The 143,137-nt window shown below is 44.4% G+C and overlaps 2 protein-coding genes across 2 annotated transcripts; both read left to right on the top strand.

Annotated features, from left to right (window-relative positions):
• The first annotated feature begins 37,702 nt into the window (after window positions 1-37,702).
• STRAP (serine/threonine kinase receptor associated protein) lies at window positions 37,703-52,464 on the top strand. The gene is made up of 10 exons (XM_084766490.1): window positions 37,703-37,998; window positions 38,813-38,948; window positions 41,372-41,453; window positions 41,763-41,835; window positions 43,197-43,293; window positions 43,846-43,983; window positions 45,960-46,096; window positions 49,363-49,512; window positions 49,942-50,007; window positions 51,142-52,464. Exons 1-10 carry the CDS (start codon window positions 37,887-37,889, stop codon window positions 51,201-51,203), a joined length of 1,053 nt encoding a protein of 350 aa, XP_084622616.1. The 5' UTR covers window positions 37,703-37,886; the 3' UTR covers window positions 51,204-52,464.
• A 2,550-nt stretch (window positions 52,465-55,014) lies between these two features.
• DERA (deoxyribose-phosphate aldolase) lies at window positions 55,015-140,191 on the top strand. The gene is made up of 9 exons (XM_084766053.1): window positions 55,015-55,095; window positions 77,103-77,200; window positions 78,482-78,629; window positions 79,813-79,908; window positions 82,548-82,682; window positions 98,028-98,156; window positions 135,503-135,615; window positions 139,043-139,192; window positions 139,418-140,191. Exons 1-9 carry the CDS (start codon window positions 55,065-55,067, stop codon window positions 139,472-139,474), a joined length of 957 nt encoding a protein of 318 aa, XP_084622179.1. The 5' UTR covers window positions 55,015-55,064; the 3' UTR covers window positions 139,475-140,191.
• The last annotated feature ends 2,946 nt before the right edge of the window (window positions 140,192-143,137 follow it).

The following is a 143,137-nucleotide window of genomic DNA, read 5'->3' as shown; positions in this document are numbered from 1 at the left end:
CTTTCCCTGGACTGTCAACGTATAGACTAAAGCACAGGGCATCTGAGACTCGGAAATAGGAGTCTGGGGATATGTTTTGTGCACTGGGCTGTGTGTTGATATTTTCACACAGAGGGTGGTGCCGGCATTACCCCTTAGCAACACAGAGTAGGTGCTGACTGAGGCTCTGGACCTGCTTCCGTGTGCTTTTCTCAATATGTTTCTATCCCTTTTGCATGTGGCTTCCACACCTTTTTAAATTCTGCCTAATTTATGGGGAAGGCAATTTTTTTTTCCTGGTAAGAAGCTATAAATTTGTTTTCACTGAAAAAGGGAACTTCCTCTTCATTGCAAGCAATGTGAAACTGTAAAGCTTGGTAAGCTCCACAAGGGACCCCGGGACAACACAGGGGGCAGAATGGCTCGTGATCTTTGTAATTGATCATCCATAGATGCCAGATTGTGTTGAAGGTGGAGAAAACTTCATTGTCCTAACAGTACAGTGGCCTGAAGGCAACCTCCTCACATTTTATTCTTCCTCTAAACAGTTTGCTCCCGTTGGAATCACTGGCCCTGAGATTTAGACTAGTGTGGTCATTAAAATCTTTTCTTCTATAAACAAGTGTCAGCAAAAGACTTTAACTTACTCAGATCACTACATTTGGTTGAAGGAAAAGTTTCCTCAGAAGAAAAAGACACATTGAGATGTGCAAACACCTAATAACAAGTCAATACTTCCTGAGATGCCGATGTATGTTCTCTGCCACACACAAGGCAGATCTGCCTCACTGCAGCCCTGAAGCACAATCTTCAGAGCAGGCAATAAAATGGTTTACCTCATTTCCTTTTTTTTTCCTTTTGATATTTATTTATTTACTTATTTTTATTTGTGTGTGTGTGTGTGTGTGTGTGTGTGTGTGTGTGTGTGTGTGTTGTCTACATGTATGTTTCTGTACCACATGAGTGCCTGATGCCCACAGAGGTCAGAAAAGAGATGCGGATTTCCTGGAACTGGAGTTCCAGACAGCTGTGAAACACCAAGTATGCTGGGAATCAAACCCCGGTCCTTTGCAAAAGCTGTTTCTAACCACTGAGTCATCTTTCTAGTGTCTTTGTTTCTTAAAGCATGTTATGCCATGCATGGCGGGCCACACTCCTGTCAGCAGCCTTTCTATACTTACCCTATGTCACGTCACCTTTTTAATGGTGTACTGAAGGTGCTTAATGGTTGGGTCCTGATGGTAGAAATTCTGTTTCCTCCTCCTCCTCCTCCTCCTCCTCCTCCTCCTCCTCCTCCTCCTCTGCAGTGTTGGAGTTCAAGACTATGGACTCACCAATTCTAGGCAACTGGTCTACCACTGACCTGTAGTCCCAGCTCTATAGTTATCCCACAGATTCACTGCACAGAGTGATGGGTTTCATAATGGTGTTTTCACTCAGGAATAATGTACTTAGAAAATATTCACGTCCACTACCTTCTCCTGTCACCCCTCCTTCTCCTGATAGCTCCCTCCCCCCAAACAGTACCCATTCTATTAGTGCATGTCTGTGCACGTGTGTGCGAGTGGTGCATGTGTGTAGTCTGCGGTCTACATACGGGGGAGAATATGTGGTATTTAACTTTTTGAACTTAGATCATTCTTACCTAGTATGGCATTCTCTGATTTCATTCATTCTCCTGCAAATTACATAGGTTCATTCTTCTTGATGGCTGCATAAAACAGGAAATGTCACATAAATTAAAAAACATACTTCTGTCACTATTCGTCTGTTGGAGGATGGCTAGATAGATTTTATAATTTTGTTCTCATGAATGGTACCTCAGTGAATTTGGATGAGCATGTGTCTCTGGGGTGCAATTGCTTAGATTCTTTTGGTCAAAGCTGGCGCACATGCTGTGCCTCTCTGTCCCTGCTGCCTTCCGTAGCTGCCTCTCTTGTTTATGCCCATAGCAGTAGATAATGCTTCCTTTCACCCAAATACTTCCAGCATTTGTTATGTGTGTTCTTAGGAGGCAATTTTGGCACAGATGTTATGGTGGTGGTAGGCTATAACATGACTTCCTACTCCTCAACAGGCAGAGTAAACAAGAGGTCACAGGCAACCAAATAGCAAGACAACAGATCTTTCTATGTGTCTGCCTATACACTAGGTGAACTTTAACCTCCTAGATAACCTACCTGTCTTTCCTTTGCAGGCTTTGAGGGATTCAGGAACTCTCTACATTGGTCCACTGGTTCTGTTAAGTGCAGCGCTCTCCCCTGGTTTCCAAAGAATGGAATGTGGTGGGGATTTGTATGCCAACTGGCCAATCTCTCATCTCAACATTACCCTGATGCTGCCACAACTATCAACTTCCCACCTCTTCTCCCAGTTTCTGCTCCTGTTGCTACTGCTCCTCCTCACACTACACCATGGATGCTCTGACCCCCCAAGAGTGGATCTGGGCCACAGTCTGGGCCCTGAATTGCATCCATCTGTGTGACAACTGTTTGACAGACAAACAAGCAGGGAGCAGGGATATTACAGCATTCAGGAAGGAAAAGGGAAATATGCTTTCAATAAAGTAGAATTTGCCTGGAGCTTTGCACAAGGGTAGGGGAAGGAGATTCTGAAAGGCAGGGACGTTTTATAAAGTGATGCTTTGTGAGTTTGAATAGAAATGTCAGCTATGGAATTACAAAATGTGCCTGTGAGTCACACAATAGAGAGCTACATAGCAGGTGACAAGGATCCCTGCAAAAGACCAGTGACATGTTTGTCTTGCAGTTAAAGATTTCTTTATGTTTCATGACAGGAAGGGGAGTGTTGACACCTACAATAGCCTTTTGTAAAGCTGGAAGACTTCCTCTTTCTCCCGTGTCGAAGGAGTTGAGTGAGGGATGTCTTCAGCATATGCTGAGGATTCTCTTCCATCTTTGCATGGCCTTTCACACAGTAAGGGACACGCATTTAGCAAGAGGAACCAGCATATGGACATTTGTCACAGCCATTCAAGATTCTGTGGGTGCCGCTAGTGCCTTGGCTCTGGAAGCCAGAAGCAGTGTCGTTGCCCATAAAGCCTTAGTGGGAACAAGACAAAAGTATCTTCTGTAGTTTGAAAACCTCGTCCTCAGGTTGGCAGGTAGTAATAACTTTAAAAGTCAGTGCCTCGTGGGACACCTTATGATGCTCAGAATAGTGAGATCTACATCTTCTCCTTTTCACTCCTTCACTATCTGGCCCCAAGATGACTGGTTCTGTTCCATCATGATGTGCCACACCATGATAAACTACAAACAACACAGCCGATTGTTCAAGGACTGAAACCCCGAAACCGTGAGCCAAGACAGAATTCGTCATAAGTTGGTCATCTCAGGCACTTGTCCCAGCTGCAGAAAAGCAACTAACCCTAAACTCCTTCACTCAGATGTAGGCTCAAGCAGATGTGTACACTGGCAAGCCCAGGCTAGATTTCAACACTCTTGCCCCATAGGCCTCTCTGGGTAGTGTACAACCTTCAACAAACGCCCAAGAAGCCCTCTAGTGCAGTGTCCTAGTTAGATTACAGTGAAGGTGAAAATGGCTTCATCCCTCTCTCCAGTCTGAAGTGAGACCAGACATAGCTTCCAAAGACAATGAGGCGATTTGCTGATGCAATGGGATAGAAGCCTGGCTTCCCTCCATCCCCCATACCTGTTTTCCCTCTGTTTCCTTGAGACTGCACTACTTTTAGCCTTGCGTGTTTAAAAGAAGAAAATCGAGGCCATTTATTTAATGTCAGAATCAATACTGATCTCAGGGCTATGTACAGGATGGATTCTCGGTCGGCAGCGCTTGTGGCTTCCAGCAGCTCGGGAACATTTACGAGCATGCATCGTTCTTCAGTTATAAAGGAAATGCATTCAAGATGAATGAAACAGCTGAAGAGAAGCCTAGTTCCCTATTTTATGCTCATAAGATGAGCTTGTGTTTACTAGACAAAGAATTTATTGGTGAGAGAAGTGACTTCCACTTTTAAGAATGTCTAACCAGCTTTCAACTCTGTTTGCAATAGCTAGAAAAAAAATGGTATTAAGAATGGTGCAAAATGGTAAGGTCATAAGTGAATGAATTATAACATTCAATTACTGGCTTTTTAAACTACTAATATTGCTCCATGTGATATAACACCAGTTATAAATAGCCATTTAAGATGCTTTCATCCATCATTCATGGTGAAGTGTGACTTTGCAAATAGGTTATTTGGTAGAATTGAGCTGTGTGTAAACTATGATTCCTCCTCACAGATCTGTTGTAGAAATTATAAGAAACTGTTGATCCCAGATTGCTTTAATACTGTATGACATTCTTGACATAATAGGAAATTAATATTTTATATTGTTCACTCTGTGTTGATTTGCAACTACATATTAGGATAGCTACACTTTTTTTTTTGAGTGCTTTATTTGAATATATACCTGCATGCTGGACCAGGTATCAGATTACATTATAGATGGTCGTGAGCCACCGTGCGGTTGTTGGAGATTGAACTCAGGACCTCAGGAACAGCAGTCAGTGCTCTTAACTGAGGAGCCATCTCTCCAGCCCAGAACTTTTTGTTTGTTTGTTTTGGTTTTTCAAAACAGGGTTTGTCTGTGTAACCTTAGCTGTCGTAGAACTCACTCTGTAGACCAGGCTGGCCTTGAACTCATAGAGACTCACCTGCCTCTGCCTCCCAAGTGCTGGGATTAAAGGTGTGCGCCACCACCACCCGGCGCTACACTTTTTAAAGGTTGCACAAACTGAAAAAAAAATAGTTATTAAGGTTTTTCTTAAATTTGAAAGCTAGAACCCATATGAACAGCTTGCCCGTGGTATTGACCACACCTCATGTGTCTTTACTTTTCATATATTTCAAGTGAACAATGCAGTCTCCATGATTTCAAGAGCTTCTGGACCAGTGATGACCAGGGTAACTCACAATGATTGGAGGGCCAACGCCTTCATCCTCTCTAGTAACTGCCTTCATTTTGTGCCCTTTGCTGTCTTGCAAACAGAGCGCGATCAGTATGAAAGCAAATTGTGTCCAAAATATTATTCAAGCTTGAATGCTTCTACAGCACTCGGCCTCTGCAGGTTGTACAATGAGCCCAGCACTATCTGGGGGCAGCTCTAGCATGCCCTTCCCCAGTCTGTCCTCCATTCTTTGAATTCTCACATCTCAATCTGGCAAGACAGTCCATTAGGTAAGGGCTCACGTGTCAAGTCTGACAACCTGAGTTTGGTTCCTAGACACACATGGTGGAAGGAGAGAATGACTGTGACAGGAACTGACCTATACACACAGACACACACACAGACACACACATAGACATACAAACACACACAGACACATAGACACACAGACACACACACACATACATATACACACACAAACACACAGACACACAAACACACACATACATATACACACACAAACACACAGACACACATATACACACAAACACACACAGACCCATAGACACACAGACACACACACACACATACATATACACACACAAACACACAGACACACATATACACACAAACACACACAGACCCATAGACACACAGACACACACACACACATACATATACACACACAAACACACAGACACACACATATACACACAAACACACACAGACACATAGACACACAGACACACACACATACATATACACACACAAACACACAGACACACATATACACACAAACACACACAGACACATAGACACACAGACACACACACACATACATATACACACACAAACACACAGACACACACACACATATACACATACACACACAGACACACACACACATATACACATACACACACAGACACACACACACTAAATTAATGTGATAAACACTAATGTTGTGGATACTCATATGCTATCTTATGCCATATTATGTTATGTCTGTCTAACATGTATGAGCCTTGTTTCCCTAGCAACTTTGAAGCCTCAGAATAGGAAATGAAGTTGTTCTCACTTTCCTTCCACATAATTGGGGTGGAACTAAACAGAGAACCACTGCAGCTCAATTCAATTCAGTAAGTTTGAGTCGCCTTCTGTCCAACATACAGACTGGGAAAATTCCCAAGGTCTTCTGCCACCACAGACATAAATACCGGCCATGCGGTTACGCAACATGGTTGATTACCCCCTACCCCACTCTACCACTGAACCTCAGCTACAGAATGAGACGTATAATTAAAATGTGTCACAGGAGACCTAATTAACATTCACTTTCCTCAAGAGTCCTATTAGCAGACTGGAAATTAAAAGTGTTTGAAAAGCCTAATTGGCATAATGATTAGAGAACACAGAAGAACTGCACTGCCCACCAAATGCATGGAGAGGGAGCTGGTAAAACGGGAGAGGAGATAGCAGAGCCTCGCACGAGTAGCCTGTGCCAAATCCTCACACTGATGGCCTCCATCAGACTTCATATGGATAGGCGTTACCAAATCCTCACATGGGTAAGCAATGGCAGTCCATAGCTGTCCACAGTCACAGAAGGTGGACACTGTATGACTTTGTTCATAAAAGGTTTCTAAGCAAACTCAGTAGCACACACTGCGAGGTGGTTGTGAGAGCCAGAGGCAGTGGGAAATGCAAAGCTGTTGCTTCATGATAATACAATTCCAGTTTTGAGACACGACTAAGCTCTACAGATCCGCTACACAGATGAACAAAATGGCATCTTTCATTTACTATTTCACTTAATGAGTGCATGTCCTAGTATACATTTCTTAGCATAATCATGTCTCACACACACACAAAAATGAACTAAAATTTGTAGAGTTGTTTGGCTCTGATAGCTATTGATCCTGATGGTGACACCACAAGTGCATTCAGAGGTGAAGAGCACTGGCTGCTCTTCTAAAGGTCCTGAGTTCAGTTCCCAGCAACCACATGGTGGCTCACAACCATCTATATAATGTGAGCTGATGCCTTCTTCTGACATGCATGTGTACATGCAGACAGAGCACTGTGTACATAATAACAAATAAATAAATCTTAAAAAAAAAAAAGAAGTGAGCAAGCAATGGTAGAAATGTAGAATGATGCCCGGTGCTATTTTGCCTGACTCTTGTTTCCATGGCACCTCCTTACTCCTCATATTCACCACAGAGATTAATATAATCATCTTTACTCCAAGGAGGAGGAAACTGAGGCAAGGAAAAGTTAAGTTGCAGTAGATCCAGGACACAGTTAGGATTCAGTCTTAGGTGATATATCAGCTCTGGGGTTTGCAGGACACTGTGCTGACCATTGGATGACACTTTGGTGGACTCTGCTGCCCAAAGTATACCCATTTTGCCCCCAGGCAAATGTTGTATTCTCTGAACCCTTGTTTTGTTTTGTTTTTTTGAGACAGGGTTTCTCTGTGTAGCCTTGGCTGTCCTGGTCTCACTTTGTAGATCAGGCTGGCCTCAAACTCACAGTGATCCACCAGCCTCTGCCTCCCAAGTGCTGGGATTAAAGGTGTGTGCCACTATGCCCGGCTTTCTCTGAACTCTTAAAAACCACTTAATTCTTAAATTCTTGCAAGTACTGAGCCTAGACTTTTGGTGGTGGACATACTACAACGTGGCTTTCAGTGACTACATTTAGAAACTCTGCTCCTTGAACAGGAGATGAAAATGTAACTTGTAGGCTCAATTTTCTTAACAATTATACTTTATTATGAATTTATTAAATGAGTGCACCTCCCATGTAACCTGACTAGCCTATATAAGAAAAAAGGGAGATTAAGGGAAATAGGAATGAAACCTGGGTGTCAGTTCTTAGGAACGATTCTCCGGGTATAGTCAGCAGGATTTCAGCAGACCAGCAATCCCACCAAAGCTGCTGCTGGAACCTGGAGCAACCGGAACAGGAGCAGAATCCTCAGCCAGAGCCCAAAGCCTTGAAGCCTTCCCTGGAGCAGTTCTCTTTAGGAGCGTCTTAAAGTGGAGTGATGAACAGCCAAAAACCAAGTCCCAACCAAAAGCCTCCTGTTTTAGGGGCTCATATCTCAGCCTGGCCTGACCTCAGATTCACAATGGAGCCCAGAATGACCTTGAACTTCTGCTCCTCCTGTCTCCTCCACTTCTTTAGTGCTGAGATCACAGGTAGGCAATAGCGCACTTGTTTTTATAGAGTGCTGAGGATGGAGCCGAGGCTTCTGTGCACCTTAGGTAGGCACACTAATGGCTGAGTTGCATCCCCAGCCCGTTTCCTGATACATGTCCTAGGTTAGTTTTGAACTCTCAGCATTGGCATCCAGATCTTGATTCTCTTGCCTCAGCAACTGCTAGGACAACAGGAGTGTATCTCCATGCCTAAACTAGGCCTCATTTCTTTAAAGACATTTTAAATGACATATTTACTTGTGCGTGCCTGTGTGTGTGTGTGTGTGTGTGTGTGTGTGTGTGTGTGTGTGTGTGTGTGTATAGACTCTCACCTTGAAGTATGACATACCCCACACATGGAGGGCATAGGACAGCATTCAGGAATCAATCCTCTGCCATGTGAATCACAGGGATCGAGCACAGGCTGTCAGCTTTGGTGACAAGTGCCTTTAGCTGTTAAAGACATCAAACTGCTGTCAGACCTCATGTCTCCAACCATAGTCATGAGATCCTGCTGAGGAAAAGACCAGTGACAAGCCCCTTGAGTTTAGCTACATGAGGCCATGATCAGAGACCACATCACAGTTGGGCTCAGGTTATACGCTAGAGAAACAAGCTAATATAGACAGTGTTGTAGACTAATGTAGACAGTGTTTTAGTATGCTGCATTTGTGGTAAGTTTCTTATTGCACTGCAATAGAAAATGAAGATGCTTCCCAGAATAATGGATATAAGTTGAGTTAATTAAATAAACAAAAAGTGTCCAGTGTAAAGCCTGGAATATAGAGGATGCTAAACATTACTGGGCTGTTTCCTACCAGTCTGTGAAATACAAAATTTCCTGCATCCCTGTCAAACTCGAGGGGTGACATTTGTAAGTTAAAGTGCTCATCGTGCAGAAAAAGTAAGAACTGCTCAGCACTCAGCACTAATCACCAACATACAACACAAACTGACTCCCAGGTATTTACAATCATTTAAGAATTAAAAAAAAAAAATCAGTAGCACTAGGCATGTCTTAGGAGTGAAAAATCTGAAGTTACCATCTTGGATTTTAGGTGACAAAATTTAGTATTTCATGACTTTATTCTGCAATCTTGCTGGCCTTTCACAAACTAACACTCAAGGGTACTGAGATCCTGGGAAAGGTTTCAACAATTGCCTCATGACTGACTCAGAAAGCTTGGCAGCCGCAGATTGTTTGTCGTTAGATGTGTTAAGATGATCTCTGTATGGAGAGTCCAAACGCTTAAGTCTTGGCCGTTTTTTTGAAGATAATTCCAGCACTGGCTCCAGGGGTCTGGGTGATTGCATTGTACGTGCATGCGGCTTGTGACTTAGACGTTCTCTTGACTTCTTTTGGTCTCTAGAGCATCTCACGTTCCTCTTAACAGATACTGACACTATTGGAGATAGGTCTGACCTCAGAGATGGAGTCCCAGTATTCCAGGAAAAAACAAACCAAACTCCAGCCTTTGGGAGGGACGGTGTGCATGTGGAGACTGGAGGTCACACTCGGGTGTTCCCCGGTGCTGTCCACCTTGCTTTCCCGAGCCAGGATCTCTAACTTATGCTGTGACTCAGCAGTTAGATGGAACTAAGTGGTCACTGAGCCCCAGGAATCTGCCTGCGTCCACCTCCCCAACTGGGGTTAAAACTCTGTGCTTTTTCACTTGGGCTCTAAGGGTGAAACTGGGGTCCTTATGTTTGTGAGGTGTGGATGTCATGACTGAAAAACCCCAGCGCTCTCACATGCATGCTTGGTGGCATAGATTTTTGGGGACAATGAGCGCTTAATTTTTGTTTTGTTTTAAGAAAGAGTCTTGTGTAGGCTGAGCACAGGCTTTCTATGTAACTCAATGTGGCCATGAACTCCTGGTCTTGCTGGGGCAGCTGAGTGCTGGGGTTACGGGCGTGGGACAGACCTCAAGCATCTGAGAGTGTGCCTAGGCTCCCTTCTGTTTTTTGACCGCACAAGTCAGTCACAAAGCCCTGTTACTTCAAGCTTCCTGATCCTTACCAGATCCCCAGGACCCGCCCACTCCGCCTCATTCCCGGTGCTTTGGCTTCAGGACAAAACGCTAATGGGGTCTTGTCTGATGCACGGAACTGAGCAGCCTCCTTGGAGCTCTCCCTGGCCCCACCATCAAAACATCTCCTCCCACGCTCCAGCCAATCTCCCCTCAGCAAGATGATCTAAAACACAAGCCTTATCTTTTCATTCCCTTGAGCGCTTCCCCACTACTTAAAAACAAAATCCAAACTCTTTGGCCCAACATGTGACTCGCCCTGATACGTGCAGAGCCCTGCTGGCCTCTTGTCCCCCTGTTCTGACTAGAGGATGCACTGTGCACTCTCTGTCTGCTTTCCCCTGCTCTTCTCTCAGCCTGCATTACCATTTCTCCTGCCAGCCACTCAACCTCAACTGCCTGCTCGCTCCATCCCATTTCTCCCTACCCCCCCACCCCCCAATCCACTTGCAAATTACTGGGAAAGCAGAAAGCCACACCAGCACACAGTCTCACCTTTGAGAAGCCAGCCCAGCAGAAGTTCATTAGAGGGCGAGGGAAAGGCTGAAACTGCATGTGCAGCAAGCAAGAGATGTGTGTACTGGCATGAGGTTTTAGAGAAGGCAAAGAACACTGCAGTGAAAGCCTGAGCATCCTAACTGTGTGTGTGTGTGTGTGTGTGTGTGTGTGTGTGTGTGTGTGTGTGTGCGTGTGATCATCATAGGCCAGCTTGTGAGAATCAGTTTTATCTTTCTACTATGTAGGTCTTGGGGATCAAGCTTAGCTCATCTGGCTTGGCAGCAGGTACCTTCTTCTATGGGCACTGAGTCTTCTAATTGATCTTCCATATTACTTTTTTGATGCAGGGTCTTTCAGTGAACTCAGTGCATACCATTTGGGTAGGCTGGCTGTCCATCAAAGCCTGGGGTCTGCCTGCCTCTATTACGCTAGTGCTAGGGTTACATACTGATGTCCACGGTCACGTGCCTTTTTGCATGTGCTCTGAGGTTCCAAGGTTTTGCAGTAGGCTTTTTACTGACAGCCCATCTCCCTGCCTCCATCTTTATTTTATTTTATTTTTTTGTAACCGAAGATAACTTCAAACTCACTATGTTGCTGAGGATGCCCTTGAACTTCTGACTCTCCTACCAAGTTTATTCCCTGCTGGGGAATGGAACCTGGGATTCCATGAGTGCTAAGCCAGGGCTCTACCTAAGGAGCTGCATCTCCAGGGCCTGTTTTTCTTTATATGTTTGTCACAAAGTTGGTTAGTTTATTTTTGAACACTTATTCTTAAATGTATCACTAGCATGAACAGTTATATGTGACACACTATATAGTGTGTATAAGCTTTATAACGTATATATTTACTTCCTTGATGCCTCGCTGGGCATACTCTTCAGCAACATTAGCTTCATATAAAAGGTAAATTTTGTCCACTATTTTTATTGTGACTTTTAATTTGTCCTTTGTGTGTACCGGTAAGGTTTGGCCTTTTACTGTTTGTCTGAGACAATGTCTCCCTGTGTAACCCAGGCTGGCCTCAGAGCCACCATATACCCAGCTGGCTTTGAAGTTTTTCTCTTTCTGCCTCAGCCTCCCAAGTTCTAAGACAACATGCATGTCCCAGCACACCCAGCTCCTTATTCCTAACAAAATATTCCTGTATGCACTTTGACTCTCTGTCGTAATTCACCCAAGTCTATTTTCTCTTATGGCTTAGCATTCAAAGTCTTTTGGGGCAGACAAGAGTAGCACTTGCTTTACTGGTCCCCAGTGGGTATGCCAGGCCACTACCTGCTACATATCAGAATTGTAGGCTGCTGCTCACCAGCTATGACAAGGCCTTCACCATCTCCAAACCAGAACAACAGAACAACAGTCTTATTGTCAGAACACCCGGCTCTCACAAGACCATTTCACATCTCTGATTTTTACATCCCATTGTAGACTGAGCAGAGGAGAGTGATCCGATCACCTTCTGAGATTGATGGAGCTCCTTCCTCACTCTCTCACCCCATCACACAGATGCTCATGTTGCCTTGCGGGGGGTGGAGGGAGGGATGCTAGGAGATATAGGAGGTGGAAACCTAACTAGAGGGGGCGTTTCACCTAGGCAGCTTCTGTGAGGTTGTCATACATGCTGAGACGAGACCCCCGCTGATACAGCTGCTTAGGGGTCTCCCAGGAGCCTGTGACTCCTCACCCATACTCTTGAGGTCACGCCTCATAAACTCATCAGTTTGTCAAGCTGGACTTGCATGGGATTGTTATCCGGGCCTATCTGAGGTGAATAGACACCCGCTCATGTCTCCCCAGGAAAAGTCACAAGTGTGGATAATGGCTCAAAGTTTTGTATATGCAAAATGTGTGCCTTCCAGCTGGTTATACAACTCTGTATTTACCTGAGTCAACACTCCCCCCTAACACACACAAAGCCGATTTCACTACATTTGAAAACGTGCACCCCCCCTTGTCTCCATCACAAAAATTTCAGTAAAACTCGTATTTTATAGACTAGCAAATATCATCTCATAGACATTTTCCAGCTAAGAGATTTGGTGAGAAGGCGGGGAAATCCCAAAGTAACATTTGAGCTAGGATCGAGTGGCCGGTTTTAACAGGATTGACTAGAAAAACTGAAAGCAGGTTCGTGAGGCAATTTCATAAAGGTGGGAAAGCTCAGAGCATAATTGTGTAGTTGCTGTAACTCAGGGAGACAACAGTGTGACAAAAAGAATTTTGAGAGGTAAAATTGAAAAGCTTCCTTAGAGTCAGGCCACGGAGATCTGTGACTACAGAAGGGTATGAAAGTTTATTTTGTGAAAGGTTTTACTTTTTTTTTTAAAGAACAGAAATAATATAACCAAAGCCACCCTTCAAGACCGATTAACTTGGCAATAACATTTTAAGTGGATTAGAGAGGGAGAGCTGGAGGAAGGTGTCTGAGGAGAGGCCAGCACTGCAGACAAAGGAGAGAGAACGGAAACCAGAGCAGGAAGGTTGCAAGCCCACAGAGGAGGCGGAGGGAAAGACAGGCTGGGTCCGCAGAAGTCCTTTGGTGTTTGGCTGTCTGAAGTCAAAGGGGGAAAGTCAACCTTTTGCTTGTATCCGAGAGACTGCATGGGAAGAGACCAGTCTTTTCGCGGTGAATCCCTCCAGGTGAGGGGTGAGCAGGTGGGCACACTGAACTCTAAGCTTAGGAGCAGGGATCGGTAAGTGGGCAGCAGGGAGGTGCTGAGTTGGCTTGAGGAGCCACTGGAATGTGCCCCATATACTTGACAGTCCAGGACAAGTTATGAGCTAAAGGGCTGGAGCACTGACTACAAACTCACCTTATGCACCCTACAGGCTATGGACCCTACAGGCTATGGACCCTACAGGCTATGCACCCTACAGGCTATGCACCCTACAGGCTATGCACCCTACAGGCTATGGACCCTACAGGCTATGGACCCTACAGGCTATGGACCCTACAGGCTATGCACCCTACAGGCTATGCACCCTACAGGCTATGCACCCTACAGGCTATGCACCCTATAGGCTATGCACCCTACAGGCTTTGGACCCTACAGGCTATGCACCCTATAGGCTATGCACCCTACAGGCTATGCACCCTATAGCCTCTGCACCCTATAGGCTCTGTACCCTACAAGTCCTGCACCCTATAGGCTCTGCACCCTACAAGTCCTGCTCCCTATAGGCTCTGGACCCTACAAGTCCTGCACCCTATAGGCTCTGCACCCTACAAGTCCTGCACCCTATAGGCTCTGCACCCTACAAGTTCTGCACCCTATAGGCTCTGCACCCTATAGGCTCTGCACCCTATAGGTTCTGCACCCTATAGGCTCTGCACCCTACAGGTTCTGCACCCTATAGGCCCTATATACTACAGGCTCTGTACCCTACAGGCTCTGCATCCTACAGGCTTTGTACCTTACAGCTTTTTCTCATCAGTGACTAGCTGCAGTGGAAACTCCTAGGCTGGCTGCTTCTGCCAAGTGCTCTCTTGGTCAGCTTTGGCTCCTTGTTGCACCCAGTTCTCTGCTGAACCTTCTGTGGAGGGTTCTGCCATCTGGGAGGCTTCCAGCCAACCTTCCTTCTTTACCTCCTCCACCAGAGATCAGACTTGTGTCATAGTCTACCCTGCCTCCCAGCGTCTCTAGACGCTCCCCTGTCTTTTAAGACATGGTTATTCCATATTCACCCACACAATCATTTACTGCTTCCTTGGTGTCCACTGCATCTAGATCAACACACGAGCAATCTGAAAAGAAGGGGTCAGTACATCCGGTGCTATTCATACAGTCAGAATTATTGAACTTGATCATAAATTGGAAAATTGTGTTAGTAGGTTATATCTTAAAGTGAGCACATTCTGCATTAATAACATTAGCACTAATAACATGCCTGAGTTAAGAAACCAGGAGGCAGTGACCCAGCATGCAATGCAAAACCTCAGGTTACAAAGGCCACCTTTCAGTTTTCTGTGAGCCGAATGATGTGGCCCATTCATATTCATATTGTCTTCAGCACTCACAAACCACTCTGTGAGCAACTTCTGGGCAACACACACACACACACACACACACACACACACACACACACACACACACAGGTTGGGGAGGGGAGGGAGAGAGCTTCGAATCATCAGAACAAAATGGTTTAATCAACATAATAATTAGGCTGTTACCTGAATGCTTATACAATCATGGTTTCAAGTTTATTGACATTAGTTTTCTAGAAAACCATGTAAAATAAGATTGCTGTTTCATTTTCTACAGCTGTGGTAGGCTATGTCTTTAGAGGTAAGAGTTTAATTTTAAAGAAAGACTGTGCAGAAAAGTCATTACTGAATGGACTTGTTCCCCCACATCCTTAGGACTTCCTTGCTTTCCCTCCTGTCTTAGGCTGTGCTTTAGAAATCTAATGTGTTATTACCCCTGCCTCCACGGAACGCCTTGTGACTCAAGGGACCAACACTTGAGCAGAAACATCTGCAGAACTTCTGAACGGCAGCCAATAATGTAGAGTTTCCCTCGGCAGAGAAAACTCATGGGCTAGCAGCCCAGTACAGGGCTGCACTGAGGGACAGTGAGATCAGTTCTGCCAGCCAGAAAAGAACTGATCACAAAGGGGGAAAGTTAGACCTGGAAAAATGAATGCTTCCTGATTGCTTTCCTGCAGCTGAAACAAATGGGAAGATAGGAGGAGGGCAGAAAGGTTGAAAAATGCACACATGCATAATTAAGATAAATGGAAGAGCTACTTTGTGGAAAGTTTGGGTCATTATACAACTTTGCTACGTAAAAACAAAAAAGATCAAGCATTTAGCCTTTTACTGCTTAAAACACAGTCCCATGCCTACACAATCACTAAGAAACACACTTGCGTTTGCAGACCAAAAACTCCTTAACTCAAGACATTTCTTGCTAGCTAAATCACCTGTTGGGATGATGAGTTTCCCTGGGTGACATTTCCACTCTCAAGTCTTTCTGGCTTTAAAAACAACAACAACAACAACAACAACAACAACAACAACAACAACCCCCTGCAAGAGTAGCAAGTGCTTTTAATCACTGAGCCACCTCCTTTCTCCTTTTAATTTAGTCTTGGACTAACTTTCCAGCTCGTGGAAAATGCTACCATATTTCCCCAGTTAAGAGCTTGATTTCCCAGTTAAGAGAATCCAGTGCTGAAATTTCCTAACAGGAGAGCCCAAGGATTTGTCCCCTAGATGGTTCTAGAACCTGCCATGTCAACAATCAATATTTACCATCAAACCATCTGTCCTCTCCCTCAGTCCCATCCTTACCTAAACACTTTGACAGATCTTAATTATTTTTGGACTATCATAAATGTCCAAATCTAATTATTGATATAATCTCTTCTACATCGATGCTGTGCTATTATGTATAATTTTTTTATACACTGTCTCACCATGTAGCCCTGGTTTATCTGAAATTTGTTGTGTAGACCAAGCTGGACTCAAACACAGAGATGGGACTTCCTCTGCTTCCTGGGTGATTTAAAGGAGTATGCCACCACATCTGTCCGTCTATGTGGAAGGATTATCACTCGAGTATATTAGGAAACTACTTTTTTAAATTTATTTTTTATTTAATTAAATTATTCAGATTATATCTCAATTGTTATCCCCTCACTTGTATCCTCCTATTCCTCCCTCCCTCCCTTTTTCACCCTATTCCCCTCTGCGAGGTCTGTGACAGAAGGGGACCTCCTCCCCCACCATATGGTCATAGCCTATCAAGTCTCATCCTGGTAGCCTGCTTATCCTTTCTCTGAGTGCTACCTGGCCTCCCCACCAAGGAAACTACTTATATTTAAAAAAAGAAAGCATGTGTGCTACATTTTATATTATGCACATATGAAATTAGTTTGTTTCCTACCTTCACCCTACTAGCACATAGTATTTAGATAGCTCTATTTTCAGGGGGTGGTTATGGGGGGCCCTTATGTTTTCCAGGCTGAGCTTTCAGTCCTCCTGCCTCCTGAGCAGCTAGGGTCACAAGTTTGTAGCATTGCACCCAGTTTGTCTCTATTTTTAATTCTCAACTTATAACAAAAATAGTCCTTTGACTCAAACGCAGGCCTCCTTGAAGCACCCTTTTCCGTGGCACTCACAGGGACCTCAATCCCTGCCTGTTGTGCTACTTTGCAGGCAATTTCTTTTCTGTCAGCTTTCCTGATTTCTCTTCTTTGCAGCCCTCAAATGTAAGGGTTCCTCAAGGTTTTTTTTCTTCTTCCTTATATAACCATCTCCCTTTGGCAGACTTCTCTTGTAGCTTTCATTATCTTTTACATGAATGTACAAGTTTTAGAACATAGTAAAAAAAAAAACTTTAACACTTTAACACTGTCAAAATGCTGAAATTCAAATGCTGTCTTCCTGGGAACAGCTTCATCTCTTTGTCTTCACCGGCTGCAGCTTTCTGGAAGCAAAGGACCATTTCCCAAAGCACTGCTCTGCAGCATCCTTCAGATCACTGGCTATGTCAATTACCTATCGCCTCATAGGACCCTTACTGTAGCACAGAGCTTAAAGATGGGACCAAACATTTGGTTTTGCTTAGAAGGCAACCCGGGCAGGCTTAGCTGAGTGGCTTCACTGTGTTCCATCCCAGCTCAGCTGGTCATTCCTCTGGAGGCCGGGCGGGAGGGGATTCAAGGGTGGGGGTGGAGGAGAGGGTGGGGGTGGAGGAGAGGGTGGGGGTCTTCTTCCAGTGCCTGGCAGGTTGCTGCTGGCTGTCAACTGTGAGCTCAGTTGTGACCTTTGCGAGGTCCCTCTGAACATGGCCACATCACAGCCTCTGTTCTAATGAGGAACATCCCAAACACCACTACCTAAGCAGGTGCTTCGATGACTTCATCTTACTTAGAGCAGTGACAAGGCCTGGGCTGCCCTGGCTTCCAGAGGAAGGGCACAGAGACTGTATCATTTGGATGGTGGTAATGTTGTGGGAGACCGCATGGATGCAAGCTTCCTTCTGGAATGCCTTTTCAAATTCACAATCCGCTAGGAGTCCTCAAGCACCAAGTCTGGGTTAATTCGGGATCATCCGCATAATCCAAAGGCAGCCCATATGCCTCTTCAGCTCCAAACAGCAACTGTCCTCCTCTCTCTCTCTCTCTGGGTGTGTAACAGTAGTAGCAGAAATGATGTCATTTTCTACATTATAAGAGCAAATGTGTTTTGTGTGTATGTGTCTAAGTGTGTGTGTTAGTGTATGAGTGTGTAGTGTGTATATGTGTGTTGGTGTGTATATATCTGTGTTAGTGTGTGTTAGTTCATATATGTGTGTGAGTGCGTTAGTGTATGTGAGTGTGTATAGGTGTGTATGTGCATATGAGTATGTGTTAGTATGTGTGTGATAGTGTGTGTTTGTGGGGGAGTGTATATGTGTGTATATCTGTAATATGTGTGTTAGTGAGTGTGTGAGTGTGAATGCTAGTGTGTGTATGTGTGTGAGCATGTGTGCATGATAGTGTATGTATTTGTATGTGAGTGTGTATTGTATATATTTGCATATGTGTGTTTGTGTGTGTATATCTGTGTGTGTTAGTGTGAATGTGAGTATGTGTGTGCATGAGGGGGGGGCTATACTCTTATGGCAGCATCTTCACTGGCAGCCAAATCTCTGCCCCTGTCAATCAGTGTCTCATTTTTCCCTCCAGCTTTTGAAAAAGGAAATGGAGTGTACACATAAAAAGTTCCCAGCATGTCTTCTAAGAATAAACAGTTCAAATAGTACGATGGCTCAAATAGATTATTAAATTTAGCTTATCTTTTTTCTGCTAAGGTGGCCTATTTTTAGAGGTTGACACCAGTTTCCTGGAGTACAAACTGCATTTCCACTTATTTCTCTTAAAATACTAGTTTTTTTTTTTTTAAGTGGGAAGAATAACTTTGGCCCCTAGGGAAACCAAACCCGTGGCCCTGAAAATCACTCTACCCAAGGTGAGATGCAGTCTTACAGTGAACCCAGGGTAGCTGCAGAAAATGCAACACATGGCTGGGTGTGGAGGAGCACACCTTTAATTCTAGCACTTGGGAGGCAGAGGCAGGTGGATCTCTGTGAGTTTGACGCCAGCCTGGTCTACAAAGCGAGTCCAGGACAGCCAGGATGATGGGTAATCCTGTAGTGAAAAACCAAACAGGAAAAAAAAAAAAAAGCAATACAATATGGCCTTTAGAGTGAATTCTCACGGGCAGAAACCAGCATGTGGTATTCTCACATTACATGGTTGGAACATTTTTTTTTTTAATTTCACCAAATAGTAAACTAAAGGAAAAATGTTAAATTGATATTTTATTCCAAATACAAGTTATATTTTGGAAAGCCATCTTCTTGTTTTCCCAAAGAAATATTCTTGGTCTAAAACTCCCACATTCCTTTTTCAATGACTGTAGGTCTTTTGTCGACTCTGGATAGATTTGCTGTTCTTAGCTTGAAAGTCTGTAATTGTACTCTACCCTACATATTTACTCCATGATATCAATTTTAAATAAAAACTAAACTCCTTTGAGCAGTAAGCAGCATATGTACTGTGTGATTGCCTAGCAGCCTGTGTAGCTCTGAGTTCCCACATCGTTTTGAGTTGTCTTTATTATAGGCATCCTTGACACGATGAACTGCAATCACATGGTGAGCATTGTTGGTTGATACACGACACAAAAGTCATAAGTCAGAGAAGAAGTCAGCCAATGAACCAACAGTCATGTCAGTGTGCAGTGTTCCCATAAGAATCAGTTTCACGTTTAGATAAACTTCATTCAAGTACTGGCTTATCTGTTTGTTCCGAACTGGCACAAGAAAATGAAGACATTCCTTTCTATCCTGAGTATGGTGTGGCTGGCCCCAAGCAGGCTGGTTGAGTATGAGCCTTGTTATTATTGTCACACTCAGCTGTCACCTCCTCAATGAAGCTCATTTCCCTAAATGCCCCAACCACCCCAACCAAACACATCCATCTCATTTGGTATCAACACTACACACCCCTATTTTATATAATGCACTCTCCCACTCCTAAAGTCTCATGACGTGTCTCTCAAATGGGTCACACTACACATCCCAGGTCACAACTGTGGTGATGTCAGTGAAAGTGTTATGTCCCGAGGTCCCTGATTGAACTGGCAAAGTGATGGTTTTTTTGAGAATTTAGATCAATGATATATGGGGACCACTGTGTACGAGTGTCTCCTACCTCACTCTGTGGCCTTCTCTATCCCAGCTAAGCAGGTCCGCCAATGGGTCTGGCTACAGACTTCAAGCCTTATGTAGGTGCTGTAGTCCAAAGCGAAACAGAGCTAGTGAAGCTATACCTGGAAAAGAGGACCAAATACCCCGGGCATATTGCTTCTTTGTGGCTCACTAGGGAACAGGCCAGATACTGCAGCAGTGCACATCACAAGGATTTACATCGCAGAGATGATCTTCTGTTTGCCTCATTGCCGAATGCATATCAATGTCTGCTGAGTGACCCGTGACCTGGTGCCTTGAATTGATTCTTAAATGTTACAGCCTCACCATCATAACACAAAGGTATCTTCTTCTCTTTTTAGTTTTAAGATTACAGGAGGCCCCCACCAACAAATGGCATGATGCCATATGTCGGGGCATGAACAGGAAGTAGATCCAGTTTTTTATATAAGCCTGTAGCCTTGGTGTTAGTGAAATGACATGGGCCGTGTCATGGTTTCTCATTTAAAGAAAAATCTTGAGGCCTGCGAGGGTGGTTTAGTTTATAAAGTGCCTGCTGTGTAAGCAGGAAAACCTGAGCTCAAACACCAGCACCTGTGCACAACATGGGGCATGGTCCATGTCGGTTATCTCAGTGCTGGGGTGGCACACACAGGCAGAGCTGGGGTCCTGCTGGGCAGCCTGGCCAGCCAAATTCTTGAGCTTCAGGTGTCTCAAAATATAAAGTGGGTGCCCAAGGATATGGAGCCGAGAGGAACAGGACTCTTACCAGTGCATGAAGAAGGAATTTGGAAACCTACTGTCTTGCCACCCAATTAAGACAAAGAGTTTTCACAGGTTGCCCCTGTGACCTTAACACGTGAGCTGTAGCACTTTGCAAACATATGCACTTACGAACACAAAATAACTTTTATTAACAAATTACAAGGAATTTAATGGGAGACACCCAGCAAGGCTAGAATAATGCTGCTCCTTAGAAACTATGATTATAAAAAACAAAAACAAGGGCCCAGGGGTCCCGCACAAACTAAGTTACCAGCTAAGGACAGTACAGGCTGTAAACTTTAAACCCCTACCCAGATCTAGCCAATGGTCAGGACATTCTCCACAGTAGAGTGGAGAGTTGGATATGACTTTCTCACGTACTCTGGTGCCTCATATTTGACCATTTTCCCTGGAGGGGGAGACCTGGTGGCACTCAGAGGAAGGACAGTAGGTTACCAAGAAGAGACTTGATACCCTATGAGCATATACAGGGGGAGGAAATCCCCCTCAGGAACTGTCATAGGGGAGGGGAATAAGGGAAAAATGGGAGGGAGGGAAGAATGGGAAGATACAAGGAATGGGATAACCATTGAGATGTAACAAGAACAAATTAATAAAATAATATATATCTTGGAAAAACAACAAAACAAAACAACCACAAAACACCCCTACAAAACAAAAAACAAAACCCAAACCAGGAAAGCTGTTCATACTTGTGCCGTTGTGGATTAACAGGTATGGGGGTAACCGATTACTCTCTGATGAAATTTGAGGACCACTCTGCATGAGGGAATCCATGCCTAGCCAAAAGCCTGTGGCTGATGAGGCCATAGGCTGTAAGGGGAACTTATTTCTGTTTAGCCAAGTTGACATAGTACCAAACTGCCTTCCAAAGAATTATCTTTCTACCTGTAGACAGATGCTGTCCTCAGTCTGCAACAGCAGAGTTTCCCCTTCAGTGAAAAATGGTGACACAGAGACTCACGGCTGCTCAAGGAGCTGAGAGTAGGTGACAAGTCAGCGCTTAGCCTTAATTAATAGGTTTTCAACCACTCAGGTCACAAGAAGCAGCCAGGAGATCGGGAGAAGGGCTCTGAAACGCCATCTGCTGGGCAGGACAGAGCCACTGCAAGCAGGACTCCGCAGTGTGGTTGTCTGCACTTGGTCCCCACAAGAATGGGTTTATCAATCATCGAGCAGAAACTGAGGAGGAGATCAGGGTGCCCTAACCCTCACTGCTTACCTCTTGGCTATGGAGAGATTACTCTGTGTCATTAACTTCAGCTGTGTCTCCGCCAGTGAGCCTACCAGGCACCAATGGATAGTTCCAAACCAATGTTCCTAGGGGGGCTGTTGTTAAACTCAGTGAATTACCAAAGCAACCAAAGTTATGAATCTGAAAAAGGGAATGGTGGTGAGAAGCGGAAGTTGATGGGGATTGGAGGAAGATTAAAATTTAAAAAAAGGTAAATAGCAAAAGCAATCAGCACACACACACACACACACACACACACACACACACACACAGTTAAGAGTAACTCAAGTTAACCTAATACTGACCTATGGTCTTCACTTGCACATATGGATACACACATAAGCATGACATACACACAAACATGTACACATATGCTCTTGTTAGTTTTTGTCATCTTGACACAAGGTTGAGTCACCTGAGAAGAGGGAACCTCAATTGAGAAAGTGTCCCCCTCAGGTCGACCTGTAGACAAACCTGTGGGGCATTTTCTTAGTTGATGATTGATGTGGAAGGTGTCCAGCCCCACTGTATGTGCTGCCATCCCTGGGCAGGTGGCCCTGGGACACATAGAAAGCACAAGCCAGCAGTGGCAAGTTAGTAAGTAGCATTCCTCGGTGGCCTCTACTTCAGCTCTTGCCTCAGCTTTCTTCCCTGACCTCCTTTCATGTTGTACTGGAAGCAGAAAGGTGAAATAAACCCTTTTCTTCCCCCAAGTTACTTTTGGTCATGGTCTACAGCAATAAAAATCACACCGAGACAGCATAGAGAGCACACGCAGACACAGACACACACACACAGACACAGACACACACACACACACACACAGACAGACACACAGACACATACACACTGACACACACACACAGACACACAGACACACATACACACACAGACACAGATAATACAGACACACACACACAGACAGAGACACACAGATACACACACACACACACATACACACACACACACACACACATAGATACACAGACACACACACACACATAGATACACAGACACACAGACACATACACACACACACATACACACACACACCCCTAAATACAAAATGAAACTTTTGGCTCATAGGGACATCCACGCTGCCAGCTCTTTCTTGACAGTGGCCCTAGAGCTGGACCTCCTCTCACCGTCTCTCTTGCTCTTCCACCAACCCAGTCTCCCTTCCTCCCCCATGCTGTGGGTCATGAACATCCTCCCACGTCCGCCCATTCAGAGGACCCCATTCCTCCAGTCACAGCCCTCCAGTTGGCCTCTCCTCTCATTCTCAGTCAGAGCACATGCCCTTCTGATGGCCAGCAAGACCAGCATCTGGCCAGCTCTCCTAACAGTGTCCACTGTGAGCACTCCAGGAAGCTGCAGTGGGTGTTATGCCATCGACTCCCACTGGAATGTTCTCCATGCGTGTGTCTACATCGCTTACTCCTTTATCCCCTTCAGGACTTCACTGAGATGTGGGGATATCAGTCAGAGGCCCAGAGGCCCTGTGGCCATTACTTTTCTCCATAGCTCTCACAGCCAAATATCAGAATATACATACTACTTAATTACAGATTTCCCCACTATCTACTTTCTTGAAACATAAGAGCCATGAAGGGAGAAGATTTTCTAGGTTTTGCTCACTCTCTCTGGTCTCCAAAACACTGCCCTGTAGGCTGCAGCCCCTAGTAAGCAGATGCAGCAACACAGTGCAAGTGTGTATTTCTCTGAATGCTTCACCTCGGTGCAAGGCAAGGCTTCATCTTCTCATTCATCTCAGGGCTCCTCCGCTAATGTCTTACTGGTTCATGAACTGTCGTAGTCTCCTGTTATTTTTTAATCCATGCTGTTTTAATACCATGTAGCAAGCAATGGCACAGATGGTGCCATTTTGAAGTTTGTTTGTTTGAATAGATTAAGAAATCAATATGACTAAAATGCAAACAGCATTAATGTAGAATATCGACATCTAATTTTATTGTGATGTTTCTTACGCTCGAAAAAGTGAGGTGATAACTTAACTCTGTGAGCATTGATGCTCTCTTTCTTAGCTTGATGTAAAATTTTGTCTTCTGGCTTTCTTGTTTCATATTTTCCATTTCTGCACTCTGAGGATGGATATAGACATTTGTCCTTCTGCAGTGGTGCTGCCTATGAGGCAGCGACGGCTTCTCCTAGGAGGCCTGTGTAATGAAAGATGACTAACTTGCCTGGTGTGGTGGTAATCCCAGTACTCAGGAGGCAGAGGCAGGAAGATCTCTGTGAGTTCAAAGCCAGCCTGGACTACAAAGTGAGTCCAGGACAGCCAAGATAAAAGAGGAATCGGGTCAGTTGTGGGTGAGCAAGAACAGCATCAGGAATTTCAGTTTCCCTAAGAAAGATTCAGCGAGTAGCTACCTATCAGTGCCTCTGAGTTCACTGGTAGCTCTGTTAACAGAACTTGAACCCTAAGAGACATTTTTCTTTAGTGGTGCAAGCACAAGTAAGGTGTCCATGCTCTGTAAGCCAACTCTCATCCACACCCATCTAAGCAACTTGTGCTGCTTGTTTTTGTCAACTGGACGCAGGCTAGGGTCGTCTGGAAAGAGGGAACATCAATTGAGAAAATGCCTTATTACATTGGCCTGTCACCAATTTTCTTGATTAATGATGGATGTGGAAGGGCTCAACCCACTTTGGTGCAGTCTCCTTGGCCATAAGAAAGGAAACGGGACAAGCTGCGAAGAGCAGGCCAGTAAGCGGCACTTCTCTACAGCCTCCGGTTCACTTCCTGCTGCCAGGTTCTTGTCCTGACTTCCTGCCTTGGCTTCTCCCTATCGACTGCAACATGTAAGACAGATGAACTCTTTCCTCTTCAAGTTGCTTTTGGTTATGGTGTTTTATTACAATAAGAGAAAGCTAAGGCACAACTGTGAGGATATTCATTGGGAAGGAAGCACCACACACACACACACACACACACACACACACACACACACACACACAGTATGATGAATGTACAGGCGACAGGCAGGAAAGGATGGCTAAGTGGTTAAGAACACTTGCTCTGTAATAATGACGACCTAAATTCAGGTCTGCAAACCCACATAAAGAGTAGGCAGTCCCTAGCTGAGCACTGCGGCACACAGCTTTAATCCCAGCACTCAGGGAGGGAGGCAGAGGCAAGTGGATGTTTGTGAGTTCTAGGCCAGCCTGGTCTACAAAGTGAGTCCAGGACAACCAAGGCTACAAAAGAAACCCCGTCTTGAAAACAAAACAACCTCCCAAAGACCCCCCCCCCAAAGTAGGCAGTCCCCACAGAGAGCTGTCACCACAGCTCTGGGGTTGTAGGGTCAGTAGAGGACAGTAGGGTCCCCGGAGCTTGATGGCTTCCAAGCTAGTTAATTCCAGGTTCAAGCAAATGATGGCCTAAAAGGGGTAGGCAGAGAGTGACGGAGGAGCACGCCCAATCCCCGCTATGGCCTCCACCTGCGTGTAGAGACATTCACACAGACATAAATGGATAAATGGGGTGTAAAGTATTTTAAAAGTAGAAGTGAGACTAGTTGGGAAGAGGGTTAGCTGGAGTGGAACGCAAACAAGAGAGGAGGATACAGGAAGAGGGAATTTGGTTGAAATACTGTACGCTCATGTATGAAATAATCATGATGGAACCCTGTAGGCATAGGTTATTGTGTAATTCAAATGCTAAGTTCTGTAAGCTCCATAGCTGGTTGCAAACCTTGTTCTGAGAATCTCCTGTCTAAATGCTGTGTAAACATTGCTTCACAATTGTCCCCTAGTATGCCAATAAAGCAGTACACAGCCAATCACTGAGCAGGAAAGAGAATAGGGCTGGACTTCCTGCCAGCCGGAGGAGGAGGAGTTAGAGGAGGAAGTAAGCCACAGGCTGATGTCCGGAAGACATCAGGAGGGGAGCCAGAGCAGGAAAGGTACAAAGTACAGTTATCTCTGAGATCTAGGCTGGGAGGAAGCCAAATTAGCTTAGGGTGTTAAAAACAGAGTAATAACTACTCAGTTATTGTGCTGTGACACTTATTATTAAACAAATATAAAAGTCTCAATTATTTGTATGATGGCTGGGTTAAGAGACAAACTGAGAAACAAACACGGTTTTATAAAAAAATAACCGTAACAAAACCCATTATTATTCATATTGTTAACCGATGCTAATAAAACATTTAAAAAGTGAACTCTAAACACAACACAAGAAGAATCAACTTTTTTTGTTTGTTTTGTTTTGTTTTTTTGAGACAGGGTTTCTCTGTGTGGCCTTGGCTGTCCTGGAACTTTCTCTGTAGACCAGGCTGGTGGATAACTCACAGAAATCTGCCTGTCTCTGCCTCCTGAGTGCTGAGATTAAAGGCATGTGCCATCCCCACCCAGCTAAGAAAATAAACTTTGATTTACAAAAGCAATTTGTTCTTAAATATAGGTTGACATTTAATTTAAGATAAAACCTTTTATTTATTTATTTATTTTTGCCTTTAAAAGCATTCACAATAAAAATTCTAAACAATACAATCTCTTCCAGGAAAAGTATGAGATTGGAGAGAGACTATAGTCGTTTAGTGTGAGCTCTTACAATTGGTGTTGGTTATTTAACCCAAAGCCTGCACTTTGGTGTGAGGTGCCCTAGGACAAAGACAAATGACAAAGCAGAAAGGGGAAACAAACACACTTAAAGATGGGTTTGTAGATGTTTCTAAGAAACTTTATCAGGCTGGGGAAATTATGAGGGAATTCAGTTTTTCTTTAGGCCTTTTGGGACAATCAAAAATTATAAATAATATGTATTTTGTAATCAGAAAAATTATTTTAAAACTACTAGAAGCTGGAGATCTGGCCCAGTGGTAGAGAGCTCTTGTTCTTGAAGTGGGCCTGGGTTCAGTTCCCAGCACCCCCATAAGGGTTCACACTTGTCTATAACTCCAGTTCCAGGGAATCTGGTGCCCTCTTCTGGCCTCCACTGGCACAGCACCTACATCCTGGTGCACAAGCATATGTACAGGCAAAACACTCATACACGTACAGTACAAATAAGCAAATCTTTTAAAATATCACTGTGTGCTTTTATATTCTTTGGTTGGCAGTAACCACCCTTGGGATTTATGTCCAGCTTTGCAGTGTGGACATTAGAACGCCTCTCAGAGCCTTAAAGCAAAGGCCAGTTGACGTGTCAGAAAAGCAGCTCGGGGTCTCCCAGCTGTCATCCCTGAGTTATGTTTATCATCACGTGGTGGGCAGTTCTAGGGGCATCATCCAACCAAAGGGAACATGACAGAGAAGAAGCGTTGCTGACAAGTAATCAGACTCTGGGAAGAGAAGAAGAACTCCAGAGACTCTTTGAAACTTTGTCAATGCTATGCAAATACTGTGGAAGATGGCAATACCAATATTTATTTATTTATTTTCAAGACAGTAGCCCTGGCTGTCCTGGAACTCACTATGTAGACCAGTCTGACCTCGAACTCACAGATCCATCTGCCTCTGCCTCCTGTGCCCAGCTGGCAATGCTTTTTTTTTTTTTTTAATATTCTTCTAATAGCTGAAGGAATGGCTCAGCACCTGAGAGCACTCACTCCTCTCCTAGAGTCTGAGTTCTGTGCCCAGCAGCCATGTCAGATATCTCACCGTAGCCTGTAGCTCCAGCTCTAGGGATATGATGCCCTCTTCTGGCCTTGTGGGTACCTGTACTCATGCTTACATTAACACACACACACACACACACACACACACACACACACACACACACAAACTAAAGCATTCAGAATGAAAAAATATTTCCAGACAGTTGATTATCCTGTGAAATCTTAGGAATACTCATTGGTATTATCCACGCATACGTTATTTCAGTCACGATGACACAGCTATGTGGCTGAGGATATTTCTCAACAGCGCGCCTTGCTTCCTATCATCCTCTGTCACTGGGAAGTTTGGCTCAGCTTGACCCACACTTGGCCCCTTAGGCTTCTGGCGACAGGGAATTGTGTGCCTAGAAGGAGGAGGGGAGCCATAACCTAAGCCTTGAGTTGCTCCAGATCTACTAAGTAATCGTGCTGTGGTTGCCACCTGAAAGTCTCAAGGCCTGTGACAACAATAAAAGCAAAAAAAAAAAAAAAAAAAAAAAAAAAAAAAAAAAAAAAAAAAAAAAAAGAAGCCAGGGTGAAGGGAATCTTTGTGACTACCTAAGTGGCATTTGGGCCTAATTGGATAAAAGTATTTGACATCAATAAGTTAGAGGTGTCTGTGAAAGGTTCATTTGAATTCTAATTATTACAGCTATATTTCATTGCAGATTTAAAATCTTCTAAATGTAAGCAGTATATTACAATTCGTTGCTTGAAAAATGAAACTCTTTGGGTAAATAAACGATGCGTGAGGGTTGGTGTTAGCAAATTATTGTGTAATAGATGTTGAACGAGCGCCATCTAGTGGCTAAGAGGAAAATTTAAATTTGTTCATGTAAGATTTTATTCCTAGGTATTGTCTCAATTGTGCTATTAACCAACCAAACATTACAGGAATCAAGTAAATTCAGATGTAGTAATACTAGGTATTTTAAAGATATTCAATAGGAGCCGGGCATGGTGGTGTATGCCTGTAATCGCAGCACTCTGGAGGCAGAGGCAAGATCTCTGTGAGTTTGAGAACAGCCTGGTCTACAAAGTGAGTCCAAGATAACCAAGGCTATTACACAGAGAAACCCTGGCTCGAAAAAACCATGTATATAAATATTTGTATATATATTCAAATAGTTTGTTTTTTCTGTTTGAAAGCATGATATATGACGGTGTAGAAAATGTCTAACTATAGAAGAATATAAACAAAATAAAATTTAATAGCCCTCTCACCTACAAACATTACAGCAATGTAATGAAGTCTCTCAGCCTTTTAAATATAAATTCACATGTTCACATGATTGATATCAAAATATTTTATTTTAAGTAAAACTTAAAATTTTTAATGCTACATTATGTTTTTAAAGTAAAGGGCCTGGAGAGATGGCTCAGAGGTTAAGAACACTGGCTGCTCTTCCAAAGGTCCTGAGTTCAATTCACAGCAATCACATGGTAGGTCACAACCATCTATAGTGAGATCTTCTGGAATGCAAGTGTACATGCACGCAAAACACTGTCTACATAATAAATAAATACATCTTTAAAAAATACAATTAAAGTGTGCTACAATTTGAATAAATTTATTTAATCTGGATCATAATGAAATATACTTATGTGGGGTTAAGTGGCATTATCATTTATTCAGGAAATTCCAAGTAACTTAATGATGTTGGGAAATGGATTTAGAACTGTACAGTTCCAGGAGAGTGGCTTGGGAGGCCAAGGCAGAAGGATTGCCTGAGTTCTATGGCCAGTGTAGGATACATAGTGAAGTTCTGTCCAGCCTGGGCTGTAGAGTGGGACACAGACTCAAATGTCCAACAGGAGAGCAGGAGGAGCTCGGGTATGCCAGCTGGTTACATGGCTTACACAGCCACTGGGAACTGGGACGCTCGACTGACATTCGTAGATTCACAGGCCACAAAATCGTTTTACAGTAATCTATACACATGAGAGTGCAGATTGAAACTGCCGCTGTTGAATACTGGTGTACATTTGGGCAGCCTCAAGAGGGCTTTGAAGTGCTTTCCGGGTGTCTTGGTATGTACTTGGGATTCTATTGTCTTGGGGGAGCAGATGCAGGAATGCTCCAAGACTCAAGGCATCCTGTTCTAGGCAGCGAGTTCTAGGCCAGGCACCGCCACAAAGGAAGATTCCGTCTCAAGGCTATTTACCAGTTACCAGTACAAACCAATTAAGGCAAGATCTAGGGGATGGGCCGTCTCTAAGAGTGTCTCACATGCTACAGTTGTGTCTCTTGGTGTGAGCATCCCCAGACTTCAGGGAGATGAAACTCGAGGCAGAAATACCATTGCGCAGGGTTCAGCATGAATCACACGGGAAATGATAGGAGCTGGCGGAGCGTGTGGTGTAGCTACTTAATGACTGTGACTGACACAGGTTGGCAATTAATTGAACAAAAGATACTGAAAAAAAAATCAAGGCTTGTTCTCGAATGGGGTCTTGATAGATGGCAGTGCATTCAGAAAGGCAGCTGGGCTAGCCAGGTACCCTGGTGAGCTGTGTGTGGGTGGAAATCTGCATTAATAACCTTTCTTTTAGATCCATGCGAGGAGAGGTGCAAACAGGCTGGGTGTATTTTCTCTTTGCCTCTTTGTAAATACCCGCAGTGGGTGTAATTGCAGGTAAAGTACCAACTTCACCTTTCCACTGTCCGTGATGAAGTAGGCATGACTCTCTCTCTCTCTCTCTCTGTGTGTGTGTGTGTGTGTGTGTGTGTGTGTGTGTGTATGTGTGTGTGCACCCTGGAAGTCCATGGGTGATGGGGAAGGGCCCTTTCAGTACTACTTTGGCTGGGCAAGTCTCTAAAGAGTTCTGCTCCATCTTTAGAAATAAGCAAGGGCTGAGATGTCAAGTTAAGGGACTTTTTATCTGCAGCTAAATAATCATTGCCAATGAGTGTAAAGAGCCTGTGTCCTAGCGTGCCTCCCTGTTGCTGCCATAGGACACTGACCAATGTTACCTTCAGGCAGAAAGCATTACAACCAACCCTTCAGGGAAGACAAAGCAGGAAGCTGCAGGTAGGAACCATGGAAGAATACTGCTTCCTGCTTGCTCCCCTGGCTTGCTTTCTCTTTTGTTTTTTGAGACTGGGTTTTTCTGTGTCATAACCCTTAATGTCCTGGATTTGATTTGTAGACCAGGCTGGCCTTGAACTCACAGAGATCCACCTGCCTCTGCCTCCCAAGTGCTGGAATTAAAGGTGTGTGCCACCATGCCCAGGTCCTCCCCTGGCTTTCTTATGTAGTCCGGGGCCAAAGAAGACATTGCTTACAGTGGGCTGGGCCCTCCCACCTCAATCAACAATATAGAAAATGCCCCACAGATGTGCCAACAGGCCGATCTGCTGGAGACAGCTCCTCAGTGGAGTATCCCCAGGTGTATCTAGGTTCGTGTCAAGTTGGCCAAAACTGCCTGAGAGGTGCGACTTCATCTGCCTTATTCTTCCTCTGTTTCTTCTTGCTGTGCTGAGGTTGAAAACCAGGGCTGTATTCTAGGTAAGTGTTCTACCACTATGCTGCAAACACAGCCACCTGCATCCTTGCTCCTTTAGTACAGAAGGGAAGGCAGAAGCAGGGAAAGCTCAGGGGCCTTTGTTTCTGGGCTCTTCTGAGGTTGGACCTTTGTTTAATTCTTCCTTAACTCCTCTTCTCACACCCTAACTTCCTGAGACCCTGCTGGCACCTGCCCCTCAGGGCCCTACCTGTTTGTAGTGGGGCATGTATCCATACAGCACACATGCTCTCTGTGCCTTTCTTTTCACATACAGAAAAGATAAGTCATTCCGCATGACTAAACCACCCAGGCTTTGTTTAGGATAACTGAGCTTTATCCTTTATCTTCGGCCCCTGGGTAGCCAGAAAAGCACTTAAGTTTGTCCAAGGATCCCTGTTGGCTCTGCACTTGCTGAGCACTTGCCTGCTAGCTGGTCTCTTCTTTCATGAGCGCTGTTTCTTTTCCCCGCCTGATTTATTTAAGGACCCAAATGTTAACATTAATAACTTTACTTCCCAGAAGCCATCCACAGAAGGCACAAATTAGGTCCTTCTTTTATCTTGAGTACACACCCATTTTACACAAACTATCACTGTGGCTAGAAATCACCCCTATGAATTGTTCAGAGAAAGTAGTACAGGCCTTACATAGATTTTTCTTAACAATATATTATTCCTTCTCAGGAGTATGCGAGGAATGCTGGTGGAAAGGGGATCTCGGTTTTTCCTAGCCTCTATTTCTATCTCCATTATTTCCACTAAAAACAAAACAAAACAAAACAAAGCAAAAACCAAGAGCTGATCTTTTCAACAAAATCAACCCACTGACTTAGAAGGTAGAGGCAGGAAGATCAGGAAGAGGTTAAAGGCCAACCTCAGTTACTAAAAAATCATGTTTTTAGACTCAAAGTCTAAAATAAAAATTACACTAAAAAAATAAAACGATAAAGGGCTCGTATGTACCACAGTTAATACAGCATGCTGCCTGGTGTGGATGAAGCCTGGACTTCCATCTCCAGGGCCCTGTGACTTCTGCACACTGGAGGGAGAGGCAGAGGATCTGAAGTCCAAGCTCATCGTCATCATGGCATGTTTGAGTCCATCCCAGTATACATGAGACCATGTCCTGAAATTAAAAAATCCAGAATGGGCTGGCACTATGGCTCAATGGCTAAGGGCACTTGCAAACAAGGCTACCCTTTACACCTGGTTGAAAGAGAAAGGACTCCCTCAAGTTGTCCTTTGACATCCACACATGTACACCTGTACACACTAAATGCCTGAAATCCCAGCACTCAGGGAAGCAGAGGCTGGGGCAAAGGCAGAGGCAGTGGCAGAGGCGGAGGCGGAGGCAGAAGCAGAGGCAGGGGCAGGGGCAGGGGCAGGGGCAGGGGCAGGGGCAGAGGCAGAGGCAGAGGCAGAGGCAGAGGCAGAGGCAGTGGCAGAGGCTGGGGCACAGGCAGAGGCTGGGGCACAGGCAGAGGCTGGGGCAGAGGGTCTCTGTAAGATCAAGGCCAGCCTGGTTTACAAAGGGAGTCCAGGACAGTCAAGGTTACATGGAAAAAAAATAAATATTTTTAGCTGGGCATGGTGGTACACGCCTTTAATCCCAGCATTTGGGAGGCAGAGGCAGGCGATTGCTGTGAGTTCGAGGCCAGCCTGGTCTACACAGAGAGTCCAGGACAGGCAAGGCTAACACCAAGAAACCCTGTCTTGAAAAACCAATATATATATCTCAAAATAGAAAAAGTCCTTGAAGGGTCTATATTAGGCCTCTCACTCCACTTGACATTTCCCACAAGAAAAGCAACATTTTTCCTGCCACCACCATGCGTATTCATTTTCCTAGGTGGACTTATAAAGATATAGCCAAAATAATCCCAGTGTGATGCAGGGGAAAAGAAATCACACACCGCGCTGCTCCTGCATAAATAATGGGCTGAACTGAGAAAACTGCTAAAGGTGAGTGATGTAGATTAGGGCACACCGAATGAGAAGAAAAGACACCAGTAGGCGCGATGGCTTATGCCTGTGATCCCAGAATTCAGGAAGCAGAGGCAGGAGGATGACTATGAGTTAGTGGCCAGCCTGGACTACCTTGTGGGTTCCAAGCCAGCTGCCAGCTCAGGCTACAGAGTGAGACCCTATGAAGTGCCACACACATGACTGCAGACAGCGAGTCCCGTAAGTAGCATTTCAACACTGGTAGTCTGGAGTCAGAAGAGTAGCCGGGGATTTGTGAATGGTCACTAAGTAGTTGTTTACTGAGGAGATGGATCACTACATTGTTGCCTGAGGCAAATAGAAGACATAATCAAGAAAACACAGCAGAATCAGGGATGTGTGTCTACTGCAGTGATCTTAATTGTATCATACATGTATCATGTACTCTTATGACTGAACTTTTTTTTTTTAAAGATTTTCTTTTTTGGTAGGGTCTTACTCTGTATCCCTAGCTGGCCCAAAATTCACTAGGTAGACCTGGCTGGCCCCAAACTTATAGAGATCCACCTGCTTTTATCTCCTAAGTGTTGGGATTACAGGTGTGAGCCACCACTACCTGTGATTTACTTTTAGCCAGGTGTTCCAGTAAGTGAGCGTGCACATGAATGCAGCTGCCCAGAAGCCAGATCCTTCTCAATTTAGAGTCACAGGTAGTTGTGAGCAGCCTGAGTGAGTCAGGGAACTGAATTCATGTCCTCTGCAAGAGCATCCACAACTATCCTTAATATTCAATATTTGTTTAGAGAAAGAATACTAAGATAGCCCTTAAGAGTCCTGCCCCAAGTAGAAATGTCCTGTATCTTTTGAGTGTGGAAAGACTGGGATGCCTTTGGTGGGTTAATAAGTATTTGGGTGAGCTAGCATCCTATGACAAGGTGATGAGGCAGCTATTCCTGTGATTTGGCATAAGCTACATGTCACAGGCCACAGAGGTATTTTCCTGCTGTACATAAATAGGAAGCAGCCTGTTACTGCTGTGAGAAAGATGGGCAGGCAGGGTTGTGTTGTTGTTTGTTTTCTTAAATCTAGTCATTACAGTAAAAATGTGTGGATGAGCTTATACTGCCATCTAGAGTGTGTGTGTGTGTGTGTGTGTGTGTGTGTGTGTGTGTGTGTGTGTGTGAGAGAGAGAGAGAGAGAGAGAGAGAGAGAGAGAGAGAGAGAGAAAGAGAGAGAGCGAGAGCGCAAGATCTTATACTCCCCCAATGTATTCCAAGGGCACGCCTGCAAGGATCCAAAGACTTATAGGCCAGCCTTTTCATTTCTCCCAGATCCCCATGCTATCATCTGCAGACTGCGCCTTCAGTCACAACACACCCCTAGGAGACACTGAAGCCATAGAGATAATTCCTATGCTCAGCACCCTGGTGTGATCTCTAATCAAAACATCACTGCATTCCACAACTGTGTATGATGATTGTACATCAAGAAAAAAAATTAAAAAGTAAAACAAATCAAAGGCTTTTAAGAAGCAATAAATATGATGAACAATGATCATAATAGAATCCCAAATTAATAACCATGATGTATGGAATACTTCATGTTTTATGTAGTGATGAAGTAGACATTTGATTTCATTCATTTCCAAATGGATAGTCTATTTATGGGATTTCTTTCCACATTGATCCACAGAGAACATTTTTGTCATCAATAGATTTCTCCATTTAGATATGATTTATTCTTGTCCCTTGTCCATTTGTTTTTCCCTGTGTCTCTTCTAAAATGTCTATTCTAATGCCCAACATATGTTTGATATCTACTTTAAAAGTCGTGTGTGCATGCATAGTGTGCAGAAGTCAATCTTAGGTACTGTGTCTCCAGAGCCATGCACTTTTGGGAACCAGGCTGATCCAAGGTTTTCTCAGAGGCCCCATGAAAGGAGCAAGGGAATACTAAGTCTGTGTCTTTGCCCAGGGCCAGATTTGGCAAGGTCCAGGGCCTCCAAAGAGTTAAGGTTTCAGTTTGTAAGAACCTGACGTTTCCCCCCTGAAGCAACTGGAGTTATGAGCCCCGGGCCAGTGTGTGCTTTTTCTGTGGCACACAGGAACTAGTCTGTGTTCCATTTATGCAACGCTGCCTGATTAGATTCCTGCTGACTTTGTCCCATTGCATGATAGCTTTCTGTTCCGTTTCCTCCCTGCAAACAGTATATAAGATGATGTTCTTAATAAACTTGGTTAGCAGAAGACAGAGCTTCATTCAAAACCTCTTCCCCCCAACTTTCTTGTCTTCTTTATTTCTGATTCCCTGGTCCATCCTCTCAGGAACTGGAAGAATGACCTGCTTTTTTTTTTTCTTTCTGGTACTTAGAATTCACCAATTGTTATGCTGGCTGTGTAGCAAGCCCTAGGGATCAGTATCTTCCTCACCCTTTAGTGCTGGAGTATAAGCATCTGCCACAACATACACAGCTTTTTTTTTTTTTTTTAATGTGGGTGCCAAGGATCACACTCCGGGCCTCATGCTTGCACGGCTGTAGAGGAATTTTAATTTAGAACATGGCTGCTCTGGAACGAGATGAAATCCAAAGACCTTCGAGGTCTGTGTGATCTGGGTGGAATAGGATGCACCTTTAATCCCCAGAGACAGAGGCTAGCAGATCTTGAGAGTTTAAGGCCAGCCTGGTACAGAGCAAGTTTCAGGTAAGGAAATGATTAGGTCCAGGCATGGTGGTACTCGGGAGGCAGAGGCATGCAGATCTCTGAGTTCTAGTCAGTTCTGTTCAGGCGGTTCAGTTGAGTCAGTGAGTTGAGAGGCTCTGCAGTGCAGGGGAGTTTGTGGCAGTTCAGTTCATGGAAGTCAGAGGCAGTTTAACCAGGAGAGTTTTATGGTGACAGGTTGAAGAGAGAACAAGCTAGACACAGGTGAAGGCAGAATAAGCCATAGAGTGAGGAGCCAGAAGACTAGAACATAGTGCCAAAGTCAGTATGAGGCCAAGCAGAGCAACTCAGTCAAAAGTTGAGAGTAGCCAGTTTGAATCAGTCAGCTTAGAGAGGACTTTTGAGCCAGACAGCTGAGTTGAACTAGCTAGCCAGAATTCAGAAAGGGCTAGAAACAATGAGCTTTATTCAGCAGTAAGTCTCAGAAGCTGAAAACATTCTAGCCCTAGCTAAGATTGTATGGAGGCTAGAAGCTTCCAGGACTAGGCCTAGGTTAGCAGAGGGAGGTTGTAAGCCTCTGAGATGATGGTTATATCAGGTAAGTAACTTAAACACATGGCAAGAACTGTACCTCAGTAGACTGACATCTCTCTCCAGCTGCACTGTCATTAAAGCCCCCCACCCAAAAAAAAGAGCCCAGGTCATCAGTTACATTCTCAGCCATGCCCACTGAGCACTAAGTGAATGTATTTCCAAATATAATGACCCACTATGCTGTTTTAACTTAGTGTGTCTTTTATATTCTGCCGCCAGAAATTCACCAATCCTTCTCACTAGTAAATAACCATTTGCTGACACCCACTGAACACCGGTCACTCATCTGTCACCACGGTATAAACATAGAAGACATAACTGTTTTTTGAAGCAACTCATTACTGCTTGAGAGTTGTAGTGGCTGCGGTAGCAGTGTGTGTGTGTGTGTGTGTGTGTGTGTGTGTGTGTGCAGCGATGTATGTAGTGGAACGAGAGAGGATGACAGTGGGGTTGTTACTGTACTGGGTAGGCGGTTAGACGTGAAGTTACTGGGATCTATTCGCAGCACTGTCTCTCCATGGCTGCCCCTTTGAGCAGTTCGGTTTTTCTAAGATCACAGGCACTACCCCAGTTACCCCCCCCCCCCCCACACACACACAGCCTGCATGCTTCATTAAGGTGATGCCAACACGGTGGTTTTGTTCCTCGGCCCACTTGTTTTTATCCTCGTTTAAGCGATCAATGGAAGGAATAACTAGACAAAAGGGAGAGATGATCCTCCATGATTTGAGAGGGAAAATGGGTCAACTTGCCCATGAGAATGCTACCCACCTCCTAAGTATTCATAAAAAAATGTCTTTAAAATCCACAACACTGAACTCTGTGGACCGCTCCTTGTTTGTTCCTTCACGGTGTCCCATCTCTTTGATGTATATGCTTCTCTCTGGCAAACAAACTTCTGTCTTAAGTCTTCAATCTTCTCTTCATTCAGCCCTCTATTTAGAAAAAGAACCAACCAAGAGACCCGCCCCCCCCCCCAAATACGAGTGTTATTTATTCAAACTAGTGAGAAAAAAGAAAAAAGAAAATACATATATAGTAACAGCGGAGTTATACATGAATAAAGAAAAGAGTGAAGGATACGCTGGGGAGAGAGCACAGCAAATAAAGGCCCTAGCCACCAAGCCTGACAACAGAGTTGGATCCCCGGGTTCCTCGTGTTGCCCTCTGACCACCTCCACGCGAGAGTGTGGGTCGCGCTGGACATAGCTTTGGGCCTTTTGGATGCTCGCGGACCTGAGTGGGAACAGTTTTTGGACCAGCAAGGGAAGCTTCCGGTTGGTTAAATAGCACTCTGCCACGGAGCCGACCACGAGGCCCAGAACACTGGGTAGGAACTGACGCACCACGCGTGACGTCAGCACCACGGGCCGCACGACTCCTCGCCGCTCCCTAGGCGAGACCGCCTTCCTGATGCCCGTCACTTCCGGCTGACGCGGCGCGTCGACCCGCCGTCACTTCCTGCCGCTACCGGTGTGGACGGTGGTGGTGGCGGCGTGCCGGCTCTCCGGCGCTCCCCTCCCCTCCTCCCTCCCTCCCTCCCTTGTCCCTCCCTTGGCGACCGCGCGTCGCGGGGACTCCGGACCCGGCCTCGGCGTGAGTGCGGGGACCTAAAGCAGCCCGAGGCGCCGCGGCTGAGAAGAAAGGCGACCGTGACTCTCGGTCCCCGCTCCTCGTCACCGCGCTCGCCGCCGCCGCCGCCGCCATGGCCATGAGGCAGACGCCGCTCACTTGCTCCGGCCACACGCGGCCCGTGGTGGATTTGGCCTTCAGCGGCATCACGCCGTACGGCTACTTTTTGATCAGCGCTTGCAAAGGTGAGCCGAGCCCGCGGCTCCCGACCGCGGAGGGGGTGGGTGGGTCATAGCTGCCCATTGAAGCGGGAGACAGAGCTGCTGGAGCAGAGGCTTCTGCTCGCCCCTGCCACCAGGCTTTGTGTGCCGTCCTCCCCACCGCGTTTAGTGCTCCTACTGAGGACCCTGCACTGCGCCTGTCTGCACACACAACTACGTTCTGTTTCCCAAGGACTCACGGGAAGGAGAAATTGGGCCAGGCCGAGAGGAGTGCCGCTTACGTCTTCTCACTCATCTCGTTGTATCATCCCATTGTGGTGCGAGCCTCGTTTTTCAGAGGATGATGTAGTTTCGCGTTATTTGGTCCAAAGTAAAAATGTCTATTTAGGTACCTTTGACACATGTCTGTGGTGTCCAGACTTATAGTTTTTCAAAAACGTTTTTATTCGTATGTGCCTGTGTGCACGCGTGTGTATGTGGAAGGCGTGCCCAAAGAGCTTAGAAGAGGGTATCACATTTCCTAGAGATGGAGTTTTAGGAGGTTGTCGGCCTCCAGGAGGGTGCTGGGAATCGGAATCAGGTCCTCGGTCCTCAGAGCATCTCCCAGTTCTTTACAGTTGCTTTGTAGTCCAAGTTTGCCGGGGTAGCGGAGGCCTCTGATAGGGTCCCAGAGCCCCTTATGCGTCCCAGGAAGAGTGACCAGGACTCCATGGTGCGAACTCTCTGCTTAGTCAGAGTAAGTGGGAACAGTCAGAACAAGAACTTTGCAGTGTGCTGCTCACTATTTGCTGTTATGTTGTGGACTTGCAAATCACACGTGTCTTCAAATATCTTCTAGATGGCAAGCCTATGCTCCGCCAGGGAGATACAGGAGACTGGATTGGAACATTTTTGGGTCATAAAGGTGCTGTTTGGGGTGCAACATTGAATAAGGATGCCACCAAAGCTGCCACGGCAGCTGCAGATTTCACAGCGTAAGTGGAACTAGCTTTCTTCTCTCTGAGTTGTGTGCTGACATCATCAGAATCTTCAACTTCAGTGAGGAATAAAGGTGTGGCTCGGCTGGTGCCATAGAGAACACACAGGATTCTGCCCTGGGTCTCTGAGCATCCCTGTCTTCAGAGAGTCCCCAAATGAGTCTCTTCTGATTGAGACCCGGAATCTTGGTGATCATTATGCAGCTTGGATAGCGGGTGTTGGTGATGTCCTTTACAGATACTTCTCCAAAGTTAGTGCTATGTATAGCGATGTCCCCATAGACACTTTGACTCAGTCTTTATGAAATGGCTCTAGACACATTCACCACTGGGTCCCAAATAGTCTTAAAGATTGCTGTCAGAAAGATTCTTGATTTTCCTTAGATCCTTATTATCATCGATTTTTGATTCTATCAGAATTCATCACATTGTAATCTCTTGCGTTTGCCGCTGCCTACATTCAGGCTCACATTAGCTCCGAACTGCTGGGGACTTTTCCTTCTGTTATTTGTATTGCGGTCACGTGTCTTCTTAAATCAACTAAATCATGCCGCTTCTCTTGTGAGGATTTGGTCTTTAAGTTTCTCTTCATCACCTTAGGTGCAGAGGGTCGGAGTCTGGGGAGCTTCTAAACTATTCAAGTGCCTGCTTAGTCTGTGGATAAAGTCCTTTTCTGCTCAGGTGTTTCTTTGAATGACCTGCAGTCATGAACCACTGTAGTAATGGAGAAGTCACCTTGGTGACTAAGTTTACTTGTGTTTTGATATAGTCTGAGATTGGCTAAACCCTTGCCACGCTACACTTTACCTGTTCTTTGGGTTTTGCATATATTATCAAACTGACTTATAATGATTCACTTTGCTCTTTTGAGGCATGTGTCATATTTTAATGTAATTTTTATGTATGGCTACTAGCCTGTGTTTGTAGTCACCTTTGTTTTTAAACTAAACTTACTATTGTGTGTGCAGGCGCATGCACACCATGTTGGGTATATGGAGGAGGTCGGAAGACAGTTTTGGGGGTATGGGTTCAGGGATCCGACTCAGGTGGCCAGGCGCCTGCTTTGCCTACCCAGTCACTTGCTGGCCCAGAGGCAATGCTAAGAGCTCCTGTGTGATGATAGAGCAGCGAGCCTGGAGAGTGAACGTGGTCTGTTGATTTCTTGCTGAAAAGAATTTCATACTTAGGAGCAATTGCAAATGTATTTCTAACGTTGATTTAGGCAAATTAAAAGTAAATGGTTGTGGGGTGTGGGGCACACACCTCTTTAATCCCAGCATTTGGGAGGCAGATGCTGCAGGATCTTAAGTTAGAGACCAGTCTGGGAACGTATCAGCTCCAAGCCAGGACTGCTGATAGTGATCCTGCCAAAAAGGAAAAAAGACAGAAAGGAGGATGGTCAATTATTGAAGATAGAAAATTAAGTAGAGATTAGCATTTAACATGAGGATGCAAAGAAGTTTGAGCACACAGATATGAGCATCTGTGAGAGCTGAACGTGGGGCTTGTCTGTGCGGAATAGGTCATCTTGGGTAGCTAGAGTCAGGAAAAAAAGAGGTTGGGGCAGAAAAGAGAAGAGACGGCCGCAGTTGTAAGAGAAATACCATGACACTGTTTCTCTCAAACATGTTTTTACAGCCATTCATAAAACTCTTAAGTGTATAATGTGTAAGATTAGATAATGAATCACCAGTTCCTGGTTCTTAGGTTCTGTTAATGCAGAATGCTTTGCATTCTTGGCCCTTGGTGTAGTTCTGCTTGCTCCTTAGCACCTCTGCCTCTGTCTGAAATCTCTGGACTTTTTGCATGCACACTTATGTACTTGGAGTGGGCTGTTGGCTGCTCACTTTTATTTTATTTTTACTTATGCTTGTGTTTTGAGAAAGGTCTGTGTAATTTAGGCTAACCTAAATCGGAATCCTCTTTCTTGTAAGTGTGGGGATTATACCCATCAACACCTAGCCTTCCACCCTCTTGATTTACACTTTGTTTGCTCTGTATCAAGGTCTAATATTGTAAAATTTTAAAGTAGTTAAATTCAAAGAAGTCCTTTATAGTTTGCTCTGGCATGCGAGTAGATAAAAGGATGAATTGAAATGGTTAAAATATTCTTTAGGCTTGGTTAAAGAAATACATACGTACATATATATGTATATATTAACTGTAAGCTAAAAATTAGGTTGAGTTAACTTATGAATCTTGCATAAATTATTATTTTTCAATGTCAAAGAAAATTAAAAGTTAAAAAAAGTCCTATGGAAAAATCATCTTTTGATAAATCAAGTATCTTAATAAGTACTATGGGAGATGCATAATACACTTATGGAAATATTATGCATATAATATTGTATTGATTTGAATTACCATTATGTTTAACCCTGTATTAATGTTATGTATTATTTGTTTCTGTTCACATTTAGCAAAGTGTGGGATGCTGTCTCAGGAGATGAATTGATGACCCTGGCTCATAAGCACATTGTCAAGACTGTGGATTTCACACAGGTGTGGGAAAATGGAATTTTGGCTAGGGATGTAGTTGAGTGTGCTACACTGTTTGCATAGCACACGATGAGGCCTGAGTTCCATTTGAGATCAAAGAAGTATTGCTGGGTGCAGAATGGCAGCTCCTGTGGTGCAGGAAGGAGATGAGGAGAAGGCGGGGGCAGAATGGCAGCTCCTGTGCCATTTGAAGGAAACTTGAGCTTGGCAATTGTAAGACGTTCACAGTGGGCTCCTAGAAGAACTTTGGTAATTATATTTAACTAACTATTAAAGTGGTGAGTCTAATGTTTTGTTTTGTTTTGTTTTCAGGATAGCAATTACCTGTTAACTGGGGGACAGGACAAACTGTTGCGCATATATGACTTGAACAAACCTGAAGCAGGTAAGCACAAAGTAGCACATTGTGGTTTTACCTTTCCTTCCAATCACTGGCTAAAGAGCTATAAAAATTTGAAAGTTAAGATAATCACCAAAAAGAGGCATCCATTATTCTCCTTCATTGTTAAAATCTTAGCTTTTGTCAAAATGTATCCTGTCAGGCTTTTTTTTTTTAATGAAACCTGCCATTTTAATATTTGCATATTTTATTGCATAGCTCAAAACGTCATTGTGGTGATGGTTTTGTATTTCATGATACTAGGTTCTATAAAGGTACTAGACCAGTGTTGCTAGATTTAGGGTAATGAGTAGTGTGGCCTCTGGGGGAGAGGATGCTGAGACGTCAGGATGCATGGTAAGGGTTAGGGTTTCAACTATTTAGCTGTGTTCATTGTTCAAAAGAAACATTCTGTAGGTGAAGACAGGGTTATTTATGAATTCAAATTGACATTAACTTTTAAAAAGTACATTGTGATTAAACAGTTGCTCTGTAAGAGTTTGTTTGGAAAACCCGTTCTAAAGCGGTGGACTGTCCTTACCGCCGCCAACAACATTCATTACCTGCTACACGTTTTCCTCTCTGCCTGCTTTATGGTATACTTCTGCTAAAACATCAAAATGTTGTTGACTTGTCTGCCGCAGTAAACGTGGTTCAAGGTTTGGGTGGACGCTCCTCAGCCTCACCCTTCCCCAGTCTGGTTTTGAAGGTGGCTTTTCCAGTAGATGAGCAGTAGAAGTGATAGCAATTAATGGAGCTTTGACTGGATGTCAGACAAATGATAAGCACCTTAGGTGTATGTTTTCACTTGATCCTCATATGTACAATTTCTATTGCCCTTTTCTAAAGATGAAGAAATGAAGTGTCTTTCATGTGAGTTGCTTATTTTCCCTTTCTCCATCCACCCTCTACTTCTTGTGTGCATGTGTGTGCGTGCGTGCGTGCGTGCTTGCGTGCGTGTGTGTGTTTGTTTCTCTCTCGTTAGTTACTGCCAACAGTGACTTGGACAAAGGTCCTACAGGGAAATTTAATAGGAGGATTAGCTTAGTACGCTCTTGTTCCTGGTCCATGTTCCTATCCATTATTAGTATTTTTGGTGTACTAATACTTTTGAATATATAGCCAGTGTAGTAAACTACCTTTGAGGGGATAAGTCTCAGCCTCACAAAGCAAGGTTGATTTCGGTTCGGTTCATTGTCATGCAGATGAATTAGTGGTGCACTATAGAAAACCTGAGCTCATCTGATAGACATCAAGCTGGAAATGGGCTGGGCTTTGGGAAGTGTTGTAAAATTAACAGTTGTTTTCATACTGCTCAACTTAGAAGCCAAATATTAATTGTTCATTTTAAACTGTTTCATCTAAAGAACCCAAGGAAATTAGTGGTCATACTTCGGGTATTAAAAAGGCTCTGTGGTGCAGTGACGATAAACAGATCCTTTCAGCTGATGATAAAACTGTTCGGTAAGTTAATTTTTCTTCAGTAATTTAAAGTTTGAAGAGTATTTTACCTTGGGGTTTATAAATACTTTTAATAATCATGTAGGAAAAATGTATATAACTTAAATCAGTATATATAGGTTGCATTGACCTGGCACTACTATCACGTGGGGTAGAGTTCAGAAAGTCACTAAAGCTGCTGATGTGCAGCTGCTCTGAGCATAGTTACGGACAGATTGCCTGAGGAGGTTTATGATGCCCTTAAACCTTTGTGTGTTAACAGCTATTGGATTTTTCTGTGAAAAGATTTGTAGCTGTTAGATAGACTAGAACAACTCTTGAGATTAGTTAAGCTAGGACTAGGTGTTTTATAACATAGGAAAATATAAAGTTGATTTTTACCAGCAGCCTAACAAAGGTTTTTACATTTCATAGGAATTTATAATTTGTAATGGAAATTATTTCAGTTTTGATCATTTCTCGTGGATTTATGAACAGATAAAAATGAAGTGTTTTTTTTCTGGTCTCTGAATAAATATTTCTTATATACTCATTCATTCCTTCATTTATTTGCAGGCTTTGGGATCATGCTACAATGACAGAAGTGAAATCTCTAAACTTTAACATGTCTGTTAGCAGCATGGAATATATTCCTGAGGGAGAGGTCCTGGTTATTACTTACGGGCGGTCAATTGCTTTTCATAGTGCAGTAAGGTTTGTCTGATAAATTCCTTCATTTATTTTGGGGATGAAAAGGGTAAACTAGCTTATTTTAAAAGTAAGGGTTTGAGGCTGAAGAGATGGCTCGGAGGTTAAGAGCACTGGCTTCTCTTCCAAAGGCCCTGAGTTCAATTCCCAGCAACTACATGGTGCCTCAGAACTATCTATAATGAGATCTGGTTTTCTCTTCTGGCATGCAGGTGTACATGCAGGCAAAACACTGTATACATAATAAATAAATCTTAAAAGAAGAAAAATGTTAAGAGGCTGGAGTGCTGGCTTAGCTGTTTAACAATGGCTGTGCCTCTTAGGGAGGAGTTCTGTTCCCAACACCATTAGGCAGCTCACAGTCACCTGTGACTCTCCACATACATAAAATAATCTTTTAAAAAAATTAGAAGGGTTCTACCAAAAATTTGCATGTGTGTTTTCAAGACTGGGTTTCTCTGTGTAACTGTCTTGGCTGTCCTGGACTTGATGTGTAGACCAGGCTGGCCCCAAACTCTGTTATCTGTCTGCCTCTGCCTCCTTGATTGCTGGGACTACAGGTGTGTGCCACCATGGCTGGCTGTTGCACGGTTGTTTTAAAGGCAGACTGTTACCTGTGCTGTGTAATACACAGGCAAGTGTTCCCACACCCCTTAACAGCTGTTTCTTAGGGTGAGCATACTTTAATCAAGAATTAGCTAAATTACAGCTACCTAGGGTTTTTTTTGGCAAATTTTATATTCTATTTTTGTTAAAGGAACCATTTACATTATGCTGTATATTCCTTACTATGTAGAAATCACTATGATACATTTTTTTCTGTTTTCTAATTACATTTTTAGAGAATCGGGGCCTGGGATAGAGCTCTGATAGTGCATGTATCAGTTGCGACTTGGGCACTGTAGCTAATGTTGTGGTATGTCTTGGTTCTCAGGACTGGAATCTTGTAAGCACAGTGTTGAGGCTAGCTGCAGTACAGACTGTACAGTCCTCAGCCTTGACACTTAAAGGGCCTCTGTGAAGATTACACCACATCACCCTCTGACTGTAGTCTTAGGGTATTGTTCTGAGAATACTTCAGAGTTCAGCTTCATTGAATGGGAGACAGAAAAGTGACATGGAAGTTCTAAACATGTAAGGGAGCACAGTAAAACTAACAATGCTGAGAAATACCAGATTGTACAGCTATAACTCTCATCTCTGGACCATGCATTTCTGCTGTAGACTGTTGCCTCAGATCTCATTTGGTAGAAATTGGCCTATTGAATATTTGAAACAGCCAAGTGTGTGTCTGTAATTTGAGATATGTTACAGCTAATTTTAGGGGTTTTGTTTGTTTTTGTTTTTTGAGACAGAGTTTGTATAGTCCTGGCTGTGCTAGAATTGTTGCTGTAGACCAGGCTGGCCTTGAATTCAGATTTACCTACCTTGCTGGGTGGAATTAAAAGTTGTGTGCCACCATGCCTGCCTATTCATATGTGGCATGTATTGATTGATGTTCTATATTGAAATAGTTTTCAGAACTGAACTGAAGCATCAGCATGAAGCTGATAAATGAGTTAGACTAAAGTCACATCCAACAGCCAACTTAATTCCGTGCATCAGACAATTTATATGCTGAGTGTAAACAGCAGTGAGTACACAGACTGTATAGTCACTGTACAGTAACAGCGGCAGACAATAGTGAGCAGTGTGAAGTAAACTCCGTACTGATCCTGCCTTAAAAAAATAAAAGGTCCCTGCCTACTGTTCAGAACATGGAGTTCCCGATACCAGCTATCTTCCTGAGATTAACAATCTTTTGAAGTTTTTCGCTCATGTTAGTTTTTTTTTTTAAGTCCATTTACACTTGACTGAATGTATATTTAACGACTGTGCCTTGGGTATCAAGATTTAGGAATAATTATAATGTGGATAGTTATTTTATTTATACAGGAGTAAAATTTTTGTAGACATTTATGTTTTTGTGGTTTTCTTCACAGTTTGGAGCCAATTAAATCCTTTGAAGCTCCTGCAACCATCAATTCTGCGTCTCTTCATCCTGAGAAGGAATTTCTTGTTGCAGGTGGAGAAGACTTTAAGCTGTATAAGTATGATTACAATAGTGGAGAAGAGCTAGGTGAGCCTCCTTCCTTGTCCTTGAGTCAGCACCCTGAGCTTGTGGGTGTGTGTTAAATGACTTTCCACAGGGCTTGCCAGAGACCATTGGGAAGAGACACAGTTCATAACAGCAGCAAAGTTATAGCTGTGAAGAAGCAACAAAAAAGACTATGGTTGGGCATCCCCACAGCACCAGGAACTGCAGTAAGAAGTCGCAGCATTAGGAAGGTTGAGAGCCACTGCCTTAAATAATTGACTGTCAAAATATTAAGTTCTAGCAATGAGTATCTTAGGTATTAGCCTATGGTGTGTTGAAAGTAAGTTTTCCAGCCAACTAAAATGTAGTTTTAAATGAAAATCTCAGATCGTTTATCTGTTATCTTTATCAATAAAGACCCAGGAGCTAGATGCTGTGGTGAAAAATCTGCTAGCTCAGAGAGCCAGAGAGAAAGCACCTAGCTGACCTTCCAACTCAGCTCTCTTCCTAATGGGAAAGGCCCAAAAGGCTCACTAGCTCAGCTGACAGTCCATGAGGAAAAGGCAAAAAATCCCAAGGTCAAAGGCTTGCTAGCTTAAAGCCCAAAAAGCCAAAGGCCAAAGAGCTGAGGAGCTCAAGAGCTAAGAGCCAAAGATCTAAATGCTCAAGAGTGCCTCCTGCTTCTACATGCTGTCTTAAATGCCCCTCAACTCAAAGTCCCTCCTACTCTTTTGTCCCTGTCAATTTGTTTCTTGCTCCACCTCTTGGTCTAGGGTTAACTTTATTAAATTCTGTGTACAGAAAACTCTTGGACTAAAGGTGTGTGTCTGTGTGGTAAGGCTGGCTGAACCACATCTTAATCACCTGTTTACAGTAAACAGAAAATTCTTGGCCTTAAAGGTGTGTGTTAGGGCTCAACCACGCTAAACAAAAGACAGGTTTTTACTGTTCACAATCTCAGGGATCACACTGGGATTAAAGTTCGTGGAATACAAAAACTCAACTTGTAATATTAAAAAACAAAGGTGTTTTCTCCATTTTGATTAGAAATATAGACCCATTGACAAAATATGCTGAACTCTGTTTCCTTTTAACTGAGTTTATCTTGATACTTCTGTACTGTACTGTACTGTAGTGACTCTTCAGACTTTATTGGGGGGAATATCTGCATTTCCGGTGAAATATGAAACATGCAAGGATATTTGTTCTTTCTAAGGAGAGAACAGGTACTAAATCTCATTTAACTATCTTCCTTCAACTGGGCAATCCCCAAGAATCCCTAAGAGTCTCTAGAGAATATATAGTGTTATGTTAATTATATTTTAAATATTATATATTATTTTAATTTTTCTGAGTCTTGCTACTTCCAGAATTGTTATTTCATATTAGTTCTTAAGTAGAATGGTTAAGCTGGGTGTGGTGGCACACTCCTGTGATGCCAGCACTTAGGGAGTCAGAGGCAGGTGGATCTCTGAGTTCAAGGCCAGCCTGGTCTACAAAGTGAGTTCAGGACTGCCAAGGCTACACAGAGAAACCCTGTCTTGAGAAACAAAACAAAACAAAACAATATAGAATGGTTGATAAATGATAATTTGAAGCAAATATATCCTAACTTTGTAGTATGTATAATAGTAGTGAGATAGTTCAGAAAGCAAGACTTTTTGTACCTTACATACCAAATCCAAATACGTTTTGTTTTTAGTTTGAAAATCTTTTTTCTGTTTATAAACTGGAACTTCTTTTTTCCTTACCTGTATCTAACTGTTCTGGTTTTCCACACAAAGAGCTGGGTTGATACACAAAGAATAGCAAGCAGCTTTGTTTTGTTTCTTGGTGTAAACTGGTGTGGACTGGGGTTGCTTAAGTCGGGGGTTAGAATGTTTCAGTCCCATGTTCTTTCCATCCTTCTCAGCTTGAGAACACTGTGGCTGGGCTGGGGGAGGCGCTCAGCAGCCGTAAGACCCAGCCTGTGCTTAGGGCAGGAAGGGATGGGTAGATGCTGGAAATTGGTCCTGGCCAATTCAGGCTTTGTTCACATAATGTTTTATCTTGGTGTGGCTCAGAGTGAGGGTTGAATTCAGGAGCTTTGTGTGTGATGGTCAGCGTTCCATCCACCCAAGTCCCTCTCAGGTGCTTTCATTCTCTGGCTAGTCAGAGATGAGAAACTCCAGAGTAAGATGGCGAGACCTTAGATTATTTATGAGTGACACAAGTAAGGGTTGTGCTGCTGTAGAAAACCCTATGATCCATACACTTCTCCTAAAATGTCTTTTATTAAAACGTAAGGCCAGTATTGAGCCTGTGTCTCACCACTGTGGTGGGATTGGGAAGCCTCAATAGCCTAGATAGGGAATTAAGAGAGAAAGTATGTAAAAGAGCTCCATCTGGTGGCTCTCTCTAGACATGGATGAAATTGGTTCCTGTAAAAGCAGGTGGTAGATTCAGGACATAGAAACTGGGATGGAGCTGACAGACTTCAGCTCTAGTCTCTAGAGAATTTAGACTTTATTGACAGCTCTCAACTCTCGGTGGACCACGAAACCTCCTTTTCTTTTTTAAAAGACAGTCTGTGTTGGAGCACAGTCACAAGAATGATGCATAGTGAGTAATAGCTGAGGGACCGTGAGAGGCCTTTTCCTCAGGTGCATTTTGTTTCATGGATTGTTCTTGGGTTTTCATGCCTCCTGTGAGAAACATTTACATTCAGTTTATAAGACATTCTTATTCCTGATGTCAGAACATAGCTATCGAGCCCAGCCTGGTGACAGGATGTGCTGAATGCTGCTGTACCCTGAAGATGGATACGGCCTTCTGCCTTGCTTTTGTGCTTTCTCAAATAAAATCTCTAGAGCCTACCAGACAGTTGTGTTTCAATGGACTCTCCTGAGAAAGTCCTGGGAAAGGGCTGCTCTGTATGTGCATATTGGAGTTTATTTACACATTTTTCTGAACTCAAGCAACCTTCCTTGGATCATTGCTTTTTGTTTTGTTTTGATTTTTGTTTTTGTTACCGTTGTATATAAAGAATACCGAAAGTGAAGTAAGGTCGTCTACAGCATTAGTAGGTTACAGCGGACTATAGTGGCCCCATTCTTTCAGGTCCACAGATCCCACATCCAGCAGACAAGATATGCAAGTTACCAAGTCTGCCTCTGATATAGTGAATTAGAAAGGGCTAACCCTAGGGAAATGGTAGAGGTGATCTCCCCAGCAATGCAGATGGTATCTTTTTAAGTAAATCAGGATTTCCATAAACATTACCTTTACAGTTATTAAAATCTGATAGCCCCTCTCTTCCCCTTTTTCAGAATCCTACAAAGGTCACTTTGGTCCCATTCACTGTGTGCGATTTAGTCCTGATGGTGAGCTCTATGCCAGCGGTTCAGAAGATGGGACCTTGAGACTGTGGCAAACTGTGGTAGGGAAAACCTATGGCCTGTGGAAATGTGTGCTTCCTGGTAAGAACTTTCAAAGTTACCAAATTATAATGCATAGATTTTGTACCACTTACTCTGTTTCATTGTATCTATTTCCTTTAGATTTTGAATTGTGAAGCCATGATTCTAATTGAGCAATGTCCTTTATGTGATGAGTTGAGTGAACTGAATTTAACTAGGGAGATGGCTCAGTGATGACACACAGAAACAAAACTAGAACTTGTTGGAAAGCAGTCTTACAGTATTACTTGATCCTTACCACTGAAACATGTTTAGTTTAAAAAAGAAGCCAACAAGCCAAATACTAATTACTAATCTCAGAGTGGCTGTAGTAGTAGAAGTGATATTGATCTGTCTGTCACAGTGACTTTTAAATGAGGGATTGTCTGTGGGAGTCATGATGTCCTTTTGTGCTTTGTAATCAGTTGTCAACTGCTTTTCTCTTTACAGAAGAGGACAGTGGTGAACTGGCAAAACCAAAGATCGGTTTTCCAGAAACAGCAGAGGAGGAGCTGGGTAAATTACAAGTTAATTTAATTTTTCTAAGAGTTTTGGGGATGTAAAAATTGAATGTTTTGGTCAGTAGCCAAAGTAGCTTATGAAATGTTAAAAAATCATAGGAAGCTTAAACACAAGTGTGTAAGCGTTAGCTACAGGGTTCCAGGCCTCATGTGCACTGTGGACATGGCTGACGAGAGTTACTCTTGTAAACTCAGGGGGCAGGTATTGTTTTCACAACCCTTAGTTTAGAATTGTGAAATGAGGTATGTCCTGCAAAAGTGACATTTACACTTGAGACTTTGGGATGGGCAGGGGCGGCTGGTGAGGTTTTTGAAGATGCACTGTTGATGATGGTATGGACAACAGAAAACTGAAGACAAGCCAGGGAGCCAACAGTGAAGAACGCTGTTGTCTAGCTTGAAGAGAAAGAGCAGAGTGAGAGAGGAGTAGCTGGACCATCCAGTCCCTTGTTTGCTCTGTTACAGCCTCTGGTCTTAAGTGGAGGAATAGATATAAATTTAGGAAATTGCCTTGGCACATAATGTGGAGAAAGAATTACACTAGGGACAATAAATTCTAGGTTAGTATCTGTGGGACAGACACCAAGAACAGGAGGAAGGTGAGTTTGTGCTTACTGGGAGGATTGGCAAGATTGATAATGGTTAGATTGGAAGCTAGGTCTCTGCTCATCTCTGCACTTGAGGTGATGGGGAAGGGAGAGTTGCCCACGTACTCTAAGGTCAGTGTCCCTCCCCCTTTTTGATACTATTAGAGCCTGTGCCCCCTCACCTCCACCCCAAAGCAGTGTTCAATGGTTGTGGTTTTAAATTGCATGACCTTAAATACTAACATTTGATTCCTAAAGGACAGGGCAGGACTCACAGAGGATGATTTTAATTACATGCTGATTGGGTATTTGGAGTCAGTCAAGGCTTATCCTGAAAGGAGAGGAGTGGGAGTTAAACTGGTGTGGAGACAACAAATGGCTATGCCTGAGCTTGAGCATGAGTATGGTGGCCTGAGTCCAGTTGATAATGCTTTGTGTTTTCTCATCCTCCCCACTTTCCTATTCATTTCCTCCTTAAACAGAAATGAAGATTTCCTTCCTCCCTTTATTCAGTTGACTGTGCTTTTGTCTTTTAATTGCAGAAGAAATTGCTTCAGAGAATTCAGATTCCATCTATTCTTCAACTCCTGAAGTTAAAGCCTGAGCATTAAATGGATGCTGCAGATACTAGATCATGGACTGAACAGCAGAGACCAGCATCAGCCTTCAGTCCTCTCTGCCTGAGGCAAAGAGGGCACAAAATATTGGGGAATACGAATTAGCTCCAGTGCTCGAACACTATTCGGGGTTGCCTGTGAGTGAAAGTAGCTGCGTGTGTGAGGTGCAGGCAGGAGGACTGTGCTCACATAGTGCCATGACCTGCTGTCTTGAACGATCAAGCCAATGTACAGCTTCCATCCTTACCTAAATTCCTCATAGCCATTTATGTTATGGAGAACAAAAATATATTGGCCTATTTTTCTGACTTTACCCACAAGCCAAATGCCTTTTTTTCCTCTTGGCTTAGTTGTGAAGAAGAGGAAATACATGATAAAGTAACTGGTCTGATCTCTTTCATTGTACACTGACTGCTTCTAAACAGCTAATATTTTTAGTTATCTAAATAAAATGCCTTTAAAACAAAATACCTTTTTTTTTTAAATTCTGATACATTTAAATATTAAAAGTGTAAATACCCAGAGAGTTTTCTACATCATCACAGCCATCCATAGCAAAAGACAATTTGGCTACAGAGTCTGAACTAAACATTTCCTAATTTGAAATTCAGTTATTTGCTGGGTGTTCATTTATCTCCTTTCAGATTGATAGAATTGCTTTTTATTGCCTCTTTAAACATGCATGTTAGTTACTAAGAGGAAGAAAGAAAGGAAGGAAGGAAGCAAGCAAGCATTAGAGCAGAAAGATGACTTGAAACCCCAGTTCTTCTGCAAACCACTACTGTACATAGAACATCTGCTGTTTGTACAGACAGACACATGGTTTTATGGAACTGTGTTAATCATTAATTTGCAGTATTTCAAGACATATCGACTATCACATTATTAAAGTTTGGGTCATTCAAAAAGTCATCAGCCTTCTAATTAATTGGATCAGTTGAGTAAATTTGTAGTTTATTTACTTATGTTACAATATGAAGAGACTAAATTAGTAATTTGAATACCTTTAATACTTTGCTTAGAGGAAAAAAGCTAAGGTTTGACTGGTTGGTGACAGCTGAAAGAAGATACTACAGGCAGTGCTGGTCTGGGAGAGCCAGGGGAAGCATGTCCCAGGCAAAGTCCATTGACGAGCCTCTGGCGGTGGTCCATGTTTAACATGCCTTGTTCTCTGTAGCAGAATTGTTAATGTACTGAGATTAGACTGAGAGTCTGACCGTAAATAAAATTTACATGCATCTTTTGGAATGGAAGTTGCTTGGTGTTAATGAAATTAATAAATTAAGGGCATTTCTTAGTTTTGTGCCATTGGTTTCATATTGGTGCAGCAGGTTTGGAACCTGAACCAACATGTTTACTAATAGATCACAGTGTCCTGAGGCTGAAACATGTCTCCCTTGAATAAAAGTCCAAGGTGCTGGCAAAGCGACATTTTGCCTGGAGTCACCAGGAGAAACTTGCTCTACCTTCTAGGTGCTCCAAGATATTTTCAGCCCTCAATCTCTCAACTCATTTCAGTTTCTTTAGTGACTGATGCTACCTTAAGTTCAGGTGCTCAAGGGAAAAGGTGCGGATGACCCTACATGTGTGTTCTGATCCGTACAGTGCGGATGACCCTACATGCATGTTCTGATTCGTGTGTCTGGCCGCGTGTCTGACGTGGGGCCTCTCCAGATCTGTTCTTTGCCTCTCTTGTGTTTCCACCCTGGCCAAGCTGCTCATGTCATTCCTCGGCTGTGGTGCCTTCCTGTCTGCTCCCCTCTGCCCTTACCTAGTGCTCATCCTTACCGCCTACACTGTAGGAAAGGGTATTGCTTTAGAAATTGAGGATTAAGGAGGTTGGGTTATTCGGTTTGGGTGCTGGTAGAGAATACTTTAACAGCGTGCCAATTCTGAGTGGGGCTAAAACTTGCGATTTGAGGAAGTGGCATGGGTGAGTTGACTTAATAAGGCATGCTGTGCAGGTACGAGGAGCACCCTCATAGAAAGTCGGACATTGTGGCTGGGGTGATTCCGTGGGTGTTTGTCGAGCATGAATAATACGGCCATGCTTGACGCTGGCATTCTTGGTGGTCTAGTGAGTTCCAGAAAAGCTCCAGGTTTGTATGTATGCCTGCTTTTCTTTTTGGTAAAGAAGTAAAAATAGCATAATTGTATTACCATTATGAATATGATCTAGACGCAGCCCAAATATGTAGAAGCAGCTGTGTGTGCACTAAACTAGATGGCAGCTCTGTGTAAGGGAATAAGCCAACTTCTATTTAGCTGAGTAATTATGTTTCCGACACTACCACTAATAGCTTACATTTATCATGTCCTCCAGTATTTATAAGCCATACAACTTTGCAAGGCAATCTTAGTTTGATTACCCAATTTTATAGTAAGTAGACCATAGCGTCCCTAGAACCTTCTAGTCATTAAGTACAATTGAAATATGAATAGGCTTAGTTCATTAGTGCATCCTCTACCAGGTTGCTTCTCATTTCTCAAAACTTAGGCCTCTGGCAGGACTTTGCTGACAGGAAAATGCTTTCGCACATCTAAAAACACCTACAGTAACTGACTCAATAGGCAAACCTGTAGCAGTTTTTCGGCCAGCAGAGATGATTCCACCTGTGAGGACATTCCATGAGCAGCAGTCTGTGCTGAACCTGGAGCAATCCAGAGAAGCCAGGCTGAAAAACCGCCTCCTGGCATCTCAGGTTTAGAGAGGCAAGTAGCTGTCAGGATCTTTCACAGATGACAGAAAACGAAGTTCACAGAGGCCAGTAGTGTGTCCCAGGTCACAGACTCAATTCTTCACAGAACTGAGTTTTAAAACGTCCCTTCACTGCCGAGTGCAGTGGCGCGCGCCGGTAATCCCAGCACTTGGGAGGTTGAGGCCAGCCTGCCCTACAAAGTGAGTCCAGGACAGCCAAGGCTACACAAAGAAACCCTGTCTTGAAAATAGAAAACAAAAACAGCCAGCCAACGAACCAACAAAAAACGCTGAAAGTCCCGTCAGGCCTAGAGAGATGGCTCAACAGAGTGCCTGCTCTTCCGAAAGACTAGTTTGGTTCTCAGCTCATGACCACCTCTAACTCTTGGCCCAGAGGGCCCTGTTCTGGTTTTTGCAGGTACCTGCACCATATGGTATATACACGCGTATGTATAGAAAAATAAAAATACTATGTTTTTTAATAATAATAAAAGACCCAATCTTTTGTTGAATGTGGTGGCAGGCCCCGTACTCCCAGCAGTGGGGGAGTTTGAGCAGGAGGATCACTGAAGTTTCTGGGCCCCCGGGTTAAAACAAAACGAAACAAAAACAAAACACGGTTACTGACTGAAACCCTGTCTTAAAACAAGAAGCCAGGTCTTGCCAGGTTCATGACCTAGCTGCTCTTTCATTGAGTCCAGACTAGAAATCACTGCATGCTCTAGGGCCTAGACTGTGCCTTGGCATCTGAGGGCTAGGGAACACTGCCTACAGTTCGAGTCCAAGGCTGCAGAGCTCTGCGCATGCAAGAAGAAATCCGGTCCTGCCACTCACATGGTCCTACAGCTGAAGTTCCTAAAACTCATTCTGTTTAGCTCAGTTAGCAATGTAAGCATTTTTAAATGGTCTGGGAAGACTTCTGGGAGGTGGAGCGTGCTGAAGTCACGTGCCTGAACCGGAGGGACTAGGCAACAGTAGAGGGCTTGGCTTGGTTTTCTATCACGCCTTGGCGCTGGCTTGGGGAAAAAGGTCGTGGGGCGTGAACATGAGGGGTGGGGCTTAGGAGGGCGAAGGGGCGTGGCTAGGGGCGGGCACTTGGCAGGAAGTAGGAAGCCTTGGCGCTAGTGTTGGTCTTTCAGGGGTGGCTACGATGGCTGCGCACTGTCGGGGCACAGAGCTCGGTAAGGGTTGGTGGGTCGCGCTCCCCTTTGCCCGATCGCGTGCTGAGGGTGGGGAAGCAGGGAGGTCGCCGCTGGTCAGAGACCTGAACCGAGCAGAACCCCGGAGTTCCCTACTGCTCGGCTCTTTGCAGTCTTACCCTTTAAGCGGAGGCAAGGAAGAATTAGCTAGACCTTTCCACCTGGTGGCAAAGAAAACAAACCCCTGAGAAAGGCTGGATGGAGTACCCGTGCCATATACTGCCCAATTCACGTAGCCGTACCCAAAGTTGGCGCGCTGGTGGAGGAGTTGTCAATGGTCTTCTGCTAAAAATGATTTAAGATGTTTACACAAAACGTCCCTTTTAAAACGAATGATTATTTGGCTAAATTACTTTGTGCTTACGTGTACTCTTCTGTAACATAGTTATTAGGAAGGTACTTCTGTATGACGGTGGTTTGGATACTGCGAGGCGGGAACTGGTAGCCTCTGGTACATTTCTCTCACTTAGTATTGAAGAACTAACTGTAAGTAACGCAGGAAGTTCTGTTTGCAGGGACTGATTTGAGATTTTTTTTTTTTAGCTCCAAGTGATACACATGGTTACATTTTTTTCTCTTCAAAATGGACTTGTTCCATGAATAAACAGTCTAGACTTTAAGAAGTGTTAGGAACTTTTACTGAAAGCGAGTGGTAAACACATTTGACAGGGACTTTGTGTAGCAGGTTCATTTCATTTTAGGCGTTGCTCCCCAACAGATGATGACTTACAATGTGTCCTCTCCCTAGAATGTAAACATTAGCAACGGCCAAGCACGCCCTGGGTTGGCGGATCCTTGATGATGGGGGCTATAAGGGTTGAAGGTGAGGTGTGACTGTGTCTATGCACATATGGAGGATTTAGCACAATTTTCCCCCGAGCATTTCTTTTAAAAGTTTCACGTTTTCCTTTCAGGAGATGTAATTAAACCATTTTTACTTTTGTAATGTGTATGTCCAGGCTCTGTGCTGTTGCACACACCTGTAACCCCAGCATCAGGTGTGTGCCAGGCCAGCCTGGACTGTATTATATAGGAAGAGCTTTTCTCAGAAAGCAGTCAAAACACTACCTCTCATTTGTTGAAAAGTAACAGTGTAGAAAGAAACAGTTGCTATTTAGAATAATAATAAGTGTATAATAATAAATTGCACTCAGCACCCCACTTAAAGGTTATGTTTTTCTTACTTGCTAAGATCAGGTAGATTGCAAGGGTCGTACCTTCCCTGCTCTGCTATCAACCTTAGCAATGACAGCTTTAGTCCAAACTACTAAAATAAAATAAAATAAATGATGTAAATTATATATGTACTCGGGAAACATTGTTCTATATTAATTTCACCATTGCTTTAATTGCTGATATTTGTGTTTTTTGCTGATTGAAGACACCTTAATATTTTTAGTGAACACTATAAGTTAAAAAAGAAATTAGATTTATTTAAACACATTTTTACTAAAACTTTTTTTTTTTTAAAAATGCAGTCATCACCAGAAAGATTGTAGAATTCATTTCGTTTTAGTTTCATTTTATGTGTGAGTTTTGCCTGTACGTGTCTGTGTACCATGTGCATGCAATGCCTGTTGAGGCCAGAAGTGGCCATCAATACCCTGGGACTGGTCTTTCAGATGGTCTGTGACTGCCCTGTGGGGCTTGAACTCTCAGGTACTCTGGAAGAGCAACAAGCGCTCTTAACTGCTGGGACATCTCTCCAGCCTTTAACCCAGATTTTAAAAATTAATTTATCTACTGTTTGTGTGTGGGGTGTGTGTGTGTGTGTGCGCGCGCGCACACGTGCGCCCTGGAGGGTAGAGGGCAACTTTCAAAGTCGATTCACTTTCCACCATTTGCCACCTAGGATTTAAATTCAGGTTGCCCAGCAGGGCAGTAAGAGTCTTTCCCCACTGAGCCATCTGGCTGGCCCTGACCTTGATTTTTAGGATGAGAACTCTGCAAGGAAAGCTTCTTCCCAGCCTGGCATTTGGCTGTGTGTACGAGGTTTTCCAGATAAGGGTGCTCTGATTTTAAGATGGAGGTCTAACCATCCAGGCCTGGGTGGTTCTGGAGCACACTCAGGGGACTACCATGTTGGTTGCATTGTTACTTCCTCCAGGCTCTGTTTACATGTTCTAGACTTTTCTGATGTTTTCGTAAAATGTAGGTGTTGGTAAGCATGGCTTTTCTTTAGTCCCCCGAGTAACTAAGGCAGATGGGAAGCCTTCACGTGTGGAATGAAAGAATACATCTTCAACTACTGACTGCAGGGGACTTGTCCATGCACCTGGGCCCTGTGTGTGAGCAGGAGCTATGAGTGCCATACCTTCCTAGTTTTGGATGTCAGTCAAAGGCAGTTGGATGACGCCCTTTGTTAAGGTATAGCACACTTATCAGGGTGGTAGGCAGTGGCTTTGCCGTGGGGTTTCTATTGCTCTTAATGAAACACCATGAGCAAAAACAAGTAGGGGAAGAAAGGGCGTATTTCCCTAACTGCTCATTATTGAAGGAAGTCAGGGCAGGAACGCAAATAGGACAGAATGCAGGGGCCATGGAGGAGTGAAGCTTCCTGGCTAGCTCCTCATGGCTTGTTCAGCCTGCTTTCTTATAGAACCTGGGACCACCAGCCAAGGATGGCACCACCCACAATGGGCTGATCTCTCACTGCAACAATCGCCAGTTAAGAAAATGCCCCATAGGCTTGGCTAAATCCTGATCTTGTGTGAACATTTTCTTTTTCAGTTGTGGTTCCCTCCCCTCGGATGACTAGCTAATGTCAAGTTGACGTAAAGCTAGCCAGCAGAGCTTCCTTTTAAATTTGTGCATTGCCAGAGGCATCTGGAAAGTGGGGATGCTGTATGAGGGGACATTTTAGTAATGTCTTACTTTATGTCAGCTTTTTTCTGTTAAGGGAAAAGTTTTAAACAGATCTTAGTTGTGAGGAAGTGGGGCCAGTTCATTCAGCGGATACTGTTACTAACAAGGGGCGGATATAGCTACAATGGAGGGTGTTCGAAACAAAGAGTAATCTTGATGTAGCACAGAGGAACACTGGGAGGAAGCCAGAGTAGCTCTCTTTAGGAAGGGTCTCCGGAAGCCAAACGGTGTTAGCACGCACCCTGGGCAGGAAGTTCACTTGGCTTTTATTCTACAAAAGTTGTGACTGTGTCTTGTCCCTGTTTGCTGTGGTCCAACTTCATAGTCTTTTGAGGGCTGGCTGGTTTTGTTTTTTAAAGATTTTATTTCGTGTGTGTGTGTGTGTGTGTGTGCGCGCGCGCGCGCGCGCGCGCTTTATCTGCATTTACACCTGCCTGCCAGAAGAGGGCATCAGATTCCAGTACAGATGGTTGTGACCCACCATGTAGTTGCTGGGAATTGGGCTCAGGAACTCTGGAAGAGCAGACTGTGCTCTTAACCACTGAGCCATCTCTCCAGCCCCCCTGATCTGCTTGTTTGTTTTTGTTTAGTTTTGTTTTGAGACAGAGTTCCTCTATGTAGCATTGGCTGTCCTACACTTGCTTTGTAGACCAGGCTGGCCTCAAACTCAGAGATCTGCTTGCCTTGTCTCCCAGAGTGCTGGGATTACAGGCGTTCACCACCACACCTGGATTTGTGTTTTTGTCTTTATTTGTATGGGTGTTTTACTTGCATATATGTAGGAATACTATGTATATTCTTGGTCCCCTTGGAAGCTGAAAGAACTCACCAGATCTGGAACTGGAGTTTCAGACACATGTGAGACACCATGTGGGGTCTGGGAATAAAACTCGGGTCCTTTGCAAGAGTGGGCAGTGCTCTTAACCACTGAGCCATCTCACCAGCCCAATACAAAATCTGTTTTTAAAGACTGTAAATGTCATACCACTCATCTTCCTTTTATCTGCGCATTTATGAAGTTAGATATATCTAGATTTTGGGGGGGGAGTTGTTTCTGAGATGGTTGAGATCTTGTATTATATTTTACATGTATGGGTATTTTGTCTGCATGTGCATTTATGCACCACATGGGTACCTGGTGCCCTTGGATTACCTGGGTCTGGTGTTATAGACAGTTGTGAACTGACATCTAGGTGCTAGGACTTGAACTCAGGTCCTCTGGAAGAGCAGCCAGTGCTCTTAACTGCTGAGCCATCTCTCCAGTCCCTGAAATGGTCTTATATATTCCAGTTTGGCCTAGAACATTTATTTTATTTTATTTTTGTCATACATCTACCTTTATTGTAAACAGCAGGTAGGACAAGTGTAGCAATGGTAAAAAAAAAAAATTTAATTTACAAAAGCAGGGACTTGGTGAGCTTCCTGGTGGGTACCCTTGGGGACTCACACATAGATGCCGACCCAGAGCAGGAGGAACAGGACTGTAGAGCCCATGAAGAGTGAGGCCACCAAGGAGGTGAGGAGCTCTTTGTAGGTATCACTTGTGTACATGGTGGAGGTGACCTCATGAACGAAGAATCAGGCAGTAAAGAGCATGCTGGCCTGGCCTAGAACTTTCTGTAGTTGAGTGCGATCTTGAATCTTCTATCCTCTACCTCCCAAGTGCTTGCCCCCCCCTCTGTTGTTGTCTTTTATTTTTGTTTTTATAGGAGCTTGTGTGAGATTAGGAATACAGGAGGAAGCTAATTTCTTCCTGTGTCTGGACTCGACTCTGGGCCTCTGTATGCATGGTGCTCTCTTTATCTGTTAGGGCCCTCCATCCCTGCTCTGGGCCCGAGGGTGTACAAATGTGGTGGTTCAATTGCCCATCTGGTTTACCTCCTTTCCTATGTTTACCCTGGTGGTTTAGGACAGAAGTCTAAGGAAGAGAAGGGAAAGGGGCTGGAGTGCACTTAAAAAAATGTGTTCATATGCACAGAGATTTTGGAGAGTCCCGTGTAAAATGCCTGGTGTTCTGTGGCTTGACTGGACCCCTGGGACACCTTGCTTGTTCCTTGATCTCTCTGAGCATGCAGGGAAGCAGAGGCAGGCTGAGTGTTGTGAGCCTGGCCTAGAAAGTGTGTCCAGGACAGTCAAGGGTACACAGAGAAACCCTGTCTCAATAAATAAATAGTCATGCAGATGGAAGCCCTAGATGTAGTTCCAGCACTGTGATTCGATCCCAATACTAGGAGGTGGAAGCAGAAGGATTTACAATTTTGAGGTCATCCAGTGGTTCATGAGACCCTGTCTCAAAACTAAACTAAGCAAACCCAACAGTGGAAGTGCATTTGAGGTGCATAGTAAAGAAACGGCCCACGTGACTGCTCCATTATTACGGAGAAGGTGTGGCAACCAGAAGAGTCTAGAGCGGAGAGAAAAGAAAGCAGCCTGGACGTTGCCAGGGCTACGGGAGCAGGAGAGAAGAGCGAGATAGCGGGAGAGCAAGAGGTAGAGACAGAATAGAGCACAGGAGAAGACGAGCTGTGAAACATAGGGAGAGCAAACAGCAAGAGAATGGGAGAGCAAGACGGGGGCCAGTGAGCGTAGCTGGATTCTGAGGATGAGTAGGTGTAGAGAGTTTAATGCAGAGGAGTGTTGGCTTTCTTTCTTAACAATTAAACTTTATTATACAATCCAACTAGCTTACACAAGAGGGAAAAAAGAGTGAACCTTCTGATATCCGTTCTACGGGATGGGTCCCTAGGTGTCTCCAGCCTGTTCGCTGATCCTCTTCCCAATCCACATGCGCTCAAGCCTGGTCTGAACCTGCTGCCTCTCTCATCCTCTCTGCCTGCCTGTCTCTCACATGCAAGGGCCGGTCTCCTCCTCCCATCGAGGGTCGATTAGAAACACAATAGTCCAGGTGGAGTCCCATGGTCCGCTTCCTGGATTCCAGGCCCAGGATGGCTCCACCCAGTCTATCTCAAGGTTAATCTCAGGGAGTATCCGTGGTGTGTCCAAGGGCAAAGCCGGCCAAGATTGCTTTCACCTGTGACTAAACTTACAGTCCTTCCCACAGAGGAGGAAGAGGTGAGGAGGGCTAGGATGCTAGTGTGGACTTTAAAATGTGTAACAGGTACTTGTGATACTGAGGGAGCTGAAGGCCAGCATGGGCTTTGGTACGCCAACAGCCATATGTCCCTTCTGTCAGAAGTAAGGGAAATGATTCCTTTTGGGGGACAGAAAGCCTGTTTCACAAGTTCCTGAGGAATTCTGGCTTTTATCCAACTGCCAGAAATCCTAGAGCGTTCATCCTTTTATGAACGCTTTTATTCTGTTTTGAAGTCTACTAACTGTTGTTTATAAGCATACACATAAGGCTGTCTTTTATTATTCTGATACTGTCTTGATAAATAGAATACTATAAATTGATAACCAGAGTTTGTTGTATAATTAAATAATTTGAGATCATTTCTGGGTATTTGGACTGTCCGAGACCTAACCAAAACGCCTTCAGAGACACGGAAGGACAGGACGAGGTGGATTCACAGCCGTCCAGGGGAGGCGTTCTTCGCAATGCTCTTCCTCATGGGAAAGTTTGTGCACAGGGATTGATCAAGAGCACCTTAGAAGGTGTCTTTAAACCCAGGAACTGTCAGATTTCTAGTGTACTCTTATTTTTCTACAGTAGATATGACTAATATATTGAAGAAGATAGAAATGATTAATTCTGTGTATGGGTCACACAGTCAGTGTGTGATTGTATATTTTTATATTTTAAGTGGGGTGTCCTTTTATGAACGCTTTTATTCTGTTTTGAAGTCTGCTAACTGTTGTTTATAAGCATACACATAAGGCTGTCTTTTATTATTCTGATACTGTCTTGATAAATAGAATACTATAAATTGATAACCAGAGTTTGTTGTATAATTAAATAATTAAAAGTCCTCTGTGGTACCTGCTACGCTGAAACACATCTCTTCATAGAAGTATGTAAGCCCTGTGGGTTTTAATTATTAGGAGGCAAGGCAAACTTCAAGCCCTCGTTGAAAACGGGATGCCTCTGCCTGGGAAGAAAGAGTACTACTAAATGAGACTGCAGCCTGGAGCCCTTGAGGACGCGATTGAAACGTGTCACTAGAAACGGTGAAAGTGGAGAGTTCTGGCCCTTTTAAAACACTGTCTGTCGCTTGAGGATTGGGTCACCTTGAAATGTGTTCATCTTTGAAATAAAGGCATGAAAAGGCACTTTGAAACATTTCAGTTGACTTTGGTGTGTGTTGCGGGCGTCTGTGGGTGTACCACTCAAACGGCGGGTCCCTAGGAACCAAAGTGGCCGCAAGAGGAGGATAAATGTTTAATCTTCGTGCCAGCAACTGTACATATTTTTTTTACAATGCTGAGACACTCACATCCCAACTCCTTGCTCACTTTGTCTACCCAGGCTTTCCTTCTCCAAAGAAATGCCGGGCAGAAATGCGGCTGCTGGTAATTGCTCTCTGAAAAAAACGACTCCCTGGCCACAAAGTGCCAGGGTTGCTTTAGACTCCAGTTAATGGTGCCGAGTTGTGGTCTTTTAAGGAAGGAAAAAAAATACTGAAATGATCTGATCAGAACCTGATTCTGACAAGCATTTCAGCTGAACACCTAGGGAACTTACTTGTGTCCTCAGAGTAGTGATGTGTTTGTAAGTGTGAGTGTGCAGGTCATTCAGATGTCTACAGCCAGCTCGAGAAGGAGCACAGTGACCCCCAAAAGCCAAACAACCCTCACACCTTGGCTTCAGCTTCAGAACCTACATAAAAACCTCCCAGGGATGTATCTGTAATCCCAGAACTCCTACACTCGGAGGTGGAGACAGGGGAGTTGCCAAGAAACCCAAGAGCCATCTGTCCTTAGTAATTGAGCAGGGGAGAAGTAAGTACCTGTCTCAAGATGGGAAGAGAGAATCAGCTGTGCTCCAACCTCCACATGTGAGCCATGGCACACACATGCCTACTCACGGACACATACACACAGGTCATCTAAAAATGAAAATATCTGCCATATCACATACATGCCTACTCACGGACACATGTACACACAGGTCATCTAAAAATGAAAATGTCTGCCATGGTACATACATTCCTACTCACGGGCACATGTACACACAGTTAAACCAAGAATGGAAATGTCTCCAGCTTAGCAGGGCTTTCTATAATTTATGGTTTTTTTTTTAAATGGTCTGAATAGCCCAGGCTATCCCTGCAGCTTACAAGTCTCCTACTTCAGCCTTCCGGCTGCTGGGGTTTCAGGCCAGCTTTACCACCCCTGACCTCGGGAGACATTTTTAAGGAGTAGAATACCAGTTGACTACACGCAGTGCCCAGGGCTGAGCAGTTGATCCAATAACTGAGACAGGTCTTCAGGAACCAGGTGGCCAGTTGTGGGCGTAATATGAGTGCGCCCGTATGAGGACGGCAGTGAGGACGGCATTGAGCCCCCGTGTGGCACTGCTCGAAATGGCGCTGACTTGAAGACTTCTGTGGTTCTAACCTGAAGAATTTTGGGTTAATACAATGGGCCAAGTGTGATTAAAAGTACAGGGATTGAACTTGTCACAGCCTGTGAGAACTCTTATTTTTCTCTTGATTATCTGCTCTTAAAATAATGAGTCTTTCACCCATTGAGGAAGTTAGTGTAGGAAAAATGGGGTGTCATTTGCATACCTGTGTGTCCTGTGTCATCGTCCCTAGCATTTCTTCACTGTGTTGCCCTCTCTTATGTCCCTCTTGCCTTCCCTACTGTCCCTTTCCAGTTTCACTTTTGCAAGCCAAGTTGAAACCAAACATCTGTGGACGGCTATCGGAAAATCCCTGCCTGGTTGTGCATGTTGCCCCAGATGCAGTGATGTTTGTTCTCTGTGAAGGAGAAAGGTGGCCTTGACCTTGGACAGGGACCTCTGTGTCCTGGCATGTCCTTCCTAATGTGTAAGAGGAGTATGACTTCTGCTGCTGTGGTGACAGATGTTAATAATGGAGGGACTTACGGTTCTGTGGACACATCTTTGTGCCTTCTGCTCTGTTTTTGAAAGCCTAAAGCGACTCTAAAAATGATCTCCGAAACGAAACAAAAGCCAATGTACGATCTCCAAGATTCTGAGAAGTTTTCTGGTTCTGTGTTTTGAGCCACGTTACCCTCCCGTGGCTGTTCATGCAGCTCTGGTTGCTGGTTTTCCCGGGTTCCTCCCCTTCCTTGTCTGGCTGGTGTCAAGTCTCTCTGGGTTCCAGGCTGAGTCCCGCTGGTCGGTTTGCACGTCTCACCCTCTTGTTGACTTAATGTGACGGCACACAGTTCTACGTTGCCCTTCTCTCTGGACGTCTTAAAATGTCAACGCTGTATGTCTTCCTTAGTTGCGCTCCACCTGAGTTTCTGAGACGGAGTCTCTCCCTCGATCTGTACCTCACCATTTTAGCTAGCCTAGCTGGCCCGTGAGATCTCTGCTCTAGGCACCCTTGGTCTTCACCAGTGCTCTGACACGCCCCGCCTCTCTGTGCTGCTCAGTGTACACCTGTGGTAGTAAAGTCTACCTTCCTGGGCATGGGTCCTGTTTGCTAGGTCTCTGTGTCTCTGACACCACTTAGAACAATACCTTTCATGACACAACTTTGTGTGTGTGCCCGGGGTCCCCTGGATCCTAGGTGAACCTCAGACTCTGTGTGTAGCCAAGAGTGACCTTTGAAGTTCAGACTGCCCTTGCCTCCCAAGTGCTGGGTTTATATGTGCAGCAACATGCCCAGTTTATATGGTGCTGGTGTCAGACCATGCTTTCTGCATGCTAGGAAACCGCACTACCAGTGACAGCCCCAGTCTCTCACCGTAGCCCTCTGGCTGGCTGATGTATTCAGCTCGACATAAGTCTCTTCTCTTATGTGTTTCTGGGCACCATCCCTGCTCTAACCACTTGCCTCACTGCCCCCTCACGTAGGCACTGTACTCTTCCATGGCCTCTGTGTTGACTCTGGGATATTCTAGGAACCTCATCAGCTCTGCTAAGGGCAACTGTCCCTGGCCTTGGAAGTCAAAGTTAAAATCCTCACTTCGATGAACTTGCCTCCTGTCTTTTTCTTAGGCCGGGATGGAACATAGGACTTCCTGTATGCGAGGCAAACACTCTTATCTACCTAGCTATGTCCTTAGCCCTCATACAGAGAGTCAAAGCCAGGAAAACAGAAAATTACTGTAAAATTGAACTGTTTTTATAGTTAGCTCTTGGTTATTGTGTGGGAGCATTTTATGGGCACACAAAAAGAAGACTTGTGGGTCATCCTATTTGGATCTTCGCCAATAAGGACTTTGGTGTCACCTGATGTTGGATGGCCCTCAGGAGGTGGAGAGGTTTGCTTCAGAGTGCACCAGGCTCTTGTTCACCCCCCATCAGTCCCTGCCCCCCCACTCCCTGGTGCCCCCCCCTCCGTGTTCTACCCCTCAGTAACTGTGTGGGGGGTTAATAGAATGTTCAGTTCCTGCTACAGTGCAAAAGACTCACAGTCTAAAGAGCTACTTTTCCTTGAAGAAACCTTAAAAATGACACTTTAATAGTACAGCTTAACATATTTAACTAAAGGGAGCCTGTGGTGGAGGTGGTGGAGGTGGTGGAGGTGGTGGAGGTGGTGGAGGAGGAGGGGACTGTGCCTGCTGTCTCTGGAACCTGCGATTCTGACTGTCCACTCTTCTTTGCACACCCTGGCTCAAGGCCTTTCTCCACCTCAGCTTTCTGTTCCTGTGGCTGTTAAACTCTGCCCTGCCCACTGGAGCAGATTTCCCTGTGAGGGTGGAACAAAACTCAGCTTGTCATGTGACTTTTACCCCACCTTGGGGTTCACCGGGTCAGTGGGGCTGGCAGCAGGGAGCAGGCAGACTTTCAGTTACTGTCACAATACACCAGGGGACTTCAGTGCTTTAAGATCTTTGGTAATTGTCACAGAGCACTGGAAAGTGCTGAGGAAAGGAGCCTGCCCAGTCAAAACCTGAGCCACAAAGCACTTCTTCCTGAGGAGAGGCGGTGGGGGATCAGGTGCTTCGGCTAATAGTGTTAGACTCGGGGCCTAGCAGGGGGCGAGTCCCACTCTACTTCAGTCCAGGAGCATGCACTTCCTGGCCGCCTGGACTGGCATTGTGTTCAGTAAGGCAAGGCTGGGAGCCTGGCTTGTTTGTTTTGAGAAATAGTATCAGTTCAAGCTTTGTCTGCTTACAGTCAGGATTTTTAGCACTTGTTATCTGTTGGAGGGATCTGTATCTTAGCTGCTTCTGCCTGTGAGTGTGCTGTGTGTGTGCATATATCTGTATGTGTGCATGTATACATATGTGTATATATACATACATGTGAGTATAAATATATGTGTGTGTGTATGCATGCATATATTCATGTATGTGTCTGGGAACGTATGTGTCCATTATATATACATACACACATACATGCATATGTACATATGAGTTTACATGTGTGTGCGTGCATGTGTGTGTGTGTGTGTGTGTGTGTGTGTGTGTGTGTGTGTGTATTTAAGCACAGATCAAAGTACACAAGGAGAGCATGAGACTGGTAAGTTGGTATCTAGAGAACATTCAATTATTTCTAGTGTTTTTTTGTTTGTTTTGGTGTTTTTGGAGAGCAGGGTTTGAAACAGGGTTTCTCTTTGTATCCGTGGATGTCTTGGAACTTACTCTGTAGACCAGGCTGGCCTCCAACTCACAGGGATCTGTGATGCTCTGCCTCCCAAGTGATGGGATTAAAGGTGTGTACCATCACCGTCTGGCTATTGGTTACTTCTTGTGGTGGATGACAGACATGCCATATCTAGTGGCTGTACACCCGTCCTTTGTCTTTCAGTTTGGCTTTAAAGTGCAGTCTTGTATCCCAGTTTGAGAACTTGTCTATGCATTTGTAGACTTCTCTGTTTAAACTTTTTGTGAATAAAATATATACTTTGGGTGGTGACTCAGTTAATTAAGTATATCCCTAGCCCCTGTTTTGGAAGGAAATTGGCGTGTGTGTGCATATGCTTATGTGTGTATGTGTGTGTACATATGCTTATGTGTGTATGTGTGTATGCATATGCTTGTGTGTGTGCATGCTTCTGTGTGTGCACATGCTTGCGGGTGTGCATATGTATGCTTGTGTGTCTGTATGTGTGTGTCTGTGCTCTGATGTTTTTTTTAGGAGGCCAGAGGGTGACATCAGATGTCTTTCTAGATCACTCTCCACATTACTTTCTGAGACAGGATCCTGACTGAGGTGACTGGAGTGATGAGCTATGGCTTCTTCCTGCCTCGTCCTCGTCCTCCTCCCTAGGGCTAGGATTATTGGCGCATGCCACCAGGCCCAGCTTTTCATGTGCGTGCTGGGTCTTGTTCCCAGAGATCGGATTTTGAAATCTGACAGCCTGGGATTTAAGTCCTGATCCTCTTCTATCTACCTGTGGCTCTTGAGTTTTCATATTTAAGGCATGTGGTGAACACAAGCTAGTTTGTAGAGTTGCTGACACAAGCTAAGTTGTAGAGTAGCTGTGGGCATTTGATGACATAAGTGTGGACTGGCACCAGATGCCCAGTGGTGGTGAGCACAGGAACTCCTTCCTGTATCCAGGTGCTGTGGTGTTCTGACCTGCAGCTTCAGAAGTACGTAGCTGTGAACAGGGATGTTTGCTGATAGAAGCAGAACATGAGCATGGGAGGGAGAACGCCCCCCTCATATGCTGGGGTACAGTGGTGTTTCAAGTTAGACATGAATGTAGTACCTTCCGGTGGGTTTGCTCTCCTTCGTGGGGAGATGTGACCAGGCGGTGGGTATCGTGGGCCACCGCCCTCTGGGATCTTACGCATCTTAGTTTTTTCCTCTTGGTTGGTACCTTTTACATTGCTGTGAAAGATACCTAGAAGGAACCACATGAGGGGAAAAAGACATCCTGTCTCATTGTTAAGTGCACCTCATAGTGAAAATATGTCAGTGTCCCTTTGTGGCTGTGTGCTTAGGAGTTGGAACAGGGAGCAGGGTGGGCATAGCCTTTGAAGGCCCACCCCTGCCTGCTCTCTTCTGGCAGTTAGGCTCTACCTCCTTCAAAATAGCTTTGTAACCTGGAGGCAGAGCGCTCAGAACACAAGTTTGTGGAGGGCATTTTAGATTCAAATCCCAATGTGAATATCTTTGAAAGTTAGTCATTTATCAAAATATAGTGGGTTTTTTTTTTTTTTTCAGTTAGATTCATTGGTGCCATATTGTCACCTCTTAAGATAAATAACCAGAGTTTGGGCAATGTATGTGTCCTAGCTTCCTTTCTGTGGCTTTGATAAAATGCTCTGACCAAAAGCAGCTTTGGGGAGGAAAAGGTTTATTTCTATTTACAGGTTAGAGTCCATCAAGGAAGGACATCAGGGTAGGAATTGAAGTAGGATTGGAAGTAAAAAACATGGGGGAATGCTGCTTGCTGGCTCACTCAGGTCCATGCTCAGCCAGCTTTCTTATATAGCCCAGGACCTAGGGAGTGGTACCACCCACAGTGGACTGGGCCCTCCCACATCAGTGAGCACTTAGGACACTTCTGCTTTGTGCCCAGAAGCCAGTCTGATCTGGGCAATCCCTTGATTGGGAGTCCCTTCTCAAGTGACTATGTTACTTTGTGTTAAATTGACTGTTAAAGCTAAGTAGGACATCATTACTTGTAAACAGCAACTTTGGGAAATACCTCAATAGTATCATTTCAAAATGTAAGTATATGAATTTTAACTAAAAATAATAGTAATTCTCAATAGATCATTAAAAACTATTTACTGAAAATATCAGGTGTCAGGGATAACATGAAGTCAACAAATATTAGGAAATAACACTCTAATAAGATCTTCATAATCTAGTATATAAGATGCTTTCATAGAGATTAAACCTAACAGTGTGTTCCTGGGAGAGGTTATAAATTGCCCTAACTTCATGGTAAAGAATAATGGGGTTTTCCTGAAATAGATTTCCATGGGCTAATGTGTGGTCAGAGCAGGTCATTGGGTACTGGGTGGTGGCCATACAGCGCATGAAGAATGGGTGCAGATATTATATGTCATTTATTTCCATTAGCATGCTGAGTCATTTGTAGACCATTATTATTGCTGACCCTATTGTGGAACATTTAAATAGGAGTTATGATATTTTCACAGAATTAATTTTATGTAGGCCTGTTAAACACGTGTAAATTAGCTTTCAGGAGTCTCGAAGAGATAGCAGCTTTGTGAATGGTACACATTGGCTGATAGCATTTGGGGGGCGCGGCATGTCACAATCATAATTTTGAAAGCTTCATCAAGTTTCATTGTGAAATCTTTTACAAGAGAAAAGCATTAAAGAGGTTTTTGCTGAAACACTAGGCTTCTAGAATAATCCATCAAATCTTTTTAAAGGGCTACATGTTGAATCTTTACCCAAAATTGATCCAGCCACTTGAATTTCTCTGTGTTCTATCTAATGAGTCTTCCTTCCTTTCCTTCCCTCCTTTTTTTGAGACAGAGTCTCAGTCTGTCTCTCTCTCTCTCTCTCTCTCTCTCTCTCTCTCTCTCTCTCTCTCCATGGCCAGCCTGGAACTTGCTACGTAGACCAGCAGGCTGGCCTTGAACTCACAGAGATCCACCCGCCTCTGCCTCTCCCGGCAGTTCTTCTTGGCCTCTCACCATGTTTAGGACCAGGGCAGCAGCTGTCAGTACTTTTCCCAGAGCTCATCTGTGGGAAGAGTGCATGTTTAGGCCAGGACTGTAGCTCAGAGCACTTGCCTAGCAGGACCAAGGCAAAACACACTAGCAACACATCCTACATGTTTGGCAATCCAAGTGCGGGTTAGAAATTCTGTGACTAACTACTGCTGCTTACCTGGTCACTGGAATAGCCACGTGTGAAAATGTGTGGTATGTAAATTGGTTACCTATGAAGATGAAGGTTGGACTGAAGAGGTTTATGCAGTTATTATCTGCTGAAGATGTGTTAAATTCTTTAGTCTCCAACTTGACTCAACAGTCAAGTTTGAAGTAGCTACACTGCTTTTCAGCAGAGTAAGTCTTTCTCTCGTCAGTGTTAGCCCTTTGCTTTCTGAGGTGCATGCTTGTAAAATGTGCAAATTACAGATAATCAATCTTCCTGAGAAATGGAAATTTACAATCACATTTTTCATTAAATACACTTTTTGAGGCTGCCGGTAGGGGTGTGTGTGTGTGTGTGTGTGTGTGTGTGTTCGATATTGAAAAACCTGGCCTGAAGTAACTCATTACAGATTTACAGAGTAGATGGATGGTAACCGCCTGGCCTTTAGTCTGCAAGGAGTCTCTGCGCTCCTCGTTTATACTTCATGCTTATAGCCAGGCCTGCACCTTCGCCCTGCTCAATGGGGGGCCCCGAACACCGTTGCTCTCGTGTGACTGGGCTCAGGCCAGGGCATGAGTGCTGAGTGCTTCTCCTGTGAAAGCAGTGACTGTGTCAGGGGCTGGGACATCTGTTCAGACAGCTGTTCAATGCTGCTGTTTTTCTAGTTTATTGTTTATATACAGACGAAGTCTCATGTGTCTCAGGAACCGACGACGGTGACCTACAAAGCTTGACCATCCTTGTCTACTTCCGTATTCCGAGGCTGGAATGCCAGGCTTGTGCCACCGTGTCTGGTTTTTTGGGGGTCCTCAGATTGAACCCAGGGTGTCGCGCATGTTGAATAATGTGAGGTACATCTCTGCCCTGTCCTTCTCATTTGAGGCACTCTATTGACTGGCTCAGGTCTGTTTTCCTAGCTTGAGCTTCCAGTCTCTGCTCAGCGGTGAGCCACTGACACCCTTCTCTTCCTCTCCCAGTCGCCAAAGTAAGTTCTTATTATCTACTTTTAAGTGAAAAAGCTCTAATAAAGCCATGGAACCAGCTGGGAAATGTTGGTCGGATGCATTGACTTTGCCCGTGTAAGTTTGTCTCATATTGGGCGTTGCCAGCCTTCCTCACACCCGCAGCTTTCCTGGGTTTCTTTCGGGTAGCTGCACTCTTGTTATGCGGCTGTGTTTCTCACATCATTTACACCGCACTGCACTCTGGGAGTGCTAACTTAGTGGTTCTCAATCTCCCTAATGCTGCCACCCTTTAATACAGTTCCTTATGTTGTGGTGATCCCGAACCATAAAATTATTTCTGTTGCTGCCTCATAACTATAGTGTTTGACCGATATGAATTGTAATATAAATATCTGTGTTTTTTGATGGTCTTAGGCAAATCCTGTGAAGGGGTCATTTGACCCCCAAAGGGGTAATGACCTTCAGGTTGAGAACTGCTGGGCTCTGGAGAGATGGCAGTTTCTGCTCTTAGGCACTCAGGCGTAGTCCCCATTTTGCTCAGGAACTGTGGCTGTAGCTGTTGCAGACTCTGGGGTGGTCACTGAATGAGCAATCGTAAGGATCCTGGGAACAACTGGACCTGAAATGACTAGTCCAAGAGCTGGACAGAAGATATCGGAAGAGGAGACCAGGATCTTCCGGTGTCCAGAGCACCCTCTGGTGAACAGCTGCTGAATTGAGAAGGGCTGTCTTCAGAAGCCTGGGGAGTGGCTCCTGTCTCAGGGATGGAGAGAGGGTAAAGAGAGGTGGGGAAACCTTAAGCTCGGGGTATGATGCAAGGCTGTAGTTACCTTGTGATATGGCCCAGGCTATCTTCTACTGTGACGATAGCCTGAAAGCGTTCAAACCCATTTAACTATGGTTGCACGACACACAGGAAATGACAGCTCAGTGGAAGAGGACAGACAAGATTGGCACAGAGGCAGATCTGGGAGATCAAGCCAGGCTTTATCTTGGTATTAACCATCTGAGTTGAGGTTGACTGAGGGATATACAGATATGTTCCTCACCCGATTTGGATTGATAGCTGTAGGTGAGTGTGTGGTCGATAGGAATTTAAGGTTGGGCGCAAACAGTAGTGCAAGCTGTATCCTTGGAACATCTACCTGGGCTGTGGCAGTGTGTACTTCCTGGTTGTGGGTGTTTGCATTCTTAGCATCTGGATTCTCAGGACCAGGTTAACAGGCAGAGGAGCAGCAGATCTTCCTAGTGCCCATAAAGTACACAACTGCCCTTGAACACCTGTCCCCCAAGTCTCATAGGTGAAACACTATTGGAAGAAGGCTACTGATGCATCTCAGTCACCCTTAGTAAGGATGGGGCTCACAGGGCAGCTCCTGATTTCTGTATCTTGGGGATAGAAACTGGGCAAGGCACCATCTTCTCATTTACTGAGGAAGCTGACTTTGAAGTTAGCAGTAGCATCCTGGTGATTTTGTTTCTAGCCAGTCAACCCCTTTCCAAGGTGAAGGTTGACAGATCGGACATGATCATGAAATACTGAACAAGTTTCAGTGACTGATAACAGCACAAGGTTGCCAGAATAGGAAAGGTACCAACCGTTATTGGTGAGCTGTTTCTGCGCTGAACACCTGCACAGCTGGGAGGGTGTAGCTGGTTTCTGGGAGGATGCAAATTAGACTTGAAAACAAACAGTACAGAAATAATAGACAGCTGTGTGAGTCCAACTAAGAAGGGTGCTTGGGAAGAAGAACTGGTATTAAAATATGCAAGTGCAAAATAAAAGAAAAATGCAAGTGCACGTCAGAAAGCATGTGCTTGGAGACAGTACCAGAAACAGGGCTAGGTGGGAGTAGTTAGAAAGAATTAAAAGAAAAATGGGGGATTTAATATATATATTTTTTTTTTTTGGTTTTTCGAGACAGGGTCTCTCTGTGTTAGCCTTGGCTGTCCTGGACTCACTTTGTAGACCAGGCTGGCCTCGAACTCACAGCGATCCGCCCGCCTCTGCCTCCCGAGTGCTGGGATTAAAGGCGTGCGCCACCACGCCCGGCGGATTTAATATTTTATTTACTCCACTTTTGAAGGGTACGGTATAAAACAAAGTATGATTCATTTTTGTCTCCTGGGAACAAAGGTGAAGTGGACATGTTTCTCGTCATGTAAAGTTACTTCTCATCACGTGAGTCAGGGATTATGTAAAGGACCCCAAACAAGCAAAAACAGTGTTCTGGTGAGGCTAGAAAGTCCCTGTCTGCTGAGACTCAACCCAGAAAAATGAAAAAAAAAAAAAACAAAACAAAAAACCAAGAGACAAACATTTGAGAACCAATTAATAACAGACAGAGGGGCCAGAATGGCACCAAAGTGATAATCTGAGAGAAAGTGTGGAGCTTTCTTTATTGGGAAATGTGCTGAGGAGCATGGCCGCCTTCCAGTTATGGTTTCATGTCTGAGCTCCCCAAAGACACATGAACCTGAAACCCCTCTTGGCCTCCGAGGCAGAAGAGTCTATGGTCCTGATGAGTGTGTGTGTATTAGAGTCGTTTCTCCTGGCAAGGAGACGCTAAAGGGTACTTGAATGAAATATTAAAAGTTATGAAGGACATAACAAAGGCCAATCAGTCCTTTCTTTTCCCCAGACCCCATAATACGAGAACAAGGGTTACTTGACGAAATTAAAGAGTAGCAAATGAAGTGCTAATAAAATGCAATAGTCACTTATATAATTCATTGCCGTGGGAGGTCACAGAGGCAAATTCTGTGGCTGGATTAAATATGGGGCCGGGTAATTTTATGACCATTAATGATATTTTTAGCAGCCGAAGCTGATGCTGGGAAAGGTAATTCGTGTTTCATTCTCCTGTAGATGTTTCACAGGGACTTGTGGCCAGGGGCATCAGCTGTGTGAGCGCCAGCCTCATGGGTTCTAACCGTAAGTGGGAGGTGCAAAGCGTTGGATGTTACTTTTTAAGGAAAATGTGCCCAACCATCCATCTGGGCTTCCATTATTTTCTCTTCTGGAAATCCAAAGTCATTTGTGACTTGGGGAAGATAGGGTGAAACTGCTTCTGGGCTCAGAGAAACCCTCATGTTACTTGAATGTCACCCATTGTCGTATACTTTGCTTGAGACTGTAAAGACCTATTGGAGGTTCAAAGCATTAATATTGTCTGTTCCAAGTGAAGAGGCAGGACTGAAAGTGGATGGCAAAGTCACCTTGAAGAACTGAGTACAAAGGATGTGCGACTTGTAAACCTTAGAAAGGATTCCCAGACAAGGGGACCTCCCCTCCCCTTTGCTCCTCCACATCCGCTTCCATTTTCTTTTTCTTTTCTCTCTTTTGTTCCTGAGATAGGTCTCGTGTAGCCCAGGCTAGCCTTGAATCTGCTATTCTGTCTTAGGATGACCTCATACACTACCATTCTCCGAGTGCTAGAATTACAAGTGTGTGTTACTGTGGCTAGTTTATATGGCTTTCCTGCCTGCCAGTCAAACACTTGACTAGCTGAGCTATGTCCTCAGTTCTTGATGAGTCTTAGTGGGTGGGTGGGAGTTCACTGTTCACACAAGGTAAGGGAGGGCACTGTCGGTGGAAGGAACAAATAGGACACAAGATCCGGAGACAGAATGTAAGACACTGACTCAGGAAACTGCTCAGTGTTTAGGGACACCGAAGCCCAGTGTTGGAGGGAGGGAGGGAGGGAGGGAGGGAGGGAGGGATGGATGGAAGGAGGGAGGGAGGGAGAGGGAGATGCCTGTCAGAAAGCCAAGGGATTGGATGGTAGGACATTGGGGTTTGCTTGAGGTTCCCCCAGCAGCAGAACTTCAGCAGGTGTAAGGAATGGAGGAGGAGGAGGAGGAACTTAGAGGAAAGATCCCTGGGACGCCTGGCTTCTGCTTCTTGGTCACGAGGCTTAGGTTTCTATACACATTTACTGTCTGTCTGAAATAATCTTTACCTTGAACTCAGTCTACTGCAGTAGTGGTCAGTTGGTGAGGGATTTTTTTTTAAGCCTCCCCTATATTTGGGTGGAGCACATTCTTGTGGGTCTTCAATGAGTTGTGTGCGTCCTCTCGGCTTAGTTCTACTCCCCGGGACTCTGTATCTTTGGGTAGCAAGAAGGGGCAGGAAGGCTGCCTGACCCTGGCGTCTATTTTCTCTCGAGTTGGCTCTGCAAAGAAGCAAGACAAAGTGATATTTTAAGGAGCAGAGCAGATGGATAGAAATGTTGAAAATCTGTTTTATTAAATGATTTCATCTAACAAAATAATTTAACCAGAAATGAAAAGAAGATAACCCATCCAAATATGGTTCTTACTTTAGTGTAGAACTATAACTCATTCTAACCCAAATTTGAAATTTCTACACCATTAACATTGATACTTGTAGGAACCCACGAGTGGAAATGAGGAAGAAAGCATCTCTGGTAAAGACCTACTAATTATCCTGGTCCCAGGTCTCATCCGTGTGATGAACAAACTTGTCAGGATTGTGTTACTGATTAGTGCGACGCTCACTTGTGGTTGTTAGTGTGATAGGACTGTGGGATGCCTGTAGCATTGATGAGGAGCACCTGTGGGCATATCCAGGAGGGCCTCTCCAGAGGTAGGTAGATCATGAAGGCTCTGACCGAATGAATGAATAAATACATAAATCCCTTGATGGACTCATAATTTATATGATGGCTTTAACGACAGGTGGTAAAAGTGGGTCTCCCAGGAGGAAATAGGTAACCAGCGGCATAGCAACATGGTTCCATTCCTCCCTTTCCTCTGTGTGTGTCTTTGTGTGAGTGTGTTGGTGTGTACATACCTATGTGTCGAACTCAGAGGCTATATCTCTAGAGTCCATTTGGCTCCCACCATGTGTGTTTCAGAGACTGAGCTCAGGCCATCAGGGTAGGCAGCAAGCACATCCTTACCCTCTGAGCCATCTTAACAACCTCTGGTCCTTTCCTGAGTTACACTTTTTCTGCTTCCTAGTTGACCTTGAGGTGAGCACTTTTTCTTTGTTACAAGGTCTCACTGAAACAGTATTATTTCCAAATACAGAGTCATGTGACCATGTGCCAAAATAAATCCTTTCCTGCTTTAGGTTGTTTCTAATAAGTATTTGGTCACAGTGACAGTTTATCTGGCTGTTACACTGTGGGGTCTGCAATCAGCAATTGTCGTGCATTTTAGAGGGTTGTGTGATTGACACCTTGCCCACCATTGTCTTTTAGGACTCTGTTTCAAAGACATGAGGTTCCTGGGGGAGGGACTGGGATGTAGAAATAAGGCTCGCTGCAGGCTGTGAGGCTGCTTGCTGTCAGAGAGCCATGAGTGGAGTTCAAAGTCATGGGTACCAGACTCTGGACTCCCAGCGGGGGAGAGACCATGACTCAGGCTGAAATAAGTACAAAAAGCAGGTCCAGCTCTCCTCAGACACCCCATCCATGGTCTGCGGTAGAGATGCATTCAAATGCTGTGTCTGCTGAGGACTTGGCTGACTTCCCTCTGAAGCCAGTTGGATACATATAGCCAGCCTGAAACAAAATAAACAAAGCAGGGCAGGCAGACCATGCTGAAACAGAAGTGCCAGGGATGTTTCTTGCAGCTTTGGGTGGGATGGTTTTTTTTTTTTCTTTCCCTGGTCTAAACGCCTGCTACACTGTTGTTATTTCTAGTACATTTTGAAAAATTCTCTTTTGATGGCTTGTATCACATCAGCATCTAGCGGATATTAATCTTGTCAGTAAGTGGGTAGCGATCAAAGATACCTTGAAGTATTCACTAATTCACTTAAGTATTTATTAATCATTTGCTCTCCTGGACTAGACACTCACAAATAAGTCTTCTCTGTCAGAGGTGAGACATGTGTGCCCAGGGAGGAGGGCACACCCACTGCCGTGCTTCTGTGTGTAATTAATCAATACGGCTTCCTGAAGTTTCTTCAGATGCACGTGGTTTTGCATGAAGCGTACCTGGAGGTGACTGGGCTTGCTACAGGGATGTGCATTTGTTATTGTGCGAAAAAGAAGCATGACTTTAAAAAATGTATTTATTCTTGTTTTGTATATGCAAATGATGTGCAGGCTCACGCATGTGTAGGTCAAAGGACAACTTTGTGGAGTTCTCTCTCCCACCTTTCTGTTGGTCTTAGGGATTAAACTCGGTGTCAGGCATACGCAGCAAGCGCTTTACTCACTGAGCCATCTTGTTGCTCCCAAGGTACATATGTTTTAAAAGAATACTGATAATGAATGAAGCGAAGATAAGGGAACTCTGAAAACTTAGAAGTGTCACTCTTTCTCTTCTAGATCTGAGCTGGATCTCCAAAGTTCAGGTAAATCATGCGGCCGTTCTGAGGCGGGCTGCACAGATCCAGGCTCGCCGAAGCGTGAAGAAGGAGTGGCAGGTGGGTCCTCGTGAGCATTCTGTCCCCACGCCTCACAACGCGCGCCTCTTCCCCCCAAGGCCACAGTATTGAATTTCCCTCAAGATGCATCTAGACTTAAAGGATTGCAGCTGTCCGCGGCTTATTTTTAATAATTCATATATGATGATGATGGGTTGGAGAACGATAACGCATTTATCCAAACAAGTTAAGAATCTTATCGCTCTTGAGTGGCCAAACCGCAAATGAGTTTGAGGCATCTTTATTCATGAACGAATTAAATGGCACATTTCCTCAGCACATTGATTCAGTTTCTTAGACATGCTTTCTTTTGCTGTCTTCTATTTGAATTTTAAAGCCATAAACATCAACACCTGGTGTGTCCACTGTTGCGGCCTGAGGTAGGAGAATTTACCTTACCATTGCTTTTCATAAATCACTTTTCAAATTTCCGAGAATGATGTTTGGTGGCGGCCTTCCAGTCAGCAGTATGTGGCAGTCAGAGACGTGCTATGCAGGCCTAAAAGGACCTGGGGGTTCATTTCCTAAGAGAGCCAGAACATTGTGAGGGAGATCTTTCAGATGACAGCTCCATCTGTCCATCCTGCTTGGAAAGATAAAAGGAAAGGTTGAGTGGGTAGGGAATATGAGAGCTGTTTTAATAATAGGATTGGGCTGAAAAACAACAAGGGACTTGGAGATTTTAGAAAATATTGTATCACCTTGGGTTTCAGGAAGGAAGGTAAAATTAAGGTAGATCTCACGTCACCATTGTGGCTGGTTCCTTACAGATGAGCTGGAAAAGTTGAAGATGTCAGGAGTTGGTGGAGGCTTCAGTTTGGAGTTTCTGAGAAAAAAAAAAGATAGATTAAGTCTATTCTTCTGTTTTATTCTGAGTAATGTTTATCTCAATTGCCATTCTTGTAAAAATAATTTAAAATTTAAGGTGTGTGTATGTTCACGTGCTTGTGTGCCATGTGTTGTGCACACATGCGCAACCTGGAACACATTTGGAAGTAGAGAACCACTTTTGGAGTTGCTTCTCTCTTTCCACTATGTGGGCTGCAAGGATGGAACTCAGGCCCTCAGGTGTGGCAGCAAGCTCCTTTCCCTGCTGAGCCATCTCACTGGCTGTTGTTAACTGTTTTTTAAACTCCGTTTACACCCTGTATCAGAAAACGCCTTATGGAAGCATTGACCCTGCCTCTTAACACTCACATTTGTCTCAGCGTTTTTTTCTACCCTCTGCCTAGGCTCCCAGTGCATCTATTTTTGATTCTCTTGTTTCTTCCTCTGTTCCAGGCCGCGTGGCTCCTGAAAGCTGTTACCTTTATAGACCTTACCACACTTTCTGGAGATGACACATTTTCCAACATTCAGCGCCTTTGTTACAAAGCCAAATATCCAATCCGGGCAGACCTCTTAAAAGCTTTAAATATGCATGACACAGGTGAGGCTGTGCACAGTACACCTGGGTTTTCCTGGTTACAATAGTTGTGGCTGGAGGTCGGGGGCTTGATGTCCCCCTGCTACTGTGCTGTGACGATCATGTCCCTGGTCGACCCCTGCTTGTGTGTGTGCAGACAGGCCACTGAGGATCCCTTCACAAACTGAAGAGACTCCAAGCCTTGTGAGGTTTTGCATCTGTGAACTGAAGTTGCTGGCTGAGAGTTTCCTTCAGTTCTTCAGTTTGGAGACTGCTCTGTCTGGTGGCTCTGATTGCCTAGCCTTGAGGGAAAAAGCCAGTCTCATTACCTAATGTTCACATCGCACACAAGAAGCAAAAGAAAAAAAATGCAAATGGGTAGTACTATGAATTAGGTTAAAACTTAAACAAAACAAAAAACAACTCCATTTTTCTCAGTGTACGAGAGAGAGAAAGAGAGAAAGAGAGAGAGAGGGAGAGAGAGAGAGAGAGAGAGAGAGAGAGAGAGAGAGAGAGAGAGAGAGAGAGAGATAGGGAGATAGGGAAAGCTGCCCTGAGGTTTGAGCTTTCAAATTTGAAATATGAGGAGACGGGGTGGGTGGGGGTGGGTGGGGGTGGGTGGGGGTGGGTGGGAAGGGAGGTGCAGAGGGGTGGCAGGGGTGGGTGGGGTGGTGAGTATGGCTGGGGTGGCTGGGCGGCAGGGGTGCATGGTGGTGGTATCTATTTTCTAAGTGAGAAATCTAAGACCTGGGGAGCCAAGACGTGTTGCCATGGCCGCATGTGTTGTCACTGGCTGAGCAGTTGTGTGAGATTGAGATCCTCTGTATAGATAGTCGCTTCCTGACTCTCCAGTGCATGAAGGGAAGGTGCTGAGCTAGCCTGGTGCAGGCATCACAGGCTGTGGGCTACCAGTAGACCTATTGGAAAGCATCGATTATGCTTCTTTCCAATTGGCATTAGAACTTTACCTTATTAGAGCTACAGACTTAATTCAGTGTTGAGTACTAAACGGCCTGGCTCCCAACCCCAGCCCTAAAACCAAAACACAAACAAACACCCATCTTTTCCCATTTGCTGCAACCATGTTGGGAAAGTATTTCTCCCTCCGTTTGCTGTCTGCCAGTGTTGTCCTAGAAATAGTGACTAAAGGTGTAGCCTGTGAGCCGAGCTCCATGTAAAGTAGGCTGCTGTGCTCTCCCCTGCGTAGGCATCACCACGGCTGCGGTCTGTGTTTATCCTGCCCGCGTGTGCGATGCTGTGAAGGCACTGAAGGCTGCAGGCTGCAGTATCCCCGTGGCCTCAGGTAAGACTTTCAGTGGCTTCGCCTCCTCTTCTTTTTCAGCATGTCTGAAGCTCTCTAGCTCACGTGGGCATGGAGTGTCCTCCATACATGGGTGCTGTGGTTGGTTGCTTTCATTTCATGTATTTAGTTGTGCTGATTCATCGTGTAGTAAAGGGAGATAGTAAAGTAGGCATGATGTCTCATATGCAGAATCAGGGGCAGGTCTGTGAGTTTGAGGCTAGTCTCGGCCACATAGTGAGGTCTCAAAAACAGACAGACAGACAAACGCCAACCCCAAACCTTGACATACTAAGTGCTAAAAGTGTAGAGCCATGTCTTTGTTCTTATAAGGGAATCACTCTTTTTATGAGCATCATCAGATTTATAAAGTCATGTGTCAGCTGTACCATGCACACGCACATGTCTCTGCATTCTGTTACATGCGTGTGGCATATGGTGACCAAGCGGTGAATGCTTTCCTCAGCCAAGGCTGGGGCCACAGAGTAAGAATGTGCCCCAGCAGGCTGGGTGTGGTGGCACACGCCTTTAATCCCCCAGCACTCCGGAGGCAGAGGCAGGTGGATCGCTGTGAGTTCGAGGCCAGCCTGGTCTACAAAGGGAGTCCAGGACAGCCAAGGCTACACAGAGAAACTCTGTCTTGAACGCCCCCCACCCCTAAAAAATGTGCCCCAGCAGAGGTGATCATCACATTGGATGTTGAGGATGAGGAAAAGCTGACGTGCTGTTAAGGCAGAGGATGATATTTAGACAGGAGCTAGTGTAGGTAAAGTCACAGAAGCACATCGGGAAACAGAAAGGCTTACACTCGTGAACAGGTAGCTGTGGGAGTGGAGGCTGGGGAGGCTGCTTGTGGCTGGTGGTGTGGAGGCTTTATTCTGATGACAGAGTTAGCTCTGGGATGTTTAATCAGAGTATGATATGATCAGCCTCATCATGGTAAATTAGTTGATGTCAGGGGAAAAAAAAAAACTAAAAAAATAGAATAAACTAAGGTGGGAATCAGAGCCTTCAAATCCCAGAAGGGCCACTGGTGAGATAATGGTGCTTCTCGCCAAGGCTGGCTACCTGAGCTGGGTCCCTGAAGCCCACACAGTGGACGGAGGCATCCCACTCCCCTAAGCTGTCTTTTGAAAACACTCCCCTGCCACACGCAAGCATTAAATGAGTAAATGAAAAATAAACAGACTATATTAAAAAAAAGCCCCCTAAAACGTGTGTCTGTGGATAGACGGGCAGATGGCCAGGTGAAAACAGATAGTAGTAGCTTAAAAAAGGCTACAAGAATCTCCTGGTGCTTTAAATAAAGAGTCTGAGCCAGGTGTGGTGGGATATGCATGTAAAATTCTAGCATTTAGGAGGCAGAGGCAGGAGGATTACTGCTAGTTCAAGGCCAGGCTGGGCTACATGGAAAGACTATGTCTTGAAAAGAGAAGAAGAAAAAGAAGAAGAAGAAGAAGAAGAAGAAGAAGAAGAAGAAGAAGAAGAAGAAGAAGGGGAAGAGGAAGGACAGGAAGAAGAAGAGGAATAATAATAATAAGTTGAAGTTGAAGAAGAAGAGGAGGAGGAGGAACAGGAACAAGAAGAAATTATACAGACCAGCTACTTATTTTATTAAGGAAACATGATGTGCTATGTCTTTTTTTTTTTAAAGTTTAATGTTTGTATGTATATGTTTGTGCTTGTGTGAGGTCTTCTGCACCAGGTTCCTCTGAGTGCTAACAGAAACTGGAAGGCACCATTAGTTCCTCTGGAACTGGGGTTATAGACAGTTGTGAGCTGCTGTGCGGATGCTGGGAGCCAAAGTTGGGTCCTTTACGAGAGCAGCCAGTGCTTTTAACCACAGAGCCATCTCTCCATGTACCATGTTTGTATATAGCCTCTTGGAGGAGATTGCCAGCATATGTGAGTCTCTTGTGGACCTTAGTTTTTCCACCCACCTCGGTGCAGCCAGCCTCTCACTTACGTAACCGGGCAATGTGTTTGGCCTAGGGTAGCAGACTCGAGGAGTTGTAAGTAGAGGAGCGGGCAGCAGGCGCGCTTAGAAGCGGGGATGGGATGAAGTTCTGGTTCTCCGACCCTTAGGTGTGTGTTCTTTCTTCTCAGGTCTTCTCGGCCCTTTCCTGCACTCACAGGCGCTTTTCCTCCTGCCTGGCTTCTGCTTGGTCTCAGCTGCCTGGTTGCTTGTTTTAATAGACACGGGGCGGAACCTGGCTCACAGTCTGCTTGCTCCAGTTCACTACATCTATTCCTGAGTAAATGGAGATAAGACGGGCAAATGGGCAAATCAGGAAAGCCAGCTTGAAACAACCAGGCTCGGTCCCGGGAAGCCTCATCAGTGTTTACTCCTGTTGACTAGCGTATTTAGTTGGTAGTTACTAAGTGTGCCTTGCCAACATCTCCGCAGCAGCTGGCCTTCTGGCCTTCTGAGAGTATCACACTACCATTTCCCCTAACGCGAATGTGCGTTCACATCCCTCGCCTCCGCTTTGTCCTGTGTGGCGTGAGCCATGTTAAAGCACCGTTTGTGCGCTCATCTCTAAATGCCGTACTTACGAGCTGAGCGATTGAAGTTTATTTTTGTTCTTTCCTCCTTCCCTCCCTCTCTCTCTCCCGCTTTCCTCTTTTTAAATCTCTCCCAGTGGCCACTGGCTTTCCAGCCGGACAGACTCATTTGAAGACGCGGTTGGAAGAGGTCAGATTGGCAGTGGAGGACGGAGCTACCGAAATCGACGTGGTCATTAACAGGACCTTGGTGCTCACTGGCCAGTGGAAAGGTGGGTGCTGGTCCTATCTCTCAGGGAGCCCTAGCCCTTGGCGGGGGGTGGGGGGGGTGGGGGGGGTGGGAGGGGGGGCGGGGGGGGGGAGTCATGTGGGGATCTGGAAGGGAGGCAGCAGGACTTAGAAATCAAGTTCCAGGTAAGAGTGCGCCTCTCCATTCTCCTATGAGTCTAGGTTGGTTTCTGTCTGCAGGAACTTGTTCCATCCCTTTGTGTAATTAGGCACATAGTCATTTCATGCAGCCAAATCAGTTTAAAAATATTACTTTGCTTCTCTTTTGGAAGAGTTATTACTGCTCTGTACTGTTTTGTTATTTGGTACATAAATCACTCCAGGCAAGTTTTCTAAGCAGGGTGTATTCTAATATGTTGGGGACGTTACCCTTTTTTACGTTAATCTTTGAGGGCTTTGAGGATGTGCACTTTTTTTTTTTTTGAGACAGGGTCTCTCTGTGTTAGCCTTGGATGTCCTGGACTCGCTTTGTAGACCAGGCTGGCCTCGAACTCACAATGATCCGCCTGCCTCTGCCTCCCAAAAAAATATGGAACGCTTCACGAATTTGCATGTCATCCTTGTGCAGGGGCCATGCTAATCTTCTCTGTATCCTTCCAATTTTAGTATATGTGCTGCCAAAGTGAGCACGAGGACGTGTACTATTAATACGTTTATCAAGTGTGTTTTCACTACCATAGATGTTACTGCACACTCATCAGTAGGGTCGGTGTTTTGTTGTCATGCCAGGCTGTAATAGGTAACATCTGCTCCAATCACAGGATGCTACTTTTCAGTGAGGTATGAAACAATCAAATGAATTTTACCTGTTTGTATATATACCTTGTATCCTAAAGACGAGAATGTTAATAACTAAAATAAATACAGCACTCTCTGAAAAACATTACCATAGCAAGTGATTTAACTAACATTTTAAATGAAACTAATATATATATGAAACTAATATATATATGAATGAAACTAATATGTATAATATATATACATATATTATATATATATATATATATATATAAATGCCAAGATAATATATTGTTTCTTAATAGATGTCCATATCAAGTAAAATACCTAAAATACCTGTTTTAAGGATGGAAGGTCAGTGGGTCACTGTTAATTCAGTTTGTGTGTATATGGGGGCTCTTATATGCCAGGGCTCTATCTCTCCCTCCCCCCCCCCCCCCCCCGCTTATAGTGAGTTCTTTAGCCTCTGCCTTTTCCAGCTTGGCAATGTGAGCAGCAGATTTAGGACCCAGGACGTTGCCTCCCCAGCGGCGACAGATCTCATTGTATCTGTCATTGTAATTGGTCCTAATAGCTTCCACTAGTTTAGCCAGAGCACCCTTGTCTTCCAAGTTAACCAACCTGTGTGACTTGCAAGTGGTGCAAGTCTTCCTGTGGACCAGCCACCCGAGCCTGGCGTTTTTTCTTGCTGATGCAGTAGGGGACCCCCCCCCCCATCTTTCAACACAGAGCAGGTAGGAAAAACTCCAGTTCAATGGGGCAGTCACCACCAGCTGAGCCTTCTTGTTTTCCACCAAGGTGTGTTGATCCCGCTCGAAGGACAGGTCTCTAAGTTGGGATGTCCCATTTCCGAGCAGCTTTCTTCTCAGCACGGGCCAGTAGCCTTTGCTTCTTCTCCTGCTTTGTCTCTGGCCTGTGCTGGTGGGCAAGCTTAAGCAACTGAGTAGCTGTTTGCCAGGCCAGGGCCTGGGTGAGCTGGTTAACGGCAGGAGGTACTTTGAGCCGCCTAGAGAGCATGGCCCTTTGCTGCTGCAGCCTGATGTAGTATAGCAGGGCCATTTAATGAAGCGAGTGAGGTCTCTTTTGGGCGGGATGTCCTGCCCGATGCTGAAGTTCTTGTGTCTTTGGGGCCCCTTTCTTCCCTTGGCCTTCTTTACCTTGGGCGTCTTGCTGGGCTAGAGGAGAGAGCTATATGACTGTTCTTGACAGTTCCAAATATCTTTTTTTTTTAATTGTGCCCCCCCCCCATTTCATATTGTTGCCTGTGTGTGCTTTGGGCATTCTTAATCCTTCTTAAAAGTCATATATTATATACATTCTTGTTCCTGTGTATTCTGTTTATCTGCCTTTGGTCACAGATTTCAGTGTTGTGATAATGTAAATATGCATAATATTTTAAATAAATCTGGAAATATATGTCCTTTATGTCTTTTATAAGCAGGTGGGGGCAGATGTGCATTTTATAATATACCCTGTGCTCTTGCTCTCAAGTTCTACTAATTGAAAAATAAAATCCAATAGGAGATGGGTCTCGATGCAATTGGCTAACCCTTAACAGACTTAGGAATGGCTGCTTTTGAGATAATAATTTCTCTAAAGTAGGCATTTCCACAAAATATAATAACACATTTTTGTCCTAGGCCATACTTTTCCATTAACTTTTTTTTTTATGGTGTTAATAACCTCTTGACCCAAACCAAATCGAAAAGAAACATTTAATGCTAGAAATTTATTTCTAAATAGAAGCCAGCAGTGACTTAAACCTTTTCCTCTCTGCAGTATTTTGTCTTAATTTTGATTCTCAGCTTGATGATAAATTGTGTTATTCACTGTCCTGTTTTTATATTAGGTGTTCACAGAACTAAGAGTCTCTTACTCCTTTTGTGGAATGTGCCGGTGGAAAAGCCCACCAGGCTGCTACATTTTCTGTCTTGGGTCCTGTCCCTCCTCCCTGCTCTGAGGTTTGTGAGCTACTTTGTATAATAGTTGCTTTTCTCATCACTGCAACACAATACCCAATACAAGCCTCTTAGGGAAGGAAGGGCTTGCCTTGGCTCACAGTCTGAGATACAGTCCATCAAGGCAGAGACATGGTTTCAAAATTTAAAGTTGAGATTCAGAGAGAGATGAATGCAATATTCAGTTTGCTTTTAATTCAGTCTGGGGTCCAGGAGAAGACCACTGCCTCTTATATTCAGGGCCCATTCTTCTCAGTAACCCAGTCTAGAAGTTCCCTCACATGTGTGCCCAGACTTGTTTCTAGAGGATTCTGGATCCCAGCAGGTGGACAATAAAGATCAATTGTTATACTTTGTAAAGCGGAGATAGAAAAACAGAAACAGACCCAGCTGTTTAGAATGCCTCCTGACCACATCTCATAGCCCAGAAGCACATGGTTCCATGTTGTGTGCTCCCTGAACTCTGGGGGGAGTCTAGACATGAGTTCCCTGTCTTAGGCAGGGCTTCTATTGCTGTGAAGAGACACTGTGACTGTGGCAGCTCTTGTAAATGAAAGCATGTAATTAGGTTTGCTTACAGTTTCAGAGGTTTAGTCCATTGTCATCGTGGCGGGGAGAATGGTGGCATGCAGGCATCCTCTACATCTGGAACCACAGGCAGCTGGAAGAGAGAGACACTGGTCCTGCATTGGGCTTTTGAAACCTCAGAGCCTACCCCTAGGGGCATGCTTATTCTAGCAAGACCTCACTTACCCCAATAAAACCACACCTCCTAATCCTTTCAAATAGTGCCACCCCCTAAGCATTCAAATATATGTCTGTAGGGGTCACATTCCCATTCTTCTTGTTCCTTTAAGAAAATACACACACACACACACACACATACACACACACACACACACACACACACACACACACATATATATATCTCAGTGTTTTGCCCACATGTGTGTATATATATAACATGTATTTCTGGTACCCAAGGAGGCCAGAAGAAGGTGTTAGATCGCCTGGAACTAGAGTTACAGATGTGGGGGTGCAGGGAATAGGACTCAGGTCCTTCGCAAGCGTATCCAGTACTCTTAACCGCTGAGCCATCTCCATAGCCCCATCCTTCAGTTCCCTTTGAGAGACCATGTCATGTCTCAGCTTTGCCAGGTGTCTGGCTCTCGCGTCGTCCTTGTGGTGTCCGTGCCAGCAGAAGCCTCTGTTGCATGGCTCCCCTCCTGCAAGTTGAGGTGTTTACTCTGTGCCGTGGCCATCATCGTCCCCGTGGGTTGCCAGCCCCTTCCTTCTCGTTTATTCCCATAAGGGTTTCTACTTAAAACCAAAACTCCCCTTCGTTGATAGCTGCATCTCCTTTTCTTTTTTCCTCTGCACCACTGGACTCCTTAAGCAACCCCTGTCTCTCTTTTGGAGTCTGTGAGCGCGATGACATTGGCCTCTCATTTCCCAGTGTCCAGGCTCTGCAGTTGTTTGATATTCAGCCCTGTTCAGCCTTTGACAGGGCGAACTGTCCTTTCCTTCTGAAATACCGTTTTGCTGTGACTGTGACTTCACATTCCTGAGGTTCCCTGTCACTTTTCAGCATCCTCTTTTCTTGGCGCCAAGTTCCTGCATGTCCCCTGTCCTCCCTCAGGTGTTCTGTCCCGGAGTGACTTCTCCTCATGCTGTGCAGATCCCCGTAGAGAGCCATGTGGGCTGCCAGAGCTCTGAGCACCAGCTCCCTCATCTGCTCGGTCGACCTGTGTGCTCTAGCCTCTGTCCTCACTCCTGCTCAGCTATGATGCTCATCATCCTCAGAGAACCAGAGACTCAGAATCAGAGTCTCCTGAAATCAGGCCATCTAGCCACGTGAGAAAGAAATGCGTCAAAGCAGGTACCCTTCCCTCTATTAACAATTTGATGAAGAAGTCATATTTAGATTCGGCACTTTCTTGACTTTTCAGGATGTTTTGTTGGTGGTTGAGTTATCTTGAGCGTGCTGACGCACAGGAGCTGCTGAGTACCCTGAGCGGTGCTCACTGCTGTGGTCTCTAGTTACATAGTGCTTTTTACTGAATCTTACCCTAGCCCTTGTAGCCTGGTCCTTTTCTGTTAAGCCTTTTCCCGGCAGGGCAGCCATGTTTAGCTCTTTCACACTGCCCTGTCCTGATAGTCACTGGCTTCTGCTCATGCAGACATGTGTATATTTGTCACTTCTGAGACAGAGACCAGGGTTGTGTGGACTCTCAGAATTACCTGACAAGTGTTTCCCTAGTTCTCGATCTAGCTATTTTTCCCACACATTCCTGGACCGGTTTTAATGTGGTGTTGACATTGGTACCTAACTTGCATTTCTTAGTTAGCTTAAAAGGCTTTTGCTACAAGGGGCTCATGTCCACACGCTCTATGGGTAGGCTTTGATAACCGCTTGCCTTCCATAGCCGATATACGTAGGGCTGCTCTCATTTCTGCCACAAAGAGATCTCTAATATATTTACCAGTGACCTGAAGAAGTTTAGAATTTGGACCTTGCTCAGAGCCTAGTTCTGTGAGCCTAAAGAGCAGAGCTGCCTTCGCTGGCCGTGGGGAGCAAGTCTTCATGGGCACCTGCAGGCGTAGGCAGTTCAGATACAGATTTTCTGCTACAGCCATGTTCAGTGAAGCAGTCGCGGCTGTTGTCCATTCCCCGTGTCCACAACCTCGTCCTCTCCCCGTCTTTCAGTTGCTCACCCTGTTGCCCTCTGAGCCTAGTATGTAGCATGCACACTTAACACTGTGAAATTCCAAGAGCAAAGCCAGTCTGTCTTTCATTTTCTCCTGTGAACCGGACACTAAATCCCTGAAATCTGGTCAATAATTTGCCTTTTGATATTTACTTACTTTTTTTTTTTTTAACAGAAGAAGAATGGGGGATTCCCCGAAAAGAATTTATTCTTGTTTCTTTTTATAGAGCTGTTATTAATAGTAGCTCATCAGAGAAGCTATTTCTAAATCTATAGATACTTTTGGGAGTGTAATCACATAATCCATAGTTTGTAGTTCCTCTGTCCTTGGTTGTTTATAACAGAGAGTCTGGGGATAGAAGAACTGGTGCTTTTATTGGCTTTGTTTTTTATACTATGATTCTTCAACACTTCAATAGTATTGGCAAAAATATGTGTGTTTTATTTCTTGTAGGTTATTTTACTGCTGGGTGATTTATTAAGCTCATCTCCGTTTTACCCTTACAAGTTTAATTAATTGCTCTGGCGGATGAAACCATGTTCTTGAGCATTTTGTGACTTTTTTTTGGTATGAAAGGTTGCTGTACAATTTTATATTAAGTGGTTTACAGTACATATAATTATCCTAAGCATTATTTTCAGGACATTCTTGTGCAGTGTTGAACATCTCTCTAGCACTCAAAAATAATTGCTTAGATACGTTTGCTAGCAATTATTTTCTAAACTGCTTTTGAACAGCAAGAAACAAGAAAAACTGGCTTATGACTTTCAGGCAGGAATCGTGGTGTGTAAAGTCGTGGAGTCTTACCCAAATCACAGTTTTATGTGTGCAGGATACACTAGGGTGGCCTTCTACAGTTAGACCTATGATGCTTTTCCAGAAAATGCTATGGACTCCCAGATGCTGTGAAACTGACTATAGAAAAGAAAATGCTCTAGTTGCTGGTGGCAAGATGGGGTGTGTGTGTGTGGGGGGGGTACAGTTTGCAGAAATAGACTCTGTCATCAAGCTGCAGGGAGGGTTCATCACTGGCTAGGGAGTTAAGAGCAGGAAGCTGTGGTGAGCCGTTGTATGGTGAAGAGCCTGTAGACAGCAGTTTTGCACTGCATCTCAAAAAGCTAAAAGAAAAAAACATTCAGTGTTTTTGCCGTAAAGAAATGACAAGTGTCTGAGGAGATAGATATGTCTGCACTGACATAAATATCAAACAAAACATGCATACATTGAAATATCTCATGGTACCCCATTAACTCGTACAGTTTTTGTATTTTTATTTATCAGTTAAAAAAAAATAGATGTAAGAAAGAAACCAAACCCAAACAAAATCACAATGCAGTCTGACTTTCCGCCTCCTGTCTACCCCTGGACCCAAGCTGTTGACGCACACAGGCCTTGCTGGTGAGACTGAGCTCGTGACTGCTGTCATAGCTGCAGTGCCATGCAGCCTCCCCTGCTCCTCAGCCAGAAATGATGGGGCAGAGGGTGGGTTCTGACTTCACTTCTCATCAGCATTGCGGTAGTGGGAGGGACCCCAGGGACAGGCTGGCGACGACTCCCGTGAGGTGTGTGACAATATTGATTAAGTACCCGCGGTGTGATATATCCTGGCCTTCTGGTACACCCCCTTCAAAGTCCTGAAAGCCTCATTATAAGTCAAAACATTTATTATGCGTTTCTTACGTGGCATCACTCTACCAGCCGCTTCTCTGGTGTATGTGTTTTGTTAAATTTTGCATTATTCTGACTAATTTGCAGTCATGGCATTTGAGTTCTATTTTCATTTGTCAGTCATCTTTTATAATAGCCTTCCAAATTATTATTTTTCTGGTACGTGGCAAGAATCGTTCTTTCTTCTCTTCTCTTTAAATGAGGAATTCTCAGTTTTGTAATGTTTGAATTTTTAACAATGAACATATATTACTTGGAAGTGTGTGAGCAGAAAAAAATAATAAGGACTCTAGGGGATAGAGTGATGAGGTATGCAAAGACCGTTGTTTATCACGGCCAAAAACCTGGAACCTTAGGCTTTTAATGATTGAGTAAAATTTTACATCTGTATAATGGAAGATTGTATGGCCATTAAAAACTATATCATATATACATATATACACACACACATATATGTACACACACACACACACACACACACACACACAGAGAGAGAGAGAGAGAGAGAGAGAGAGAGAGAAAGTTGTAGCATAAAGGTAAGCAGGTTATAAAATATGTCCCATAAAAAAATCGTGTTTTAAAAACATTCAGCACCATAGACTAGTTGACAGTCACACAAGCCCCCCATGAGAAAAATACTTAGATTCTAAACAAGCCTTAAAAATTTTCAAATATGTTGTTTTAAGTTTTAGTTTTGAGTAATTTTATTAAACCTATAGAAAATTGCAAAAATAGTGTGCAGAACTGAAGTTTACACGCCACTCAGATTCTTCTGCTGTAAAATTCTGTTATTTATCTTTTTGGATTTTTTGGTTATTTTGCATATGTATGTATGATACATAAACATAGTTTCATAAACTATTTGAAGCTAGTTTATATACCTGTTGACTCGTTACTCTTAACTACTTTTCGGTGCATTCTCAAGAAATGAAGGCAAGATTACAGCACACCAGAGCACTCCGTTGTGTCCCACATTAGGTACACAGGCTCCGCTCAGGTTTCTGAGGTGCCCAGTGACACTGTCAGGTCTACATCAGTCATGGCCTATCTCTTTTTCCTTCTTCATTATGGAACAGCCCCCAGTTTTTTCTTGTGTTTGAAGAGTGCAGCTCTGTTATTAATAATGTACAAGCTATGTTGTAGGGGCCGCAGACACAGCTCAGTCGGTAGAGTGGTTGTCCAGGATGTTCGAAGCCCTAGATTTGATCTCCAGGATCTCGTAAAACATGTTGATGCATCCTGCGCCCAGCACATGGGAGGCGGGGGCCGGAGGCTTGGGAGTTCAAGGTCATCTTCAGCTATATAACAAGTTGGAGTCCAGTCTGGGCTACGTGAGACCTTATTTCAAACATACACATAGACCCCAAGGTCAGACTTGCTCTTCTTTTTTTTCCTATTAGGTTCAAGTTGTGTATTTGGGAATAAATGCTGGAGTTTTCCTCCATTCTTTGACAGTCATAAGATATGAACCTGCCCAGTTCTTGAGGATAAGTTTTGCTGGGCTAGGATGATTTCTGCCAAGTTTCTACATCATAAAAATCAGTGTCTTCTTTTTAATAAGTAGTTATGTTGATAACGAATAAAGATCGTTTCAGACTATGTTAATATCCCTCTCCTAATGCAACTTTTATCCAGCAATTTCTCCACCCAGTGATACTTCTTCAGCTATGTTCCAGTGGTTGTGGCAGAAGGCAGTTCTCTGGTGGGATCATTCCGCCTACACTTCCTGTCCCGCCTGCTTCCCTCCCTTTCTGCCTCCCCATCTTTCCCCCTCCCCTTTTGTAAGAACTCACAGATTTCTTTTGGATTAACTTGGCAGTAATCTTCTACTGTAAGTTTTTAACTCCCTTTTGATCCCTTTGCAGTTTTGAAAATATCTTAATTGACATACATAATAGTACTCTCCAACAATGGTGTTTTTCACAATACACAGGCTTGGGCTTTACTAATATTCACACACAATCCCCGCCGCCCCCCACCCCCATTGGCCACTCCCTACCTCTAGTGTCTCTTCTGCTTTCAGGACACGTGTACAACTGTATAGAGACCCACGTGAGGTTCCCCTCTGCAGTGTTCTCCCCTGCCCCTCTCCCCCCTCCTCCCACAGTCTCCCTTCCACTTTCATGTCATAATATCATTATTATCTTTGATACTCATACTGTCTGACATTTGCTCAGTGGGAGAGACTTCAGACTGCCTCCTGTGCCCTCTCAGGGAGAGACTTCAGACTGCCTCCCGTGCCCTCTCAGGGAGAGACTTCAGACTGCCTCCTGTGCCCTCTCAGGGAGAGACTTCAGACTGCCTCCCGTGCCCTCCCAATGTTTCTGTCATTCTTTAAAACCTCCTTTCTTTGTTAGAAAAGATGATTCAGGGTTGTCTTTGACTTTCTTTAAGGCCTTTACCCTGGAAACAGCTATTTTCCAAGAACCTCAGTTTCCTTTCTTGAAGAAACTAAGATCTGGGTGCCAGACAGATTTACCACTGTTAAGGTGCTGTCGTTGCTGTGAGCACTGAATGTACACATAGACCCAATGTTCATGAGCACACACCTGTAGTTGTATCTGTTTGTCTACCTGCCTATTCCTGTGTGTGTGTATGCATCTATCTGTCTGTCTGTCTATCATCTATCTATCTATCTACCTATCTATCAATCATCTATCTTTATCATCTATTATCTATTATCTATTTGTCTGTCTATCTATCTATCTATCTATCTATCTATCTATCTATCCATCCATCCATGTACCTTAGAGCCATTGAATTCACAGATAATATGTATTATGATCCAGCACCTCAGGTGTTATCCTTACATCCCCCCTCCCATTTTTATGTCTTTCTTTCATGTTACTAAGAAATTTTGTTCCCATGACTGTCAGTATGGCCATCTGCTTGGTCAACGTTCACATGATCATTTCCATTGTATGGAGCATTTTTGAGACTCTTTGAACATCTCTCTGCCCAGTCCTGCTGACTGCATTCAACAAATCCTACCCTACAGTTCTTAGCACTCACTTGTTAAGAGTGCCCATCTCTTTTCATGGCATCTCTGTTCAAAGGTGTCCCAAGCCTGCTATGACATACTTGTTCTCTGCCTGTCTCTGCTCTCAAGGCCTGGAGTAGATTGGAATGCCTCGTCCCTCTGCCATCTCCAGAGATGTGCCACAAGCCAGTTTCTGAGTTGTTCCGAGTCCGCAGCGAGACCCGTGCTCTCAGTTCTAACAGCTTAAGCTTTTAGAGTAAACCAGAGCTTCATCTTCATTTCCCATGTGCCTGTTATTAAAGGTGGACACCAGAGAAACATAATTAGTTGATTACCTTCATAATCATCCGAATAATTACTTCTACCTCTATTCTCAGAACTTGAAAAATGGCTGTGAAATGAAGAAAAATGGAGCTTGGGGGAAGTTCAGTAACTCTGTCAAGTGCCATAACTAATTAACAGACACAGGGCCTGGAAAGTCCTGATATAAACCTGTGGGCACTGCAGAGGGCCACCAGAGGAATTCATAAATTGTGTGCATGTGTGCTGGAGGGTGGGGCGAGGGCGGGGTGTGCATGTATTTGTGTGTGTGTGCATGTGGAGACCAGAGGACATCACTCTTCAGATGCCCCCCACTCTATTTATTGAGACAGAGTCTCTTTCTGGCATGAGCCTGCTTATTTCTCTCGGTGAGGTGGGGAGCAATCCCAGGGACCCTCTATGCCAGTGCAGAGATGGTTGTTGGCACATGCCCCCACGCCTGGCTTGTTTTTTATGGCTTGATTCTTCATGTTTCTGTAGCAAACACTTTATCAGCTGAGCTGTCTGCTTATCCGTCAAAAATATTCTATATGGAAGGACAAGTATTTCATGTTCCTGAATGACCTTTAAACCTTTCATACCCTGGAAAGAGAGCCAGGATTTCAGTGCCCAACTCTAGTGAATAATTTAAAGTAGATGAGAGCCGACCTCTCTATTTAGAGTCTAGGTTTTGATTACTCTATTACCTTGCGAAGTTCTTCTATGGATTTCTGGAAAATGTATTTCATTTGTAGTATGCACTTGTGTGATGTTATGTGTGTGTGTGTGTGTGTGTGTGTGTGTGTGTGTGTGTGTGTGTGTGTTCTGTGCTCTCTACTAGAAGTATTGGAGGAAGTACAATCTTTTATTTTCATGAATATGAGTATTTTGCTTGTGTGTATGTCTGTGTGTCACATGGATGGCTGGTGCTCACGGAGGTCAGAAGAGAGCATCAGATCCTCTGGAACCAGACTAAATGGATGACTGTGAACCACCATGTGGGTGCTGGAACTCGAACCTGGGTCCTCTGCAAGATTGTCCAGTGCTCTTCACCACTGAGCCGTGTCTCCAACCTGAGGAAGTACACTCTTACTCAGAATCTGGTTTTTTTTTTTTTTTTTTTTTTGAGACAGGGTTTCTCTGTGTAGCCTTGGCTGTCCTGGACTCACTTTGTAGACCAGGCTGGCCTCGAACTCACAGTGATCCACCTGCCTCTGCCTCCCAAGTACTGGGACTAAAGGCATGCGCCACCTTGCCCGGCTCTTACTCAGAATCTGAAGACGCCAAGTTCTCTCATCTCTGTCCCACTAGTGATAAGATTTGAGGGTCTCTCCACATTTCACCTTTCATGGCTGAAGTATGGCAGGAAGTGTAGTACAGGGGTCATTCCAAGGATGCACAGGAAAGGCTCAGCATTTTGAAGGGAAGATGCTATGAAAACTAAAGTCTTTTTATTCTTTAATTAATCACACCTCATGGAGAATCATATTGGAAGGAGCATCGCTTTCCTTTATCTGTTATTGGGAACATCTTCCACTCAAATAGCCAAGTAGCAATTACAACAGACACATACGCTCCTCCTGTCTGTCCTTTTCTGGTGAGGAGGGGCATTTATCCATCACTGTCTGCTTGTGGTACTTATTGTACCCAAAGAAAAGTATCTGCTGAATGTGGTAGGAGACTTAGTTTGAGTGTGGCTGGGTTGTATTTCAGCCATCAAATTCTTTCATTTACATACGTCATGGTTTCCCAGTATCTGTCACTAAAGTCAAAGTATAGCACATAAAACTACCTGTGCACTAGCTGTACTTCCTCGGGCTTTCTTTGACTTGGGCTGTGGTGAAGTGGTTGGTTTTTTTCTTGTATGTAACATTTGTAAATTCTCATGATGGTTTCATAAATCTTAGGACAATTCTTACTTTGTGTTAGTCTATAAAGTTATTTTTGCATTTATGGAAGTATATATGAAAAATGTGGAAAGCTATCATTAAAGAATAAATGCCTACAAATCGCCCCAGTCTCCTGCAGACCCGTAGATTACTTTATTGAATCTTCCCAGAGATATGTGAGCAAAGTTAGCCCCTCTAAGTAAATAGGCTAGAGAAATAGGGTAACTCTAACACACTTACACAACTCAAACAGCAGTGCTCTGCTAGCTCTAATGTCTTTTCTGTTGGGGGGGAGGGAAGACAAAAAATATGGGACAGAGCTAGCTATATCTCAGTGGATAAAGGTATGCTGCTTAGCTTGACAACCAAGTTCAATTCCTGGGCCCCACATGATGGGAGAACCAACTCCTGTAGGTTGACTTCTGGCCTCTCACGCACCTGTGCATGGACACCCAATAGATAAAAGCCTAATAAGCAAATAAAATGATATATAGTAAATGTCCCCCACGACTGCTACCTTGCTTTATTTCCAAAGAGGTTATGTTTTATGTTTCTTTGAGGAATTCACATTGAAGCGGGAAAGAGGTAGGGCTCGGGCAGTACAGGGTTCGAGCACGAGGATGAGTTTGAGCTCTAAAACTCACATAATAAATCAGGAATTCACAGTGGTACCCATTTGTATCCCAGCTCTGGACAGACCAGAAGCATGTAGATCCCTGGGATTCGCTGGGCAGCAAGGGCAGCCGATTGGTGGGGCCCTGTTCATAGCTCTCTTTCTTGTTCCCTTGAGTCAAGGTCTCCACAATCCTACACAGAGACCACATACACAAAAAGTAGAATCAAACCAAGCTCTAGCTGTGAATGTCATGAGGCTAGTAAAAGGATGTGAGAAATTGGCATATTGAGAATGAAAGGGCACCAGTGCGTAGGTGGCTCCTGCATATTCCTTCTGTTTGGGTTATGAGTTAAAGAACATACCCTCCGGATGGTGGTCATAAAATACAGCTAGTTTTCCTGGTTTATTTTCTACATGTAAATACATCCTAGTCATTAAAAAAAAATGTTGCTTTTTCTTAAACATGGTCATAATGGTTTAAGAATTTGTTATTCAGATCAAAGTTCAACAAAAGCTGTAGTTAAATATTTTTTTAAAAGATTTTATCCATATAGCAGAGCTTCTGATCATTACAGGGAGTGAGTCAGGCTGTGAAATAGGACTTGATTTTTTTTTTTTTATCAGATATCATAAGATGGAATCTCATTTCACCAAAATGCTAAAGTACTAAACTTTATAGCAATGTTTAAGCTTTTTGGAGATTCACAGCATGCCAGGCAAAGTACAAACTACTACTACTACATACACACACACACACATACACACACACACACACACACACACACACACACACACACACCACCTTTTAATCTTCATAATAACCCAAAGGGCATGCAGGACACTCTAAGGGCAGGACTGAGACTGGGCAGAATATTGCCTGAGGTACATATACCTACACAGTGGTGCGGCTTTGTCTCAGTCTTCAGCACACCTGTCCGGCTGCTTCTTCAGTCTTCAGTACACCTGTCAGGCTGCGGAGCCTGTTGTCACCTGCAGTAGTTCAGCGTAGAACTCTAAGTCATGGGTTAACTTTGGGTGGCGTTCTTCTGTCTTTATTCTAAGCCATCGCATTGATTGCTCTTCGAGAACAATGTTCTCTTTAGATTCACTATCAGGAAAGGCGCCTCCACCCTAGAGTCACCCTCCTGAGTTGAAAGGATGTAAATTGTGACTGCGTGGTGGGGGTTAGGATTTGAGACAGTCCTGTGCAAGTTGTCACGGTGGGCACCCAGGTCCGACAGCTTTTCCCCAAGTCAGGTTAAGTGGACAGGGGAAGGCGGTAAACAGTGGTGTCACCTCGACCTCCTGTGGGGACAATCTGGTGGTTACAAACCTTCATTCCTACCAGGTCCCCTGTGTTATTTGCTTCAGTCTGTCTGTATGTAAAACAGCTTCCCCTAATCATACCCACAAGCCACCTTGGTCCTCATGGTAGGCTTTTCCATTTCCTGAGTGTAGGAAATCAAGTGGACAGTATGGTAGAGAGTAAAAGCTAAAATCCTGCCATCATGGACAGAAGATTCTTAAGTAGTTTTTTCTGAAAAAAAATTGATACACATTAATTTTGTTTACTAACATTTTTGTTTCTTTACTAATATTTCTATTGTTTGGTTTATATATTTGTATATTTTTGTTTCTGCTTGCATTTTGTTTGCTCACTGGCTTTTGTTTACTCTGTAGTTTCTGTTTCCTTGAGCTACCTTCCTCAAGTGTATTTTGTCATATGTATATATGCACATCTCTTTGTCTGTTTTGTCTGTCTGTCCCTGTCTGATGTAGTTACCAGGCTGTCGGCAGGTACTGTTTGGAGCTCTGGAAGGAGCCGGGCGAGATCTAGGGTGAGGGTTGATTGAGAGCCACATCAGTGCACACCTGTCCCAAGGGCTTTCGTCACGTGCATCCAGTGTTCCCTCCTGGGCACACCACTTCCGTGTGGGTGTTTCCTCATGTCCTCTCTTCAGCAGGGGCCACATGTTCTTCCTGCATCATTATTGGCTGTCTCCCAGGAAGGATCTGCTCTGTAGTCTCACAAGAGGACCTGTTACCTCTGAGTAGAAGAATTAATAGAAACATCAGGATTTTTTTTTTCTCTACCTTGGAAAGTGGCATAGTAGCCATATGTATGGAGATAAATTTGGTCTTATGTCCTCCCTCAGGCCACAGTCACATGGAAAAGGTAGAAATTATTTATAATTTGCATGTCCTTATAATGGTATTTAAGAAACTTTATGATTCACTACCCCAGGGCCAGGGCTTAGAAACAGTTTTATGATGGCAAACCAAGGCTTTCCTTGTAGTAGGATGTGATCCGTAGCAGAATGCACTAGGAAATATTAAATTGGAATAATGTTTAGTAAGTGACAAATGTTCTGTTTCCTAAATCTGAAATGGGTTTTCCTGCCTCTAAAAAGTTGCCACGTCCTGTTACCATTTGCCTGCTTTGTAACTGTCTCAATGCTTTTCTTCCACAGCCCTCTATGATGAGATCAGTCAGTTTCGCAAGGCCTGTGGGGAGGCTCATCTTAAAACCATCTTAGCTACGGGAGAACTCGGCTCTTTCACCAACATCTACAAAGCCAGTCTGGTAGCAATGATGGCAGGTAAGCTTTGGGCATTCAGACAGGCTTCCTACCGGATTGATGGTTTTAGGAGGCAGGAGTAAATGAAAGCATTTGGATGTTATTGAAAGTAGTCATCAGGGAAATGCAAATCAAAACAACTCTGAGATTCCATCTTACACCCATCAGAATGGCTAAGATCAAAAATTCAAGTGATACCACATGCTGGTGAGGATGTGGAGAGAGAGGAACTTCTTCATTGCTGGTGGGAATGCAAACTAGTACAGTCACTTTGGAAATCTATCGGGTGCTATCTCAGAAAACTGGGAATAAGGCTTCCTCAAGACCCAGCTATTCCACTCCTTGGAATATACCCAGGAGATGCTCCAGCACACAACAAGAAAATTTGCTCAACTATGTTCATAGCAGCCTTATTCATAATAGCCAGAACATGGAAACAGCCTAAGTGTCCATCAGTAGAAGAATGGATAAAGAAACTGTGGTACATTTACAATATGAAATACTACTTAAAAACAAGGAATTCTTGAAATTTGTGGACAAATGGATTAAACTAGAAATGATCATAATGAGTGAGTTAACCCAGAAGCAGAAAGAGTCAAATGGTATATACTCACTTATATCTGCATATTAGCCTAAGGGGCATGTCCCACAAAGTATTCACTCACCAGGAAAGTGGTTCAGAGGGGAGGACATCCTATTGGGTCTCCAGATAAGAGAAGCATGGGAGAATGGGGAAATAGAAGGATCCAGAGGGTCCTAGGAACCTATAAGAAGAACATTAGGATGGGCAGATCTGGGCCCAGGGGTCTGGTGCAAACTATGGCACCAGCCAAGGACAATACATGCAGTAAACTTCGAACCCCTACCCAGATCTAGCCAATGGATAGGATGCTCTCCACAGTTGAGTGGAGATTGGGGTCTGACTTTCACACGAACTCTGGTGCCCCATATTTTACCACGTCCCCTGGATGGGGAAGCCTGGTGGCACTCAGAGGAAGGATAGCAGGCTACCAAGAAGAGACGTGATACCCTATGAGCATATACAGGGGAGGAGGCCCCCCTCAGTCACAGTCATAGGGGAGGGGAGTAAGGGAAAATGGGAGGGAGGGAGGAGTGGGAGGATACAAGTGATGGGATAACAATTGAGATATAATATGAATAAATTAATAAAACATATTAAAAAATACTAATCCCTATGGGTGGCAGACAGACTCTCTTTCTCTTTCTTTCTTTCTTTCTTTCTTTCTTTCTTTCTTTCTTTCTTTCTTTCTTCATTCATTTATTCCCCCCCCCCCAACTTTATTTCGAGGAGAGCTGAGATGGTTTGTGAATATATATACACAATGTGATATGGTCAGAGACTTTGGGCTTCCAGCTTTTTGTTTGTGGAATTTCTTTGCTGCATTATCCTTATGTAGCAGTAGATGGCGCTCTTGTTAGCAAATTGCCTTTGTATGCTCTGATCATTCATCAAGGTGCGCTGGACAGGATTTCTCTGTGAGTTTAATGTTGATTTTTTTTTTCTCAGATCTGTCTGTGTGCATTCTGAGGTGGCCTCTGCCTTTGTTCCTTCTAACTTAAATAAGAATTGGTGTGGTGTTTTCTAAACTTTGAGACAGGTTGACTCTGCTTTGCACGCACGGTGGATGTATCCGCCTGTGTTGGAATTTCGCTGTACTCTTTCTCACTTCCACTACCCCAGGCATTCTTCAGGCTCCCCTCTTTCCTGAAGCGTCTCTCCACTTTGCAGAGACTCTGCTGTCCTGGGCAGACCTTCCTGAGAGGGTTACCTCAGCCCAGTTTTCTCTCACTACTGTTGGTCCCTTCCAGCCTTCTCACCTGTGTGCAGTTGCGTGGTCTTTTCAGTGGTGCTTGGATTTTAGCTTTACTTCTTTAGAATCTTGTAGTTGGTTGCTTTCCTCTTCCAAATGGAGTGGTACTTCCCTGGTTCTCTGTCTGTGTCTTCTGGCGTCTCACTTTCCGTTCACCCCCTAGAAACAGGCATGTAATGTGACTTGAAACTTCCTGAAAGTGGTGCATTTGGCTCCTTTGCATCTTTTACATGCTGAGGCCCCTGCCTGGAAGGCTGTCTGTCAAAATGATTGTCCTCAGCATGTGTGGCTCAGCACCACTTCCGTCTCTACCACTTGATTCATCTGCTCCCACATGAGCCCCATTTTCTGTTGACTAAGTCTCCATAAGCTGACCCTCACTGCCCTGGGAGCAGGAGCTGGGCTTTGAGGTGCCCTACTTTACGCCCTACACTGGGATGAAGATGCCTGGTGCAGGCCATCCATTGTGGTCACCCTTCAGATGCTCATACTCTCGTGTGCCTTTTAAATGCTCTGCCAGGCCTAGTAGATAGCCAAGCATGCCAGCGCCACCTGTGGTCAACCCTTGAGGGTGCTCTGGTGTCAGCATGAATATGAGGTGTTGGGGTCACAGTTGAGCTGCCCCTGAGATGTCACCTTCACAAAGGAAGGTCAACCCGCCCACCCTCTGCACCTGTTGCTCACAGAGGGACAGGGCGTTAGGCCACCTCCATCTATACTCTACCCCAGAGAAAACTGGCGGGAAAACAGCTCCCGCCACCCGCTTTCTGTCCAGTTTGCCCTCTGTGTGTTTTTCTGCGTCATTTCATCACCTAACTAGTCTGTAGCTGTGGGCTACGTCAATGGGGTCACTTTCAGTCCATTCTTATTATGTAACTATTGTTTTGGTTAGTGTAGAAAATGAGGGGCTTCATGATAAACGTTTCAGGCACATGTTACCATTGGATTCTGTTCTTATTGGCTTCTCTATTACTCGCTTGTCCTTCCTACCCCACCATCTGTCTCCGCCTTCCCTCCTAACAGTTAGCTTCCCACTGCCTGTTTAATGTCTGTGTGTGTGTGTGTGTGTGTGTGTGTGTGTGTGTGTGTGTGGTGTATGCGAGAATTACTGTCTATCTTATTAACTTCCTTGTCTTTTAGACATCTTCACTTCTCACACATTAATAATTCCTCTTCTACTTTTCTAGTACAAGTGTATAACTCCACATAGGAAAGAGCGCAAGTGGCTGAATATACTCACGTGCTGGTTTTTCTCTTTTTGTTGTTGTTGTTTAGCATCAAAAAAAAAAAAATGGCTCCATTCTTTGGTCATTGTGAGTAAATGTTAACATGCTGGTGTCTCCACTTGTTTTGACTTAGATTTCTTTGGGTGTGTACCCAGGAGTGAGAGAACTGGGCTGCACAGTAGTCCTCTTTGCAGTTTTCTGAGACTCGCCTTTCTGGTTTGCATTGGGGCACACTAAGTTTTCTGTTGTTTGTGTGTACTTACTTCTGGAGTTTGAATCTGGGTTCAAACCGGGCACATGCCGGACAGGTGCCCTACCAGTGAGCTCTGTATCCGCATTGTTGACGCACTGGTTTCAGTACCCTTAATCTTCATGTCAGTCCTGGAGCCAATGTAGAGACTTGGAACTCACTGGTTTTCTGAAGGTTGCAAGGCAAAGCTCATGCACACCTGGAATCAGTGTTTGAACCTGATTTCCTGACTTTCCGCTTGCAGTGCAGGTGTTTTTAAGATGTTGTACTTGCTCTCATGAAGGACACAGTCTTTGGGCGTATTGTATTTGTAAGCATCTAGCCCATTTCCTGATATACCCTGCTGTTATATATAAACAAGCTGAATTATTTTCAAGCATTTTTAAAATGCACTTTTAAAATATTTTTGTGGTAGTTTTATATAACACACAAAATAATCCCAGATAAACTAAAAAAAAAAAAAAAAATCAACCTTGAGGTAAATTTACATTCACTGAAGTGTGGGTGTTAAGTGTATAGTGTGAGAGGTTTAGACAGTGTTTTCACCTGCACCTAAACTGCTGCAATCAAGAAGTAGAGCTTTGCCGTTATCCAGGTGGATTCTTAGTGACTCTCTCACTGGCCTAGTGCTGTGAAGAGTCACCACGACCAGGGTAATTTGTTAAGGGAAGCATTGAATTGGGGCTTGCTTACATTTCAGGGCATGAGTCCATGACCATCAGGGTTGGGAGTGTGGTGGCAGCCAGGCAGGCGTGGAGCTGGAACAGTACCTAGAGCTTAAATTTTATTTTATTGATTCTTCACTTTACATCTTAGTCATAGCCCCCTCTCTCCTCTCTTCCTGGCCTCACCCTCCCTTCCTGTTTCCCCTCTCCCCTCTCCCCTAGTCCTCAGAGAAGGGGAGCCCTCCTACCAACCACCCCAGAATGTCAAGTCATGTCAGGACTGAGCACATCATCTTCTGTGCTCTGGTGAGGCAGCCCCACCATGGGGAAGAGATCAAAAAGCAGGCAACAGAGTCCATGTCAGAGTCAGCCCCTAGTCCCCTTACTGCGGGACCCATATGAGGACAAAGCTGCCCATTGGCTACATCTGTATAGGGGGCCTAAGTCCGGTCCATGTATGGTCCTTGATTGGAGCCTCAGTCTCCACAGGCAACCCCCCCTGCCCTTGTTAGTTGCCTCTGTTGGTCTTCTTGTGGAACTCCTGTCCTCTCTGAGTCCTTTTGTCCTTGCCCCCACTCTTCCACAAGACTCCTTGCATCCTTTATGTTTGGCTATTAGAGGACAGCTATGCTAGGCTCCTGCCTGTAAGCAGTGCAGGGGATTGTTAATAGTTTCAGGGGTTGGCTGTCTCCCATGGGGTGGGTCTCAGGTTGGGCCAGGCCTTGGTTAAACATTTCCTCAATCTCTGCTTTATTTTGTCCCTGTGCTTCTTGTAGGCGGGGTAAGTTTTTGTAGGTGGGTTGGTGTTCTCCTCCTTCCACTAGGAGAGAAAGACACACATGGTATGTACTCACTTGTAAGTGGGTTTTAGCCATGTAGCACAGGATAAACATACTACAATTCACAGACCTGAAGAAGATAAGTAACAAGGAGGCCCAAGGGAGGATGCTTAAATCTACTCAGAAGTAGAAATAGAAGAGACAGCGGAAGTGGTGAAAGGGAGGGAACAGGGAAAGAGAGGGAACAGGGAAAGAGGTGAGGATTGCTTTTAGTCCTGGGGAAGTGAAGGTGGGAGGACAGAGGGCTTGCAAGGGGCGGATACAAGGGTGACTCCTAGTAGCAAGGGTCATTGAGACTGAGGAGGACACCTTCTAACTAGACAGGACTCCTGGTGAGAGTGTACATTTTATCTGTAAGCAGAGAGGGAGAGCTCACGACTGGGCCCGGCTTGTGAAACCTCACCCCCCACCTCCCTTAGTCACACACCTCCCCTGACAAGGCCACGCCTCCCACTCCTTCCTAACTAGTAGATCAGCTAGGATCAAGCACTCAGCTCTATGAGCCTGTGGCGACTTCCCTATTCAAAGTCACTTCCATGCTTTTCACTTGCTTCCCCAGCTACACAGGCTTTCACCTGATTTTATTAACACCTGTTGGCTCCGTCACTTTAGAACACCCTCCCAGTATTAATGACTGTGAGACAGTAACTTTTCTTACAGCTGCGTCATTGCCACATGTATATGCTGAGCGGACAAAATTATGGTTGTAAAGTTGTTTATGAACTCTTCCTAGTCTGACGTCTGTAGGATCTGTTGTAACACAGCTCATTCTTCATCCTGATGACCGTTTTTTGTGCTTTTCACCATTTTTCTTCTCTTCTGATTGAGTCTTACAGGGATTTTGCCAATTTTATTAAGTAGTCTTTTCAAAGACCTAACTTTTGACCCTGTTTTGTTTTTGCTCCTTCTTAGTTAAAGTGTTTTCTGGTTTCCTTTCTAAGTTTGCTTGGCATTTAGAATGTTATTGAAAGTGTCATTTAGTTTGAGATCCTTAGTGTCTAGTGTTTAGTGCTTTTCTGGTAACTGAACTTGGGTCCTCTGTAAGAGCAGTGTATGTGCTTAACCACTATGCCATATCTCCAGCCTCCAGAACCATTATGTCAAATATATTTTCTGCCCCATGCTATCTGTTATTCCTTCTAGAACCCTAAGTGTGCAAGTCTAAGACTGCTTGATATTGTCTCATAGGCTTCTTAAGCCTAACTGCTTAATTTTAATTTTCTTCACCACCACCACCACCACCACCACCACCACCACCACCACCACCACCATTTCATTGCCAATATCAATCACCACTGTTCTCCAAATAGGAAACTAGGAATTATGAAGCGATTAACATGGTTATTTATTCAGGTCTCTTATCCTTTATTTTGTTTTAAACCTACCCAGTAAAATTTATGCTAGTGTACATATTTTTTCCCCAGAGAGGGTTTCTCTGTGTATCCTTGGCTGTCCTAGCCTCGAACACACAGCAGTTTGATTGCCTCTGCCTCCTGAGTGCTGGGATTAAAGGCATGCTCCACCATGCCCGGCACCAGTGTACTTTTTTGGGTTTGAAATTTTTGTTTGTTTGTTTGTTTGTCTTTGCTTGTTTGTTTGAGATTATCAATTCATTACAATATTGCACTCTTCTACTGAGCCCTTGTCTTTAAACTCATTGAAACCATGTTTTCCTGTATATCCTAGAACATATTTGCAACAACTGATTTAAAGAGCCTGTCTGCTAACTTGGGTGTCTGAGTTATCTCAGGCTCTGTGTTTTCAGCTACCAATTTCCCAATTCCCAAACACATTTGATGCCACTCTCTAGTTATTCATAACTGGTGAGTCCATCAGCATTCTGATATGTCTGGAATCTTCTAAAAACATTTTCTCCAATTCTTTAAAATTTAAATTATTACAACTCTCATTTACATTCACCATAATTTTATAGTTTTGATAGCCATTGAAATTACTGAAAAAACAGTTCTTCTAAAGAAAGAGTAGAGAAACCAAACAGCGTTAGTGTGGCGTTGTTCATCACTAAATGAAACCTTAGCTAACTGAGGCATTTGTGTGTTGGGTCAGAGCTACGATGTAAGTGCCACCTCCAACTTTTGGCCTGAGAGTGAACCTGCTAGCTACTTAGTGCTAAGAGGCAGGCTCTTCAGGAGTTCTCACATCTGGCCTTATGTGTAGATCAGTGCCATCTCCACAGGCGTGCACTAGTCTGCTGTGTGTTGGCCTCACTCTTGTCTGTCTCCTGTGTGCTTGTGTGCTTTTCTGCCGATGAAGCAGCGCAGAGCTCCTCACCAAGGCCACATTCTGCGTCGCATCCAGACCCATGAGCCAAGTTAACCTGTGTTTAATATGTGCTATATGCAGTATCCCGTGATAACCTCAGAGAGCAGACCGAGAACCAACTAAACAATCCGTGTCCTACTTTTATGTGAGTCTCATTTAGCATTCTTTCAGAATAGTCCCAGTGAGGGAGCACACACAGCCAGAGGAAGATCTGGGCTCTTGTTCTTTCCCCGCATGAGTTGACTAACCTTGTGCGCTTAAATTAATGTGATTATCAAACAATTGAATTAAGGTATGAGAATACATCGTAAACTCTGAGTCAGTATCCTTGCAAGTCATTGAAATCTCAGCACGCATTCTATACTGCCCGATTAGGAAGAAAGGAGACACAGTTGACTCTTTCCGCTAGGTTGTTGCAGGCATTATTCAGAGTACCACTTTCCGAAAGCCTTGACTGTGGCTCCCGGAGAGATGTGATGTTCAGTTATGAGTCTCTGTACACATCCCAGAGCTTACAGGACTGGCCAAAACATTTGGATATGAACTTGTTAGAAGAGAGAGTTATAAAAGAGACCTATCTGGTTAAGAATCACCATTAGTTACAATCCAGTTCGTTTTTGATACAGGCTCTGTCTGTCCTTACATACTCGTCTCTTAAACTTCTGTACCCAAGAAGCAATAGCAGCCACACGAGCTCTTCAGAGGTGTAGCCAAATGAAATATCGAATAGCTGTAGATTATCAGGCAGCTTTGGCTCAGCTGGGGCACCTGACAGCGAAGTGAAAATGATTTTTTTAAAAAGCAGATTGTTCACACCTGCGCCAGAGGTTCTGCAACCCCAGGATTCACCAGGGCCAGTGCAAGGCTTGCCGATGAGGATGCAGGGTTGTCCTGGAGAGGGCCACTTGCATGGGCCTTTGATTGAATTAGCAGAAATCTGGTTAGGGAATCACGAGTAAAGGAGGAGTTAGGGAGGAGTGCGCAACCTGAGCTGAATAGAGTGAGGGGTGGGGAAGAGCCGCATTCTCTTTTCATCAGGCAGTCCACAAGCGATGGCGGGCCAGGAAGCGATGTACGCTTGCTCACTGCGAAGCGCTTTTAGCCCAGCAGCTGCACACTTTTAAGAATGCGAGGATGTAAACTGCTTTATCTCTGGGAATGTAAGGCTGTCCGCACACGGGCAACAGCTAACAAGCTCTCCTCCAGGTTATTCTAGACCTTATCTTGAGGAATAATACCAGGCGTGATAAATAAGTGTGGAGTGGCGACGCACCAAAGATGCAATCGGAATGTCATCGGGTTTGAACTGCTGATGCGGATCTGTGCAGAAAGCATTCGCAAAAAATATGGGACTGCAAGAGAGTGCACCTTGAAGGAATGTAGAATGAGTTTTGAGCTTGGCCAGAATTTTGTAAGGTAGAGGGAGTGAAAATGGGGGGGGGGGGGGAAGGCAGGAGCTAGGGATTAGATGACTTGAAATTCCACCTAATAAGATCAGAGTAATGCAAGCACAGTGAGGTGAGGCAGACATCAGGAAAATAATATAAGTGAGATCATTAAATGATAAAAGAAAGGGGGAAGCTGTGGGAAACTCACTTGGACCACAAGAAGCCGAAACATCAAAACTGTGCCGTGATTAATGGCAAATTAATAACTAAAGCTGAAATATAATTCAAATGGTAAGCGACACCAGAAGATTGTCACCAGTCACACTGAGTCCCCTGTCACACATTGCAAGTCTTCCTTGCTCAAGGAGTATTGATCCAGATGGCGCGTTCTGATCCCCGTGGTGTGCAAGCCTGGTGTTTTCTCCTCCTCTCTTTTAAAAATAGGATCTTATTTTTCCTAAGTAAAAGTGTTTAACTTAAAAAAAGATGAGCTATTCACGAAAATCTACTACTGGAGAGAGCATAAGACTATAGAGGTGTTGGATTAGAAGATCATCTGTGAGAGCCTTCCAGCTTGGGGCTCAAGGAGGACACTGAGGTGAGATGCATTAGAACAGTTATCAGTGGTGCGGACAGACGGACAGCAGTGTCGCAGGGGCTCCCAGGACGGTGCGCGCCCACATGGCAAGAGTTGGTGTTCCTTCTTTGAAGGCTCTGTGTAGATCACGTGATGGACGGGTAGTTCATAGTGCAGGTTGTGCAGGGATGGGAATCTAAAAAATAGTTACTTTACTTCTGGGCTCTAAATGACTGTAGCTTTGACAATGGTCACAGTTCAGTTACAATGGAGTGGCTTTACAAGGTGGCATGGCCCTGCTTACAGCCTGGAGCTGTGGCCCAGAGTTTTGAGGCACTGCGTCGTCGTGTGTCATGGAAGTTTGTGAAGGTGGGGGAGAGTGTGGAGAACTTTTTGCTTTGTTTTTGTTTTTTGCTTTTTTCAATCAAAGGGGCTGCTGTGCGACTCAGGGTAAATACAGGGAGAGATGCGCAGAAGCACTGAAGGCCTGTGTGGGGGTCAGGGCTTTTAAAGTGTAACTTTATTTACACTTACATAAACTAGGCCCAGAAGTTAAACCATTTGCAAGATGAAAACGAAGTGCCTTCCTATCTGGGGGGAAATTTGAATGCAGGCCCCCAAACAGACATTTCAGTATGGTTGCCCCACCCACTCTGCACCCCAACAACAGACATGTCAGCATATTCACCCCATCAATGCTTCCTGCCCTTTTGCTGAGTGTAAAATACAAGCTCCAGGAAGAAAATAAAGGTCACGGTGGCTTCCCTTGCCTGGTGGGTACCCTTTCCAACCGAAGCCTCTGCAGCCACAAGGCATGTTCTCTGTGTGCCTGAGTCTTCCATCGGCTTCAGGCAGACAGGGTACACCTTACTCAGGATGGTTTCATCCGCTGATTACAAATGCCATCATCCACTGGGCGTGGTGGCGCACGCCTTTAATCCCAGCGCCTGGGAGGCAGAGGCAGGCTGATGACTGTGAGTTCGAGGCCAGCCTGTTCTACAAAGTGAGTTCAGGACAGCTAAGCCTACACAGAGAAACCCTGTCTCAACAAACAAACAAACAAAAAACCCCCCAAAAGCCACAAAAAACAAATGATATTACCTCATTTCCAAAGAAGTTCACTCCCTTAGGAATCTGAGGTTGTAACTTTGACATCTTTTGTTTGGAGTAATTCAACCCACAGCAAAAGAAATAGGATTTCTTGCTTCTGAGGAAAACATGTGGAGGCAAACTAACAAAACTTGAATTCAGGGACAAAAGATTGATTTCACCCCCTTTAAGCAATATATGTTGTGTGGAATGGGGAAATCTAGTAAACATTAAATATTTTTATCTGCAAAAAGCATTTGGTAAGATTCTCAATGGGAGATTAATGGCTAAAATAAAGAATGAGGCATTAGGAGATAAATTTGCTTATGAGCAAGCAGCAGAGACTTACGGGGAAAGGAAATACCTTCCAGATTGGAAAGGAGTGACATACAGCCCAAGCCAGGAATCAGTTTTGGGACCTGTGGGCTTTTCACTTTATTTTTATTGGACTTTGTAATAAAAATACAGGTCCTCAAACAGTCCAAGACAGAGTGAGTAATACTACGAGCATCAGTAATCAAAAGTTATTCTCCATCATAAACTAAATGACTGGAAATAAATACTGACACGAGACTGTACCACGTGCCGTAATATTATAACGTGGAGCCAGAGACTCTCCTGTGTTCTCTTTTCTTCTGCATGGATGAATATTTCTTTATTTGATTTGAAAAATATTTGAGAGTTTCTAGGTTTACTTCATAAGAACAAATAAATGAAGAAAGGTGTATTTTTTTTTTTAATGTGGGAAGCTATGTTAACCGAGGGAAAAACTGGCTGACACAAGCCAAAGGTTACATTGCCATTTCTAGAATAAATAAAAGAGAGACCCTCTGTGTTAAATTACAAGCTATTCAGTAAAGAGACTTAGGTAGTGAGGGGGCATTCTGGAAATCAACAGCTTAATTCTGTGGCCCTGGCCCTAATGGAACTAGATACAAAAAAGTCATTGTTCGATTGATTGAAAACTGCAAATGAGAAGGAGGGAGCTACAGCACGGAACTGCCTTTCTTTCTAAATTTTAGCACGGCTTTTAAAAGTCTACAAACTTCGGTGATCTCCTATGTAATTTTTGTCTTCCCAGGAGCTAGTTAGGCAAGTGGGAAATGGGTTCTTCAAGTTGGAATTGAGCCTGCAACATTTGTGTGTGTGTGTATGTGTGTGTGTGTGTGTGTGTGTGTGTGTCTGTGTGTGTGTGTGTAAGTCACTAAAAAGATCTTTACTTCTTCATAGATCTCCCCGTTATTTGACAGTCAAAGAGACTAAATGAATGTTGTAAGTTAACTATGGCGACCTGGGGATGTGCCTCAGTGGTGGAGGGCCTGTCTGTCATGGACAAGGCTTTGGGTTCGATCCCAAGCAAAAAGTAAAGAAGTAATAGATAACTTCTGTTGAAATGCTTGGAAAGCTGTTGGGATTGTAAACTATGGGAAACATAAGGGATGGAGAGGCGGCTTAGCTCTTCAGAGCACTTGTTTCTATTGCCAGCGTCCATGCACAGGGCAGTTCACAACCGCCTGTAATTGCACTTCCAGGGGATGCGATGCTGTTTCCTGACCTCCAAGGCCACCAGATTCATAGACATGTATAGACCCACGCACACAAAATAAAATTAAATCTTTGAAATGGAAAAAAAAATTTGCAAAAATGATGTTTTATTTATCTTGTTCGTTTGAAAATAGTTCATTAGCCCCGAACCTTTCATTCTATAGTGAGAAACCCTGAAATAGAAAACCGGAAGGAACTAAAATATATAAACCGATGTAGAAGGTAAAGTCACTATGGACAGGCCACATTCTAGACCATGGCTCTTTAGCAAGACTTTGTATGAGGGTTTCCTGAAGGGCTTCATAATTAAGCTGTTGATAAATCCAACTGCCAGAGATTCAGGTGTCCCCTGGTCCTGGGTGGACATGGTGGTGGGGTGGTTAGTACTTTTTCAGAAGTAGATATAAAACGACCCCAAGTGCTTCTGTGGAGCAGGCAGGACCTTGAATCTCTGATGTAGAATCCAAAGAAGACAGGATGGGGGGTGTGGGGGTGGGGGGGGGGTCTTTCTTCAGATCTCTGCAGTTTAAAAGCCATTTAAAGAAAGCCTCAGGTGTGGATGGGACCCTTGGTCCATCACAGAACAAATCTGTTGTGCCCCACAAGCTCTTTTGTGAGTTGTCAGTCTGCTTGGAGCCTGTGCGGTCAACTGTTCTCAAGACCAGTCAAGGGCTGGGCCATTATCAACCATTCCGTTGAGCAGTGTAGACTCTAAATAGCACAGGTGATACTGGCTTTTGCCTTGTTGCTGTTGTTTGTGAGGGGTGTGATTTTGTATTTCTGGTCTTTCACAGTCACTTGTTGTCCTTCAGTACCGTGAAAACAGCCCATTGTTTCTCCTCCCATATTGTGCATGCTAGTGAGATGCAGGGTGTGAGTGGGACTTGCCCCGTTCTGAGTCCTGTGGACTGAGAAGGAGGCTTATAAGAGAGAAGAGCTAGTAAAATAAGTGGCCTAGCAGCTGGCATGTAAAAAGCTACCCCATCTCTTAGTTCTGTATAGTGGTTAAAAATAGAATGCTTGGTTTGCTCTGTGGGGATAAAGGGGCCACAGGGCGAAGTTTCCATGCACCTCTTCCAGCTGACCCATTTTGGGTGTGTCAAAAGAACTCTGTGGGGCTCCTCTGGATAAAGTTGAAGTCTGGTATCTCCAGATGCCATTTTTGAGCTCACTCTATGATGGTGGACTCCCTTTTTCTCAGAGGGGTCCTCGGTCCTCCTGATCTTGTAAGCCTAGATCTTGTAAGGAGTGTCTCATAACCCCGAGGGAAGATTATAAGCCTCACTCTTTTCTTATAAGGAACTTGTTCAGCAAGCACAGGGAATTCCTGAAAGTACCCCACCCTATGCTGAGCAGATCCTAGCCTCCAGCAAATGACCTTTAATTATACTTAGAAGACATGCTCTCACACATAGGATAATTAAGTACTGTTCTCTCCTTCTTGTGATAGGACCCCATGCTACTGCATGTAAATGAAGTACTAAACCACTGTGTATAGATTAAGTATCCTGGCACCCCTAGCCCCAGCGAATCAGACACATTCGCCCTCAAACCCCACCCTACTGCCCAAGGTTTATAAATAGAGATTGGCTGACTGGTGTTGTTTGCCATTCCTCCACCATGACCATCTGAAGGTGAGGTGGGGAAGGGACAGGACCACCGCTGCGGTGGCAGAGCTGCCTTGGCAGCCACTCCACTACCGCTAGCTCAGTGCTGACACCCAGTGAAGCACAGCACTGCCTGCCCGCTGATTTTAGACCTCCACCTGCTTCCTCTGCCATGCTTAGCACAGCAGCTCACACAAGAAGCTGTTACAGTTTAGGTATTATCATGGGCTTATTGACCTCCAGAGTCTCCACAGCCTTCTGATACCAGCAATCTCATTCTAAAAGAGCTAAACTGTAACACCCCATGAAAAGCTCATTTCTCCCTTCCTCCCTCCTCTGTAAGACCAAGAACCTGGCCTAGGGCCCAGGCCGTGGGACTCACCCTGAGTGCTCTAAGCTGCCCCTAAGTTAGAAACAGGGCCTTGGGACCTTTGATCTCAAGGTCCGCCCGTTCATTTGGAAGCAAACAGCACCAGGCAGACCCTCAGGACTTGGAATCCAGGCCACTTGCCAGATGCTGAACAAGAACAAAGTTACAAAACGGTTTGCCTCTTACGAGTGTTATTGGGGACAGGTGTGAAGGAAGGCCTTTTGGGTAGAAAGCTGCTGGATCTATGTTGCAGAGATGTAGGGAGGTGGCATGTCCCAGAGGCACAGTTGCGGTTTATGTGGGGGAAGAGGTGGAGTTGTAGCCGGAAGGTGGGAGGCCAGCTAGCCAGTGTCTTAGAGTTTAGAGCTGTGTGAGGAATGCAGGCTTCCTCAGATTGGGGATCTGGAAAGCTTTTAGTCTGAGGAATGAGCAATGGACTAAGTGAGTCATCCCCCTCATCGATTTAATCCTTCAGGTATCAGGGTTTGTGGGATGTTTCCCGTGTGCCGAGCATCTAGAACAAAGAAACAATCCCCTAACTCAAGGATCTTCGTAATGGTGGGGGACAGTGATTGCATTGTCATCTTGGCAGCATGCTTGCTTCTCCTCATTGGAGAAGTAGAGCTTTGAGGAAACCGAGGTGACATTATGGCTGACTAGGAGATGAAGCCAAGAAAGCCCTGTACCTGTAGAGCAGGAGTGACTGTGGGCATTGTCCTGGTTTTGTTTCCGAGGGTGTGATAAAATACCCTGACAATAAACAACTGAGGGAAGAAGGGTTTATTCAACTTACAATTCCAGGATGCAGTCCATCACAGTCAAGAGTAGAGTCCGTGTGTCATCTCCTGCCTAGGAACTGTGCTGCCCACAGTGGTGCTCACATCACTTAACAATCATGACAGCCACCCCAGGAACATACCCACAGGCCAACCTGATCTATACAGTCCCTTAACATCCTCTTCCCAGGTTATGTCAAATTGACAGTTGAAAACTAACCATCACGGACATGTTAGAAGCAAAAGCAGTAGTAACTGGGCAGCCATATGCTGTGTAGAGGAGCAGAGAGAAGGTAACGGAGTGATTTTGTTGGGACATGTGATGTGGGAGAAACCAGCTTGTTTGCATTCTAAGGACCAGGTGTCTGATTCCTGTGTAAGATCGTCCACCTCCCACTCTGGTTGTGTTTATTACAGAACGTGGCATAGACTGACCATCTTTTTACTTTTCTGTTTCTGTAATAAGAGAATATATATATATATCCAGGAGGGTAAATAGGAAGCCGTTTTTCTATCTAGAACACATTAACAAGATTGGGCATGTAAATCCAAGCGAGGGCCTGATGTAGCGCTGCGTTAGTTAGTGAGGGCGAGGGAGAGGCAGATCACGCGTTTGCTTCAATTCTCAGGATGATGCTTTCTCACTGGTGAGCTAGAATGAGCGCACTCGCTTGCTTTTTGTGAAAAATTTATCACCAACTGGGGTATCGGAAGGTAAGTTCCCTGTGCTTAGAAACTGCTAAATTGGGCAGGGACGACTGGGGAGGCTCCAAATAGTCAAAGGATCGGGAGGGGATGTAGATGATGCTGCACCGGAGCGGCGAAGCTGTTGGTAGAATGTTCACTGTCATCACACTGGTATGATATTAGCATCCTAGTGAATAATTAAAATATGCCTGTTTATTTTTTAATAAAAAGGAAAAGCATGCAAGTTACCTCTGTGTTTGCAGCGACACCCATCACTACATCCATCGTGTGCCGAGGCGTCTTCTTAGCTTGTACATCAGATGACTAGAAAATGTTCTGCATTCTTATTCTGCAGTATTCAATATTATAATGCCTTTTCAAGCCATAAAATAAAAATCTTTAAAACTGCTCTCAGGTATTTCCAGTACAGCTGGCATTTCCTAAATTGAAAGGTTATTAAGTATATTTTTTCTGCTGAAGTTATTTTTGAAGTTCATTTCTCATTTCATGTTCTTGCCAACACTGTACACCCAGCATAGCTATTGCTTATCCTATTTCTGCCTTGATTTTTAAACTCCAGACTCCCATGGTGTGATCCAGTTCCTCTCTATAATCAAATATACTTTACCTCTAACGTTTGTTTGGTCCTTCAAGGCTAGAATGAAAAAGTTCTGACTTTTTATTGTTGTTGTTTGTTTTGTTTTTATTGTTTGTTTATTTAATCCAAGACAAAGAAAAGAGCAGTTCACACAGAGGCCAGAAAGCAATTTGTACTGACTGACACAGAGCCAGACAGAAATATGGGATGTGGAAGCCACATAGTTTGATCCTCTAAAGGGTGCTAGGACCCTGCCTGGGGCGCTCAGGGCATACAGGACCCCAGGATCCCAGCAATTCCCGAATGAACTAAGCCTTCCCTGGGGACCGGTGAAGATGGGATGGATAGCATCAGAGAAAGAGCTGGCTGAGGTGGGCGAGGCAGTGAGCTGACAGGGTCTTAAAGACCAAATGTCCTATTTCCTGTCACGAGCATGCCATGGGAAAAGTGTTTGCTTTGGGTGATGTAGCCTAGCTTGACCTTGAATTCGCCTCCGTCTCCCAGACGCTGAGATTATAAAGCTCACAATGCCCCAAACCCAGCCTCACAGGAGACAGTGGTGCAGTGAGCTGCCGGGACATTCCTGTGTCCCAGGTAAACTCCTGTTTGCCGAAAGCTCGCCGGGCCTGGGAGGCCTGAGCACGGTACTGTAGGAGTAAAACCTGTATTCTGGCCTGCCTGGCATTCATTGCCATCCTCAATCTGGAGAAATACGTTTTCACTTCAGCCAGCCGTGCATTTATGAACTTCGGAATACAATCCATTTTTCGGTCGGAGAATTGTATCATGAAACTGTTCAACTTAATAATTAAAGATAGAAAATTGCACTTGGTTTATCTGTGCTGCCAACTAGCAGTTTAATGCATACAGATAACTTGTGCCTGAGTCTAAAACCAAATATTCAAAGATACAGACCGAGAAAAGATAAAAAAAAAAAAAAAAGCTCAACTAATTCCCCTAGAGGCCTCACGTAAGATGAAGGGCCTCACTGCAGAAAAGAAACAAAACCGAATAAAATCACAAAACTATTTACTGCTTCGTGACAACCTAGTCCCCACCAAATCTCATATCCCTTCCTCTAGTTTATAAACCCAGGAAGTCTTTCGCTTCCTGGAACCATTATTAGGAGATTACAGGTAAATACGGCAGTTCTCAGTTTTTGTTACTACATTAAAAATGGAACCCGGAAGCCAGCAAATACGAAGAAGCCTACTGCTGTCTCCTGAACAAGAAAGTAAAGGCTGGCCCCCTCCTCTGTTTTATCAGAAGTCGCCTTAACTTGTGCAGTCACGCCTGTTTTCCTCTAAAACAAGAGAATGTCTACAAATACACTCTCCATATAGTGACAACAAATAACGGGCCTTATCCTTGTTCAGAAGATTGAGGAGAATTACATTCGAAGTTCTTTTTAAGAATTAAAGAAAACCCTACCTCAAACGAAGACAAGGCTGCCTCTGGACTTTGTGGGATCAAGATTGAGCCATTATAAAAGTCATCTGTGCATGTGTCTCTTAGTGCAGGTGAGGGGACTTTAGAAAGCTTATGGATGCATGAAACTGTTTTGCGAATGAGAGCTTGTGGGTGATTATTAAAGAAGAAACAGAAGAGCTGGGACTTGGGCTTCCTGCTCTGTGGAGCTCAGATTACACCCGACTAAAAGACAGATTTGAAATGGAACTATCAAGCTTGCTTTCTTTTCATGCAATCTACTTAAGGACACATTCCATAAACTTGCTGTAATAGAGCCAGCAACATGAATACGGTGGCCTGGGATCGGCCCTACAAAAGCCCAGTCAAAACAGGAGAGATTCTCCTGAAGATTAGCATCCTGAAGCCAAGGTGAGGACAGAAGCTCGTGTGCTGGGGGCTCCTCTCAGCTGCAATCTGATTGCTGATGTGATCTGCTAACAGTATTGCAGCACCGTCCTTTCTGACGAAGGGTTGCCATGGTCTAAAAACCTTGGGGGATACTGATTACTACACACCCCTGCCAGCGAGGGTGCACTCCCTCCTAGGAAAGAATACGGTTGATGACCCGAGTTCAGTCCCCAGACCCCACAGGTTGGAAGGAAGGGACTGATTCTTGCACGTTGTCCTCTGACTTCCACGTGCCTGCGGAAGCCCATCATTCCAAACTCTCATTCAACTGGCAAAGTTTCTCTCATCCCAAGAGTAGAGTTAAAAACTTACTAGATGTTGTCGGGTCCTACAGACAGAAGATTGTGCTCCGTGGGAGGATAAATGTTTAAGCAGGCACAATTACAATGAGCTCATAACTCTAAAGAGCACACTGTCGATCTAAGTGGGACAATTTTAGAATATCTCCCTGTGGTAACTTTAAATGTTGTTCCCCGTCCCAGTGGCTGCTGTCTGAAATTCTGTGAGTTGGAGCCGCATAATCGAAGCCTGTTAAGTCTCACACCTGTGTGGAAGAGGCAGCATGCTCAGCTAGTATGCAGCAGCATCTGTGCAGAACTCGAAAATATCTTATTAATAACTCTTAAAACACCCAAGCTGTGCTAGCATAGTGACCCAGGTTGTAATTCTAGGATTTGGAGGCTGATGCAGGAGGATTGTCAGGAGTTTGATGCCAGGGTGGGGCGTAATAGTTAGCTCCAGGCCAAGCTTTGTTACAATAGGAGACCTGTCTCATAAAAGTCCATTATGTGACCCTTCCTTCTCCCTGCCTCTTCTATACCCATGATGCTAAGTTAAAATATTCATCCACCAAGACTAAGGAACCTCAAAAAAAAGAGAACATTTCTCTTTGGACTGACCACAGTCTTGACAGTTGTGATTGTCTGGTAATGATTGAAAAAGGAGAGAAGAAGAAATTGAACCCAGATCTGTTCAGTTATGTCAACTGAAACTATGATGAGGCTCAGGATGGCAGAGTCAGAACAAGCAGCCCTATTGTGCGGGAGCCACACCAGGCTTCTTCAGTCAGGAACTCCTGCTGGCCTCGGTGGACTGGAGACCTGTCGTGGTGGCCCGCTTGTGTCTCCTGACTTCTCCTTTTGAGGACTTTACCACATGGCTCACCGTCCCTCGTGCCTGTCAGCCTGCAGCAGTCTTCAAACAGGGCAGGGGACTTATTGATCATAGCTGAGTCCACAGCACAGAATGTAACGCCTGTTCTCAAATACTGCTAGGAGGGCAGAAGAGGTCAGGAAATGTCCCCGGAGCTGGGAATAGTCTCCTTCTACTGCTAGCCAGCTTTTCTAGAAATTCCTGCGTGGCTACTTTAGCCTTGAAATATGACTTCTCCCTGGAGTGCTCACAGACTCTTCTAGATGATAAGCCTAGTGGAGTTCCTAAGTATCACAGGACACAGGACTACTTTCATTGTTTAGAGATGTGTCGAGTTAGTTATAAAGTTTCAAACAGTGCTTGCCTCAGAGTGAGTGCCGAATGTTTATTAAAGAAAGTAATTAATTAAAGAAAGTAATTAAACAAAAGCTCACTCCTTTTTCTTTCTTTTTCTTTTTTATTTATTTATTTATTTATTTTTGGTTCTTTCTTTCTTTCTTTCTTTCTTTCTTTCTTTCTTTCTTTCTTTCTTTCTTTCTTTCTTTTTTTTTGGTTTTTCCAGACAGGGTTTCTCTGTGTAGCCTTGGCTGTCCTGGACTCGCTTTGTAGACCAGGCTGGCCTTGAACTCTTATGCGAAGTGCACAGCTGCCCCTGTAGAATGGCTCAGGAGGTCGTGTCCACTGTGGCCATTCTTTTTAAGTCTGGTCTGCTGTGTAAAGGGCCTCACTGTGGCATTTTCATTATACTTTGTTCTTCTTTCCTCCCATCCTTGTCCTGTCTCCCCCTCTTTCTAGTCCTTTCCCCAAGTCCTTCCTGCTTTAACATTGCATGTTTGCCATCACCCCCTCCCATAGACCTCCGCTTCCTCCTAGCCCCCCTGTTCTACTCTCAGGCCCTGGTCACACTCACGGGTGGACAGATTCCAGACTAGATCCTGCGTACAAAAGAAGACATGGGGTATTGGTCCTTCCAAGTCCAGCTTTCCTGGCTTCCGTAATGAGGGACGCCTTCCCAGCAGGAGTCACTTAGACTCTCATTGCAAGTCATTATTTGCTAAGGTGATTGCTAAAGTCATCCTGTCCCCTCAGCTCCGGTGTGGTTTGCAGTGGGATGGCGATCGAGGAATCACCAGTTCCTGAGGGTGAGGTGGCACTGTCCCTTGGCTCCTTCAGGTCCCGCACCTCCTCACTTGGCCTTCGCAGACTTGGATGTCCATCCTTCTTTCATTTTCTGCTGACGCAGAGCCTAATATTCTCTCTTCGTCAGCAGCTCTGTCATCCCGGAGGGGCTGTCCAGGCGTAGGGTTGTGGTGATGTCTGTTCTTAACACTGCATGGTGACTTCCGCCTGCCAGCTTTCCGCTTCTCCTAATGCCATGTTCAAAGCTCGCTCATCCCCTTGCTTTTCCTTCCACAGTTTATTCAGTTGGACTTTGCTTCTTCTATGATTTCTCAATGGGGAAAGAGTGGGGAGTTGGGGGCCTGCATAGGCATGAGTGAGACCGGGCAGAACATATGTGTGTGACGGGGGAGGGGTGCCAACACTGTGAACATAATTTCAGAACGTGACACTCATTGGAAGTGAACAGATGTCGAGAGTCACTGAACTTCCAGATCTGCAGGACAAACGTAGTCAGTTCAGTAGCCAGGGACTCAGGGTCTGACACAGAGCTTGACCACAGCGGCTTCCAGAGCTAGCTTGGACATGCAGGCAGTTACCGCTGGGGTTGCCAGCGCCGGGTGAGGCACTGTTTTTATACTCTAGGTAATTCCCTCAGTGGTGAGCTGAATGCCACAGCTCCAGTCTTGTGCTTATGCTCAGAACAGAAGAAAACCGCAGCACTGGCGATTGAAATGGCCCAGGTGGGGCCTGACGGGGAAGGGAGGAATAGAGCCAGAGCTGACTGGGCAGAGGGTGTTTCTGCAGAACAGTCAGGTGTGTGGTTTAGAAAGCAGAAAGCACTCTGGTATTTAAAAAAAAAAAAAAGCCCAGATATTGACTAAAGAAGCCTCTGTTCACATCTCCTGAGCAGAACGCTCTGTTCAGCTGCAGTGTCTATGGGTGCTGCCTTTGTCATCCAGGATGGCTCTTGAGGGATTTAGTCAGAGTAGGTGTACAACATGTGTAGGTGCCTCCCGGCTCTGGAGTTACTTTCAGAAAGACATTCATGCTTGCTGCTCCTACATGTATGGCCCTTCCTGTTGCTGTGTCTTGGTCACCGTTGTCAGAGCTAGCTAGGCTCTGTGATGCTTTAGTGAGCAGCAGACCAGCATGGCAGAAGATTAGGTGAAATTCATATCTCAGAGTATGGAGCCCTCAGGGGTGTGCACACACACGTGTGTGTGTGTGTGTGTGTGTGTGTGTGTGTATGTGTGTGTGTGTGTGTTCATGGGTGTGCACAGATATCTCTGAGGGTGTTGGTCTGTGTGAGGCCAGAAGTAAACCTTGAGTATCTTCATCAGTCATTTCCACCATGGCCTTGTCAGGCAGAATCTCTCAGTTTTTACCTGGATCTCCCCAGGTGAGCTAGGCTGGCTGTCCAGTGGTCCTCGAGGACCACCAGCTTGTCTGTCTCTGCCTCCTCCATACTGAACTGTAGGTGCAGGCCACCCACAGCTTAGCTTTCTGTGTGGGTGCTCGGGGCGGTGCTCAGGTCCTTGTGCTTGTGTGCGAGCGCTTCACTGAGCCACACAGCTAAGGGCTTTGTGCTGGAAGAAGGGTCAGAGCAGAACTGCTTCCATCCGTCCATCTTAAGATGCTCTTCAGAGCTTCATGTTTTAAGGGTTTATAATTAGTTTCCAGATACAACAACAAAACCTTGGACCAAAGTAGCACAGAGAAGCTTCTCAAGGCCTGTGGTGACCAAAGAACAAGTCAGTGGGATTCCAGACTCCTTGGGCACAGTACTCCTTGTCTGTCACCCCAAATGTGGGTACTGCTTGTCTGTCACCCCAGGTGTGGCACAGTATTGCTCATCTGTCACCCCAAGTGTGGCACAGTACTGCTTGTGTGTCACTCAAGTGTCTCCCCACCTCCCTTTTTTTTTTCTTGCTTCCTGTCTTGATAATGAGCTTAGCAGTTGAGTTGTGTGTTCTTTCTGGCCTTTATATCTTTAAGTTATCTGCGTATGCCCTTTGGGTCTTGACAGGGAATAACACCACTGAAACACACGGAATAAATGACTCTGGATGCATGGGCTTCAACGTGTATCTTAGGGGAAGAGAGAGCGCCTACACTCAACAGCAGTCCTATAGGTAATATTCAAAATATTAAATACATATCAAAAATTAAAACAGAGACTTAAAAGGAAGGTAATACTGAGCCCACGGGAGCTGAAGTTGAAGGTGGTTCTGAGTCCCCTGACCCTGACGTGAGTGCTGGGAACTAATCTTAGGTCCTTTACAAGGATGATATGTATTCCTATCCACTGAGCCATCTCTCCAGCCCTGTCTTCAGGAATGTGAATGATCCACCTGACAAACTGCCACAAGTTCTGGGGACCTGTGCTGGCGGTGCCCGTCCATTAGGTGAGGCTTTAGGGCCCCCTCCCCTTCTTTCTCCCCCTGCAAGCCCCTCTTTTCTTGGAGAGCCACCGTCTTTAGTGATAGCCGAGTGCAAGGGAATCCAGATAGCAAGGAGGCTGTGACTAGTTGCAAAACAGAGACACGATTTTGACTTGAAAATAACCTGGGCTCAGCATTGTCTTTGTGAGTGGCTGGTGAGTGGTTCCTGCAGCAGATGGCCACTGGGGAGCTCTGTACACTAAAGGCTTTGCACTGAGAGGCTTTGCAGGGTCCACCCATCTCTAGATCTGCTAATGGGAGGCCAATGAGTTCTCTAGGTGCCTCCAAACCATCGCCTAGAGATAAAGCTCCCCACAGAAAAATTAACACAGTTTCCTTTGTGAAAGGCAGGCCACTGTGCAAAGTAACCCTCCAGACTCATCATCAGTTGTTGGGAGGGAAAAAGATTTATGATGACATTGAGGTATGATAATCTCAAATATGTACTGCATTGTTTTTAAAAGCTTTGTGTTTAAAATTCATAGCACTTTCTAATCCTGATAAAGTAGCCTAATTTTCCAGCCTGCTTTGTTCAGTAAAATGTATTTCTAAATCCATTTTAAGCAGCTATTTCTTCAATTTGAGTCATTTTCTCTCGAGTTAATAGATTCCACACAAGCATACCTGACTTTTAATGTTAATATATACTATACATTCCAAACTCACTCATGACAATAGGAAGCACAATCAAAATGAAATTCAGTTGTTTAAAGCATACCTTACCTGTTATTTTGTTAAAACGTGCTTTCATTTTACTCTTCCTTGCCAAAGTATAGTGATAACCCAGTTGTTTTTCACCTTCCACGGAGGTTTCTCTTCACTGCCCCACCTTGCCACAAACATCAGGGAAGACAAAGAGTATGCTGCTCTTGCCATTTTAAGATGTCTTCAAAATCATCTTACCGATAGGGGACATTGCGTGACCTAGTCAGTCCTTATAGCTGGAAGGGTCAGCTTGAAGGGCTGGCCAAAGACAAAGCGTTTTGATTCAGATGGACGTGTATCTGTAATTTGGTGTGTGTAGATCAGTGCCTTTATTCTGTGATGGCCTAAAACACTTTATTGTTTTAAAAAACTTATTTTCTACTGTTACTCATGTGTTTTTATAGGTGTCTGTGCCTGAGCGTAGGTAGAGCCAGAACCAGCACTGGCTTCCTTGGAGCTGGTGGTAACAGGTGGCTGTGACAGACATGGGTGCTGAGAACAGAACTCTTGGGTGCTGAGAACAGAACTTATGGGTGCTGAGTGCTGCCCTCCAGAAGAGCAGTTTGAGTAACTACTGAACCATCTCTCCAGCCCCCAATACTCTGATATTAGATTAAAACTCTTACGCCTGTATAATAAAGCTTTGGATATTCAAGATTTTTCTTACAGTCATGGGGCACTGATCTGATTCCCGTGACTCTCATTTTCTCTTCTCTGCCATGCCATGAGCTTTTTGGGAACAACTATAACACGATGGAGACAGATAAAGATTCTTTCTAACCTATGTGGTCAGTCCAAGGGCAAACATAATTTATATAACTTGGGTCAGCACATCTGCTGATGGAGCAGAGTCCCTTCAAGAGGCATCTTGTAGGGCCAATGAAATGGCTTAGTGGATATAAGCCTTGCTTCACAAGCCTGACTTTTGTTTGGGAACCCATGATGCAAAGAGAGAGCCAGCTCTCAGTTACTCGCCAACTTCCACACTTGCTTTGACATGTGCACACCTGCACATAACACACACACACACATGCACGTGCACACACACACACATGCACGTGCACACACACACACATGCACGTGCACACACACACACACACACACACACACACTCAGTATTTTTTTTTAAAAAGAAGAGGACCTGGAGATATGGCACAGCCATTAAGAGCATGTAGTGCACGTGTAGAGGACCTGAGTTCAAATCCCAGCACCCATGATGGACACCCTAAAGCCTCCGTGACTCCAGCTCCAGGGGTCTCTGATACTACTGGCTTCTGTGGGTCCTTCTATACACACATAATTAAGAATAAAAATAAATTTTTAAAAAGTTTCTTTGTCTTTGTCTTTGTCCCGACCATTTCTAGCAGTTTCCATGCCCCTGTTGTTGGGAGTAGAACCCAGCAGACATTGTAAGTGGGTCTTATTCTTTTATGTATTTCTGACCCCTGTTTACCTAAAGAAAATGTTATACAATTTCAAGTATCTCGGTCTATAAAATAGATAAATCACACATTACTGATTTTTCTAAAATAGAAATTTGTTTTTTAAAACAAGTTTTGGCATACATGTTCTATAATTTAATACAAAGTCACAGTCGTATGTTAACTATATAGATGCGTTTCTTCATTTTTACATAAGGAATCAATTCTTGGCTGAATTAGTTGATACTGCAGGGCCTAAGCGTATTCTAACGTTTTCCTCAGAGTTGACCCGTGTTTTTATTTTATAACATGAAATTGCAGAAGGCTGTTTAAAGCCACTTCAGAAATGGTTGGCAATTCTGTCCAAATCTCATGCTAAAATTCACTTAATTTTTTTTAATGAATCCCAAGTCATCAACTAAAACCACTTTTAAAATTCAACACTAACACAATGCAATGTAAAGAAATGCTAAGTTGACAATTACATGCTAGTAATGAAGGCAGAAAAGTATGGCAAGTCTTTGTTTTCTGTCATTAAGCCATGCCATGTCTTTTAAGAGTGGAAAACTTGATGTTCACAGCAAAAACATTGCAGCTTATAACTCCAGTAGCCTTGAGCCCGAACTGTGGTCTTTGTGGAAGTATTTGTTGGCATTTTGTGGTGCAGCCGCATGCACGTGCAACGTGTGCTCATGCCTGAGGCTGCAGTGAATTCCTGTGATGCAGTGTGTGTTCAGGCTGCTGCCAACACCATAGATTCATTATGTATTTCATTGTAGTTAACTTCTGTTCATAGAACACTCAGAAATCCTTTATTGCTGCAGATTGTTATTGACGCCTATATTCAGTTATATTTGGTTTCTCTTTCCAATTCCATATATGTGTGTGCGTGTCTTTGTATGTGAGTGGGTAGGTATACATTATGTGAGCACTGGCGCATGATGGCCAAGGGTCAATGTCTGGAATCATCTTCCGTGGGTCTTCTGTCCTATTCGCTGAAGCAGGCCCTGTCAGTCACCCAGAGCTCCCATTTGTGGCTGGTGCATCCAGCTAGCCTGCTCTGGAGATGCCAGTCTCTGCCTTTGGGGCTGGGATAACAGGTGGGCTGACCTCACCCAACTAAACTTAGTCTTCAGGGTTGCTGGGGATCCGACCTCCAGTCCTCACAGTTGTGCAGCAAGTACTGTGACCACCGGTGCCTCTCTCCACCCCCCTTAACAATCTTAGACCAATGTTTAAAGGACATTGGCCTAGTGGAGAGCAACTTTTTAGCATGCAGAGAGAGTCCATGTTGAGGAAACTCACTGAAGCCTTAGATTAGGAAATATGATATTGCAACTTTTTTTTTTTGTAGTGCCACTAATCAAATGAAAAGAAAGGTCAAATAGTAAATATGAGACTTTCTTTTATTTTTCCAATATCATTACAGGTCTGAAATTTATTTTAAATAAACAAAATTTAAGTGAAAAGAAGTTTCTGAACTCCTAGTCTCATTTTAGTATGTAATCAAGTTTAACATTATTGAGAAAATTTTCAGTATGTTTTTTTGTACTATATCTTCAAAACTGTGTTTTTTACATTTACTCCACATCTCAGTGTAGAAGAGAACTCACTTCAGTGCTTATCAGCCCTAGATGTGGTCCTGTTGTCTGAGACAAGGTAGCCTTTTGATTCACAGAAAAGTGCCAGGGACCCCCAGCCACCAGCCTTGAGCTGGCCTTGAAGGGCTCTTTGACCAAAGTTCTGTCTCTGGCCAGTGGGAAGTCCCCAGTGTTGACACCCTCTTGACGGTGTTTCCGGGAGTGATGACTGTAGATGTGTTGAGGTTCCTTTCTCCACAGGCGCTGCTGTGGGGAGTTGAGCGCCTGACTCTGAGGCTGTTCTCTGACTACCCAAAAGCACTCATAACCGTGTCTATTGAGGTCCCTGATAAACTGCAGCTCAGTGGTTAGGGAGGAGGCCTGGATGGTGTGTGTCATAGGAAGTCATAGAGAATACTCTGCTTTAAAACCGAGATCAGATAATTGTATGCATCTTGTTGTGTGTCCTTATTAGGCAAATCAGATAATTGATGACTCTTCGTCTGTCCCTCCTTTTTCCCTAGAGCAAGTTTTCACGCTGCATCTTAACCCAGACTAGCCTCAAACCTGCGCTCCTCCTGCCTCCGCCTCCTAAGTGCTGGGGATCACAGGACTTTGCAACCACGTTGTCTTGCGTATCAGCTAGTTTTTCTCTGGTTCCTCTTTCCTCTCTGTGAACTCACCCTTTCCTCCATTTTTAAATTTCTATATAGTTGACATACGGGGCCATGAGTATAAACAGGGAGACTCGCTGCCTTTGTGGGGTCTCTGTTCTTGTCACAGATCTCCCTGTGGCCCTTCTTCCTCAACAGCCTCACACAGACGAGGGCAAGGAGAGCGCGAAGCCCTAGAACGGGGGCTTGAGCATTCGATTTGGGGCTCTCTTTATATATTTGTATATATATTTTCTGGACAACTAACAAATATATAAAAGTAGAGACTCTGTACAGCAAAGTATGAGAGACACCCGGGGTTCGCTATTGTAATTCTTAGGTCAAAGTGCTGAGCAAATCAAATTGGCCACTTGAGTTTAAGTAAAGCTTTTCTTTTTCAAAATTTGCAGAAAAATGAAACTTAGTGCTGTTTCCAAGATTGCACAGACGACATCACTCTTAGGTGTTACTTGCATTGGCTACTCACCTGTTTCCAGTGTAGTTACAGTTCTGATATTTATTTTAAATAAATAAAATATTTTAAGTTAAATGAAACTTCTGGAGTATAAAGCTATCACTGGAAGCCACCCACCCCCAAGGGGACATTGAGATGTCATGTTAGCCAAAATGGCTGTGATGTCAGAGAGGGCCTTCTGCTCCTGTTGTTGCTGGTCCAGCTCCTGAATGCTAGAGCTGTAAGTGTGAGCTTATGTGGTGCTGGGCATCAAGGATGCTAGGCAGTCACTCTACCAACTGAGCCACAACCCCAGCCCAGACTGTTGTCAGTATTCTTTGAATGGTTTAATCTCCCCACAACACTACTGCCAGGTACCAAGAATGATGCTGTCAGGGTCCCTATCCCACAGTCCGTTTTGAATCACACTCTCTTGCTTTATTTTAAGTGACCACATCTTTATTTTTATTTAATGGAGACCAACTGCAAGGAATGCGGTTTCCGGGAGCTAAGCATACCCTTGGGGTGTTAGAGACATTTTAAACCCTGCCCGTGTGGTTGCTTTCTGATTGCTTCTCTATTTGAGCACGCCTTTGCTTCTTGCTAAATTGTGACACCCGTACAGGGTGTGGACACACACAGCAAAAAGAATCACCACTGCTGTGTATCAGAAAGAAAGAACGAACTGGAGAGAAGAGACACTCCCCTTCCTCCTTCCTTCCTCTTCCTTCTCCTTCTTCTCTGCCTTTCCGGTTGTCTGTCTGTCTGTCTCTCAGAGCATTCCCCCTTTTCTCTCGTGTGAAGATATCACATGGCTCAGATGGCCATATCCCGGTGGATCAACTGTCCTTAGATTGAAGATTAGCATCCTATTGCTGTTTCCAACTTTCTTCCTCAGACATTCTTCAGCCATGAGATTGGGTCTTTGCATATCACCCTAAATTATCTATAAACTCATATGGAACAAATGAGTCTAATAGGTTTTAATCTGGTGCCTCATATTTTTATACATTCTGTTTATTTTTAAAAAGGATCTCATTGCAGATTGTAAGTGTAAATTACTGTTAAAATAACCATAAAAAAAAAACAACAAAAAAAAAGTTCCCACTACCTTTAATGGGTAATTTCTCGAGGAGCGATAGGAAACACGGGGCTAATGAACAGTGTGCTCAGGAGCTCTTAGTCTACGGTCCATGCGACTTCCACTTAGGGACACGCTTTCTCCAGGAGCAGTTGAGCTTAAATCCTATTTTTCATTAGTAAAGCATACAACGTTAATAGCAGCTTCCATTGTGTTGTCCTTTTGTGCATTGGAGCACATTTTCCATAGTCACCAAGGCTTTCAGCTCTTTCTAGAAGCGGCCCGTATCATAAATAAGATTTGTTCAGGAAATAAAAATGTATGTTTTCCCATTGTTAGTTATACTTTAAAAAATAATCACATCTGAAGCTTATTATGCGGCAATAGCCCTAAGATATTATTTTTGTAAATGTACTACTTTGGTCTTAATACTAGTTTTTAATCTCTTCTTGTTTCTATGAAGTCTGAATGAGATTTTGAAAATTGAATAATAATTTGATCCGTTAATCTTTTGAAGCTAGTAATTTTATTTTCCTCTCTTTGCAGTCTCTGAGGCTCGCAAATGAATAGGGCTTCATTACTGCAGTCTGCATTTAATAACCATTATCCATTATCTTGTAATTAAGACTCCCTGTAACGAATCATGAGGACAATGCAAAAATACATAGTACATTTCTTTAATGAACTGGAAAATGTTCGTCTTGTTCTATTTAGTAATGAGTTGCTGAATAGTCATTAAATCCACTGGAGACCAGAGTTAGATGGATTTTGAAGACTGTCTTGAGTTTGTGGTTAATCTATTAGAATTAAAATTTCATCTTCTATTTTTATCAACAGCTGATTAGAAGTCATTCTGTTTGACCAAATTGATTAGAAGACCATATACAAGGGCAGCTGTTGTTTAATGAAAGTTTTTAATGAAACTGTACCATGGAGACTTGTAATTACAGGCCGCAGAAAAGCTTTGAGTAGCCTTAGACCACAAAAAAAAAAAAAAAAAAAAAAAAAAAAAAAAAAAAGAATTGTGCTAAAGGTGCCAAATTAGGAAAATAAGAAATACAGTTTTATGAAAGCAGTGCATGTATTATTAATTTTAATTTCAACTACTCTTAGTTGAGTGCTGGTCCATTTATTGGGCTGTTTTCTGAGTCTCTTAGGCCGATCTTCACTTAGTTTAGTCAGTCGCTCATTTCATCAAATGTGTAGACTGGTTGTATAGATGAATTATTGTGATAGTGAGATATTTTCTCTTAAGGTTTTGGCACCTAAGCTAAGTGTGCTGGAGGCAGGGTTGTCTGTGCTGGGTTCACACACTGAGGTGGGGTTGTCTGTGCTGGGTTCTCACACACACACTGAGGTGGGGTTGTCTGTGCTGGGTTCTCACACACACACTGAGGTGGGGTTGTCTGTGCTGGGTTCTCACACACACACTGAGGTGGGGTTGGCTGTGCTGGGTTCTCACACACACACTGAGGTGGGGTTGGCTGTGCTGGGTTCTCACACACACACTGAGGTGGGGTTGGCTGTAGTTAGATGCATACACACACTAAGGTGGGGTTGGCTGTGCTGGGTTCACACACACACTGGGGTGGGGTTGGCTGTGCTGGGTTCACACACTGAGGTTGGGTTGGCTGTGCTGAGTTCACACACTGAGGAGGGGTTGGCTGTGCTGGGTTCACACACACACTAGGGTGGGGTTGGCTGTAGTTGGGTTCACACACACACTGAGGTGGGATTGGCTGCAGCTAGGTCCACACATGCTCTGAGGAGAGGCTATAGTGCTCTGGGCTTTTGGTGATCTGAAGGCAGCATGTATTTCTCTGAGGTAATTTTGTTTTAGCAAAGGGCAGGAGCAGTGATATTAAAATGAGAAATGAAACAAAAGTGTGCCTCCCTAGTCTCGCTGGAGTCAAGTGTCCCTCAGCAGTGGGAAACACTGATGCAACGCATGTTCTAAAATACCCTGTGTCATCAGATCTTGATTGTTTTGTTTTTTGTTTGAAATTTAATGAAAGTTAGTTCCTAAATGCCTGCACTATGTGTTGTGCGATTCTCTATCATCCTTCTTCTTGATATCCAAGATAGACAGTAAAGGCAGCATCTGCACACCTTGGAGTCATGTGATCAGACCTCATGCTACCCCAAGGACAGAAGCCAGATGTTTGCAGGTTCAAAACCGTCTGTAGTGTTTTAGCGTAAGAAACATTAACAGTAGCTCTGATGGAACCCAAGGCTTCACATATGCTGAGCTGTCCCTAGACCAACAGGAGCACCCCCAAACACAAGTTCATATGATCACTTCATAAACCCCTAGCAGTTTAATTACCTGGGCAATGTGGCTGCTACTCTGCTTTCGGTGTTTTTGCCTAATGGCCAGGTTCTGTCGGGTCCCCGCCACTGGAAAAATCAAATCAGGCTTCACTTGAAAGAGAGAGTGGGGATTGAAAGTAGGATACTGAGACTCGAGAAATAACAAATCAAGTCAGGAAATTTCTGATCAAGATTCAGTTTAATGCCGACTAGCAGGAACATACATAGAGCAAGGTCAATAGGATCTATTCTAATCTCACTCACGCTAGCCCCCACGCAAGTATACAATAGCCTGAATTGCTCCCTGTAGAACTTCCTGGTTCGCTGACTAGTTCCCTGTAAGAACTTCCTTGATCCTCTGGGTGGTTCCAAGTTGGGACTTCCCTACTTCTTTCAAAGGTAAATAGTCCAAGGATAGCCTGGAACACAAGACCTCGTGAGGCAAAGGTCAGCAACTCGAAGGTCACAGCATACAGCCTAAGCACAAGATTTCTGACATGACAGAATTTGGCATGGCTTCCCACAAGGTTCCTCCACATACCTCCTCATCTTTCAGTTTTGTCTGTAACAAACTGCACCCATGAGCCTTTGCTGTCGAGTTAGAGGGACCACTTTGAACTTTGCACTTCTTTCTCACCATCATATTTACTTGGTATCTGTCTACAGTGTTTCTTATGTGTACTATAGATATGCTGATTCTCTTCCTGCCTGATCTCTAAGATGGAAGGACGCGGCTTCACACTTAGTATTTCCAGATTCTGCTCGGCCATGTGACTGTGACAGTAGGTTGATGGGTGCTTCCTGGACTAAAATGTGAAGAGAAGGAGTGGTTAGGAAAGACAGACCCTCCAAAGACTTGGGGAGACTTTCAGAAGTTATAACACTGGTGTGATTGCAATACCAGAAAGAGAGAGAGAAGAGAGGAAGAGGGGAACTGTGCAGATGTTCCAGAATCAAGAGCAGGCCATATATCACAGATGTAGGAGAGTCAGAGAATGTCAAGGAAGACCGAGAAAGGCAATTGTTCCTAGTTGTGACAGAAAGACTAAAGCCAGCGAAAGAAACAAAATACTGACCCAAGACAAAGGAAATGACCTCAACAGACAAAGGGAATGTCCCCAGCACGTTTCCAGTCAGAAAGCATACCTGCAGCGAGGAGAGAGAAAGTCTTAGAGGTGGAGTTCTATAGCACTGATGTTGTCCCTCTCCACCGATCTTCAACAGAAATATGAGAGAGGCAATACTGGAAGACCTTTCCATAGGAAGTATTAAAAAAAAAAAAAGGCCTTTAGGGAGGAAAGACCATAAACTATCATGCCTGACAGCAGGACTTTGACAGACAGAAGAAACTATTTAGGAAACCCTTCATTAAAAGCAAAGGCCCAGCTGGGTGTGGTGGCACAGGCCTGTAGTCCCAGTACTCCAGGAGGCAGAGGCAGAGGCAGGCGGATGTTTGTGAGTTCAAGGCCAGCCTGACAAAGGGAGCCCAGAACAGCCAAGGCTACACAAAGGAACCCTGTCTTGGGTAGGAGGTGGGGGGAGGCAAAGGCACTGGCACTACCCGCAGAGCAGGGTAGCATTATTTGAAGATGGATGGATGTTCCGGGCCAGTCTCTAAATAGTATATGAGAGAGTTATAATTGCTACGGTAAGAGGAGATAAAATGGGATCATGTAGAATGCTCAAGGAAGTCAGAGAAGATGCAAAAGGGTGAAAGTTAAACAAAAAAGTGTAACAGATAGAAGAGGTGTAAATATGGTAGATATTAATCCAACAGAATCAATAATCACTTTAAATGTTAATGATCTAAATATACAAATTAAAAGAAGAGTCTTTCAAAAACAAAACAGCACTGCCAACAAAACCCCAATCCGAGGGCCTATTGAGTGTTTAAAGAAATCTCTGACAGAGACTCAAAAGGTTAAAAGTAAAGGGTTGGAGAAAGACACTGCACTCACTTGTAGGAGTAGCTGCATTAATTCCACACAAAACAGACCCAGGGACATCAAGAAGGCTTAAGCAAAAGGTTTTATAATTGGCAAATGGACTGTTTTTTAAAAATTATTTTATTATGTTTCTGGGGTTTTTTTTGTTTTTTTGTTTGTTTTTAAACAAGGCCAAATCGTCGTTAATAAATCTATACGTAGGGCAAGGATGGCTCAGGGAACGAGGGCTCTTGCCTCAAGCCTGACCACCTGAGGCCAGTCCTGGGAACCTTCATGGTAGGAGAGAATCGATTCCCATAAGTTGTCCTCCGATTGTCACATGTGATCTCTGGCATATCACACACATACACACACACGCACGCACGCACGCACACACACACACGCATGCATGCACGCACACACACGCAAACAAATAAATATATATATATTTTTAATAAAGTTTGTGCCTAGCAATAGAGCATCAAAATATGAATCAAACTTTGCCACAACTCAAAATGTGTTGCAGCAGCTGACTTACAACCCCCTCTCAGTAAATCGTAGCTTAAGCAGACAGAAGAAGGCAAGATACAGTTGACCTGAATATCTCTGAGCCACTGCATGGCAGGCCTGTGTCCATTCTTTCAGTTGGCTTGTAGACTCAGAAAAGAAAATAACCTGGTGACCTTCTCAGTGCATTATTTTATGGTATTTATGCATAATACAAGAATATTTACCACTTTTCTCATTGATGTGACCCAACAAATCAACTAAGAGAGGAAGGAATTTTTTTCAATCCATGGTTTGAGGGTCAACAGTCCATCATGCTGGGCAAGGCATGATGGGAAGCTACTTCAGTTTGGGGGACAACAACTTCAGCTTTGGCTGGAACTCTTCACCTCTCACATCCTGGAAGAATAGGAATTAGAGACAAGACCAAGATACAAACCTCAAGTTTTGCTCCTAGGGACCCATCTTTCTCCAGTGCTCAACCCAGCTATGTCTCTTAATGGTCCATAGTCTTCCAAGACAGTGCCTCTAACTAGGGCCCAAGCATTCACCATTCTGCTCCTAGTTCCATAGACTCATGGCCCTGTCCTTACAGAATACATTCAGTCCAATTGCCTGATCGAGAAATCCCCATAGTCTTACAATTCCAACCCTGGTCAAAGACCCCAAGTGCTCCAACACTCAAAGAAGTCCCTTAGCTGTGGACCTGTAATATCAGAGCAGTTATGCACGCCCACTGTACATGACGCCAAGTAAAAGCTCCCATTTGAAAAGAAAGGAATGGGGGCAGCAAGGAAAGACACTACCCAAACCAGACTGAAACCTAGCAGGGACAGCATGTCGTCCTGGTGGGTGCAACACACGGCTTTCTCTGTCCTATCGTCCATGCTCCTAGCATCTCTGTTATCCTGGGATCTACACTGCCGCTGGCTCTGCAGCTTCATGAACATCTCACTCAGGAGCTGCATGCAGAACGTCTGACCATGGCACATGTTGACTGGCCCAAGCAGCTTTCTAGAACCTCAGTGCAACTCAGCGGGATGTGGACATTGCCAAGTTCTGCTGCCTCATCTACTGCTACCTTGAGATGCCCTCCGTCCTCCTTGCAACACAACTGTAGCTATAGTGGCTTCCGTGTGCCTTTGTGACCAAACCCATGAAAACACTTCTGCACCTGGGTACCCTTTCTCACTTTAAGTGACCTTGCATCTTTGCACTCTTGAACTCTTTTTTTTTTTTTAAGATTTGTTTGTTTATTTATTTATTATGTATACAGTGTTCAGCCTGCATATATGCCTGCATGCCAGAAGAGGGCACCAGATCTCACTATAGATGGTTGTGAGCCACTATGTGGTTGCTGGGAATCGAACTCAGGACCTTTGGAAGAGCAGCCAGTACTCTTAACCTCTGAGCCATCTCTCCAGCCCCCACTCTTGAGCTCTTGATGAGTGGAGTTCATGTCTTCAAGGCACCTTCTCCTTAACAGCTATAAATATTCATTGCTTTGTTTGCACCTGACTTGACCTCAGCGTTAACCAGATTCAAGCTCCTTTCATTGCCAAAACTGTGCATCTTTCTTACCTTTCCACTCTGCTTTCTGCCCTTCTCACAATAAATCTGAGTAAATACAGTGAACAATAGCCATGCCACACTCTGCATGTTATTCTGTCTCAAATTTTTTTTCACCAAAACCTCATAAGTAGCTTTTCCTGGCTGTTTCCTCTCAGGATTCTGGGTTTTGGAAGCCCCTTTAGAATGCCTAGTAATTTCTGCTGCTGAGAGCCTTGTGGGGCTTCTGTGCGCCACAGCCTCAGACTCTGAGGCAGGCACCCTACCTAGGCCTGGGCTTCATTTGTGTTTATATAGTCCTTGAACACTTTTGCTGATTTGGTATAGATTATCCCCTTTGACGCCCTGTCTAACTCTGAAGCAGTTAGGGATTTTTTTCGGACTCGTTCTAGGAAGGAGAAAGATGGGATTTGCATAGCTACCAAGAAAGCCGGAACTAGACACCAGGCTGACTCCTAACCCTTTATGTTATCCCTCGAGGGTCGCCATGGTTTTGAAGGCATGGCTGTGCATTTGCTTTTACGCTTTCCACTTGTGTCTTCACAGCATTTATAATGAAAGAGGGTCTATTGATCCTTCCCATGCCCCCCGAATAGCTGTCGAACCGATACTTTGAGGGAGGACTTAAGTTGTTTCTTCCTTCATATTCTGTCCCACGTCTCTACGATAGATTCAGAGAGATGCAAATTAATTGTAAGTATTGTTCTACAGATGCCCTGAACAGGAGCTGTGAGCTTGGTGTATGGTTCTCAAGGTCTGATTCAGGTGGTGTGTGGTGGCCACAGGGAGCGTGCATTTCTTTCATCCAGAAATGTAATTCATTTAAACTGACAAACACAAACTGGACATAGGGTTTCAGTACATATGGTTCCTTCGGTAATATTCAGATCTATGTGTATACGTGTATGCAGTCACTTGTCATTTCCTCCTGTTGAAAGCATTTAGAGCTCACACTCCGGTTTTTAAAACCGTGTGTCTGCGATATGGGGTACAGCATCACTCTTGGCTTTAACCATCCTGTAAAGCAGGACTCCAGAACCACTCTCTAGTTATAGCTGGTGGTCCCACGCTGTGCATGGACGGGTTGGGTTTTGAACATTGCTGTGCTCACACCGGAAGGAAGGCTTCTCTGTTTTGGCTGCCTGTGTGGCCTCAGAGAAGTGGGACAGTTCTAATTGAAAAGCTAAGGTGGACTGCTTTAGCTTAAATCACACACACACACACACACACACACACACAGAGAGAGAGAGACAGAGACAGAGAGAGAGACAGAGAGAGAGAGAGAGAGAGAGAGAGAGAGACAGAGAGACAGAGAGAGAGAGAGACAGAGAGAGAAAAGAAGAAGAGGAGGAGGAGGAGGAGAAGGCAGAGACAGACAGACAGACAGACTGAGAGGCTATGCCATGTGACTTCAAGAAAGCTGCTTAACTTCCGTGCCTCAGTGTCCTCTTTGACGACAAGGAGATCAGTCCTTGGCAACAGTGGTAAGGCTTGACTGTGCTGACACCAATGAGGCACCTGCCGCTATTATTATTTGTCTCACGCTGTTCTTGTAAATTACGGAAACAGGCTTAAGATTCAAGAGAAGGAAGTTGTTGAAAACATCTGCAAACTATGAAAGGCCCTGGTGTCTTTCATGAAATCCTCATCTGGTTCGGGAGGCCTACTGCTTCATCAATGCAACAGGAATTAGCTCGTGATAGTTCCCAGAGCTGTCACAACTGTGCTGTGTGCTTTCCACAGAGCGTGCAAGAATGAGGGGACAATGAGTAGGCAACTCCACACTTCTGTGGGAAAGTGCCAAGATACATGGTAGCGAGCACAGGGCATAAAATTGTTTTTATTCATCTCAGTTATATTCGTTAAACAAACCAACTTGATTTTAATTGGCTGTGAAATATGGAGGCTAGCTAGATACGAGAGTCTATGAGAAGCCATCAAGTAGCAACTTTATCTGGTGGTGAAGAAAGGCAAAATTTTTAACAATTTTTTTTTCTTTTCATTTTTATTTCCTATCTGTGTGTCATGCTTTCTTATTACTCTTTCCCCATCCTTCCTTATAACCCCACTCCCCCTTCTAACTAACCCACTTCTAGCTCCCTCACCCACCCCCCACTCCTCCCCACCCCCCCATGTCCCCAACCCCCTCACCTCCTGTCAACCATCTGTTCTTCCCTTTCATACATTGGCATCTTTGTGTTTTGTTTTGTGACCCACGGATTTTAACCAGGGCCATGTACCTTTAATCCGAGCACTCGGGAGGCAGAGGCTGGTGGATCGCTGTGAGTTCGAGGCCAGCCTGGTCTACAAAGCAAGTCCCGGACAGCCAAGCCAAGGCTACACAGAGAGACCCTGTCTCGAAAAAAAAAAAAAAAAAACAAGAACAAAAACAAAACCAAAAAAAAACATAAAACAAAAAACCTGTCCCTTGGGGCCTGGTGGACTCATGGCTATTCTCCCAAAGACAGCGGCTGCCCCTCCCCAGATTCCAGCTGTAGCGAGACGCTCAGCTGGGTGGGGTAGAACCTCACCCCTGACTGACGAATGACAGGCCTGGTAGCGACAGCGCTGCTGGTGTGGGATCCAGTGCCTGTGCTGTGCCCAGACGAGGGCAATTCGCAACTCGTCTCCCTTACTTCTAGCTCTCACATATAAATAGAATTATTTTAAAGGTAGCCTTTCATTTTAGGTTTTTTTTTTTTTTTTTCACATAATTACCAAAAATAAAGTGTTTGGGAGGAGTGGGGGAGATCGTACACAACTCATTTCTTTCAGTGACTTAAGTGTAAAAAGTAAGTTTTTAATTAACCTGGGACTTTTTCTTGCTTTTGTTTCAGGATCAGATTTTATTAAGACCTCTACTGGAAAAGAAACAGTAAATGCCACCTTCCCTGTAGCCATCGTAATGCTCCGGGCCATTAGAGATTTCTTCTGGAAAACTGGAAACAAGGTACATTATTGCCAGCAAATCTGCCTTCAAAAGCAAGAGAGTGCTATTAATAACCCTCCCCCCCAGCCCGCGCATGATAACCATCTCCCTATGCAGAAGGTGTGAACGAGTCACCTTTATTAAGATAAATGTTTAATTTACCTTTCATTACAAAAGCACACCTTCGTAGGGGAAAGTCCGTGATTAGCAGTGTGAGTGTGAGTGTAGGAGTGTGGGAGTGTACGTGTGTGATCAAGATGTAAACTCACTCTGTCCTTTTATTCACTGAAGACAATTTTATCACAGACAAGAGATTCCTAAATGGGTTCTTTAAGGAACTAATTGGGCTGCGACGCGGAGGTTTTCCTGGCAAGGCGTTGGCCAGCAAAAACAGGTTAATGTAGAAATTTAACTTCCTCACGGAATGGGAGGAATCGTGGAGTAACATTCATTGAATGATAAGCTGTGGTGGTGATAGGAAAAGTAGGCAGCATAATGGGAAATAATCTTTTCCTGTCATTATTGAAGGACACACATAAATTGGTTTTTCTGTTGGGAAACCCCCGGTCCAGAAAAACTTATTACTTTTAATAATATGAGGTGAAGAGAAAATTCTCGAGGAGATGAACTTATTAAACAGAATAATGAAACGCCGTGCAACAGCAGGGGAAAGCTAGCTTTCTGTCCTTTACCTCTTGAATTAAATATCCATTTTTTTGCGTTTTATGGGAGGTGGACGTGCTGCTTGGAAGAGTGTTGAGCTGAGGAGGGTATATGCCGGCTTTTTATCAGCTTTTCGAAGACTAACACAGAATTTTTTGAAACATAGGAAGTTAAAAGGAAAAATGCATGCGAGGTGTTTCTTAAAAACTGAATTTTGGATTTTTCACTTCAGGGTGCTTGTCTAGTCACGAATTATTTAAGAAGGATTTTTTTGTTTTGCATGGCTAGAGGTGTGTGTGTGTGTGTGTGCGCGCGCACGCGCGTGCATGTCTGTGATTGTGTATGACTCTGTGGCGTGTGTATGTATGTGTGTGTGTGTGTTTGAGTGTGTTTGATATAATGAGACTTTCCTTCATGAGAGGCATCTTTTAGGAACCAGTATCTTGATTTCTGCCACCTAGAACCTCCCTGAAGAAGACCTTTAATGCTTTACCTGGTGCATGGAATGTCTTTATGATACTATAACTTACTGTAGTAGATTTATTTTGGAATTAGAGACTTACATCGAACGTGCTTCTTGCGAGAGGAAATAGTCTCCCAGAGTTCTCTCTGAATAAAGTCACACTGCTAAGTACACACGGGAAAGCGGCCTGCTGTCTCCTTCAGATGCCCTGATCCAGTATGAGTGCTACTTGATGGTCTTTCTGCATGGACGCAAATCTGCCAGTTGAAAGAACGTTTTGTTGTTATTATTTTGTTTTGTTTTCTAAAGCTACAGAAGAAGTCCATCTTTTTCCTTCAGTTGTTAACTGTCACCACTAGTTAGGCCCATGGGCCTCATTCCAAAGGTCGTTGAGCAGACTCACTCTGCTGGGTCACAGAAGGTTTCTGATAAAGTATCGGCCTGAGAACATCAAAATCAGATTTGCAGTTTGCCAAGGATGTGAGTTCCCAGGCTTCCAGCCTTGGTGGCCGTGGGCCTGTGAGAGTCCCTTGGCATCCATGTTTCATGAGCTCCATCCTTAGGGGTAAAGCTTGTTACTGGGGACTAAGGGACTAGGTCCTGAGTGGGTAACCACAGGCCATGCTAACCTGAGTTAGTTCTCAGGTGTAAGCATGAATGTCCCTTCCCAGGACAGCTTTCACACAACAACAACAACAACAACAACAACAACAAAAACAAACAACAAGACGGGCCTCAAAAACATGGCAAGTGCTCTGTCCGTGGTCCAGGCTCGAGCTTGGAAGGGTATTTTGCTTGTTTCTGCATCTTTTCTTCAAGGCTATTCCTTTCCCCACTTAACAGCCAGTGCCGCACTTAGTGTTAAGCAAAAGCCAAAAGCAAGACACACCCTGTTGATGTCATCACATTGATTTCCAGCAAAGAGAACCTGTGTGTGTCTTCGTATGCACCTGCAAGGCAGGTGTGGAGTCTACGTTGCTGACAGTAAGCCCAGGAGGCCTGAGACTGGCTCCTCCTTCGTGATGTAAGCCCCGTGGTACGGTGCGAAAGCCCACATTCCGAGCGTATACTTAGCACCACCCCAGAGAAGCTGCAGTTTAGTATTTCATAATTGATTTCATTACAGATTTGTTTTCTATATTCTCTCCCTTAAACAATATTAACTTATACAAGAACTTTTTGGAAACATGACTGAATGGAGTTGCCAACACTGAAAATATGTTTATAGAAAATCTTTATGAACACCACCCAACTTGCAGAAAGGCTTCTCCGACTGACATATATGCTACTTTCAGCTCACCGACTTCATTTTACTTGTTTGTTTATTTGCCATTCCTCAACAATGGGTAGAAGTGCCCTGCTCCTTCCGAGCCAGCGGTCTCTTGCGTGGCTGACGCAGGGGGACCACTGAGGAGGTCATTTTTGACACTCCTCACAGTGGTGGCCTGGTTCACGGTGAGGTTTCCATCTTGCTGGGAGGACCTTCATTCACTGGCTCCTTTCTCTGTTCTGTGTGCAGTGCCTCTGCTAGTGTAATCTATCTGAAGAAAGCTACAGTGTGTTTCGGCAGCCTCTGTGTATGTGCATATTCATGAGGAAGCCAAAAAAGGACACCGGAAGTCCTCAACAAGAATGCCAAGAACCCAACTCAAGTCCCCTGGAAAAGCGTGGGTTCAAGATGGCCCTCAGCCTCTCTGTCATGAGTTGGGCTGGCTTATGTCCATCCTTATGAAAAGCAGGGTGACCCTTTTCTCCCGTGCTTATGCTAATGGTCTGCACTCTTTATAGGACCCGATGTGCCTACAGCCTTGGAAGAAACTTGCAGTTAAGTTCGCTAAAGCAAGCAAAGCTGATAGCTGCCAGCGTGCATAGGCTGGCCTCGGGGCCACGCTGATCCTGGTCACGTGAGCTCTTCAAGAAGAAGGCTCACAGGGCAGACACCTGTGGTGGATTTCTTTGTCCCTTGACCCGTTCCTTGGCTTCTCCAGGTGTGCAGATTTAGTGTAGAAATGGAGGTTTACGACGTGGCACGTGCCCTTATTCTTGCTCCTTCAGAAACAGTGACTGAGTTCCCGTTTATGTTGGAAAAGTTGTTCTGAAGTCAGGGGAGAGAGCTAAAATAGGTCCCTTTGCTGAAGTGAGAAAGATGCAGAGGAAAGATGTGACTCAAGACTGTTCGCTCGCAGTGACCCTTTTGAAATCAGCCGGTGTAAATGTACCACAGTTTCTCTGTTGTAATCTGAATAAATTAATAAAATTAAAAAAAAAAAAAAAAGAAAGAAAGAAATTGGCCGGTGACAATGGCTGTTCTCCCCTCCTTAGGTAGGCTTTAAGCCTGCGGGAGGCATCCGCACTGCGAAGGAGTCCCTTGCGTGGCTGTCTCTGGTAAAGGAGGAACTGGGGGACCAGTGGCTGACACCTGACCTCTTCCGGATAGGGGCCAGTTCCCTGCTTTCAGACATCGAGAGACAGGTGAGTGAAAGCACGTTGTCCTTGAAAGGAGTGGAGGCTGGCCGCAGCAGAACCACACCTCCGCCTCCTTGGAGCAAACCCGCACCTGCTACAGATGAGGTGCGAGTTCTGCTGAACGGTGCACTAATTCAGTGCCAAGTGAAATTATTATTGTGCAATAGTATAATTACTACTTAATGTGTATGGTTGCTTAATTATTAATTAAGAAACTGGTTTTCCTCGCAGATTTACCATCATGTGACTGGACGATACGCAGCGTATCACGATCTTCCAATGTCTTAGCTCAGCAGCCAGCCTGGAAAAGCATCTTGCAACAAATTTAAAAAAAAAAATGTTTTTACATAATTGCTAAGGTTTAAGAATAGGTAACTGACTTTTCCTTGTTAAAATGTCCCCTGAAATTAACTCAAAAGAATAAAGGAAACAAACCAATTGAATCTGTATGTGGAACTCAAATGAAGTGAGGCTGAAAAGGTCTGAATTCCTAGGAGGTCTCCATGTATTAATTTTGGGAAGATTTTCTTTGAAAATCTCAAAGTAAAATGTTTGTAAAAAGCCTGTACTGCAGCCGGTTCTGAGGAAAATGAAGTTAAATTACTTGAGACATGAGATTCTAGGACAGGCAAGAGGGCTTGACAGGGAAGGGAGCTTGCCACCAAACCTGACCCCTGGCCAGTTCTCAGTAACTGCACGGTGGATGGTGAGGGCCAACTCCCAGCGTTGTCGGCTCACGTCCCTCGGTGCATGTCCCCTACCTCTGACACACAATAAATAAATAAATAAAATGTAATAAAAATTAAAATGTGTGCTACAGCAAAATAACAATCACCCTCCCGTGCCATCTGCGAGTGTGGAGCCCTGCCCTGGATGGTCACCTGACTTGCTGTGCTGGACGGACACTTTCATTAATTGTTCTGCTAATGAGATTCTAATGTTGTTATTGAAAGTGTGAACATCACTGAATCTTTAAATACAAAAGTCTCTGTGTTTATTTATGTATTTATTTTGTTTATTTTTTGGTGGGGTTGGTAGGGGTGGTCTGGACTAGAGCTTAAAAATACTGGAAGGATAGCAGGCTACCCAGAAGAGACTTGATACCCTATGAGCATGTACAGAGGGAAGAGGTCCCCCTCAGTCACAGTCATAGGGGAAGGGGGTAAGGGGAAAATGGGGAGGGAGGGAGGAATGGGAGGATACAAGGGATGCGATAACCATTGAGATGTAATATGAATAAATTAATAAACTATATTTTAAAAATAATTTTAAAAAATAGTGGGAGCTGGCGGTGGTGGTGCACACTAGTAATCCCAGCATTCAGGATACAAGGCCGGTGAATCTCAGTGAGTTTGAGGCCAGCCTTGTCTACACAGGGAAACTCTGTCACAAACAAACAAACCTTTAGCTAGGCATGGTAGCACATGCCTACCTTGATTATAGCACTAGAGGCAGAGGCAGGCAGATCTTGTGAGTCTGAGGCCAGCCTGGATGACAAGTGAGTTCCAGGACACCTGGAGCTGGTACAGAAAAACCCTGTCTCATAAAAAGAAAAAGGAAAAAAAAATACTGGGAGCATTACCATGCCTGACTTGGTGGTGGTTGTTTTTAATCTTTTAAAATTATTACAAGGAGGAGGAGGAGGGAAAGGAGGGAGAAATGCTGGGCATGTGGTAGCACCTGCTTGTGACTCCAGTACTGGCAGGCATCTTACTGTGCAGTGAATTACAGGCTCCTATCTAAAAGGCAGGCAGATTGCACCTGAGGAATGACACAAAGGTTGGCCTCTGCTTTCCACCCATGCATATGCATTTACCTGCATGCACTGTGTATGTGTGTGTGCACATATGCAAATAAGTGTGAAGAAGTAGGCAGAGGACAGCATGCTTGTGTGGCCTTGGCCTTGATAACCTGGGACTACAAAAATAAATAGTGGCCTCAAAACAGATGCTGAGACTCACAGCCCAACATTGAGCAACGTGTAGGGAACCTTGTGGAAAAGTCAGAGGAAGGAGAAAAGGACCTGGAGGTAACAGGAGCCTCCCAAGAAGACCAACACAGCCAACTTAGCACAGGGCCCAGGGGGGCCCTGCCGAGACTGAAGCACCAACCAAGGACCATGCATGAGCTGGACCTAGGCCCCCTACACAGATGTAGCTGAGGGCCAGCTCAGGCTTCATGTGGGTCCCCTAGTAAGGGGAGTGGGGGCTGCCTCTGACATGGACTCTCTTGCCAGTTGTTCAATCACTTCTCCCTGGCAGGACTGCCTTGCCAGGCTACAGGGGAAGAGGACGCGCTCAGTCCTGATACAATTTGATGAGCCAGGGATGGGAACATGGAGGCTGGGAAGGGGAACTCTCCTCTCCTGAAGAATTTTTTCAGGAGGGAGGGAGGGAGGATGGGGCTGGGAGGTGAGGAGGGATGGGCTATGACCAGGATGTAAAGTGAATAAATAAATTAATTAAAAATAACTAAATAGTAAGTAAGCAATCGGCAAGCCAGGTGGGAGGCTGGCTGCTGAGTCTGCGGTCGCTCCTGTGGGTCACCTTCATGCAGCTAGGGACCCATGAACAAAGCTGTGACATGTGACTCGTGTCATGCTCTGTGGCTCCACCCTTCCTCCAGCTTCTTTGCTTGTTGACACCTCTGCCATATTTCGGGACCTTAGCCTTGTAAATGGTGTCTTTTCATCCAGAATCATCTCTTGCTCCCTCCCTGCCTCCCTGCCTCCCTCCCTCCCTCCCTTCCTCCCTCTCTTCCTCTCTCCCTCCCTCTCCCTTCCTTCCTTCTCCAATCCCTCTCCTGTTAATTACAAGCAGAAGTCCTGGCCTGAGTCAGTTTTGTTCATTGTTTCATGAGCCAAAGTCTAGTCCACCCTCTGCCTCTCTCTCACCTTGGGACACTGGTCTGCTCTGCGCATCCTTCCACCTGTGCCTGCCTCTGCGAAGTGAAGGGGGTGAGGGCAGGTGACATAACGGTGCTTTCAGACCGAAGATCACGTCACCCCAAGGCTAATTAGAACAAATCCAAGAAAATGTTTTATGGATAGAAAGAGAAAACACTTTGTACCGATGATCTAAATTGGAATTTGCCCCCCGGGAGTCAATTAAGCAATTCCCTCAGAGCACCTCTCTGACTGTAAAGGAAACAACTAAAGTAAGAGTGGAAAAGAAGCCCTGCTTTCCCCAGCACCGCGGCAGAATGCTGACTCTGGGCTTGTGCGTTAGTTCTGAGTGCCCTATGGAGCTTCATGGTGTGCTGGCCCCTGTGCTTGCCAGCGCCGAGCCAGTTTTCTTTGGAGAGGAAGCATTACAAAAAATAATTACACCTATCACCTTCGAAGCTTTTCTCATTTCACTGGGGTTTCTGTTTTCCTCCTATTAAACCCAGCTGGTCATTTTAGTCGATCAAGTGACTAGGTACCATTATCTTCAATTTTAATTTATATGAGGCGTCCAACTGAAATTGACCTCTGTGGACAATTACAGACGCATGCAAGAAATTAAGACTGGCGAGTCTCTCAAAGCTGTTAGAGTGTGGCCTGATCCAAAGGTAAGTTGTGTTATATTTTGAGGGACAATTTGTTCTAAGACTTCGGGGTTCTTCATGAGGCATGCCTGGCTCTTCTCACCTGACATCTGTTTCTGCATGTTACACAAATGACTTTAATGGGGACATCCTAGCTGATGGCAATGGCTGTTAAACACAAAGAAGATGTTGTTTCTAAGGTGACCAGGTTTTACACTAAGGAGATCTATATACCTCAGAGCACTAGGGACAGTTGTTTTCCACAATCGTAAAATGGATGGCTGGGTTCTGCGTGGAAAGATGCAGGTAATAGGGACCACCTTCCTCCTCCCTCAAGATGGTTAACAGTGTTGCAATTAAGCATGACAGGCTGAAACTGTACTCTTCAAAAGACCATATGAAAGGGAGCTGGAAGGGACTCCA

The sequence above is a fragment of the Acomys minous genome, assembly GCF_964271855.1.
Source record: "Acomys minous genome assembly, chromosome: 17".
NCBI lineage: Eukaryota > Metazoa > Chordata > Mammalia > Rodentia > Muridae > Acomys > Acomys minous.
Note: the sequence above shows the minus strand (reverse complement) of the source record. Positions and strands in the feature narration are given on the sequence as shown.

Excerpts from the sequence above, each read along its gene's own strand:
- DERA (XM_084766053.1), top strand. The coding sequence starts at position 55,065 with ATGGCTGCGCACTGTCGGGGCACAGAGCTCG. Across the intron at positions 77,201-78,481 it reads GCGTGAAGAAGGAGTGGCAG|GCCGCGTGGCTCCTGAAAGC; the intron begins GTGGGTCCTCGT and ends CCTCTGTTCCAG. Across the intron at positions 139,193-139,417 it reads TTTCAGACATCGAGAGACAG|ATTTACCATCATGTGACTGG; the intron begins GTGAGTGAAAGC and ends TTTTCCTCGCAG.
- STRAP (XM_084766490.1), top strand. The coding sequence starts at position 37,887 with ATGGCCATGAGGCAGACGCCGCTCACTTGCTCCGGCCACACGCGGCCC. Across the intron at positions 37,999-38,812 it reads TTTGATCAGCGCTTGCAAAG|ATGGCAAGCCTATGCTCCGC; the intron begins GTGAGCCGAGCC and ends AATATCTTCTAG. Across the intron at positions 41,454-41,762 it reads AGACTGTGGATTTCACACAG|GATAGCAATTACCTGTTAAC; the intron begins GTGTGGGAAAAT and ends TTTTGTTTTCAG.